This window comes from Salvelinus namaycush, chromosome 7 (assembly GCF_016432855.1).
Source record: "Salvelinus namaycush isolate Seneca chromosome 7, SaNama_1.0, whole genome shotgun sequence".
Taxonomy (NCBI): domain Eukaryota; kingdom Metazoa; phylum Chordata; class Actinopteri; order Salmoniformes; family Salmonidae; genus Salvelinus; species Salvelinus namaycush.
The window spans coordinates 45,242,005-45,373,415 of record NC_052313.1 but is presented as its reverse complement, the minus strand read 5'-3'; the positions used below and the strand labels follow the sequence as shown (position 1 = coordinate 45,373,415).

The window sequence follows — 131,411 nt, the reverse complement described above, 5'->3', positions numbered from 1 at the left end:
ATGTTGATATCTCTAAGGACATTAGGTGCCCACAATGATTATCATCTCTAAATTGTATTGGCCAATAATGGGGAGAGTGTTGATGAAGAATGAACCATTAGCCCTGCATCTGTTATCACCCTGTTAGTTTTCTGGAATCTGTTGGGAGACTCGAGGCTATATCATCGCATGGACCAGCTGTTTCCTCAAAGGCCTTTCCTGGAATTGGAGATTCTAAGTGTGTGTGTGTGTGTGTTCGGTTTTACTATCCTTGTGGGGACTAGAAGTCTTCACAAGAATAGTAAAACAAGGAAAAGTTGGAACATTTCGCCAGTCCCCACAAGGACAAATGCTATTCTAGGCTTAGGGGTTAGGTGCAGGATTTAGGGTTATGGGTTTGGAGTTAAGGTTAGGGTTAGGTTTAGGGAAAAAAATATTTGGAATGGGAATCAATTGTTGGATAGTAAAACAAATGTGTGTGTGTGTGTGTTGTGTGTATATTGGTTCCTAGAGAGGACAGGGAAGAAGGCGATACCTACAGGCGATACTTATAAAACCAGACAAAAGCGCTAAACCAGGGATGCAAACTGAAACATGCAAAAAAAAATCCTGCTAGGGGGAAATGCAGGTTTTAACTAATTAAACCACAAATAACATTATCTACATGAACAGTCTCTGTGTGTAAAATAAAAAGTGGTTAATGTGAACCTAACTCACAGCTAAAAAAAAATTAAGAAAGCAATCCAATGTTATTTGTTGCCTAGACTTTACTGCAAATGACACTCAAGTCTTGAGAAAAAACAATACACTAATATTGTCACACCCTGATCTGTTTCACCTGTCTTTGTGCTTGTCTCCACCCCTTCCATGTGTCGCCCATCTTCCCAATTATCCCCTGTGTATTTATACCTGTGTTCTCTGTTTGTCTGTTGCCAGTTTGTTTTGTCCGTGAGACCTACCAGCGTTTGTTCCCCTGCTCCTGTCTGTTTCTTGCTCCTGTTTCCTAGTCCTTTCCGGTTTTGACCCTTCTGCCTGCCCTGACCCTGAGCCTTCCTGACGTTCTATACCTTGCCCCAGCTCACTGGATTACTGACCCCTGCCTGCCTTTGACCTGTCGTTTGCCTGCCCCTGTATTAGAAATAAACTTTTGTTTCTTCAACACTGTCTGCATCTGGGTCATACCCTGAAATGTGATAAATATTGCAGTTAGCCATGACAGCCTTTGTAATAGAATGCTTGTGACCACACACATCTAAATATTGCACTTGGGGGAAAAAACATCTTAAAGTAGAAATAGAATGAAACAAACAGGCATTCTATTTTTGCTCTATTTTAGTGGATCGATCAAGTGCACAAGGCTACATGTGTGCAAAAATAATGTTTACTGAGTAAAAAATGTAATAATCCCCGCTCACTCACACACAAGTGTTACTGTCAAGTTGAACACAACAAAAGCAATATCTTTGGGCTACACTGCACATTATAACATTGTACACTTTCTGCCTGTGGACATCTGTTCTACAATGTGCCAGCAGAGAATGATACTCTTTGTTGGCATAATTTATCTCTTTCAGGCAGAGAGTACACCTGGCATACCTCTTTTTATCCACTGTATTGAAAAAGTGAGAAAGAGGGAAAGTGTGTGGTGTTCCTTTCACCTCTATAGTGGCATCCAGCTTAAGCCAGGCCCAGCCCATCTGATGTTGTAATGTTAGCTAGCTAACGTTAGCAGTCTGACTTCATTAGCCAGCTAATTTTCACACCATAAACTCAATTAGTTGATCAGTTAAGATAGCTAATGTTGCTCAACATTTATCTGGCTAGCTAATGAAGAATTCAATCCAGCTAGCAAGATACTTAACAATGCTAACAATACTTGTTCCACCACACTTTCTCCCTTACCTCAAACTTTCCAAATGCCAGTTGTTTTTCGGTTAAAGCTCATGAATTACGCTTCATCACCTTCTCACCCACGTCTCCATGGTCAAGCTTCTCACCTACCTCTTCGTTATTGTTCAGGGGACGTAACTGTAACTGCTGTAACTGGCAAACTGCCTTTCCACTCTCTGCTGTCTTTCCAGAGCGCACGCTGATGCTGTAAGTAGCAAATTGGTTGTCTCTTCTCTCTTCAGCCGTGTGCTGCATTCTGTTGTTATGTGAACAATTGGCTGAACTTGATACAGGCAGGATTGCTCGAAACACGCATCACTTTTTGCTTACAGCCAGTAGTGATCCAAAGCCACACCCCCCAAAAAAAAATTATCATCGGAAATACACAAATCACCTGGTTTGGATTCAAAACAGCGAATTTTGCCAAAAGATGACTAGTTTGCATCCCTGTAAACACACACAGCTTATGTATCATAGCTAAACACACACAGCTTATGTATCACAGCTAAACACACACAGCTTATGTATCATAGCTAAACACACACAGCTTATGTATCATAGCTAAACACACACAGCTTATGTATCACAGCTAAACACACACAGCTTATGTATCACAGCTAAACACACACAGCTTATGTATCATAGCTAAACACACACAGCGTATGTATCATAGCTAAACACACACAGCTTATGTATCACAGCTAAACACACACAGCTTATGTATCATAGCTAAACACACACAGCGTATGTATCATAGCTTAACACACATAGATTATGTATCACAGCTAAACACACACAGCTTATGTATCATAGCTAAACACACACAGCGTATGTATCATAGCTTAACACACATAGATTATGTATCACAGCTAAACACACACAGCTTATGTATCATAGCTAAACACACACAGCTTATGTATCATAGCTAAACACACACAGCGTATGTATCATAGCTTAACACACACAGCGTATGTATCATAGCTTAACACACATAGATTATGTATCATACTTTATGTGTGTCACATCATATCACGTGTCTTTGAACCACAGGTTTATAATATGGTCACGTCTCTCAGTTTGCAAATGAGATATCTAAAATGCATTACCCCAGAACACAGTCATACTCAAAATAAAATGAATGCCTTCATGGATTGTTGCTTCTCATGGATTATCTCACTTAGAAGTGAGATCACTTCGGGCCTCCCGAGTGGCACAGAGGTCTAGGGCACTCCATTGCATTACTAGAGGCGTAACTACAGACCTGAGTTTGATCCTGGGTCTGTGTGGCTGGCTTCGGGATTAAGCGGGCGGGCGTTAAGAGAGCTCGGTTAGGCGGGTCATGTTTCGGAGGATGCATGACTCGACCTTTGCCTCCCGAGCCCGTTGGGGAGTCGTAGCGATGAGACAAGATCGAAAATACTCTACTGTATTCTTACTCAAAAGACTGTTACAGCATATTTGGTAGGTAGAATAAGACATTTCTGTGTGACTTTGAATGCATACTGCTTTTACTCTGCTTTTCTCTGTGCTTCAAAGGCGCTTCATGAGGCAGAGACCCCCGTCAAGACTATTTATAACTCAATCAGCCATGTATTTGTTCCTTGTACTCTTTTTCTAGTGGCACTGCTGATGCTACCAAAGCTGTGAAACCACAAGAGATCTGCCTCTGACGCCTGCATGAAAACAACAGCCGCAGGTGGCGGGGCTCAAAGGAGAATCAGCAGCGAAAATAGATATTTAGCTATACACATAAAGGACCAACTCGTTTGCTTGTCACTGCCCTGTAAAATTCTTTGTCTCGTGGCAATCATCAACGTTTTTCAAATCAAGCTGCCTTGAGTGTCACCTGTGTAAAATCTCATTCGACACATATCAAAAGACAAGCTTGGCTGGCTCTACGGTATGTTGAATGGATCGGATTGATTTTCAGCTGCAAGCAATTTATATCAGTGATGTAGTAAAGTCACTAAACCTCGAGGCTGAGTCGAGTCCCAGGTCCCCAGTGTTCGAGTCCAAGTCCGAGTCACGAGTCGAGCCACGAGTCGAATCCCAAGTCCCCAGTTTTCACTACAACACTGATTTATACTGTAGTTTACAGCGCCACTATTATGTAAAAAAAAAAGATACACAGGAGATGTTCACTGCATAAATTAGAGTGCAGTTATTTTTACAAAATATCTGTTCCATAGCCTGGTCCCAGATCTGTGTGTGCTGTATTGCCAACTCCTTCTCATTGTCATGCCAAACATTTGTTAAGCAATTGCCATAGGAGTACAATACAAACAAATCTGGGACCGGGCTATTTGTTCCCCACTTTATGGTACAAATGCCGACTTTGCACCTTCCGCAATATCCCTCCAGTGTAGAAATGTGACATGCCCTTTAGATATACCTGTGTAAACGTTCGGTTGGTGAGATTCCAGAGCGACACTATAATAGGACTAAAATACGATGGGAACCCGTACCAGTCGCCGACAGCAAGGCAAGATGGTGAAGTTGCAATCGACACAAAGGGTCGATTGCTACGGATCCCAGGCCTAAAGTGGGATGGATTTCAGATGCCTTAAACCTCAGTCTTTAGCCCGAGGGTATTGATGGCATGTTGACCAACCCATGCACAGACAGAAGTAATTTGTTGTTTTGCCGCCTATGCAATAAAGTGAGTTTCTGTTGAGTTTCCTGCTACCTGGTATTGTGATTTGCGGTGGCAATTTTCCGATAGCATGGCCTTGGGTTACAGTGGCATATTGATTGGTTTGAGAGAAGATAAATGCATACAGCCCCGCATCTGTTTGCAGTAGAGCTCCTTTACGGTGTCCATTTTAGGATACCCTCTGCCTCACTCGGCTTGAGGCTGAGGGTGTCTTAAAATGGACACCGTACTAAATATCTCAGGAAAAGAGTCACACGGAAAAGCAACAGCAAAATTGCAATTTATTGCATTTTACTGAGCGATGCTCTATATTACTGATGGTGATTACAATTTATGCACTGACTGACAGCTGCATCTTCATCTGTGATTGGGACTGGATTGGAACGAGTAAATCGAGAGATTAAGAGAAAAACTCTTGCAGAATTGGCAGTTCTGAAAATATGTGTGGAATTAACTTGGTAGATTGGATAGGAGAACAGTTCCTAGACAGTGTTTTGTATTGTAGCTTGAAGGACCATCTGAAGGTCCAGCCTTGGAGGGCTGTCTAGGGAGATCATGAGTGATGGATCGATTTATAAAGAAAAGTCACAGAATGCTCTTATGGTCACTATACTTTTGACACCCTCAATTCTCAAAGACATCCCCATATACAGTATAATACTCTCTACTTCACTCCTACAGATAAAACTCTTGAATTATATTGCTGAGTGATATCTGGAATGAAAATATGACCTCCTGTTCATAAACTCCATAATAATTCAAGACTGTGTGGTGGAGGCAGCGGTGAGAAAGTCGTAAAGCAGAGACTCTGGGACGTTTCAGTTACAGACAAACAGCATAAATCAGCGGATGGGAAATTACATTGAAATGAAAGGATGACACGGGGGGAAATTGCTCCAAATGTTTACACTCTCCCTGTAAATGCATACAGCATTCAATCAACATTGACCAAGAACAGGACACTCAAAAATATGAGTTTTTCTCACCAACGGCCTATTTACACTATGAGTCCATAAGGTAAAGAATCGAAGTGGGCACATAGGCAGATGGGAAGATAGGAGATAGAAACAATAGATGATAAAGCTTGCTTAGTGGAGAGATACCAGATTTTTGTAATTTGCAAAGTCAATAATATGCATTTTCATTTATTTCTGTTTATCTCCAACTCCTTAAAATGGTTTTTATGACAAGAATATTGCATAAGGAAAATGATCCCTGACATATCCCCAAGACCTTGAGAGATTTAATTTGGAACACTGAGATATGCAGTTATAACCTATGACACCAGTTGGTAGCAGACTCCAGGCATTAAAGGGGAAGGATATATGATGAGCTTCCTGTTCCTGTACGGCTGACAATAATGAATATTAATGACAAATGAAAAATGCATTAGTCTGGGAGATGTTGGGTCTGCTATGTAATGTTTTTCCATGGGAGCTGAGAGGAGCCAAAGATGCCCTGTGGTGGTGGTGGGGCAGAGAATAGAACATAAACCAAGGGGTGTCTTGTCTCCACCACTGTGTGGCTAGTCTGCTAGCAGGACAGGGTTTTAGATAATAATGTAGAAACAGTCACAATGACCTAACACAACACTATCAGAATATTTCAGGATTGTTCCCCCCCCCCCCCCCCCTTTTTTCCCTTCCCTATAATTTTACCAGTTTGTCCCACTGAGATAAAAATGGGGATTTTTTTAAGGACAAAAAGTGAATGTTTGAGACTAAACTGCTTTGAAACTGTAATGATGTGCGCTGAGAGTCGGGAAGCAAGTTCAGGGAGTGAGTGTTTTAATAAATAAATGAAACATAATACAAAACAAGAAACACGAGCAACGCACAGACAGGAAACACAAACAATGACGCCTGGGGAAGGAACCAAAGGGAGTGACAAACTCAGCAAAAAAAAGAAACGTCCCTTTTTCAGAACGCTGTCTTGCAACGATAATTCGTAAAAATCCAAATAACTTCATAGATCTTCATTGTAAAGGGTTTAAATACTGTTTCCCATGCTTGTTCAATGAACCATAAACAATTAATGAACATGAACCTGTGGAACGGTCGTTAAGACACTAACAGCTTACAGACGGTAGGCAATTAAGGTCACAGTTGTGAAAACTTAGGACACTAAAGAGGCCTTTCTACTGACTCTGAAAAACACCAAAAGAAAGATGCCCAGGGTCCCTGCTCATCTGCGTGAACGTGCCGTAGGCATGCTGCAAGGAGGCATGAGGACTGCAGATGTGGCCAGGGCAATAAATTGCAATGTCCGTACTGTGAGACGCCTAAGACAGCACTACAGGGAGACAGGATGGACAGCTGACCGTCCTCACAGTGGCAGACCCCGTGTAACAACACCTGCACAGGATCGGTACATCCAAACATCACACCTGCGGGACAGGTACAGGATGGCAACAACAACTGCCCGAGTTACACCCGGAACGCACAATCCCTCCATCAGTGCTCAGACTGTTCCCAATAGGCTGAGAGAGGCTGGACTGAGGGCTTGTAGGCCTGTTGTAAGGCAGGTCCTCACCAAACATCATCGGCAACAACGTCGCCTATGGGCACAAACCCACCGTCGCTGGACCAGACAGGACTGGCAAAAAGTGCTCGTCACTGACGAGTCACGGTTTTGTCTCACCAGGGATGATGGTCGGATTCGCGTTTATCGTCGAAAGAATGAGCGTTACACCAAGGCCTGTATTCTGGAGCGGGATCGATTTGGAGGTGGAGGGTCCGCTATGTTCTGGGGCGGTGTGTCACAGCATCATCGGACTGAGCTTGTTGTCATTGCAGGCAATCTCAACGCTGTGCATTACAGGAAAGGCATCCTCCTCCCTCATGTGGTAACCTTCCTGCAGGCTCATCCTGACATGACCCTCCAGCATGACAATGCCACCAGCCATACTGCTCATTCTGTGCGTGATTTCCTGCAAGACAGGAATGTCAGTGTTCTACCATGGCCAGCGAAGAGTCCGGATCTCAATTCTATTGAGCACGTCTGGGACCTGTTGGATCAGAGGGTGAGGGCTAGGGCCATTCCCCCGGGAAATGTCCGGGAACTTGGAGGAGCCTTGGTGGAATAGTGGGGTAACATCTCACAGCAAGAACTGGCAAATCTGGTGCAGTCCATTAGGAGGAGATAAATGCAGTACTTAATACAGCTGGTGGCCACACCAGATACTGACTGTCACTTTTGATGTTGACCCCCCCCTTTGTTCAGGGACACATTATTCAATTTCTGTTAGTCACATGTCTGTGGAACTTGTTCAGTTTATGCCTCAGTTTTTGAATCTTGTTATGTTCATACAACTATATACACATGTTAAGTTTGCTGAAAATAAACGCAGTTGACAGTGAGAGGACGTTCCTTTTTTGCTGAGTTTATATAGGGCAGGTAATCAAGGAAGTGATGGAGTCCAGGTGAGTGATGACGCGCAGGCTCGTGTAACGATGGTAACAAGTGTGCGCCATAACGAGCAGCGTGGTGACCAAGAGGCCGGAGAGGGAGCACACGTGACAGAAACGATCAGCAGTGTGGTGCTGCAGATTTGAATCACCAGTTAACCATCCACATAGCTTACATAGAGGTATTGTTCACCTATAGTAGTAATTCATGCATGCTTGTGTGAAGTGATTATTTAGCAGAGTGCATAGATCCTTAGTGGTCTTTGAAAACTGAAAAACCCAGGGACTTAAAAGTGCCAATTAGCGGAATCAGATTATTAAATTGATACACCACTGACTAAGTGACTTATTTGTCATATAAACAAAGCCACAACCAATGCAATGTACTTTCTTCAAACCAAGTGTTTGATCTAAAATGCCACCAGCTATGCTTCGGAAGGTGAAGATTGAATCATCCAACACCCGTGGCGAGTGGAGCGAAGACTAGCCAATCACCAAGCGGCACTGACAATTACAGACACCACCTGCGGATTTGGAGAGATGGGGGGGCGGCACGGAGAACAGAAGGCTACAGAGAATGGTAGAACTCCCCTTAGAAACAAACAGGGAAAATAAAGCCCACTAAACTCAATTGACTTTGAATGAACTCGTATGATAGACTCTGAGCCCCTACAGTGAAGTGTTTGATTGAAAACTGGGTGTGTTCTTTTTCATGAATACCAAATCAAGGACAAAAATACTCCCTCCTTAGTTTATAATTGGTTTGAATATGTGCATCATACTTGATGTGGGAAAATTGAATCCAAACTGATTGAATCAAATGCAACTCTGTTGGGTACTGTATGTTTTGTGATTAGCATTCAGAGTGGTTTGCCACAGGTACTGTAGGCTACCTGAAGAGTTTCTATTGTCAGATATACACTGTGTACAAAACATTAGCAACACCTTCCTAATATTGAGTTGCACCCCCTTTTGCCTTTAGAACAGCCTCATTTCGTAGAGGCATCGAAAGTTCTTGACACTCAAACCGGTGAGCTTGGCATCTACTACCGTACCCCGTTCAAAGGCACTTAAATATTTTGTCTTGCCCATTCTCCCTCTGAATGGCACACATACTCAATCCATGTCTCAATTCTTGAAAATCATTTAACCTGTCTCCTCCACTTCATCTACACAAGCATTTCGTTACACCCGCTAAATATGTGTATTTATTTTATATTTGCCTAGGCAAGTCAGTTAAGAACAAATTCTTACTTTCAATGAAGGCCTAGTAACAGCTGCCTTGTTCAGGGGCAGAACAACAGATTTGTACCTTGTCAGCTCGGGGATTCGATCTTGCAACCTTTTGGTTACTAGGTCAACACTCTAACCACTAGGGTACACTGATTTAAGTGGATTTCACAAGTGACATCAATAAGGGATCATAGCTTTCACCTGGATTCAACTAGTCAGTCTATGTCATGGAAAGAGCAAGTGTTCCTAATGTTTTGTACACTCAGTGTAGAACACACAGACTACCCCATTCAGGGTTGGGGCCAATTCCATTTCAGTTTGGTCAATTCAGGAAGTAAACTGAAATTCTAATCTCAAAATGGAAACTTCCCTAATTGAAAATCACTTCCTCGTTTATAAAGGATTGACCCCCATCCCTCAACGCCAAATGACCGTCGTCAGGGAGTTCACGATTAAGATTTGAAGCAAAATAGAAGGTTAAAACGTGTAGAGAGAGAGAGACATTTCGGATGAGGTACTACTGTATTGCATACACAATGGCACGAAAAAATTATTCACTGTGCCAAACTTCACAGTAGTCCCTCGTGAACTACACGCTCGGCGGTCTGAATAAGTGATGATCCTTTTGAAAGGTTTGGTGCTCCAAGGGCAGGCTGTTCCTTCTGCCTTAGTAGTAACTTTCCTGCAGTTCTGTCCCAACAAGGAAACTTAATGTGCAGGACTCTCACTCCAAGACCCCATAGTTCTTTTTCACTGGAGGCACATGCAGGGAAATCTCCCGTAAAGACACAAGCAGCATACAAGCCTGTTACTGTAACCTCCTTTTCACCCACTCTAATCCAGAGCTATCTCTGTGTGTGTGCAGACTGCAGAATTGTATCAGATTACTACTGTTGTAGTTAACACACACTAAACCAGTTCCTAATGTCTGTCTGTGTGTCTCTGTGTCTCTGTGTGTGTATGTGTATGTGTGTGTGTGTGTGTGTGTGTGTGTGTGTGTGTGTGTGTGTGTGTGTGTGTGTGTGTGTGTGTGTGTGTGTGTGTGTGTGTGTGTGTGTGTGTGTGTGTGTGTGTGTGTGTGTGTGTGTGTGTGTGTGTGGGGGGGGGGGGGGAAATGCATTGTGCTGAGCTTTAATGGGAGGCAGGAATAGCTGAGAGGGCTTCCTATGTTTTCCTACTAACATTTCACACAAGGTTAATATGTTCCATTAGGGTTCATATGTTCCATTAGGTATAAAAAAAAAACAATTAAATGAGAGAAAATATTGAAATAATAAATGGTGAAAAATAAATCATAAGGAATAAGGTTTTGAAGTGTATGTCCTATATCTAGACAGATATCTCTAGCTTAAATTGACCGATTTTGATAGGGATTTTTATGTTACTTCGATTGACGCAAGGGTGTGTCAAGAGACTCTAGGGGGTCAAAAAAATATTTATTTTATTTATTTAACTAGGCAAATCAGTTAAGGACAAATTCTTATTTATAATGACGGCCTACCCCAGCCGAAGGCGGACGACACTGGGCCAATTATGCGCCGCCCTATGGCACTCCCAAACACGGCCGGATGTGATACAGCCTGGAATCGAACCAGGGACTGTAATGACGCCTCTTGCACTGTGATGCAGTGCCTTAGACAGCTGCGACACAATACATGGATTTTCAACAAATTTGATGTGTACATTTCTATCAGGAAATGTTCACTACTTCCACTATCAGGAGCAGTAGAACAAATACAGTTAAGTATGAGCTCTAATCAGAAGTCACCACTTTTTCTTCTCCTTTGACTGGATGGATGATATGCAATCACAAATCAGTCACAAAGGTTTGAAATTCTGTAACAAAATCACCTTGGGCCACATATGTATCCTGGTAGTTGGGGTAAGTGGAAAGTGGTTTCATGAGTTACACAAAATACATACACAAAAGTAGAGACACTGATGCAAAGGGATCATGTTTACATATGATACATACCTATAAGGAAAGCACCGATAATACTGTTCCCGCTATTATCCTAATGATGACTCTTTACAGCTAAATATCTCGAAGTAGAGGCTGGAAATGTGCCATTGTGATAACAAGTGGGTGTGTGGTGCACAACTCTACATTTCTATCTTTGGGAAATGGAAGAAAGCATAGAAATAATTAAGGGGTGAGAAGCTTGTGTTAATTGCCTGCTTTGTGGGTGACACAGCTGTGTTGCCGAAAAGCTTGGTGTGTTTGGCAGCCAACCAGGTCTGTGTCGTGTTCATTAGTGCACACCGTAGCAAAATGTTTTGCAATGGAAAACAAAAATACGTTTTTCTTATTGGACGAGTTCAGGTAGTCCCAACCCTGTTTCTTTTATTTTTCTTCTTCTCGTTTGGTGCCTTATGAATACGACCCTGGTTTTCCGTCCCCAGGAAACCTTATCGCTCATTCCTGTACGGCAGATAAATGAGCTAATCCTCTTTCACTGACACAAGGACACTGGGATATACACACGGTTCGGTATAATGGAGGCATTTCAATTCTTCTGTTGTGAAGGAATGCGCCCGGTGAGAATTGCAGGCTTTGCCACCACAGTGCTGTTAAAATGTGAATAAGTAATACACAGACGTAGGTGAAGACTGAAAAGAGGACAGTATGCGGGTGTGGAAACGTATTAAAGGGCATGGGTGGCTATTCTTCCTTCTAGGGAGCAGTACACTCCTGTTGGAGCTAGTTCCACCCTTACTATAACACACCTGATTCTACTGATCGGCTGCTCCTCAGCACATTGATTAGCTGAATCAGGTATATTATAGTAAAGATGGGGCAAAAACCTGCACAACCAGCTCTCCAAGAGAAGACGTGGTCGTATTATAGGGTGACCTCTTTGGGTGGAATAAATACAGTAAGTATTTGAGGGGAGAGGGATTGAAGTTCTTGAGTGAATACATTACTGCTATTATCCCTGCAACTAGGATGTATACGGGCTTTTCACTCACTAATGATCCATTTGCTGCTAAGGGTTAAGTGAGAGAGAGGAGCTTAACACAAGGCTCATTATACGGTGTTTCTTCTCACGCATGGTTTATATTTAACCAATAAGGCCCGAGGGGGTGTGGTAAATGGCCAATCTACCACGGCTAAGGGCTGTTCTTAAGCACGACGCAACGCGGAGTGCCTGGATACAGCCCTTAGCCGTGCTATATTGGCCATATACCACAAACACCAGTGGTGCCGTATTACTATTATGAACAGGTTACTAACGTAATTAGAGCAGTAACAATAAATGTTTTGTCAAACCCGTGGTATACGGTCTGATATACCACGACTGTCAGCCAATCAGCATTCAGAGTTTGAACCACCCAGTTTATAAAAAACAATATAATCTTACCCATACGGTAAGATATATACATAATCAATGATCACTTAATGATCCCTTCATCTCTCCAGTTTCGTCAAACAGTCTAAACAACCTGGTTATCCATCCCGTGACTGCTTTTAGCCCTTAACTCAGCGTTTCCGAAACTCGGCCCTGGGGGGCCCCCCCCGCTGGGTGCACGTTTTGATTTTAGCCCTAGCGCTTCACAGCTGATTTAAATAATTAACTCATCATCAAGCTTTGATTATTTTAATCAGCTGTGTAGTGCTAGGGAAAAACCGAAATGTGCACCACTTGGAGTCCCCAGGATCGAGTTTGGGAAACACGGCCTTAACTGTAGCTGTGTCCTTTATGTTTTCCATGAAATGTGTTGCACCCCCACCGATGTGTTGTAAATATGTATTTTTCTATTTCCGTTTATGAGTTGATTTTTTAAATGTTTTTTTTATTGTCTGCTTTGTCTGTAACGTTGTCACTTGTCTGCTTGCAGCACAGTTCATTCCTCCATCTTGGCAAGGTCGTTATTGTAAAAGATAATGTATTCTCAATGACTGACTGTTTGTTGTAATTGTACGGAAGGTTCATCCCGTGCTGCATATAGCTAGTGGTTCAGTAACATAAATACCCAATGAGAGTGCCTGTACTGTATGTTGATGTGGTAGGCTAAATACAAGTCACAATGTTGAATGTTGTCACGGTTGCTCAGTTTCGGCTGTGATTGCATCACAACCACACAGGCTTGTGTTTGATCCATCCGCCAAAATCTCCATGCCCCTGTGGCGGCTAACCGCCACCCCCATCCACTGTACCTTCACCACACCCTTCCTAAAACTGAGGCAACACATTGCTCCTCTGACAAACTAGCGTAGCACAAACAATTTAACAAAAACTGAATATCTGTCTCTACCAAAAAGGAGGAATAGAAATGAGGAATACACTTACGAGAATATGTTACCTCTCCCTGAAACAGACACGACTAAAACACAACAACTCTCCCTGCTCAATTCCCTAAATATAGGGCGTTTATTTTGAAAGGTTTGCCTGGCATACGTCTGAGAGGGGATGCAGGTTGTCAGACCACCACAATGGCTTCTCCTCCACCACAACAACAAACAACACTCCCTCCCCATATACCTGACAGCTAACCCTGAGCAAATATCAATATGACCCGGCTATGTCCTCCTGTCAACGTGAGGATAAATCACAGTTTACCACATAGTGCATAAAGGCAATGGCAGGAACCATTAATGTTGAGTTTTTTTAGGCTCAGGTCACAGAGATGCGTCGGAAAAATCTATAATTCCTCTGATCGGTAGTTTTCCTAAATTTAGTCCACTCAACTGTAGTAGAAGTGAGCCATAGAGATGGATAGAGGGCACACTTGCCACAAAAGACTGTGATGGTGTCATGGCATAGGCAACACCATGGAGGGCTTTCACCATTTTCAAAGAGTTAACTGGGTGGGATTTGCTATGGTTTCTGAGTGATCGGGCAATGATCAACGCATAGTATTCTTCCTCAAATGGGTTTGTCTATACTTTGTAAGAATTTAATCCAGGTCTGTAGGAGGGATCAGCCAATTAAGTATTCTCCTGTTAAAACATTCCAGCGTGACTTGATGTCAGTATATTGCCAACGATGGCTTTATGCTTGTTTGAAACACAAAATAAGACAATTGACTACTTTGATATGGAGATAGCCATCCATGGTGCTGCCCAGGCTGTCACAGAGCGATCAATGGCAAAGATAGGAGGGGTACCATCAATCAATCAACCAATCAAATGTATTTATAAAGCCCTTTTTACATCAGCAGATGCCACAAAGTGCTAAACAAAAATCTAGCCTAAAACCCCAAACAGCAAGCAATGTAGATGTAGAAGCACCATCTATCCATCTCTATGATGTGAGCAGTTAAAAAAAAAAAAAACGTATATAGGCAGAGGCCTGGTTTAAATCAGCAAGGGCTACCTGCAGGTCTACAGGTCAAGGTTTGTTGGCCAATCTTACAGTAGCAAGGATTTATAGAACACATCGCTATTGAAGTCCCCTGTCAGTCATACCATCTATCAAATGATAATATGAAGATCGGTGTCTGCATTATGGAACAATGTTACTCTAAGCCCTTACTGTACTACTGTCTTTACCCCATTAGCAAGACATGTATCAATAATGTGCGGAATATATCAAATGTAATATCTGCTGTAGCAGGTAATTCTGTTTATTGCATGTGGCAGCAGTGGCTGTGTCCACTATGGTCAACCAAGTGGGGATGGGTTGAGGGAATCACTTCTGGACACACCCACATATGCACAAACACATGCATAGCTACACACACAGGGCCATATATTTCTAGTGCATATATGGCTCTGCGCACACACACACACACACACATGTGCGTACACACACACTTTTACTCTTTTCCTACTCCCGGTCGGTTCCGCTCTATCGCTCCAGTCCGACGATGATCCTGAGAGGATTCTCCAACAGCTGTGCTGTTGTCACTGATATTTGGGCAGATTATGTCAAGGGGGCGTGTACACACACTAGCGTTAACGGTGGGAGTGCACGTCAGCACTCCTGATTAATAACCAACCAAGATGGTGGGTAAAACCCTTGTCTTGATAAGATTGTTTGGGAAAAACGTGACTCGATTCATGTTGTCCACGGCACTCGAGCCGTGCAACACAGGGCTGCCACGATGGGCATAGGGTAAGGACTTGATGAGCTAGGAAATCAGAAATCACTACACGCCACACGTGAACTGCGCAGTAGCCAACCATTGTTAGATAAGCAGTAGCTTCATGCAATGGAACTAGCAGGTCATCGTTTAAACCAATTCCCTCAACCCATCAAATCTCTAAGTAGTGAGTTAATGGAACGCAGGCTACGTACAGTACAGTATTACTAACACAGTATAATTTCCTGATTTAAATCTTATGAACATCCATCCATTCATCCATGCACACTTCGCCATATGCATGTATTGTAAGTACATTCCAGTAAATTATATGTAACACTAAGCACAAATGTCCCATTTGAGCATTATCATCTCTGTCATCCATGTGGGTGGGTTTGTGGGTAGCCTAGGCAAGCAGGGCAGGCCTTAGGAGAACACTGTAATCTGTAACCAAGATTAAGCAGGTCCTATGTGCTTAATCCCTGAGCAGAGCACACTCTGATGAAACCCCAGCAGGCTAAATCAGGGCCAAATAATCCCACATCCCAATGAATGCATGTTTTAATTGAAATTATGCTTTAGCTCCTGCTACTACTAAACTACAGTATCAGCGGCTTGAGGCTGATAGATATAGGGAGAATATGAGCAAAACATTAGAAAAGGCTATAGAGTACCACAGTATGAGCCATAATACCCATATAACCTAGAGGTCAAACAGGGAAATGATTCCAATCATTTTTACATCATTCATTTTTCCCATTGGGGATTTTAGAAACACTTAAAATAAGGGCTGTGTTTTGTGTAGGCTTACCCTGGCTTGACGTTTTTATAACCGTGTAAATCTCTCTAGGACAAGGTGACTTTTATCAATATATTTGACTGTATTTACTCCCCCCCAAAAGAAATGCTAATTAGCTGTGTGTGTATCATAAAGAACTACAAATCCCATGATGATCTGGATGAGACTTCCCAATCAATGCTAAAGTAAGAATCTCTGGATTAATTATCTAATGTTAGCTAAATGTAGTAATGAATAAATAGGCTACATTTCTTTAAATAGACAATTATGTGAACTGTCTTGTGCAAGTTTTAAATTGACACAATACCTGTTAGCAAAGGTTGCATGATGTATACTTTGATGCCAAATAGCATTTTTTTTACCCATCTGAGAGTAAATAGAGCCAAATATATTGATAAAAGTCACCTTGTCCGAGAGAGATTTACATGATTTTCAAAACGTCACGCGAGAGTAAGCATACACGAAACACAGTGTTTCTAAAATCCCCTATGTGAAAAATGAATGATGGAAAAAATGATTAGAAACATTTCCCTGTTTGACCGCTAGGTTTTATGGGTATTATGACACCTCCACTGTGGGACTCTATGAACAAACGCTTTAAAATGATTAGTTTGGTGCTGCAATGCAACAGCGGGAACCAGCAATAATATAAATGCTACAGCTTTAAGAATGGAGTAATCTAAGAAAGGGAAAATTGTATGTAATCCCAAATATCATCTGGATAGGTATAGGTTGTTTTTATTACAGAACGTTCTGTCTTCAGTTCCCTTGTGAAAAGCAATGATTGGGCACATCTGTGATTCTTATTGTTTGAATTTAACCCTAATGAATGAAAGTGTCATCCAACTAATACATCAACAGCTGTCCTATTCTGATCTTTCTCCAAAATAATGAAGTGTTCCGCCAGCTAGCAGACAAAGCACCTGACCACTGTGCACTGTGTGGGGTACAAGGCCTGGCTGTCTCATATAAGGCACCATCAGTTTAGTAGGTGATTCTCAATTGAGGGCTTTGGCGCCACTAGGTGGCAAGATACCGTAGTCCTTGTACATCTCTGAAGTTGCATGTCAGGGTTGTGTTCAATTGGGCACACCATAGTTAAACATTTTGCAACTGAACAAAAAAAAAAAGTGTGTTCTTATTGGATAAGTTCAGCTAGTAGCTCCACACTGAACACGCCACAGCTGTGAATGTCGGTTCCCCTTTTAAAATCTTATATATTCTGCCTGTGCAGATGGATGGAGTGATTTGAGCGAGACAGAAGCATGCAGTGCCCCCATCTGCCAATCCAAGTTCAGCGTCTGGCTTGGGTCACTCTGTGCCACACCACCAGAGGAATCATCTGTTCTCTGTTCTCATTTGATGTGATTAAAAAGAAAGATCGGAAATGACCTCAACCCCAGCCAGGCTCCCATGCCTCCCTTTCAAATCTGTGTAAACAAAGTCCTAAAATAAAGAGCTATTTTTGTGTACTTCCTCTTAGGATAGGGGTAGCATAGACACTAGTTTGAGGCTGTCAACACAACAACCATCAGTACAAAATCTACACAAAACCTGTGTGACTGCCAGATTGATTAATTATATTTCATCACCACTGTTCCACTCTTAATGCCAGTGCATTTTAAATAGAGTCACATCATATTTACGTAGTACAGTCAAACGGTTGAAGGATTTAACAGAAAATACAATTGTGTTGATGTACGCACTACTCCTCTTTAAACTGAGGTACTCAAAAGGAAAAGTACAACTCGTTGATATTCATGATCTGTGATGCATAAGGGTATGAGCTGTGTAGAATATGTGGTTTAGAGATCATAGACAACAGCACCCTACGGTCCCCAGGAGAGTGAAGGATTGTTGTGTTTTATTGTTAATGCTTTTAGGCACAGGTCCAAATACGCTGTCACTAAAAAAATGAGATATCAAATGATAAAGGGTTTAAAACGTGAAGTTGAGGGATTAAATCAAACTAATCTCCTGACATTTTTGGGGGGGGAGTGAATATCCTGAATAGTTCAACTACCCAACTGACGTCAATTCAATTTGGTACATTTTATAATACACGTTTTTTTTTTTTTTTTTTTTTACAAAAAAGAGAGTTGATCATGTTGCACATCTGGTCTATTGTATAAAAGACAAAGGGGAATAATTTAGAACAACCATAACATTGAGATATAACAGTGCATTCGGAAAATATTCAGACCCCTTCCCTTTTCCACATTTTGTTACATTACAGCCTTATTCTAAAATTGATTCAATTGTTTTTTCCCCTCATCAATCTACACACAATACCCCATAATGACAAAGCAAAAACTTTTTTATATTTTTATATTTGCTAATTTATTTAAAAAAAAATGTTTTACATAAGTATTCAGACCCTTTCCTCAGTACTTTGTTGAAGCACCTTTGGCAGTGATTACAGCATCGAATCTTCTTGGGTATGATGCTACAAGCTCGGCACACCTGCATTTGGGGAGTTTCTCCCATTCTTCTCTGCAGATCATCTCAAGCTCTGTCAGGTTGGATGGGGAGCGTTGCTGCACAGCTATTTTCAGGTCTCTCCAGAGATGTTCGATCAGGTTCAAGTCCGGGCTCTGGCTGGGCCACTCAAGGACATTCAGAGACTTGTCTAGAAGCCTCTCCTGCGTTGTTTTGGCTGTATGCTTAGGGTCATTGTCCTGTTGGGAAGGTGAACCGTCGCCCCAGTCTGGGGTTCTGAGCACTCTAGAGCAGGTTTTCATCAAGGATCTCTCTGTACTTTGCTCCGTTCATCATTATCTCGATCCTGACTAGTCTCCCAGTCCCTGAAGCTGAAAAACATCTCCAAAGCATGATGCTGCCACCACCATGCTTCACCGTAGGGATACTGCTAGGTTTCCTCCAGATGTGACTCTTGGCATTCAGGCCAAAGAGTTCAACATTAGTTTCATCAGACCAGAGAATCTTGTTTCTCATGGTCTGAGTCTTTACAGTAGGTGCCTTTTGGCAAACTCCAAGCAGGCTGTAATGTGCCTTTTCACTGAGGAGTGGCTTCCCGTCTTGCCACTCTACCATAAAGGCCTGATTGGTAGAATGCTGCAGAGATTGTTGTCCTTCTGGAAGGTTCTCCCATCTCCACAGAGGAACTCTAGAGCTCTGTCAGAGTGACCAAGAAACCTCCCTGACCAAGGCCCTTCTCCCCCGATTGCTCAGTTTGGCCGGGTGGCCAGCTCTAGGAAGAGTCTTGGTGGTTCCAAACTTCTTCCATTTAAGAATGATGGAGGACACTGTGTTCTTGGGGACCTTCAATGCTGCAAAAATGTGGTACCCTTCCCCAGATCTGTGCCTCAACACAATCCTGTGGGACCTTATATAGACAGGTGTGTGCCTTTCCAAATCATGTCCAATCAATTGAATTTACCATAGGTGGACTCCAATCAAGTTGTAGAAACATCTCAAGGATGATCACTGGAAACAGGATGCACCTGAGCTCAACTTCAAGTCTCATAGCAAAGGGTCTGAATACTTATGTAAATAAGGTATTTCTGTTTTTATTTTGAATACATTTGCAAAACTATCTAAAAACCTATTTTCGCATTGTCATTATGGGGTATTGTGTGTAGATTGTAGAGGATTTTTGTTTTTTCTTATCCATTTTAGAATAAGGCTGTAACATAACATAACATAACAAAATGTGTAAAAAGTCAAGGGGTCTGAATACTTTCCGAAGGCAATGTAGAAACTGACTGTAGAGACAGTCTGTAATTATTTTCTGGCACAAGTAACAGAGAAATTAGAGTTATTTGCCTCTCCAACAGAGATAAAAAGCATAAGAAAGAATTATGAGACTCAAGGGAAAGAAAATGTCTTAATTGTGTCCATTCCTGGAATGAAATCACTTTTCAAACAGAAAATTGATTAGATTGAGATTAAGGTGACGGTAAATTCATCCTCTCCAATGCAGTAGAGTACACAATTGATATGTTGACATGTTGTAAATGCTGTAATGGACAAAGAAATTGTGATGTAAGTGAGTAGATCATCATCATTATCCTCATAATCATCATCATTATTTACATTTAAGTCATTTAGCAGACGCTCTTATCCAGAGCGACTTACAAATTGGTGCATTCACCTTATGATATCCAGTGGAACAACCACTTTACAATAGTGCATCTAACTCTTTAAGGGGGGGGGTTAGAAGGATTACTTTATCCTATCCTAGGTATTCCTTGAAGAGGTGGGGTTTCAGGTGTCTCCGGAAGGTGGTGATTGACTCCGCTGACCTGGCGTCGTGAGGGAGTTTGTTCCACCATTGGGGTGCCAGAGCAGCGAACAGTTTTGACTGGGCTGAGCGGGAACTGTACTTCCTCAGAGGTAGGGAGGCGAGCAGGCCAGAGGTGGATGAACGCAGTGCCCTTGTTTGGGTGTAGGGCCTGATCAGAGCCTGAAGGTACGGAGGTGCCGTTCCCCTCACAGCTCCGTAGGCAAGCACCATGGTCTTGTAGCGGATGCGAGCTTCAACTGGAAGCCAGTGGAGAGAGCGGAGGAGCGGGGTGACGTGAGAGAACTTGGGAAGGTTGAACACCAGACGGGCTGCGGCGTTCTGGATGAGTTGTAGGGGTTTAATGGCACAGGCAGGGAGCCCAGCCAACAGCGAGTTGCAGTAATCCAGACGGGAGATGACAAGTGCCTGGATTAGGACCTGCGCCGCTTCCTGTGTGAGGCAGGGTCGTACTCTGCGAATGTTGTAGAGCATGAACCTACAGGAACGGGTCACCGCCTTGATGTTGGTTGAGAACGACAGGGTGTTGTCCAGGATCACGCCAAGGTTCTTAGCACTCTGGGAGGAGGACACAATGGAGTTGTCAACCGTGATGGCGAGATCATGGAACGGGCAGTCCTTCCCCGGGAGGAAGAGCAGCTCCGTCTTGCCGAGGTTCAGCTTGAGGTGGTGATCCGTCATCCACACTGATATGTCTGCCAGACATGCAGAGATGCGATTCGCCACCTGGTTATCAGAGGGGGGAAAGGAGAAGATTAATTGTGTGTCGTCTGCATAGCAATGATAGGAGAGACCATGTGAGGATATGACAGAGCCAAGTGACTTGGTGTATAGCGAGAATAGGAGAGGGCCTAGAACAGAGCCCTGGGGGACACCAGTGGTGAGAGCACGTGGTGCGGAGACAGATTCTCGCCACGCCACCTGGTAGGAGCGACCTGTCAGGTAGGACGCAATCCAAGCGTGAGCCGCGCCGGAGATGCCCAGCTCGGAGAGGGTGGAGAGGAGGATCTGATGGTTCACAGTATCGCATTATCACATTATCATCCTCATCACGGTGCTCCTGTTTGGCTCAGTTAGTAGAGCATGGCTCTTGCCACGTAAGAATTGTGGGTTCAATACCTGCTGCCATACAAAAATGTATGCATGTACTGCTATGAATTGCTTAGGATGAAAGTGTCTGTGGAAGGGCATATATTATTAATATATATATGATATATCATGTTGTTGATTTTAGTGGGAGGTGAGACATCATGGAAAATACAGTCTAGTTCATTGTCCAGAGATGGATCATTAAAAATGCTAAGTGATATTGGCCCTCCTCCAGAGTTAAATTATATGATATTGGCCCTCCTCCAGAGTTAAATTATGATATTGTCCCTCCCCCAGAGTTAAATTATATGATATTGGCCCTCCCCCAGAGTTAAATTATATGATATTGGCCCTCCTCCAGAATTAAATTATATGATATTGGCCCTCCTCCAGAGTTAAATTATGATATTGGCCCTCCCCCAGAGTTAAATTATATGATATTGGCCCTCCCCCAGAGTTAAATTCTATGATATTGGCCCTCCTCCAGAGTTAAATTATGATATTGGCCCTCCCCCAGAGTTAAATTATATGATATTGGCCCTCCTCCAGAGTTAAATTATGATATTGGCCCTCCTCCAGAGTTAAATTATGATATTGGCCCTCCTCCAGAGTTAAATTATGATATTGGCCCTCCCCCAGAGTTAAATTATATGATATTGGCCCTCCTCCAGAGTTAAATTATATGATATTGGCCCTCCTCCAGAGTTAAATGATATGACATTGGCCCTCCTCCAGAGTTAAATGATATGACATTGGCCCTCCTCCAGAGTTAAATGATATGATATTGGCACTCCTCCAGAGTTAAATTATATGATATTGGCCCTCCCCCAGAGTTAAATTATATTATATTGGCCCTCCTCCAGAGTTAAATGATATGATATTGGCCCTCCTCCAGAGTTAAATGATATGATATTGGCCCTCCCCCAGAGTTAAATTATATGATATTGGCCCTCCCCCAGAGTTAAATTATATGATATTGGCCCTCCTCCAGAGTTAAATGATATGATATTGGCCCTCCCCCAGAGTTAAATTATATGATATTGGCCCTCCTCCAGAGTTAAATGAAATGACATTGGCCTTCCTCCAGAGTTAAATTATATGATATTGGCCCTCCTCCAGAGTTAAATGATATGACATTGGCCTTCCTCCAGAGTTAAATTATATGATATTGGCCCTCCTCCAGAATTAAATTATATGATATTGGCCCTCCTCCAGAGTTAAATTATATGATATTGGCCCTCCTCCAGAGTTAAATGATATGATATTGGCCCTCCTCCAGAGTTAAATGATATGATATTGGCCCTCCCCCAGAGTTAAATTATATGATATTGGCCCTCCTCCAGAGTTAAATGAAATGACATTGGCCCTCCTCCAGAGTTAAATTATATGATATTGGCCCTCCCCCAGAGTTAAATGATATGATATTGGCCTTCCTCCAGAGTTAAATTATATTATATTGGCCTTCCTCCAGAGTTAAATGAGTGAGGGACTTTGAGACTCATAAAAGCCAAACCTTTTTAACTGCACTGCAACAAGAAGTGAAAATAGACGAGTGGTGCTGACAACAGCACTGCTAGTCATAACATGCCGTATATCGGAATTTAGCCATTCCTGACAATTGAATGACTGATTCTATCATCAACATTAACGAGATTAGAGGACTTTACTATTTGGAGGAAAGCGGGAGTGCAACAAAACGTGTGAACATGACTGTGACAATAGTAAGCCTGCATTCTAATAAAAGTTTGTTTGGGTTGCATAATGTGTAGGCCTACAACATAGTAGACCTAATGTCACATTAACAGTGTTAATAGTCATATTTGGCAGGGTAGCTACAGTACAGTATATGGCTTTTTCTTGCCAGTAAGAAAATTAGATTTTTCAGATGTATGCACTGCATGTTAGGTGAAGGTAAAGTATGCCTGGGCCTGTATTCATAACGCCTCTCAGAGTGCTGATCTAGGATTAGTTTTGCCTTTTAGATCATAATGGATAATATCACATGGACAGGGGAGGAACTTATCCTAGATCTGTTCTACAGTCAGGAACCAAGGTCGTCTCTCAGAGCTGAGGATTGTCCTCCTGGTGACCTGCTACTCTGGGAAGAGTTCAACAGGAAACACCATCCTAGGCTGAGAGGTGTTCGCCGTCGGAGCCCGAACCGAGGAGTGTGTGAGGCGAGAAGTGGAAGTATTTGGGAGAAGGGTCACTGTGATGGACATCCCCGCCTGGACGGGGAGCTATTTCCCCCTGGACTCCCTGGAGAGCGCTAAGCATAGGTTGGCGTACAACGTGTCCATGTGTTCTCCAGGGGACCACACATTTTCCTGCTAGTCATGGACACGTTCAGGGGGAAGGAGTGGATGGTGGAAGAGCAGCAGGAGTTTCCCATCGAAAGTATCTGGCGATACACCATCGTGCTGTTCACTGGCGGTGACGCTCTGAGGGAGGAGGACTCGAGGATAGAGCAGCTCTTGGAGAGAGAAGTCAGCTGTAAGCAGCTGGTGGAGAAACGCAATAACAGGTACCATGTGTCTCTCTGTCTCACTCATAGAAGCAACCCACAGACTGACAGAGCTAAGGATTTTGCTCCTAGGGGGAAAATATGATGGGAAAAGCTCTGCGGTAGCGTGGTTGACACTCTGGGCGGGGGCTGGCGCTCCGTGCAGGATAAGTCTGAGCGGGTGAAGCGAGAGGTGGTACGCAGCGTTCATCTGTGTCCTCCGGAGACTCACGCCCTCCTCCTCGTGGTCTCGGGTGACGTGACCTTCACAGAGAGCAACAGGCAAGCTTTGGAGCAACATCTGGAGCTACTGGTCCTAGGGGTGTGAACCCTCACCCTGGTACTGTTCACCATGGGGGACTGCTTCAGAAAGGTCACCCCTGAGGAGCACATCGAGAGCTGGGGTGCCCTCCGGTAGCTGGTGGAGAAAAGTGGGAACAGGTACCACGTCATGGAGAATGAAAACCCAGTGAATAGCCAACAGGTGTCTGAGCAGCTGGAGAAGATTGAGATGGTTGTAGGGTACAAAAGTGAGCTCCTTCTCACAATGTACCAGCAGGCGGAGGAAAGCAACCTGGAGCGAAAACTGTTATGTGAGGACAACCTAAAGACAATGGCGAGTATGAGGAAGTCTATTAAAGAGAGGGAGGAGAAAATAAAAAGAGATGGAGGACATCTACAAGGACGAGATAGAACGGTTGAAACGTGTCTAGAGAAAGACAAAGTCGTCAAGGAGACGGAAACTAGTTTTAAAGCGGACAACAGTGGTGTATCCGTCACTGCATAGACAAATGCACAATAGCTGAAAAATGATGTAAGCCAATAACTATTGTTTTGGCAATGCAGGTAAATATATAGATCCTTAACTAAAAACAGCCTGCAATGGGGTGGGGGGGGATTGTTATAAGATGGTCACACCATGGATCATTTAGCTATTTGGCCTTTACTAGTATAGCCCATAGAAACACATTGAATAACACAATCATAAATGGCAAAAAAGACAGTCAGAAAAAACATCATAAGGAATAAGGTTTTGAAGTGTTTGTCCTACAAATGGAGCTGGCTGAGGCTTAAACTGGTGATCGTAGATGGGTATAGGGATATGGTTATCCACGTCGGTTCCAGCGATGTTAGGATGAAACAGTCAGAGGTCACCAAGTGCAACATAACTTCAGCGTGTAACTTAGCTAGAAAGATGTGTTGGCGTTGAGTAATTGTCTCTGGCCCACTCCCAGTTAGGGGGAGTGATGAGCTCTACAGCAGACTCGTACATCTCAATCGCTGGTTGAAAACTGTTTTCTGCCCTCCCAAAAGATAGAATTTGAAGATAACTGGCCCTCTTTCTGGGACTCACCCACAAACAGGGCCAAGCCTGGCCTGCTGAGGAGTGACAGACTCCATCCAAGCTGGAGGGGTGCTCTCATCTTATCTATCAACATAGACAGGGCTCTAACTCCTCTAGCTCCACAATGAGATAGGGTGCAGGCCAGGCAGCAGCCTGTTAGCCAGCCTGCCAGTTTAGTGGAGTCTGCCTCTAGCACAGTCAGTGTAGTCAGCTCTGCTTTCCCGAATGAGACCGTGTCTGTGACTCGATCTTGGTTGGGAAAAACAAAACATGGCGGTGTTCGCTTTAGCAGTCTCACTGGAATAAAGACCTCCTCCATTCCTGTCATTATAGAAAGAGATTGTGATAATATCTCACATCTCAAAACAGGACTACTTCATGTTAGATCCCTCACTTCCAAGGCAGTCATATTCAATGAACTAATCACTGATCATAATTCATAACCGTAATGTGATTGGCCTGACTGAAACATGGCTCAAGCCTGATGAATTTACTGTGTTAAATGAGGCCTCTCCTCCAGGTTACACTAGTGACCATATCCCCCATGCATCCCACAAAGGCGGAGGTGTTGCTAACATTTACGAAATGTTTTACGAATAGTCATGAAATCTATGCAGCCTACTCAATCACTTTTTAAAGCTACTGTTTACAGGCCTCCTGGGCTGTATACAGCGTTCCTCACTGAGTTCCCTGAATTCTTATCGGACCTCGTAGTCATGGCAGATAATATTCAGATAATATCGATCACTACATTATTTTGGAGAGATTGGAAACCCTAATTGGTCTACACAGAAAAGTTCTTGCCTGGTTTGATCTTATCTGTCGAAAAGATATCAGTTTGTCTCTGTGGATGGTTTTTCCTCTGACAAATTAATGGTAAGTTTCGGTGTTCCTCAAGGTTCCGTTTTAGGACCACTAAATGTTCCTAAAATATGCATGTGTGCGTGTGTATGTAGTATGTGAATGCTTGTGTGTGTGTGTGTGTGTTTGTGTGTGTTGGAGTGTTGGAGTGTCGGTGTAGTATGTGTGAGTGTGTGGGTAGAGTACATTGAATGTGCATAGAGCCTGAGCAAGAATGTCAGTGCAAAAACAAGGGGGGCAATGCAAATACTCCGGATAACCATTTGATTAACTGTTCAGCAGTTATAGCTTGGGGTAGAAGCTGTTCAGGAGCCTTTTGGTCCCAGACTTAGTGCTCTGGTACCACTTGCTGTGCGGTAGGAGAGAGAACAGTCTATAACTTAGGTGGCTGGAGTCTGACAATTTTTCGAGCCTTCCTCTGACATCACCTGGTATAGAGGTCCTGGATGGCAGGGAGCTCGGCCCCAGTGATGTAACCTCCTAAGCGCCTTACAAGTCAGATGCCAAGCAGTTGCCATACTAAGCGGGGATGCAGCCAGTCAAGATACTCTCAATGGTGCAGCTGTAGAACTTTTTGCCAAATCTTTTCAGCCTCCTGAGGGGGAAGAGGAGTTGTCGTGCCCTCTTCACGACTGTGTTGGTGTGTTTGGACCATGATGTGTGATGTGTGGACACCGAGGAACTTGAATCGCTCGACCCGCTCCACCACAGCCCCGTCGATGTGAATAGGGGCGTGCTCTGCCCTCCGTTTCCTGTAGTCCATGCTCAGCTCCTTTGTCTTGCTGACGTTGAGGGAGAGGTTGTTGTCCTGGCACCACACTGCCAGGTATCTGACCTCCCTGTAAGCTGTCTCATCATCGTCAGTGATCAGGCCTACCACGGTCCGACGTGTCATCGGCTAACTTAATGATGGTGTTTGAGTCGTACGTGGCCATGCAGTCATGGGTGAACAGGGAGTACAGGAGACTAAGCAGGCACCCCTGTGTTGGGTTCGGCATGGCGGATGTGTTGTCAGAATGTCCAGGGTCCAGTTGCAGAGGGAGGTGTTTAATCCCAGGGTCCTTATCTTGGTGATGAGCTTGGAGTGCACTATGGTGTTGAACACTGAGCTGTAGTCAATGAACAGCATTCTCACGTAGGTGTTCCTTTTGTCCAGGTGGGAAAGAGCAGTGTGGAGTGCAATAGAGATTGCTTTAACTGTGGATCTGTGACATACATGTATTCATTTGGAATCATTCCTTTATCCATTTTTTTTATTTGCCAGAAAGGCCTGTCATTATTTAAATAAAACAAGAAGCCAAACTTTAAAGTACATAAAGACTGTTTTAAATGAAAATGTCCTTGGCTGAATTGGCCAGTGTAAATGCAAGACAATGGGCACTGTACAATGGCAACTGTACAATAGCACATAGCAGCTACAGTATGATATATTTTACAGTAAAATATATTATAGGAAATATATCAGTCAATGTATGTTGGTACTGTAATCTGATATTTCCTGCATCAACCTTAGTGCCTCATACCAAATATAGCACTATTTATTCTCTGGTGTAGAGGGTGAATTAGCCTTGCCCACAATATTCAGGTGGTTGAGTCGCGCCATCACCTTGGCACCAAGTCTATTGGTCTGAGACTTCAGAAACATCTCCAGCTGCTGCTCTCTTGATTCCCTGTAGAAGTTATGAGTAAAAGTTATACACATATCAATAATCATACCTATTGTTCTTGGTTTTGAAATCTTCCATTCCAAAAAAAGAGATATGTCTTAGATTAGAAAGAGAAAGAATCCTAAAGTGTGTGTGTGTGATAGTAGTTGATGCTAACACCAGATGCTGAGTGGGAGGGAAAGGAACAGTGTTGTGTTCACCTGGAGGTGTTTACTGTGCTGACAGGCATCATCTGGGAAGTTTTACAGGGACTCAGGGAACTAGTGGAGGAGAAGCACAATGAGCTGTTGTTATCTCCACCTTTATCTTACCATTATCTAACATCCTCTTTTACAATCCCAACCTGGCCACAAGGTGGCAGTAGTACAGCAACATCATTATAATTCTGTATCTCTTGACTCATTTTGCATCATGCTGATGTAACGTCATTATTTTAGCCAAATTAGAAGAGATAATTTGATTATAATATGATTTTTGACAAATCCAATTACAAACAATTAGCATGCCACACCATCAATAGAAGTACAGAGATAATGACAAACCAAACATGAAGGAATAAAAAGAAAATGGTGTGCGTGACATAAATGCTAATTCAAGTTATTGATTGATGACAATTGGCAAGGACTCAAGGGAAGACACACTGATTGAGTTGTAGGCTAAATTAAATGCCAGTATTCCTCATAGGGATTAGAGGTTAATTTTGTGGAAACACAGATGCATGATGCTCCTAGTCCTGCAGTGTGTGTGTGTGTGTGTGTGTGTGTGTGTGTGTGTGTGTGTGTGTGTGTGTGTGTGTGTGTGTGTGTGTGTGTGTGTGTGTGTGTGTGTGTGTGCGTGCGTGCGAACAGTATACCTGCTGTCATCTTTAGAGCTGTCGTCTTTCAGCTGTCTGGGAGTGGAAGGTACATTCTCTGGTAGGGGAAACTCAGCTCGGATCATCTCAGACGTGAGAGATACTCCCGTGCTTTCAGACCTGGTAAAACACATCAGTCACACAACCCTCTGAAATGGAGTCCTGTTACTTTCAGTCCGTCTGTCTGTCAGCGTGTGTTAGTGCTTACCGTCCATCCAGTAGCTCCTCTGTCATATCTTCTGGAAGGCCATTCAGAGCTGTGGGCGCCATGGTGGGCAGGATGTCACTGTTGAAGGGGTCAGACCTGGTGGAACACACGGTCAGGTGGTAGAGACTCGGAGATCATTAAAGGACTGGTACATTGACTGACTTAATGACTCAACTCTATTATCTCAACTGTATTTATAAAAGGTAACACAAGTTCAGCCCATGTTGTACAGCTGAGTATAAACATACAGGCTAACATTCTGTTGATGTTTGCAATATCTTCACGTCAGATGACTAGGCAGCCCTATGGTTTGTTGTAGAGGCCTACCTTAACTGATAAGCAACATTTCACTTGGACTTGTTTGGACACTACTTCAACAAAGCAGAGGATATAGCGCTGGCTCTTAGTAACCCTGGTGTTGGAATGGATTCCAGAAAGGAGTCTGCACCATGGCCATAGATCTTAGACAAGGGAACAGAGTGCCGGTCCCCCCTCACCCTGTAAATATGAAGTAAATCACTGTGTTTCCATTCATAAGTCTGTCTGTGAGACTTGCACTGGTCTGGGCCTGTAGCTAATGTGCTACAGCTTAGCCTTAGCCATTCAAATGATCTGGAGGGAGAGAAGAAGCAAGCAAGAACATCCTTGGAAGAAGTGGACACGCACAAACACACTGAGCCAGCTGGAAGTGTGTGGATGACCGATAACCTACAGTGTACTTCCTAAGGAGCAAAAGGGTTTTCCACGTTCGTCAAGTCAAAATGTTCTGAGGAAGGGTAGGAGGTTTTTTAAGTGCAACTTACTGGTTGCGTGCGGTGCCTTCATTGAAGCTCTATGCAATCAATGGAAAATCTGCATATAATAGCAAAACAATCCTAACTAACTATCTCCCACAGGAGCCTGCTGAGGGGAGAACGGCTCATTATAATGGCTGGAATGGAGCAAATGGAATGGCATCAAATGCCTGGAAACCAGGTGTTTGATGTATTTGATACCATTCCACTCATTCTATTCCTGTAATTCCCACGAGCCCGTCCTCCCCAATTAAGGTGTCACCAACCTCCTGTGCTATCTACCTACCCATAGCATCCCAGTACCATGAAACCTCGGCTGTGAGCTGGTCAAACAAGATGACCAAACAAGATAAGCTCATTAATAAAAAGTGTTCAGTTGTGTGTGAAGAACAACAGTCTATACTTTGCACTGTTTGCTCAAGAACACATAGTATAGATGAGTTAGTACATCATGTACCGTTAAGACACTGTCACGCAGCTGTATGTGTGATGTGAGCCCTGTAAAGCTGTGCTACTGGATCCTTACATGCGCGGGGCCCAGCTACTGGTGAGTGTGGGACTGTTGGACAGAGAGGCCAAGGCAGCCGATGGGAACTTCTTCCAGGTCATCACGCCACGGATCACATCCTGCAATTTGATCAGGATAAAGAATTGTGTAATTGTTGTAAAAACAGCTTTGGCTTTAGTCTCAATTACCACAAATGTCCACATTGTGTGAAAAATCAAGGTATTCTATTCTATTATTTTTAATTATGTTTTAATTATATAGAAATGCAATGCTAGTACACAAAAATGTAAGTTTTTGCTTAATAACTCCTCTTGATATGAGAGACTTACTGTTCGGTCTAAAAATATCTTCTGAGTGCTGGGGGAGTGCATTCCAAACACAGAGGGCTTTGGGATGGTGTACCGGGGCAGTGGACACAGGTGGAACTCCAGGTCACACTCTAGGTAGAGGGGGTCAGCTTTGAAAGCATGGAGACCGGGGGCTGGGTTCTACAGAGCAGAACAAAGTCCAACATGGAACATGAGCAGTATAAATTATCAATGCAAAATGATTCACAATTATCGATATTCTCAGGCCCAGTGAAGGATTCCACTATTGAGAAGAGGAACAGCTGTTGTGGGAATCATTATGACAGAGATTCCAACAAAACATTTCCAACACTATGCATGATAGTAAGACCAATCATTACGACTACATCTACTGTATACAGCCTTATAATGGACAACCTGGAGATATTTACTGGAGATATGACATAGACGTGGTCCATACTGTAGATATGCATGATGAACACATTAATTTATACAGCAGTGGAGGCTGGTGGGTGGAGCTATAGGAGGACGGGGTTGTTGTAATGGCTGGAATGAAATAGAATAATTGGAACGGAGTCAAACGTGGTTTCCATGTTTTATGTGTTTCATACCGTTACATTTATTCAATTCCAGCCATTACAATGAGCCCGTCCTCCTATAGCGCCTCCCACCAGCCTCCAGTGATATACTGTAAATAAATAAATACATGTGTTCTATCATATTCTGTGATATTGCCTTACAAAGATTCTGAGGGGGTGTGCGTAGGGAGGCTTTAGCAGGGCGGTGGGGGCCGTGAAGCTCAGACTGGGACACTCGTCCTCCTGCTCCACATCCTGCTCGCCCTCTGGCTCGGCCACCACACCCCGAGGGAGAACGGATCACCCTGGGCCACAGTTCATCCTGAAAGACAGGGACACAACCACGTAAGTAACCAGTGCATTAGGAGACTGAAACAGGAGAGACGACCTGAACTTGTTCAATACCAAACACACATTTTTGTTTTCCGTTACAAAATGTTTTCCTACAGTGTTCCCTAATGAATATGACCCAGCAGAGAAAAAAAGAAAAAAAGATTTATCAGTCTCGTATAACAGCCATGCTGGCAAGAGTAGAGATACACTATAAAAATCATATTAATGAGATGGGGCCAATCTATTAGAAACTCTAGTTCTGCAATTGCAAAAATCCTACTTGACGTTGTCCTAAAGTAAGATCAGATCTGACAGTTGTAGGATGTTTCTGTAATAAGTAATGTTGTGGTAAATAGTTTGCTATGGAGAGCTGACCGCAAATGAGTAAGTGTTTGTATGATGGGAGCTAAGTGGGGACCATGAGCTCTGGAGAAGGGTGATTAATGATTGTCTTGTCACAGTCTTGTCAACCATGGGAAACTATAGGATTTTTTTTTTTTTTTTAATAATGGTTTGATTACATAAACAATGAGGTTATTGCTGTATCAGTATGAGCAAATACACACACGCTATTGGATGTCAGAGGAGCAGAGCAGATCCTAGTCTCGGACAGTGACCCCATTAAGTAATCAATCAAACCATTCAGAGTTCTCAGGGTTATTGCTGTTTCACATCATTGTTTATGTTATATCACTTGTACATCATCTCATAAAAGGCTTAAAAGATTGACTTTGATTTATTTGCTTTTGTATAAATGGATCCGTGTATTACACACCACCTACGTAAGCGTCCCACAGAGTCTCTTGGCTCACCTGTGCCCCAGTGCATAGCGGGCTGGGTTGGGGGAATGTAGCTAGCTGCAGCCTCAAAGGCCGAAACAGGCTGGTACCCCATTAACTTGTAGTGCTGGGGAACCTTGAAAAACAACACATGTAATGGGACAGAAGTGAGCATGTTACTGTACAATTTATAAGCAAAATCCCTGTCATCATCAGCAGTGACTGAAAGGCAAACATAGCTAGTTGTTAGTGCTACAATGTACAAGCAACATCAACGATTCTTTATTCAGGCAAAGACCTGTCATGTAAATGTACCTTCAGATTGAAGAATGGAGTGTGTCGTCTGACCAGGACCTCAATAGGCCTAACAGGGACGGCACCCCATGCATTGGGAGCCTGGGCATAGAAGGCCAACACTACGTTATGGTCATTTTCACTAAATCATTTCAATGAATACAAGCTACTGGGCAAATCAAATCAGTGTTCCTTCTTTGCAAGTAGTCCATGCATGAACAAGGTGGCTTTTTTATCAAAGTGCACTGCACTTACCAGTTCATCAGACTGGTTAGGAAGAGAGAAGATGGGGGAATGTGAAAGGAATCACGTTGTCTGGTGAGATCTTCGGGGGATGAAAGGGCTCCTCCTCAACTGAAAACAGAAAAATGATGCATCTTGCTTGCTTCCAACATCAAAATGACTTGGGGGGTTCAAATAATTTTAAGATAGATTTTTCTATTTTGGCACAACAAATGTGTGTGCTGCATCGTTCAGGTATGTATTTTGATCATATGCCTGTGTCAAATAGAGAACACGTTTGCCCTGTGGGGTCTCAACAGTGCAATACCTCTTACTCCTGTGGACAGGCACTTCAAGCTTTGAGTCAGCTGCCTCAACGAGACCAGTCTGTTGTTCACACGACATTGAATCACCACCTGAAACACATGGTGCACTCACTTAGAAGTCGTGTTGTTTCAAAAGGTTATGCATGTTTATAAGTAAACCCTCTTCGTGCTGTATGACATCTGTTACGGTACATCTTTCTTGCTCAAATAGAGAATGATATAAATACAAAACCCAAAAATATTTTCAAGTATGCATTGGGAGAAATATGATATTAAAGAGAACCAGGACTTGGACATTGTCAGCTTTCCAACTGCCTATGAGGTATTGTATAACATACTGGTTTTACAGTTTGGCATTTGGTTGAATGTAGGCTACATCATTAAATATAGCTGACCTTAGGAATTCCCATCCCAGACATACTACAGGGACTACTACACCATCTTATGACATGGCTTAAGATCGTTATCAGAGAGAGTATACACACCGTCTCACAGGGTTTTGGCTTGTGGTTTGTGAGTGAAACCATTGTGTTGAGTGGGCTGGGATGAGGCACTCGATGCCTATAGGGCCTAATCTAAGGCCAATGGAGTGAAAGAGAGAGGGCTAAGTACTGTACCTTGCGGGCTGCCTGCTGGAAGAGCCTCAGAGCTCTTTGCCTGATCTCCAGATGACTGCTGGAGTACATGCGAAAGGAAGGCGTGCCCACCGGTGGCTGGAAGGTACAAAAAGAACAGATGTTTTGATTGTGAAAAAGAAAATCGATGAAAGCAGCTTTCATACTCGGGGGGAAAAAGCAATATGCATTCCATTTGATGCCATTTTAGAGGCAAACAGGTCCGTTTTGACATGCTTACCTGGCCTGTGTTACGCAGGACCTGTCTGGTAGAGAGCTTAGGTTGGCCTCTAGCAAAGTCGCTCTCCTTCCTCACCTCTCCTTTTCTAACCTGGAATTAAGCTGGGCGTTCGTCATGTTCAGAATACGAGCAAGTGTGACTAACAGGGATCAATCCCGGGAGAACGCATTAGCCCACTAAGCCAAAGCCTAGGCATTTGCTAGGGGAGCCATTGCAACTCTTCAAGTCTCAGGTAAGGTTACTGATCATCACACTAGCATGGTCACTAAATTACCTCTGTTACACAAACATATGAAACACAGATGAGGGACAAGGCATAGGGAAGAGGTGTAAAGGCTATTTTGGTTCCTGGCCTGAGCTCCAGACTCCAGAGAAGACACATGAAAGGAGTTTATCCAATCACCAAGTGGAGTGATTGGCCTCTCTAAAAACAATGGTGGCCTGTAAAGAACCGAGTAAATACAGCCAATAAACAGAAAGAAAGGAGAGGAAGTGCTGTTAAGTGTCCTGGGAGAGATCTGTCATCTGTTCCCCTTTAGAAGAAACAGCAATAGCAGTAGCTCTCCCTGACATTACAGCGTCATGTTGTATATCTAATTTAAAGTCACTACGGTTGGCTTTATACATTTACTGGCCGTTCTCAATAAAACTCAAATACAGTTGCACAGCCTGACTTCAAACCAAATCAAATCAAATTGTATTTGTCACACGCGCCGAATACAACAGTGAAATGCTTACTTACAAGCCCTTAACCAGCAATGCAGTTCTAAGAAAAATAACTTAATACACTACATATACAAAAGTATGTGGACACCCCTTCAAATTAGTGGATTCGTCTATTTCAGCCCCACCCGTTGCTGACAGTTGTACAAAATTGAGCACACAGACATGCAATCTCCATAGACAAACATTGGCAGTAGAATGGCCTTCCTGAAGACCTCAGTGACTTTCAACGTGGCACCATCATAGGAGGCCACCTTTCCAACAAGTCAGTTCGTCAAATGTCTGCCCTGCTAGAGCTGCCCCGGTCAACTGTAAGTTCTGTTTTTGTGAAGTGGAAACGTCAAGGAACAACAACGACTCAGCCATGAAGTGGTAGACCACACAGAACGGGACCGCCGGGTGCTGAAGCGCGTAGCGTGGTAAACACTCACTACCGAGTTCCAAACTGCCTCTGTAAGCAACGTCATCGCAATAACTGTTCTTTGGGAGCTTAATGAAATGGGTTTCCATGGCCGAGCAGCCGCACGCAAGCCTAAGATCGCAATGCCAAGCGTTGGCTGGAGTGGTGTAAAGCCCACCACAAATGGACTCTGGAGCAGTGGAAACACATTCTCTGGAGTGATGAATCACACTTAACCAGATGTTCATTTTTTTATTTTTATTGTACCTTTATTTAACTAGGCAAGTCAGTTAAGAACAAATTCTTATTTTCAATGACAGCCTAGGAACAGTGGGTTAACTGCCTTGTACAGGGGCAGAACGACAGATGTTTACCTTGTCAGCTCGGGGATTTGATCTTGCAACTTTTTGGTTACTAGTCCATCACTCTAACCACTAGGCTACCTGCTACCCCCAGTTAAGCGTGATTCTGGGTTTGACGGACGAATCTGGGTTTGGCAGATGCCAAGTTTGGTGGAGAAGGAATAATTGTCTGGGGCTGTTTTTCATGGTTTGGGCTAGGCCCCTTAGTTCCAGTGAAGGGAAATGTTGATGCTACAGCATACAATGACATTCTAGATGATTCTGTGCTTCCAACTTTGTGGCAACAGTTTGGAGAAGGCCCTTTCCTGATTCAGCATGACAATGCCCCCGCACACAAAGCGAGGTCCATACAGAAATGGTTTGTCGAGATCAGTGTGGAAGAACTTGACTGGTCTGCACAGAGCCCTGACCTCAACCCCATTCAACACCTTTGACTTGAATTGGAATGCCGACTGCAAGCCTGGCCTAATCGCCCAACATCAGTGCTCGACCTCACTAATGATCTTGTGGCTGAATGGAAGCAGGTCCCTGCAGCAATATTCCAACATCTAGTGGAACGCCTTCCAAAAAGAGTGGAGGCTGTTGTAGCAGCAAAGGGGGGACCAACTCCACATTAATGCCATGATTTTGGAATGAGATGTTCGACGAGCAGTGTCCACATACTTTTGGTCATGTTGTGTATATAAATCATAGTTACAATACGGTATGCAAACCGGAGAAAAACTGGTTGCCCAGATTGCTGCACAAGTGATGAGAAAACAAAGCCAGAGCAGAGGAAAACATGAACATGTTGGATATAGAACATACAGCAACAGTGTTTTATGATTATTATGACTATCATGATAAATTACAAATCTTACCATATATTCATAATCTGCAAAATCTCTCTCCTCCAAAACCTGTATTTTGGTCTGTGTCGAGACAGGGTCCTTCCCAAGGTGAACTTGCCTTTATCAAAAAAAATCCTTATCTACAGTACAGTTTGAGTGACCTATGACATTTAGTACATAATCATAGATATGGTCATCTACAGTGCCTTCGGAAAGTATTCAGACCCCTTTACTTTTTCCACATTGTTACGTTACAGACTTATTCTAAAATGTACTTTTCCTCATCAATCTACACACCATACCACATAATGGCAAAGCAAAAACAGGTAATTAGAAATGTTTGCAAATTAACTTAAAAAAAAAAAAATGAAATACCTTATTCAGTCCCTTTGCTATGATACTCGAAATTGAGCTCAGGTGCATCCTGTTTCCATTGATCATCCTTGAGATGTTTCTACAACTTGATTGGAGTCCACCTGTGGTCAATTCAATTGATTGGACATGATTTGGAAAGGCACACACCTGTCTATATAAGGTCCCACAGTTGACAGTGCATGTCAGAGCAAAAACCAAGCCATGAGGTCGAAGGAATTGTCGGTAAAGCTCCGAGACAGGATCGTTGCGAGCCACAGATCTGGGGAAGAGTACCACAAAATGTCTGCACCATTGAAGGTCCCCAAGAAAACAGTTGCCTCCATCATTCTTAAATGGAAGAAGTTTGGAACCACCAAGACTCTTCCTAGAGCTGGCCGCCAGGCAAAACTAAACAATCATTGAAGAGGGGCCTTGGTCAGGGAGGTGTTTGAGGGAATGGAGGAAAGTACAGAGAGACCCTTGATGAAAACCTCAGACATTGGCGAAGGTTCACCTTCCAAGAGGACAACGACCCTAAGCACACAGTCAAGAAAACGCAGGAGTGGCTTCGGGACAAGTCTCTGAATGTCGTTGAGTGGCCCAGCCAGAGCCAGGACTTGAACCTGACTGACCATCTCTGGAGAGACCTGAAAATAGCTGTGCAGCAACGCTCCCCATCCAACCTGACAGAGCTTGAGAGGATCGGCAGAGAATAATGGGAGAAACTCCCCAAATACAGGTGTGACACGCTTGTAGCGTCATACCCAAGAAAAATCGAGGCTGTAATTGCTGCCAAAGATGCTTCAACAAAGTACTGAGTAAAGGGTCTGAATTCTTATGTAAATGTGATAGGTTTTTATTTTTTTTATACAATTGCAAAAAAATATCAACCTGTTTCTGCTTTGTCATTATGGGGTATTGTGTGTAGATTGAAGAAAATAAAAAAATTATGCATTTTAGAATAAGGCTGTAATGTAACAAAATGTGGAAAAAGTCAAGGGGTCTGAATACCTTCCGAATGCACTGTTCATGATTATTAATGTGAGTAAATTATGGTTCTTCACCATCTGAGATGATTGGCTCTCTCCTCCTGGATGTCCTGTCGAACCCTGGTCTCAAAGAATGCCTCCTTCATCTGTCTTGTCTGGAGGCACAGCTTAGGTTGGGCCATCATGACTGAATTGTAAAAAAATATATATACATACACAGTTGACGTTTACATACACCGTAGCCAAATACATTTAAACTCAGTTTTTCACAATTCCTGACATTTAATAACAGTAAATATTCCCTGTCTTAGGTCAGTTAGGATCACCACTTTATTTTAAGAATGTGAAATGTCGGAATAATAGTAGAGAGAATGATTTATTTAAGCTTTTATTTATTTCATCACATTCCCAGTGGGTCAGAAGTTTACATACACTAAATTAGTATTTGGTAGCATTGCCTTTAAATTGTTTAACTTGGGTCAAACGTTTTGGGTATCCTTTCACAAGCTTCCCACAATAAGTTGGGTGAATTTTGGCCCATTCCTCCTGACAGAGCTGGTGTAACTGAGTCAGGTTTGTAGGCCTCCTTGCTCGCACATGCTTTTTCAGTTCTGCCCACAAATTTTCTATAGGATTGAGGTCGGGGATTTGTGATGGCCACTCCAATACTTTGACTTTGTTGTACTTAAGCCATTTTGCCACAACTTTGGAAATATGCTGGGGGTCATTGTCCATTTGGAAGACCCATTTGCGACCAAGCATTAACTTCCTGACTGATGTCTTGAGATGTTTCTTCAATATATCCACATTTTCCTCCCTCATGATGCCATCTATTTTGTGAAGTGCACCAGACCCTCCTGCAGCAAAGCACCCCCACAACATGATGCTGTCACCCCCGTGCTTCACGGTTGGGATGGTGTTCTTCGGCTTTCAAGCCTCTCCCATTTCCCTCCAAACATAATTATCATTATCATTATGACAGTTCTATTTTTGTTTCATCAGACCAGAGGACATTTCTCCAAAACGTACAATCTTTGTCCCGGTTTGCAGTGGCAAACCGTAGTCTGTTTTTTTTATGGCGGTTTTGGAGTAGTGGCTTTTACCTTTTCAGGTTGTCGATATAGGACTCGTTTTACTGTGGATATAGATACTTTTGTACCTGTTTCCTCCAGCATTTTCACAAGGTCCTTTGCTGTTGTTCTGGGATTGATTTGCACTTTTCGCACCAAAGTACGTTCATCTCTAGGAGACAGAACACGTCTCCTTCCTGAGCGGTATAACGGCTGAGTGGTCCCGTGGTGTTTATACTTGCGTACTATTGTTTGTACAGATGAACGTGGTACCTTCAGGCATTTGGAAATTGCTCCCAAGGATGGACCAGACTTGTGGCGGTCTACCATTTTTTTTCTGAGGTCTTGGCTGATATCTTTTGATTTTCCCATGATGTCAAGCAAAGAGGCACTGAGTTTGAAGGTAGGCCTTGAAATACATCCACAGGTACACCTCTAATTGACTCAAATTATGTCAATTAGCCTATCAGAAGCTTCTAAAGTCATGACATCCTTTTCTGAAATTTTCCAAGCTGTTTAAAGGCACAGTCAGCTTAGTGTTTGTAAACTTCTGATCCACTGAAATTGTGATACAGTGATTTATAAGTGAAATAATCTGTCTGTAAACAATTGTTGGAAAAATTACTTGTGTCATGCACAAAGTAAATATCCTAACCGACTTGCCAAAACTAGTTTGTTAACAAGAAATTTGTGGTATGGTTGAAAAACGGGTTTTAATGACTCCAACCTAAGTGTATGTAAACTTCCGACTTCAACTGTATATCTGTAACTTAGTAACAGCAAATACAGTCTGCAGCAGACCCAAATGGCAATGAATTAAGCATTCCAGACTTTGAATCATCTGAGTTAGCTTTCAGTCATACTAGCAAACAAGTCATCCGACAAACCCGGTTTCTCCCCTCTTTACATTAAGTGAATAGTGAATGACACTCCTTCATCTCTTAGAGAAAATCTAATGTATGTTGATTACTGGTGTGAAAGTTGATTAAGGGTGTAAAACTTGTCCAAGTACCTTCCCTCAGGTCTTTAGAGCTCAGTTTATCAGTCTGTTGTATCAGTATCTTGACCACTCCAGCAGAGGCGGACACATCAACTGCTGTCTTCAGGCTCAGCTTCACATCACTCTCTCTTCTCTCCCTTACAGTCTATTGAAATCATACAATACCAATCACACACCAGATATGTTCATATTCATATGATTACCTCATTATCTACATCATTGTATAGTCTGCTCAATGAACTGGAGTGAGGTTCTCGAAAGCCCCGTAGCTAACATTGTCCTTTATTTCTAGTATGACTCTTATCTCTGTGCAGCTGGGTTTTCAAGATAAATACGGTGTGATGTCAGCTAGAAGGCTTTCTGGAAACGCACCCTTGGTACAGCAGGAGTTAAATGGTTGCAGTATCTTTGACTTTTCAGGTGTCCGCATTGACCTCTGCTTGGTTTTGGCAAGAGGCTGTATCAAGGAGACAGGTGGAGGCCCACGACTGTCAACAAACAAAACGTATTTTGCATGTCCCATGTCTTTCTCCTGTTGACTGGATCAGAAACAACACCAATAAATGTATGTAGCACATTTCCTGCAGTCAAATGACCAAATTACCCTCTAGTGGCTTCACCTGTGGAATGTTACTCATATATTTTTTGGTAATTTCATAATTAATCTACTTTTTTTTTTAAATGCTGAAAATCCGATGTTTCTATGTCAAACGGTTTTGTGATATTTCAGTAATATTGGGACGCAAACTGAAAATGTAATACATTTTAACGCTATATCTGACATGGTACAGGCGTCTTCTTTTTTTAAACCCATAACCATGTGTGTGAGGTGTAAACTTTTGTTTCACAGAAAATTTGTTTAAGAATACCAAGAAACACTCTGTGTGACCCTGATTTAGCTCACTGCAGAAAAATGTCAATAATAGTTTGTTTTCATCACTCTAGGCCTAGGGCCAAAACCTAATGCTAATGGAGTAAAAGAGAGAGCGCTAAGTACTGTATCTTGGGGACTGCCTGCTGGAAGACCTCCAGAGCTCAACATAGCTATAGTTGACTAATAACTTACCAGGCTTTATCTGCCATTAATAACTTAATTGTGTACTTAGCTAATAATTTGACTTTGATACTGTCATTGGGGCTGTTGGCATTGTAAGAGTAGATATATCCTATCAATATTTACTAAACAAAATAAACAATAATCTTCCCATGGTATCAGTGTAGATGAAGGGGAGGAGACAGGTTAAAGAAGGATTTTGAAGCCTTGAGACAATTTAGACATGAATTGTACATGTGTGCCATTCGGAGGATGAATGGGCAAGACAAAAGATGTAAGTGCCTTTGTATGGTAGTAGGTGCCAGGCGCACGGGTTTGAGGGTGTCAAGAACTAAAATGTTACTGGATTTTTCAAGCTCAACAGTTTCCCGTGTGTATCAAGAATAGTCCACCACCCAAAGGACATCCAGCCAACTTCAAATCAAATTGACACAACTGTGGGAAGTATTACACTCAACGTGGGCCAGCATCCCTGTGGAACGCTTTTGACACCTTGTAGTTCATGTCCTGATGAATTGAGGCTGTTCTGAGGGCAAAAGAGGGTGCAACTCAATCCGCCAATTCTTCAATTAACTCATTCATATCTTATCTTCATATCTTTTATTGCAGGTCCAGGGAGAAGTAAACATGGGAATATTTGATCCGAAGCGCACACATTGAATGGATTGGATACCGATGCATTTTGATATAACTGCAGTTCCCTTGCTTAATAAATCATTAACTCCTCTTAGTCATAACACAGGGGAGTAAAACTCGTCCACTGTCAGTGATGGAGTACACCCATTTTCTCATGGGAACTGAATCAAAATTATATTTTATATACAGACTAGAAACAAGAAGAACCTGTTTATCATTATAAGTGACTGTGCGTGGTTTTGAGTCTGTAGCCCAGGACTAAACAAAGAAGTTAGCCATGAACAGAAATCAATTAAACAAAAGGATATCATCATAACTAGAATCGTGCAGAAGAACCATATATGTGCATTTTCAAGAAAATGTAGATAAATATGATACATCATTATACTTTTTTGGGGGGGGGGGGGGATTATTCAAGTATCTATCAACTGTACAATTCCTAATGTGTTATATACACACTTAGAAAGAGAGAAACATTTGATTATATGAAAATGGAACAGTATGCACTTGTATGGTTCTTCGCTGCAAGAGTTCATTTTCATCTCTCTAAATGTTTGTACAATTGCTATTTTCAAAGTTTGCAGACAGAGTTTCAATACAGTACATGTGCTGCACTTGGTCTCTCTCACAATAGCACCCGCTCTATGAAATGTGCGTAAGCATTGTTTACAGAAGGATATTGTAACCACTTAACAATCACATATTTTCCATTCTTAGCAGTAAAGAAATATATTTGGCTTAGTGCATCAATTGATGGAACTCGCAATTACACAAAATAACAACTAATAACGTGACACAAACCAAGAAAACAGGAACTTTGCTGACCATATATCAAATATGTATATAATTGTAACTATGACCTGGTAAAAATGGCATAATTCAATATAGTGTTTGATGAACTAACCTTTAACATTTCAAAATGGTTCTGGGATACGTGAGTGCCAGGTGGGGCTAGGACGACCCGCTGAGTGTGCAGACGTAGGGTTTGGAGTTGAACTGGGAGATGACCACCTGTAGAGTGACCTGGGACGTGTCATACTGGAATGGCCTGAATGTGACGGTCACCTCCACCTTCCCATTGGCTGGAATCACTCCTAGAATCAAACACCAACAAAGGATTATACCGGTCTTGACAAACTCAGAATTTTGACCAATAATGCATTTTTTGAAAAGAAAACAATACGTAGGCCTACCTAAACTCAACACTTCGAACCCCTCAAAACACGGAAAACATAGAGATAGTCTTTCAGATCTCTCTACCCAGTCTGAGTACTAGGCTATTTGCGTAACCCCGGAAATCCAGCATCACTCATTGTCTGGAAAGCATCACCATCAATGCCAGAGACAAAACAGCAAGCAAAAAGAGTCCCTGACTGCTTTATGTCAATGTGGCTGTTGCAGATCATGAGCATCTTTCCACAGTAATTCAGACACAAGCCATGATGGTGGTGTTGAGGAATCACAGGTCAGGGCTAGGTAATGAGCTAATAATATTACGTGAGTTCATAGAGGTTAGTCTGGGTGTCAGCAACAAACAAAAAAATGATTATGTGGTTCAAAGTTTAAACTAATCACCTCAAGGAACTAACACAAAAACATAGCCGGAACCTTATTGTGAACCAGAAGTGATCCTACCGTCAAATACTTAAAAATAAATTGATACACATCTGGCAATGAGATTCGTGGGCTTAATACATTAATCACAGAATATATACCAACTGTAGATAGAATAATACAGGTGTTATCCTCACTGTCTGTCTGACTGAGCTGTTAAGATGTTGTTGCTATCTTGTTCTATCATCTGTCATCAGGACTCTAACATAATGGTATTATTACCACTTTATTCAGTGGCCTAATGTAAAAGTGCTACCAGGTCTGTTGATTGGAGTTACCTGACAGGGGCTGGACAGAGAAGGCCTTGTGTGGCTGGATGATGTACACCTGGAACTCAAAGTCAATGGGACAGCTGCAGCTCAGAGGGATCACATGGCTGACACTGGAAGGTCAAAGATGAGTCAAAGGTCAAAGATAACAAGCATAGATATAGCACAGCCCCAGAGAGAAAGGGCAACTGTAACGATCGTCGTAAGAGGCGAGAAGGATCAGACCAATATGCGGAGTGATTAGTGTCCATGATTATTTATTATATCGAAACTGAACACGAAACAAAAGAACACCATGAAAACAATCGACAAACAGTCCCGTGTGGCACGAATGCAGACACGCGATACAACCACCCACAAAACACACGTGAAACCCCGGCTGCCTTAGTATGATTCTCAATCAGGGACAAACGATCTACAGCTGCCTCTGACTGAGAATCATACCAGGCCGAACACAAAAAACCCCAACATAGAAAAACACACATAGACCAACCCACCCAACTCACGCCCTGACCAACTAAATAAATACAAGAAAAAAGGAAAACAGGTCAGGAACGTGACATAACCCCCCCCTTAAGGTGCGAACTCCGGGCGCACCCGCATAAACTCTAGGGGAGGGTCTGGGTGGGCGTCTGTCCACGGTGGCGGCTCTGGCGCTGGTCGTGGTCCCCAACCCACCATAGTCAAACCCCGCCTCCGTGGTCTCCTCCCAATGGCCACCCTCCATGTCAAACCCACTCTACCAAAAGGCAGCACCGGACTGAGGGGCAGCACCGGACTGAGGGGCAGCACCGGACTGAGGGGCAGCACCGGACTGAGGGGCAGCACCGGACTGAGGGGCAGCACCGGACTGAGGGACAGCACCGGACTGAGGGACAGCACCGGACTGAGGGGCGGATCCTGGCTGGCTGGCTCTGGCGGATCCTGGCTGGCTGGCTCTGGCGGATCCTGGCTGGCTGGCTCTGGCGGATCCTGGCTGGACGGCTCTGGCGGATCCTGGCTGGACGGCTCTGGCTGGTCCTGGCTGGACGGCTCTGGCTGGTCCTGGCTGGACGGCTCTGGCTGGTCCTGGCTGGACGGCTCTGGCTGGTCCTGGCTGGACGGCTCTGGCTGGTCCTGGCTGGACGGCTCATAACAGACGGACAGCGCTGGGAAGGCAGGCAGCTCAAACAGCGCTGAGCAGGCAGGCAGTTCAGGCGCCGCTGGGCAGACGGCAGACTCTGGCCGGCTGAGACGCACTGTAGACCTGGTGCGTGGTATAGGCACTGGCTGCGCTGGAGAGGAGGAAAGCCGAGAAGGATCAGACCAATATGCGGAGTGATTAGTGTCCATGATTATTTATTATATCGAAACTGAACACGAAACAAAAGAACACCATGAAAACAATCGACAAACAGTCCCGTGTGGCACGAATGCAGACACGCGATACAACCACCCACAAAACACACGTGAAACCCCGGCTGCCTTAGTATGATTCTCAATCAGGGACAAACGATCTACAGCTGCCTCTGAGAATCATACCAGGCCGAACACAAAAAACCCCAACATAGAAAAACACACATAGACCAACCCACCCAACTCACGCCCTGACCAACTAAATAAATACAAGAAAAAAGGAAAACAGGTCAGGAACGTGACAGCAACAGCCTACATGTTCATTGAGACCTACAATGTAAAGCTAAATCAAATTCAGTCAGCCACTCAGTTCAAAAGACAATCATTTTCATCAAGAAATAAAAATACCCTACGAAAAAACAAACATGGAAAGTGGATTGCGTCACAATCTGTCAAATGTAAACAATTATTATATCTCTAGGGCTCTACAAATGTTTATATTCTGATATTTGTGAAGTATTCTCTTTCCAAGCGTATTGTTTTAACTGAAGATTGTTGAATATGCAAGACAAATACTACTGACCCTAGCATATATCCCGGCATAAGGCTTAGTTAGAGAACTACGATTAGCTATCTACCTGTGCAAATGGACTCTAATAAATTGACTTTTCACTGCATCATTAGTGTCAACAGAGATTATTAAAAACAAACGTTTATGATCCGTTACGTGACCATAATAACACACTGAGTTTATTCCACAAACAAGCCTTTGTTGCCACTCATCATGTTTATCTGGCAGGCTAATTCAGAAACTGGTGCACTTAGCAAACACTTAGCAGACTAGGCTGTAGCTGTTGCCTATCCCTTATGGAAAAAACACATGAATTTCACATGAAGTGTTCCAAAAACACATGTTTTCATGTGATCATATGTGATCTTATGTGAAGTTAATGTGATAAAATGTGACAACATTTAAAGCAACATGTGAGAACATGAAACTACACATGTGGAAACGTGATCATATGTGAAGTGTTCTAAAAACACATGATTTCCCAAATGATGTGTTTTTTCTGTAAGGGATATGAGTGGCCATGCAACTCATGTACAATCCTCTTGTAAAGTTTAATCGATGGGTTTAAAGACTATTCAAAAGACAAAGATGCACAGAGACACAAATGTCCACTTCACCTCACCTTTGGCCCAGTGGGACAGCTGGTATGGTGATGTGTGTTGGGATGTGCAAGTCATCGATGATGGGGTAGGCATGGACTGGAACCTGTAAATTCTCTTCCCCCTGGAGAGAGATTGAGAGAAAATAACAACGCTCCCTGATGCATTCATTTCGTGGAGTTCTAAGCAAGACGAAACCTTCTAGCAGTACCCTGGTCCCAGATCAGTTTGCAATGGAGTGACAATGACCTTAGTTGGCAAGACAGCACAAACAGATCTGGGACCAGGCTTACCTTGCAGCAACTATGGAGAAACGTTGACAACAAACAACATGTGATGCATAAACACAGCAAATCCCTATTTTGATTGACAGTTGAATAGATTAGAAGTAGAAGTTGAAGTGATCACTGCCAGGCATGACAGCAAGCGAACTTGATTAGAAACCAACATAGCACTGGATTCCAACCTTGCAATGAACCCGAATACAGTCGTAGAAGTAGCGCCATTCGTCAGGACAGAAGTGTACTTTCACTGTGTAGGACAGTCCGGGGACAAGCCGATGCTGCACAGAATATCAAAATGGAGGAATTAGGCATCAACGCGAACACTCATACGAATCAAAGATTATAGATGGAATGCATAACATGACATCAAATAGTAATAAACAAATACCTTTTTTCAATATTTTGTTTTGAAATGCTTTGTTTGGGTGGGGATAATGTGAATGTTGATCACTTCAGATGATATGTTGATAATCTTCTGAAGAAGATTAAAACAAAGATGAATTAGATGATGCCTTGTATAAGAATGTACTGGTAGATGAAGTGCATATAACTGCACAATTTTATCTAAAAAGTCAGTGCTTTGTCTTTTGTTCTGTTGGAACAGTCAACACATTGCTGAAGCTCATTGCTGAAGCTCACCAAGCTCCTGTGACAATCCTTCCCCAGTTTAAACCCACTGAAGCTCATTGCTGAAGCTCACCAAGCTCCTCTGATAATCCTTCCCCAGTTTAAACCCACTGAAGCTCATTGCTGAAGCTCACCAAGCTCCTCTGATAATCCTTCCCCAGTTTAAACCCACTGAAGCTCATTGCTTAAGCTCACCAAGCTCCTCTGATAATCCTTCCCCAGTTTAAACCCACTGAAGTGAAGTGCTGAGGGTTCTGTTTGGATTGCACTGTTGCTCTTGAGTTTGGTATACGTTTCTGGAAGGTATAAGTATAATATAAATGAGATATATGTATTCACCATCTGCTTAGTCCCATGTGGCTCAATTGGTAGAGCATGGCGCTTGCAATGCCAGGGTTGTGGGTTTGATTCCCATGGGGGACCAGTACAAAAAGAAAGTATGAATATGTATGCACTCACTACTGTAAGTCGCTCCGGATAAGAACATCTGCTAAGGGACTATAATGGAAATATAAGAAACCAAAATGCCTGAGGAGCCACATACTGTATAATGTAGGCTACGGTAACTCAGATAGCATCATGAGCATGCTAGCCCAAGCACTCTACTACAATAAACATATTCTTCTTGACTGAATATAGCCTGTTAAATATATGACTGAGATGTATCAAATTGTTAAAGTGTAAGGGTCCTACGGGTCTCTAGTAGGTGATGAGGGACATTAGAGGGACTTCTTTTTCTGTCCTCCACCAGTTGGCACAGGGGTAGAGGGGTCTTCTTCCTTTGACTGTCTGTGAATGTCTCTGATGCAGTGTGCCACTTCCATCACTTCTCCATTAAAAACAGGGGTGAAGAAGATAGCAAACAATATCACAATTCATATCACATCAGATATGTAAAAGCTTGCATTTCAAAGATGCAATGTTGTCCATATGATAATGAGAAGAACCAAATGACACAAAGCTAGCAAGCCAACTTTGTGCATGTGCAGCTACAGTGGTTGACACTGGAAAGTAAGCAAACTAGCTAGGGACGGGTTAGCAAGAGAGAGTGGAAGCTAGCACAACAAAGAGGAGCAGCTAGCAAAGAGGAACAGCTCGCTACTATAGATTGTTATCAAACTACATGACAACCGTGCGACTTTCTGGATATATTAGTCTGTAAACAGTTTTTTTTTAGGTTCGATTTAGTAGCTCATAAACAACACACGTTTTTATTCGTTGCATGATGTCGGTGCTTTTCAAGGTTGAAAACGGCACGTACCTGTTGTTTCACCTACAGAACATCCACCAAACACTCTCGTCGCCATAGTAATGCTTCGGTGGGACGTGGTTAGTAGTAGCAAAGAGTTTCTAAACTCAGAGGCGCAACATCGCCACACTTCTGGGAACGCTTGCAAAACAGACCCAGCATACAAAACCGGGTTTGGGGGTTTGATAAGTGAATGAGAGAAGCGAATAATTATTATTTAGTCGTTAATTTATCTAAAGGCACAACCTAGATTCGAGCCAATGTATTAAGCAGTTGAACATGGTATTACTACAACCTCGTGAAAGTGAAAACAACGTTATATCGAAGGAGTGTCTTTGAATGACGGCATGCACATGCGCAGTACAGCGTGAGACGACCGTTAAGACCCGATTACGTTTTTCTGCGCATGAGTTTAGCGAGCCAACTTCACCATGACCTCGCCTACAAGCGTTTTCGGGGATTTCTATTGGAGAAGCATCTTCTGCCTATCTTCATACTGTATTGTCTTTGGTACTAGTATATTATAAAAAGGTCAGGTGTAATAACCGCACAAACAAAACACATGCAGTTGGTTTGGACAAAGCCAGTGGATGCTGATTGATGACTTGCTGCTTTGAACAGGACGACTATTTCAGACTTTTCGTACCGAAAGTCAGTTTACAGTTTATTCAAGTCTATAATTAGGTTACATTTTTTTGGTAAATGATGCTTGTGACTGACAAAATGCACATTGGAATTATTGGAATCCTACTGGGCATGTACTTGAAGGTAAGAATGCACACGCGTGTTTGAAAAAGCTGGGCATGTTTGGCAAAGGTACATACATATACACTGAGTGTATGAAACATTAGGAACACCTTCATAATACTGAGTTGCAGCCCCTTTTGCCCTCAGAACAGCCTCAGTTTGTCGGGACATGGACTATAAGGTGTCAAAAGCGTTCCAAAGGGATGCTGGCCCATGTTGAATCCAATGCTTCCCACAATTGTGTCAAGTTAGCTGGATGTCTGTTGGACCATTCTTAATACACACGGGGAACTGTTGACCGTGGAAAAACCCAGCAGTGTTGCAGTTCTTGACACACTCAAACTACTACCATAGCCTGTTCAAAGGCACTTAAATATTCTGTCTTGCCCATTCACATTTGAATTGACACATATCACAATCCATGTCTCAAGGCTTCACAATCATTCTTTAACCTGTCTCCTCACCTTTATCTATACTTAGGTGAAGTGGATTTAACAGGTGACATCAATAATAGATCATAGTTTATACCTGGGCAGTCTACTATGTCATGGAAAGAGAATCTAGGTTGAAGGGTATGCCTTTAGATTTCGAGAAAATTAGAAACTAAGGAATACTTATTTTTATGTTTTGTGCACTCAGTGCCTTCAGAAAGTATTCACACATAACCTTTCCAAATTGTGTTGTTACAAAGTGGCATAATTTTATTTTTTTATTGTCAACGATCAACACAATACTTTAATATAAAAGCGGGGGAAAAAATCTAAAATGTTGTAAAAATATTTATATATATATATATATATATATATTAGGAAGATGTTCCTAATGTTTGGTATACTCAGTATATTATTTTCACATTTAGTGGAGACTACAGCAGTGAGTCTTATCTGGGTATGTCTCTCTAAGAGTTTTCCACAGCAAGAGGGTGAAACATATGCACATTATTCTTTTTAGAATTCTTCAAACTCTGTCAAATAGGTTGTTGATCATTGCTAGACAACCATTTTCAGATATTGCCATAGGTTTTAAAGCAGATTTAAATCAAAACTGTAACTCGGCAACTCAGGAACACTCCAGTGTAGATGTGACCTTATGTTTTCTGTCATTGTCCTGCTGAAAGGTGAATTAATTTCCCAGTGTCTGGTGGAAATCAGACATAACCAGGTTTTCTTCTAGGATTTTGCCTGTGCCCATTCCAACGATTGCAAGCATACCAATAACATGATGCAGCCACCACTATGCTTGAAAATATGGAGTGGTACTCTCCATGTGTTGTGTTGAATTTACCCCAAACATAACACTTTGTATTCAGGACAAAAAGTACATTGTTTGCAAAATTCTTTGCAGTATTACTTTAGTGCCTTGTTGCAAACAGGATGCATGTTTTGGAATATTTTTGTTCTGTACAGGCTTCCCCTTTTTCACTCTGTCAATTAAGTTAGTATTGTGGAGTAACTACAATGTTGATCCATCCTCAGTTTTCTCCTATCACAGCCATTAAACTCTAACTGTTTTAAAGTCATCATTGGCCTCATGGCGAAATCCCTGAGTGGTTTCCTTCCTCTCCAGCAACTGAGTTAGGAAGGACGCCTGTATATTTGTAGTCACTGGGTGTATTGATACGCCATCCAAAGTGTAATTAATAACTTCGCCATGCTCAAAAGGATATTCAATATCTGTTTTTAACATTTTTACCCATCTACCAATAGGTGCCCTTCTTTGCGAGGCATTGGAAAACCTCCATGGTCTTTGTGGTTGAATCTGTGTTTGAAATTGACTGCTCGACTGGGGGACCTTACAGATAATTGTATGTGTGGGGTACAGAGATGAGGTAGTCATAAAAATAAAAAAACTTATTATGTGACTTGTTAAGAAAATGTTTACTCCTGAACTCATTTAGGCTTGCCATAACAAAGGGGTTGAATACTTATTGACTCAAGACATTTCAGCTTTTTATTAATTTGTAAACGTAAAAAAAAAACATAATTCCTCTTAATTCCAGTGACCATAAAGCTGAATTTAATCCATTCTAAATACAGTCTAACAACAAAATGTGAAAAAAGTCAAGGGGTGTGAATACCTTCTGAAGGCACTGTAGGCTATGGGGAGATGACACATGCACACCTTCTTTTTCTTTTTAACTATGAAAGGTTCAAGCAGACTGTGAGCCGTACATCATACTTATTAGAGAGGAGGAGCGGTGCCTTCATGAGTTGCAACTGCATAATGTGTCCAAAACTCCCCAACCAGGTGAGATGAGACCGTTTGTATTTTTCCCCCTTAGGAATTCATACCCAGCATGGTGTGTCACGTTTTCCTAAGCTAAACAAATATAGGTTAACATGTTCCTTTTCTATTCCATAATAGTCAATGTTCTTAGAATTTGTTTATTTAATGGCATTATATGATATGCATACAACATAAGAGTAAAATCATTTCCAGTCCCACAGGTATCAAAATCTGAAACAGCACCACACATCAGCGCATCACTGGGAACCAAGCCAGTTTGACAGTGGACTAGGTTTCCCTCTAGTGGCAGTATAGAGTAGGTTACATCTCAACATACAGCATTATCGTTGTAGTTAGTTACTCACTTTGAGTTCAACATTACTGTCATGTTGGTGAGAACAGTTCATCAGATTATCAGAGCTGTTTGTCTTGCTCCTCTTGTTATTACTGGACTATGGGCGGCAGGTAGCCTAAGAGCATTGGGCCAGTAACCGAAAAGTTTCCTGGTTCGAATCCCCGAGCCGACTAGGTGAAAAATCTGTTGATGTGCCCTTGAGCAAGGCACTTAACCTCAATTGCTCTTGTAAGTCACTCTGGATAAGAGAGTATAAATGACTAAAATGTAAATTATTCACAACGACCAAACAAGGACTGCCGTTGTACTGTTTGCCTTATAATGCATGACAACAAACCACCAAACACATGTATAGATAGCCCCCCCCATTTAAAAAAATTATCTACACACTTTGATTATAATTTGAGAGATAAAAGAAAACAGTACCTGATTTGTTTTTCTTATTCAGACTGCAAGGGTATGTGGGACCACTTGAATTGCTGGTCTCCTGCTTTTGTAGGGGAAACTGCATCACAGAACTGTCCCAATTTCTTCAAATCAGAAGGTGAGGAACCCCCACCCCATTCCTGGCTGTTACGATGTGTGTGTTAGACTCCCACCCCACCCCTGGCTGTTATGATGTGTGTGTTAGACCCCCACCCCTGGCTGTTACGATGAGTTAGACCCCACCCAACCCATGGCTGTTATTTGTTAGACCCCCACCCAACCCCTGGCTGTTAGGATGTGTTCGACCCCCACCCCACCCCTGGCTGTTATGATGTGTTAGACCCCCACCCCACGCCTGGCTGTTATGATGTGTTAGACCCCCACCCCACCCCTGGCTGTTATGAGTGTGTTAGTTAGTTAATGATCCACCACCAAGATCATTTGTTTCCATTCAATACAAAAATGTTTGTCTTTCTACCATAAACTGTCGATTGATGCTCATACAGGCGATCGACTAAAAGAACAGAGGAGTGGTATAGAGTTCATAAAAGGTCTGCTTGTGGAAACAGCTTCATCATGTAGTGATTTATGACAACCTTACATAACACAAATGAATCCTGCAATAACGACTGCCTGCACTAAAATACCTGAGAGATTGAAACTGCGTACTATGTAGTCTTAGAAAATCTTAGGTCTGTTCTATGGTCAAGGTTTTTTACTCTGATGCCGACTATTTTGCTGGCCATAATTAGTTTATTTGAACAGTACAGCAAGTAAGTATTGACGAGGCTGTATGATTTTCCAGGTAAAGTGTACCGGAACTGCACAGACACGGGCTGGACGGACCCATTCCCTCCTTACGAGCATGCATGTTTCAACGAAACCTTACACTTACTTGGAGAGGTGGGTACATGTGTACTTTTAGTATGTGCTACATTACTGGTTTTGTCTTTGATTCAGGACAATTACTTAAAAATAAGGGAAAGCCATATAAGTATTGAGCATTGATTTAAAAATACATGGACAATTTATGTAAAACAATTCTTACCTCAGGCCTCTTCTTCCTCCCAGTCACATGACTCCCACATGTACTTCCTCTACGTGAAGACAATGTACACTGCAGGCTACGCTCTCTCTCTAATCTCTCTCACCATCGCCATCACCATCCTCTGTCTCTTTAGGTGAGAAACAGAGAATCAAGTCTAAGAACTGTTATGATAAAGAAATATGATAATCCATTTTGGTACCCAATAAACTACACTGTAATCAACATGCGTATCTTAATATTGGGTCTCAGTGGGGGATTAAACATATTACAAAAGCATGTTGGTCAAGGACATTTCAAACTGCTTTTACACTTTTCCTGTTGTCTAGGAAACTGCACTGCACCAGAAACTACATCCACATCCAACTCTTCATTTCCTTCATCCTGCGTGCTACCTTCATCTTCATCAAAGACTCTGTGCTCTTCACCGATGAAGACTTCTACCACTGTGACGACTACCCAGTACGTATCTACTGTACTTTGTAGTGACTCTCAATGCATGTGTGAATGGATGAACACATTGATAGAGACATTAGTAATTTAGTGTGTGAAAGTGGAATACCTCACTTTTGTAACTATTGAAAAAAGTTGTTATGATATGGACATACTAAAATACCCCTCCTATATACACACAAGAGTATCAAATGAGTGGATTCGGCTATTTCAGCCACACCGTTGCCGACGGGTGTATAAAATCGAGCAATCGAGAATAGCCTTACTGAAGAGGTCTGTGACTTTCAACAAAGCACTGTCATAGGATGCCAACTTTCCAACAAGTCAGTTCGTCAAATTTCTGCCCTGCTAGGGCTGCCCCGGTCAACTTAAAAAATTGTCTGTCCTTGGTTGCAACAATCACTACTGAGTTCCAAACTGCCTCTGGAAGCAGCGTCAGCACAACAACTGTTCGTCGGGAGCTTCATGAAATGGGTTTCAATGGCAGAGCAGGCGACTGCTCGGCCATTGACATGCGCAATGCCAAGCGTCGACTGGAGTGGTGTAAAGACCCCCGCCATTAGACTCTGGAGCAGTGGAAACGTGTTCTCTGGAGTGATGAATCACGCTTCACCATCTGGCAGTCTGACGGATGAATCTGGGTTTCACGGATGCCAGGAGAATGCTACCAGCCCCAATGCATAGTGCCAACTGTAAAGTTTGAAAGAGGAGGAATAATGGTCTGGGGCAGTTTTTCATGGTTCGGGCTAGGCCCCTTAGTTCCAGTGAAGGGAATCTTAACGCTACAGCATACAATGACATTATAGACGATTCTGTACTTCCAATTTTGTGGCAACAGTTTAAGGAAGGCCCTTTCCTGTTTCAGCATGACAATTCCCCCATGCACAAGCGAGGACCATACAGAAATGGTTTGTCGAGATCAGTGTGGAAGAACTTGACTGCCCTGCACAGATCCACTGGTATCCACATATTGTTGTTGCTCAAAAAAATAAAGGGAACACTAAAATAACACATCCTAGATCTGAATGAATGAAATATTCTTATTAAATACTTTTTTCTTTACATAGTTGAATGTGCTGACAACAAAATCACACAAAAATTATCAATGGAAATCAAATTTATCAACCCATGGAGGTCTGGATTTGGAGTCACACTCAAAGTTAAAGTGGAAAACCACACTACAGGCTGATCCAACTTTGATGTAATGTCCTTAAAACAAGTCAAAATGAGGCTCAGTAGTGTGTGTGGCCTCCACGTGCCTGTATGACCTCCCTACAACGCCTGGGCATGCTCCTGATGAGGTGGCGGATGGTCTCCTGAGGGATCTCCTCCCAGACCTAGACTAAAGCATCTGCCAACTCCTGGACAGTCTGTGGTGCAACGTGGCATTGGTGGGTGGAGCGAGACATGATGTCCCAGATGTGCTCAATTGGATTCAGGTCTGGGGAACGGGCGGGCCAGTCCATAGCATCAATGCCTTCCTCTTGCAGGAACTGCTGACACACTCCAGCCACATGAGGTCTAGCATTGTCTTGCATTAGGAGGAACCCAGGGCCAACCGCACCAGCATATGGTCTCACAAGGGGTCTGAGGATCTCATCTCGGTACCTAATGGCAGTCAGGCTACCTCTGGCGAGCACATGGAGGGCTGTGTGGCCCCCCAAAGAAATGCCACCCCACACCATGACAGACCCACCGCCAAACCGGTCATGCTGGAGGAGGTTGCAGGCAGCAGAACGTTCTCCACGGCGTCTCCAGACTCTGTCACGTCTGTCACATGTGCTCAGTGTGAACCTGCTTTCATCTGTGAAGAGCACAGGGCGCCAGTGGCGAATTTGCCAATCTTGGTGTTCTCTGGCAAAGGCCAAACGTCATGCACGGTGTTGGGCTGTAAGCACAACCCCCACCTGTGGACGTCGGGCCCTCATACCACCCTCATGGATTCTGTTTCTGACCGTTTGAGCAGACACATGCACATTTGTGGCCTGCTGGAGGTCATTTTGCAGGGCTCTGGCAGTGCTCCTCCTGCTCCTCCTTGGACAAAGGCGGAGGTAGCGGTCTTGCTGCTGGGTTGTTGCCCTCCTACGGCCCCCTCCACGTCTCCTGATGTACTGGCCTGTCTCCTGGTAGCGCCTCCATGCTCTGGACACTACGCTGACAGACACAGCAAACCTTCTTGCCACAGCTCTTATTGATGTGCCATCCTGGATGAGCTGCACTACCTGAGCCACTTGTGTGGGTTGTAGACTCCGTATCATGCTACCACTAGAGTGAAAGCACCGCCAGCATTCAAAAGTGACCAAAACATCAGCTAGGAAGCATAGGAACTGAGAAGTGGTCTGTGGTCACCACCTGCAGAACCAATCCTTTATTGGGGGTGTCTTGCTAATTGCCTATAATTTCCACCTTTTGTCTATTCCATTTGCACAACAGCATGTGAAATTTATTGTCAATCAGTGTTGCTTCCTAAGTGGACAGTTTGATTTCACAGAAGTGTGATTGACTTGGAGTTACATTGTGTTGTTTAAGTGTTCCCTTTATTTTTTTGAGCAGTGTATTTTCTGATCATATCCTGTAGGTGGTGTGTAAGTTAGTGGTGATGTTCTCCAACTACTGCATCATGGCTAACTACAGCTGGCTGCTGGTGGAGGGACACTACCTCCACACCCTGGTCAGCCTCTCCTTCTTCTCCAAGAAGAAACACCTTTGGTGGTACATCATCCTGGGCTGGGGTACGGACACCTGTCCACTCTACATTACAACAACACTACTGATACCATGTCAATGTCATCTAGCAATGTCATGTCATTTTGATATGTTAAGAGACAGACTTGATAGTGAACTATTAACTGAAATGAGGATTGGATTTAACTAAACCATTTTTGTTTTGTTTTTCTACATAGGTTTGCCAATGATTGTCATTGTATCCTGGGGCTTGGCAAAATACTTCTATGAGGATGAAGGGTAAAATACAGATTAATGGGATGTCATAGACTATTTTAAACAGATGACAATTGCATCATCATAGTTCACATACATGAATATGTTTCCCTTTCTCCTCAAGCTGCTGGGAGACAAGGGTACATGACTGGGTTTGGTGGATTCTCAGATTACCAGTCCTACTCTTCATAATCGTAAGTGCATCAATCGCTGTTGATAACTAATGATTAGGCCAATGCATTGTTCAAGATTGTTCAAGATGGAATACCAGGTGGCATTCTCACAGCTTGCGCAGACCAGTGTCTTCACAGACATTTTCATCCTCTCCTTGTCCCAGATTATAATCCTAACATGTTTCAAACTGACCACCATTATACCTGTTCCCAGGAACTCCAAGGTAAACTGCCTAAATGACTATCACCTTGTAGCACATCACATCTGTAATTATGAAGTGCGTTGGAAGGCTGGTCATGTCACATCAACACCATCATCCCAAACAACCTGGAACCACTCCAATTAGCATACTGCCCCAACAGATCCACAGATTATGCTCTCAATTGCATTTCACACTGCCCTTTCCCACCTGGACAAGAGAGGAAATAACTATGTGAGATTCCTGTTCATAAACTACAGCTCGGCGTTCAACAACATATTCCGCTCCAAGCTCGGGACCCTTGGACTGAACCTCTGCAACTGGATCCTGGACTTCCTGACAGGCCGGCCCCAGATGGTGAGGGTAGGCAACAACACCTCCGCCATGCTGACCCTCAACACGGGGGCCCTACAGGGGTGTGTGCTTAGTCCCCTTCTGTACTCCCTGTTCACCCACAACTCCAACATCATCAAGTTTGCTGACGACAACGGTGGTAGGCCTGATCACCAATGGTGATGAGACAGCCTACAAGGAGGAGGTAAGAGACTTGGCAGTGTGGTGCCAGGACAACAGCCTCCCCCTCAACGTCAGTAAGACCAAGGAGCTGAGCGTGGACTGCAGGAGAGAGGGGAGAGCATATCCCAATCCACAATGACGGAGCTGTAGTGGAGCAGGTTGAGTGTTTCAAGTTCCTTGGCGTCCACATCATTAAGAATTTAACATGGTGTAAACACACATCCACACAGCCGTGAAGAGGGCACAACAATGTCTCTTACCCCTTGGCCCGAAAATATTTGTTATGGGCCGGGCCCTCGGATAGTCAAAAAGTTCTACAGCTGCACCAGAGAGCATTTTGACTGGGTGCATGACCGCTTGATATGGAAAATGCAACGCCCCCGACCGCAAAGCGCTACAGCCGGTGGTGCGGAAGGCTTAGTATTATACTGGGCCCGAGCTCCCTGCCATCCATGGGCCGGATTCACAAAACCTTAAGAAGAAATGTCTTCTTAACCGCCATTTTTTCCTTAACTATAGACTTGTGAAGATAGTTAAGCAAAGTTGCTATTCCTCAAAGTTATTGGAAATGTAAATGTTTACCCTACGTTTCTTCCTAATAAAAAAGTTAAGAAATGGGATTCTTGAAAATAATGTTTTAGGATTTCTTCTTGGAAATGTTCTTAGCTTTAGGACAGTGTTGATAATTCGTTTTACTTGAGACAGGAGACCAAGTGGAGACATAGGACGAGGTGGATAATTTTATAATAAGGCCGTTTTATTCAAGTGTAAAGATATCAGGCAAAAGCGTGCACGGCTCCTTTCTGTCTGATTCTTATGAAATCGTCGGAGAAGAGAGAGTTTCAAGACTCGTACAGTATTATATAGACAATAAGCAAAGTAGGTAGTGTAAGGAATTGTATTAGATATTGGTAACTTGTTTTAACAACTTCTCAACATTAGCTATGGTTGACACAATATACACACTCCCTTTTATATTGGACATAAGCTGGACTCATTGGACACATGCACGACACCCACAACTCCCCTCCCCCATGACAATCACTCAGACACACACAACTCAGGGTTGGAGCTCCAGACAAAGAACTACCTCAGGAACCAATGGAACGTGGACACCAGGCCTGTACAGGACTACCCAAGACCCAGATCGTCCAATCGGAAGGCCAGACTCGCAGATCAACCTACTTTGCTTGTTGTCTATATATAAAACTGTACTACTGTGGAAACTCTCTCTTTTCCTGACGACCCCATACGGATCAGATAGAAAGAGCCGTGCTGCACGCTTTGCATAATATTTTTACACTTGAATAAACCTGCCTTATTATAAAATTATCCACCTCGTCCTATGTCTCCACTTGGTCTCCTGTCTCAAGTAAAACGAATTATCAACAGTAGATCTGCGAGCCTGGCCTTCCGATTGGTCGATCTGGGTCTTGGGTAGTCCCGAACAGGCCTGGTGTCCACGTTCCATTGGTTCCTGAGACAGTTCTTTGTCCTGAGCTCCAAGCATGTGTTGTGAGTGTTCTGTGGTTATTATGGGGGAGGGGAATTATGTGTGTCTGTAGTCGGTGTCTTAATAAGTCCAGCATATATCCAAGAGAAATGAGGAGTATGTGTATTTATGTATAAAATATGGCTTATGTTGAAATGTAGTTATTACTAGTTTTCAGTCTCTATTACAATTCCTTACAACAGCTAAACCCTTGTCTTCTGACGAATGGATACTTTTGTAACCATGAACGTTTTCTTGCGCCACTGCCACCGACACAGTTGGCTACCGGACATTTAAATACAGCAAGAAAACTAATTCAATGCGCATTATCTAGTTAGCTAGTAATGAATAATATATTACAATATTCTAGAAGTGTTACATAGCGAGCGTTAGCTTGTCAATTTGCAAAGAAGAACTTGGCTAACGTTAACGTTGTTAGCTATGTTGGCTATAATGTCGTTACGCGTTAGCTAGCTAACGTAGCTACCTAAATAACCGTCTCTCCTATCATGGACAACACCTTCTCTCCTCCAGCTGGCCTCTCAGCTCCCCTCTTCTTAGCAACCGACTTGATGTCGGACCACTATTTTTTTTACGGCGGCCTCAATGGCACTTGCCATACCACCGACGTCAAAGACACTCTGCCACTCTCGCCCATCCTCTCTTTTTGGTCTCTGCAGTGACGCCGCAATTGGGTGTCCCCAACAGCAACCTTTTCCTGGCTGCTATTTCGTCCATCACTTCAAACTCTTGTTTGCTGAAGTTTTTATTGAACCATCCAACCATATTGAGGTTATCCATTTTTGGTTTTGATATAGCTAGTCTGATGGCTATAATGTGTGAAAAAAAGGACGTTTGTTTTTGTGCATAACGCGTTCGCGAGCCAACAACAACAACAACTAAACATAACGCAAATAAATAAATGTATTAAAATGTGAATATCAACACTATTATAGTGGGCCAAATCTTATCCCTGTCACATGGGCTTATTTACTGGTTTCAAGCATGTCACTAATGTCAATGCCACGTAAGATATTTACGAAGTTCTTATGAAAGATATTCACGAAGTTCCTAAGAAAACAATGAATTCCAAATAACATTTTGAGGAATTGCACATACTATGTTATGAACTTCTTTTAAGAAACCTCTTACGTTTTTTCGTAAGTCATGTTTTGTGAATCCGGCGTTGTGCCGAAAATCTCCCCCCTTCCAGAATTATCCCCACCTTCGTGTTCTTCATTGCTGCGAGTTGCTTGCTAGTTGAGATTTCTGCTCTGCACTCCGTTGTCAGTTTAGACTACATTTCACTGATCTTAGTAGCAGAAAGCATTTTTGTCTGCAGTTTTCGGTTAGGCTATTTGTTTCAAGTGTATGTGGCAGTTGTAGCTTGTATGGCGCCCAGGGCGAACCCCCCCTTCAGCGCCCGCACGCGGGGGCGCCCTATGCCGCCCAGAGCGGCCCATGTCGTCCGTACCTAAATCCGCTACTGATTTGTATTAGTCTATAAATAAATCTCTTTGCCAAAATTCGTCATCTCTCCCATGTCTTATTCGACTAGTGTTTTTGAAAGTGTAAGGATAATAATTCAGCCATAGTTGTTCTGAAATGTTTATTGCTTGCCAACATTTAATTCCCTCTATGTTTAATATAACACACATACATTCATTATTCATTTCGGTTCCTCTATGTTTAATATAACACACATACATTCATTATTCATTTCGGTTGCCTATCCTGACGTGAAGTTTGTTCTATAGAAAGTATTTGACTCTTATGTGTGCCACAGAATTTTTTTGCCTCTAGCCACAAAATTAAGGAAATTAGAAAGGGGGGGTGTTCTGTCAGGGGGGAGATTTTCGGCACAACACGGCCCCAGGACCTCCATATCAGGCAGTGTCAGAGGAAGGCCCGAAAAATTGCTAAAGACACCCACCAAAGTTGACTGTTCACTCTACTACAGTCCAGCAAGTGGTACCGGAGCATCATCTCCCCGACAGACAGCTTCTACCCCAAGCCATAAGACTGCTAAATAGCCATAAATAGTCCGGGTAACCATTTAATTAACTATGTGCAATGACCCTATCTTCCACTGACTCATTCAGTTTTTCTTTATTTTTACTATTTTCTGTGTTGACTCATTCAGTTTGTATTTTTTACTATTTTCTGTATTGTAGAATAATAGTGAAGACATAAAAACTATGAAAACACACATGTAGTAACAAAAAAAATGTTAAACAAATCTAAATATATTTTAGATTCTTCAAAGTAGCCACCCTTTGCCTTCATGACAGCTTTGCACACTCTTGGCATTCTCTCAACCAGCTTCACATGGAATGCTTTTCCAACAGTCTAGAAGGAGTTCCCACATATGCTGAGCACTTGTTGGCTGCTTTTTCTTTACTCTGTCGTCCAACTCATCCCAAACCATCTCAATTGGGTTGAGGTTGGGTGATTGTGGAGGCCAGGTCATCTGATGCAGCACTCCATCACTCCTTGGTCAAATAGCCCTTACACAGCTTGGAGGTGTGTTGGGTTATTGTCCTGTTGAAAAACAAATGACAGTGCCACTAAGCACAAACCAGATGAGAGGCATATCGCTGCAGAATGCTGTGGTAGCCATGCTGGTTAAGTGTGACTTGAATTCTAAATAAATCACTGACAGTGTCACCAGCAAAGCACCATCACACCACCTCCTCCATGCTTCACGGTGGGAACCACACATGCAGAGATAATCTGTTCACCTACTCTGCGTCTCACAAAGACACGGCAGTTGGAAACAAAAACCTCAAATTTGGACTCATCAGACCAAAGGACAGATTTCCACCGGTCTGATGTCCATTACTCGTGTTTCTTGACCGAAGCAAGTCTCTTCTTATTGGTGTCCTTTAGTAATGGTTTATTTGCAGCAATTCAACCATGAAGGCCTGACTCATGCAGTCTCCTCTGAACAGTTGATGTTGAGATGTATCTGTTACTTGAACTCTGTGAAGCATTTATTTGGGCTGCAATCTGAGGTGAAGCTAACTAATGAACTTACCCTCTGCAGCAGAGGTAACTCTGGGTCTTCCTTTCCAGTGGTGGTCCTCATGAGAGCCAGTTTCATCATAGAGCTTGATGGTTTTCGTGACTGCACTTGAAGAAACGTTCAAAGTTTTAGAAATTTTCTGATTGACTGACCTTAAAGATGTCATTTATTTTTGCTTATTTGAGCTGTTCTTGCCATAATATGGACTTTGTCTTTTACCAAATAGGGCTATCTTCTGTATACCACCCCTAACTTGTCACAACACAACTGATTGGCTCAAACGCATTAAGAAGTAAAGAAATTCCACAAATTAACTTTTAACAAGGCACACCTGTTAATTGAAATGCATTCAAGGTGACTACCTCATGAAGCTGGTTGAGAGAATGCCAAGAGTGTGCAAAGCTGTCATCAAGACAAAGGGTGGCTACTTCGAAGAATGTAAAATCTAAAATAGATTTTGATTTGTTTAACACCATTTTGGTTTCTACATGATTCCATATGTGTTATTTCATAGTTTTGATGTCTTCACTATTATTCTACAATGTAGAAAATAGTAAAATAAAGAAAAACCCTTGAAAGAGTAGGTGTCCAAACTTTTGACTGGTACTGTATATACACATACACACACCAAGTGTACAAAACATTAGGAACACTTTCCTAATATTGGTACTGTATATACACATACACACACCAAGTGTACAAAACATTAGGAACACTTTCCTAATATTGAGTTGAACCCCCCCCCCCCCCCCCCTTTTTTTTGCCCTCAGAACAGCCTCAATTCATCGGGGCATGGACTACAAGGTGTCGAAAGCATTCCACAGGGATGCTGGCCCACGTTGACTCCAATGCTTCCCACAGTTGTGTCAAGTTGGCTGGATGTCCTTTGAGTGGTGGAGCGTTCTTGATACACAAAGGAAACTGTTGAGCATGAAAAACCCCGCAGCTTGCATTTCTTGACGCATTCAAACCGGTGCACCTGGCACCTACTACCACTCCCCATTCAAAGGCACCTAAATCTTTTGTCTTGCCCATTCACCCTCTGAATGGCACACATACTCAATCCATTGTCTCCTCCCCTTCATCTACACTGATTGGAGTGGATTTAACAAGTGACATGAATAAGGGATCATAGCTTTCACCTCGACGGTCTGTCATGGAAAGAGCAGAAGTTCTTAATGTTTTGTACACAAGAAAAACCATACACCCTCATATGCTGCTACTCTGTGCTTTATTTGACTTTTATTATTATGTATCCTGATGCCTAATCACTTTACCCTGCCTTCGTGTACATATCTACCTCAAATACTGTGCCTCATACCCCTGCACATTGATCTGGTACTCCCTGCTACAGTGCATTTGGAAATTATTCAGACACCTTGACTTTTTCCACATTACAGCCTTATTCTAAAATAGATAAAATACATTTTTCTCATTAATCTGCACACAATGAGGTCGAAGGAATTGTCCGTAGAGCTCAGAGACAGGGTTGTGTCGAGGCACAGATCTGGGGAAGGGTACAAACAAGTTTCTGCGGCATTGAAGGTCCCCAAGAACACAGTGGCCTCCTTCATTCTGAAATGGAAGAAGTTTGGAACCACCAAGACTTCCTAGAGCTGGCCACCCGGCCAAACTGAGCAATTGGGGGAGAAGGGACTTGGTCAGGTAGGTGACCAAAAACCCGATGGTCACTCTGACAGAGCTCCAGAGGTCCTCTGTGGAGATGGGAGAACCTTCCAGAAGGACAACCATCTCTGCAGCACTCCACCAATCAGGCCTTTATGGTAGAGTGGCCAGACGGAAGCCACTCCTAAGTAAAAAGCGCATGACAGCCCGCTTGGAGTTTGCCAAAAGACTCTCAGACCATGGGAAACAAGATTGAACTCTTTGGCCTGAATGCCAAGTGTCACGCCTGGAGGAAACCTGGTGCCATTCCTACGGTGAAGCATGGTGGTGGCAGCATCATGCTGTGGGGATGTTTTCAGCGTCAGCGACTGGGAGACTAGTCAGGATCGAGGGAAAGATGAATGAAGCAAAGTACAGAGACATCCTTGATGAAAACCTGCTCCAGAGCGCTCAGGACTTCAGACATTGGCGAAGGTTCACCTTCCAACAAGACAACAACCTTAAGCACACAGCCAAGACAGTGCAGGAGTATCTGCAGAGAAGAATGGGAGAAACTCCCCAAATATAGGTGAGCCAAGCTTGTAGCGTCATACCCTAGAAGACTCGAGGCTGTAATCACTGCCAAAGGTGCTTCAACAAAGTACTGAGTAAAGGGTCTGAATACCTATGTAAATGTAATCAGTGAATATTTTTATACATTTCTAAAACCTGTTTTTGGTTTGTCATTATAGGGTGTAGATTGATGAGGGGGGAAAAATCTATTTAATCAATTTTAGTAAGGCTGTAACGTAAAAAAAAGTCGAGGGTTCTGAATACTTTCCAAATGCACTGTAGCTTCATTCTTGTATTATTATTTTTTTTACTGCATTGTTGGAAAGGCTCGTAAGCAAGCATTTTCACTGTAAGTCTCCACCCATTTTATCCGGTGTATGTGACATACAATTCGTTTTTTATGTAACTGATAATGTAAATATTAGTTTCACTCCATACGGTAATCATTTGTTGCCATTTCATTGCAGATTAATTTGGTATTTTTTCTGAGTATCATAAGAATTCTGGTGGGGAAACTGCGGATGCCAGACATGCATGGAAATGAATTCAGCCAATACAAGTGAGTTGTCAACATGGCCATACTGTACTAATACCAAAGGATTTCAAGGATGTTTATTCTGTAGGCTAAAATAATAAATAACTTAATTGCTTACGAGTGTTAGAGTACCTGTGCTAACTTTCTGTAAGCGTTGCCCAGTCAAACCTGAAAGACCAGCACAACGGCAAACTAATGAAATCTCTCAAAACATGTGTACAGTATTGATTTGTGTCTTTTGTGTATTGTAAAATGGCATATTTTCCTTGGATATTTTCAGGAGACTTACCAAATCGACTTTTCTTTTGGTGACCCTCTTTGGTTTGTACTACATCCTCTTTGCCTTCTTACCCATCAAAGTCAGTGGTTTAACTTACAAAATATGGACCTTTGTTGAGCTGGCTCTTGCATCAACACAGGTAATTTTTACTTTTTTTTTTTTTTTTTTTTACTTTGCGGGAATACTATTTGATGTCTAAATCCCCCTTTCTTCCTTTCCAGGGCTTTGGAGTTGCTGTTCTTTACTGTTTTCTAAATGGGGAGGTAAGTTTTTGTCCCATTTCTCAAAACTATTATGTAAGTTGAAATAAGTGGTATAAATGTGCTATTGCTAATATTATGCAGCAGTCCTGATTAACTAGTGTCGATCATACACCATATCCATCCCCTCCAACTCCATCCCCATCCCCTCCAAACACAGGTACAGTACGAGGTACAGAGGAGATGGCGCAGGTGGAGGCTGAAGCAGCATCTACACGGGGAGCCCAGACAGCATGGTTCCATGAGCCAAAGCGTCTCTCCCCTTACCCAGGTCTCCTTGCTTCCCTGTTCCGGACCGGCCAGCCTGGCATGACCTTTGACCCCCCTCTCAACCCACAAAATCACTGGTGATCTCCTAGACATACCGGTTAAAAACGCTTACACAGATGACCCTCTCAAGACATCAAATTAACGTAAGTTCTGGAACTTTCTTGAACTTGAGGAATGGTCCACAGAATCACTTGGCCACTCTTGAAGACTTGGACATGGCATGGGAAACAGCACTGTACTGTGATTTTGTGCCATTCCCTCAAGCTCAAGCAACATTTCTAGGACTATGGACAGTGGACTGGGCCTGAAGATCTAAGACATTTGGGTTCAGTGGAAATCCTAAGAAACGGGAACATATTCAAAAAGCGGAAGTAGGACTCAGATCTTCATCATCAACATGTGAAAGAGAAATCCTGGAAAGAGGTCTGGTTATGACCAGCCTTTTGTCCAGAGAATTTATCAACATGATTGAAAATTCTTACTTTTTATTATACTTTGAAGACAGATCTTTTAAGAAACATAATTTACTGTTCTTTTGCATCAATGTACTGTATTTTCAAAAAATTTGACATTTTCTGAAAAATACCAAGATCAAGGGCTGCACTTTTTCCAACAGGATAACAACAAATTGCTGGTGAGTGGTCTAAAACTGTGATCTTGGTTGTCTCAACACTTTACCCATGTAAATGTCAGATTTGGTCCCTCGTCTTCTTGTTCATTGTAACTTTATTATAAACTGGGTGGTTTGAGTCCTGAATGCTGATTGGCTGACAGACATGGGTATATCAGACCTTATACCACGGGTATGTCAAAACATTTCTTTTTACTGTTCTAATTACATTGGTAACCAGTTTATAATAGCAATAAGGGACCTCTGGGATTTGTGGTATATGGCCAATATACCACGGCTAAGGGCTGTTCTTAGGCACGACGCAAAGTGGAGGCCATATACCACACCCCCTCGGGCCTTATTCCTTAATTATAAAATGGTTCTTCGAAGAAAAACGTGCACTAATATCCTTAAGATAACCTCTACATTGGGTACTTTGCTTTCATTTCTTCCACAAAGGCAATATATTCTTTTATGGCATCTTCTTTGGACTTTCCTATAGGATTGAAAATAGAAACAGGACACATTGAAGATTTGTGTTACATTCAAAACAGAGAGAGTGGAAAAGCAGAATAATAGATTGTCCAAAATACTTACCTTCCTGTGCTTTCCAACCATCCCATTTAGATTTTCCTTGGAAGTCAAATATTCCCGGACGCTCTGTGGACACAACGCATACATCTTAAAGTTACTCTTACAACAAAAAATATTGCTTTAACTGGCAGGTATTGGCAGTCTGAAAGACACTTGCCCATCGGACAAGTCGGGAGTCTTTTTTGGTTACCTGAAGAATATGATCACTTGATTGTTAATGTAAAAAATAAGCGGCACTAAATAAAAATGTAAAAAGCAACAATTTCTAAGAATTTACTGACTTACAGTTCATGTAAGAAAATCATTGAAATTGAAAATAAATTCATTAGGTCCTAATCTATGGATTTCACATGACTGGGAATACAGATATGCATCTGTTGGTTACAGATACCTTTAAAAAAAAGTAGTGGCGTGGATCAGAAAACCAGTCAGTATCTGGTGTGACCACCATTTGCCTCATGCAGCCCGACACATCTTCCCAGAGTTGATCACGCAGTTGACTGTGGAATGTTGTCCGACTTGCCTTCAATGGCTGTGCGAAGTTGCTATATTATGGCGGGAACTGGAACACGCTGTCGTACACGTCCATCCAGAGCGTCCCAAACATGCTCAATGGGTGACGTGTCTGGTGAGTATGCAGGCCATGAACTGGGACATTTTCAGCTTCCAGGAATTGTGTACAGATCCTTGCGACATGGGGCCGCGCATTACTATGATGAAACGTGATGACAGCGGACAAATGGCACGACAATGGGGCTCAGGATATCGTCACGGTATATCTGCATTCAAATTGCCATCGATAAAATACAATTGTGTTCGTTCTCCGTAGCTTATGCCTGCCCATAGGACGACTGGCACACAGATGAGCTTCCCTGAGATGGTTTCTAACAGTTTGTGCAGAATTCTTTGGTTGTGCAAACCCAGTTTCATCAGCTGTCCGGGTGGCTTGTCTCAGACCATCCTGCTTGTGAAGAAGCAAGATGTGGAGGTCCTGGGTTGGCGTGGTTACACGTGGTATGCGGTTGTCAGACCAGTTGGACGTACGGACAAATTCTCTAAAACGACGTTGGAGACGGCTTATGATAGAGAAATGAAGAATCAATTCTCTGGCAACAACTCTGGTGTACATTCCCGCAGTCATCATGCCAATTGCACATTCAGTAAAAACTTGAGGGACAAAACTGCACATTTTAGAGTGGTCTTTTGTCCCCAGCACAAGGTGCACCTATGTAATGATCATGCTGTTTAATCAGCTTCTTGATCTGCCACACCTGTCAGGTGGATGGATTATCTTGGCAAAGGAGAAATGCTCACTAACAGGGACGTAAACAAATTTGTGCCCAACATTTGGGAGAAATAAGCTTTTTGCATATGGAACATTTCCGGGATCTTTTATTTCAGCTCATGAAACATGGGACCAACACTTTACATGTTGCATACATTTTTTTTGTTCAGTATATTTACATGCAGAAGTGCCATATATTGCTTGCCTTCCACATACACAGGGGAGGAATCTGAAAAATAAGGTTGTTATCAGTAAATACATTCTCAGAGCAGGCTCAACTTGCCCGACTGCCATACAATGTCTGTGTTTCACAAAGATCAGTTTCAGGCTTGCTGGAATTCTTTGCAATTTGGTTGTTTTCACTTCTTAAATCACCTGCCCAATGGGGCAACCTCACCATCCTCAACTGGTGCAACTGTTCATGTCACTTGCCGCAGGAAATAGGGCAACTCTTCATGTCAATCCCTGAATGGTTTTAAACGGTTTACTCACAGACAAAAAAGGCAGCTAAACAATTGATAAGTCAATACATTTCGTAACTCTTGAGAAAAGCACATCCGAGACAAATTTATAAGCCTTGTAATAAGACACTATAAAAGCACTGCTGCAGCTAGGAAATATTCTGTAATTGACACAAGCTGTCTCCAACTATCCATATGTGTGTTTGGCAGGGGCATTGCCTAAGTCAGGGGATGCGTAGCTCTGCTAATCTTAAATCGCACAAAATATATTATTTGGCAGGGAATACTGTTTGTAGATCAGTGATTCTAAACCTCACTTTGCTCAAACTGATCCTCCCCAACGGACTACAAAGTTGTCAGTTAGGGGCAGTTTAAAGGAGAGTTAATGAAACCAACCATGGAAGTACTATATGTTGTAGCAAACTTCGGGGGTAGCCCCAAACGAGACTTGAACCTGTGAATGTCAAGCCAACACATGAACCGTTACGCCAAGAGCGTACAGTTAAGGCGTTGGCTTGACAGTCGCTGGATCCGGGTTCGAGTCCTGGTCGGGGCTACTCCCCGAATTCACTTCAATATATTTTCATGGTTGGTTTCAATGACTCTCCCCTTTAACTGCCCTTAATTTACTTTTTTTTGCTACAACTTCCCAGTCCGTTGGAGAGGATCAGTTTGAGAAAAGTGGGGAGTACAAATAGTATTCCCTGCCAAATAATAGACTTTGTGCGATTAAGATTCACAGTGCTACGCCTCCCCTGGCTTAAGCGATCCCCACGCCAACCAGACATAGATTTATTAAGTGGAGACAGCTTGTGTCAATTGCAGAACATTTCCTACCTGCAGCAGCACTAGTGGACAATGCTGGATATATCAGTAAAAGAATAGTGCCTCAAAGCGCCCCAAAACTCTTGGCCATACTTATAAGAAGTTCTAAGTACAGTATATTCGGAAAGTATTCAGACCCCTTGACATTTTGTTACATTACAGACGTATTCTTAAATGGATTCTATTGTTGCTTTTCCTCAACAATCTACACACAGTACCCCATAATGACAAAGCAAAATCAAGTTTAGAAATTCTTTCAAATTTATATAAAAAAACAAAAACAGAAATATGACATTTACATAAGTACTCAGACCCTTTACTCAGTTCTTTGTTGAAGCACCTTTGGCAGTGATTACAGCTTCAAATCTTCTTGGGTATGACGCTACAAGATGGCACACCTGTATTTGTGGAGTTTCTGCCATTCTTCTCTGCAGATCCTCTCAAGCTCTGTCAGGTTGAATGGGGAGCGTTGCTGCACAGCTATTTTCAGGTCTCTCCAGAGATGTTAGGTTCAAGTCCGGGCTTGGATGGGCCACTCAAGACATTCAGAGACTTTCCCGAAGCCACTCCTGCGTTGTCTTGGCTGGGTGCTTAGAGTCTTTGTCCTGTTGGAAGGTGAACCTTCGCCCCAGTCTGAGGTCCTGAGCAATCTGGAGAAAGGATCTCTGTACTTTGCTCCGTTTATCTTTCCCTCGATCGTGACTAGTCTCCCAGTCCTTAACGCTGAAAAACATCCGCACAGTATAATGCTGCCACCCCCATACTTCACCGTAGAAATGCTGCCAGGTTTCCTCCAGATGTGACGCTTGGCATTCAGGCCAAGGAGTTCAATCTTGGTTTCATCATAACAGAGAATCTTGTTTCTCATGGTCTGAGTCCTTTAGGTGCCTCTTGGCAAACTCCAAATGGGCTGTCATTTGCCTTTTACTGAGAAGTGGCTTCCGTCTGGCCACTCTACCATAAAGACCTGATTGGTGGAGTGCTGCAGAGATGGTTGTCCTTCTGGAAGGTTCTCCAATCTCCATAGAGGAACTCTGGAGCTCATTCAGAGTGACCATCAAATTCTTGGTCACCTCCCTGACCAAGGCCCTTCTCCCCCGATTTCTCAGTTTGGCCAACTTTTGGAAGAGTCTTGGTGGTTCCAAACTTCTTCCATTTAAGATTGATATAGGCAACTGTGTTCTGGACCTTCAGTGCTGCATAGTTTTTTTGGTACCCTTCTCCAGACCTGTCCTTATTCACCATCCTGTCTCGGCACGCTACGGACAATTCCTTCAACGTCATGCCTTGGTTTTTGCTCTGACATGCACGGTCAGCTGTGGGACATTATATAGACAGGTGTGTGCCTTTCCAAATCATGTCCAATCAATTGAATTGACCACAGGTGGACCCCAATCCGGTTGTAGAAAAATCTCAAGGATGATCAATGGAAACAGGATACACCTGAGCTCAATTTCAAGTCTCATAGCAATCAAATGTATTTATAAAGCCCTTTTTTCATCAGCAGATGTCACAAAGTGCTATACAGAAACCCAGCCCAAACTCTATAAAAAGAAGGAACCTAGGAAGAACCTAGGCTCTGAGGGGGGGCCAGTCCTCTTCTGGCTGTGCCGGGTGGAGATTATAAGAGTACACGGCCATTTAAGGCCAGATTGTTCTTCAAGATGTTCATAGATGACCAGCAGGGTAAAATAATAATCACATTGGTTGTAGGTCAGTACCTCAGGAGTAAATGTCAGTTGGCTTTTCATTGTCGAGCATTCAGAGGTCGAGACAGCAGGTGCGCTAGAGAGAGTGAGTCGAAAACAGCAGTTCCGGGACAAGGTAGCACATCCGGTGAACAGGTCAGCTTTCCATAGCCGCAGGCAGAACAGTTGAAACTTGAGCAGCAGCACGACCAGGTGGACTGGGGACAGCCAGGAGTCATCAGGCCAGGTAGTCCTGAGGTATGATCCTAGGGCTCAGGTCCTCCGGGAGGGGAGAGATGGTGAGAGAGAGATTTAGAGGGAGCATTTTTTTATTCACACAGGACACCAGATAAGACAGGAGAATTACACCAGATATAACAGACTGACCCTAGCCCCACGGCACATAGACTATTGTAGCGTTGATAATGGAGACTGAGACAGGGGTGGGTCAGGGGACATTGGACCCCCGCCCGGCGATACCCCCGGACAGGGTCAACCAGGCAGGATATAACCCCACTCACTTTGCTAAAGCACAGCCCCCACACCACTAGAGGGATATCAACAGACCACCAACTTACTACCCTGAGACAAGGCTGAGTACAGCCCACGAAGATCTCCTCCACCGCACGAGCCCAAGGGGGCGCAAAACCGGACTGGAAGATAACGACTGTGACTCAACCCACTCAAGTGACGCACCCCTCCTAGGAACGGCATGGAATAGCAATAGGGTCAGAGGCAGAGAATCCCAGTGGAGAAGGGGGAGCCGGCCAGGCAGAGACAGCAAGGGCAGTTCGTTGGTCCAGTGCCTTGCCGTTCACCTTCGCACCTCTGGCCAGACTACACTCAATCATAGGACCTACTGAAGAGATGAGTCTTCAGTAAGGACTTAAAGGTCGAGACCGAGAATGCATCTCTCACATGGGTAAGCAGATCATTCCATAAAAATGGAGCTCTATAGGAGAAAGCCCTGCCTCCAGCTGTTTGCTTAGAAATTCTAGGGACAATAAGGAGACCCGTGTCTTGTGACCGTAGCGTACGCATGTATGGCAAGACCAAATCGGAGAGATAGGTAGGAGCAAGCCCATGTAATGCTTTGTAGGTTAGCATTAAAACCTTGAAATCAGCCCTAGCCTTAACAGAAAGCCAATGTAGAGAGGCTAACACTGGAGTAATATGATCACAATTTTTGTTTCTAATCAGGATTCTAGCAGCCGTATTTAGCACCAACTGAAGTTTATTTAGTGCTTTATCCAGGTAGCCGGAGAGTAGAGTATTGCAGTAAAATAATATAGAAGTGACAAAAGCATGGATTAGCTTTTCTGCATCAGTTTTGGACAAAAAGTTAGACTTTTGCAATGTTACGAAGATAGAAAAAAGCTGTCCTTGAAATATTATTGATATGTTCGTCAAAAGAGAGCTCCAGAGTAATGCCGAGGTCCTTCAGTTTTATTTGTGACGACTGTACAACCTTCAAGAATAATTGTCAGATCCAACAGCAGATCTGTTTCTTGGGACCTAGAACTAGCATCTGTTTTGTCTGAATTTAAAAGTAAAAAATATCCCGCCCTCCACTTCCTTATGTCTGAAACAGGCTTCCAGGGTAGGCAATTTTGGGGATTCACCATGTTTCATCAAAATGGACAGCTGTGTGTCGTCCGCATAGCAGTGAAAGTTGACATTGTGTTTCTGAAAGACATAACCAAGAGGTAGAATATATAGTGAAAACAATAGTGATCCTAAAATTTTACCTTGAGGAACCCTGAAACTTACAATTGATTTGTCAGAGGACAAACCATCCACAGAGACGAACTGATATCTGTCCGATAGATAAGATCCAAACCAGGCAAGAACTTGTCTGTGTAGACCAATTAAGGTTTCTAATCTCTCCAAAAGAATCTGGTGATCAATAGTGTCAAAAGCAGCACTAAAGTCTAGGAGCATGAGGACATGCAGAGCTTTGGTCTGATGCCATTAAAAAAGGTAATTTACCACCTTCACGAGTGCAGTCTCAGTGCTATGATGGGGTCTAAAACCAGACTGAAGCAATTCGTATACATAATTTTTCTTCGGGAAGGCAGTGAGTTGCTGTGCAACATCTTTTTCACAAACATTTTTTAGAGGAATGGGAGATTCGATATAGGCAGATCGTTATTTACATTTTCTGGGTCAAGGTTTGGCTTTTTCAAGAAAAGCTTTATTTCCGTCACTTTTAGTGAGTTTGGTACACATCCAGTGGATAGGGAGCCATTTATTATGTTCAACATCGGAGGGCCAAGCACAGGAAGTAGCTCTTTCAGTAGTTTAGTTGGAATAGGGTCCAGTCGGCAGCTGGAAGGTTTAGAGGCCCTTGATCCTAGGTCCTGGCAGATCTGTGCAAACTCAGGACAACTGAGCTTTGGAGCAATACGCAGATTCAAAGTGGAGTCTGTAATTTGCTTTCTAATGATCATGATCTTTTCATCGAAGAAGTTCATGAATTTATCACTGCTGAAGTGAAAGCTATCCTCTCTTGTTGAATGTTGCTTTTTAGTTAGCTTTGCAACAGTATCACATTTGGGGGGATTGTTCTTATTCTCCTCAATTAGGTTGGAAAAATAGGATGATAGGATGATCGAGCAGCAGTGAGGGCTCTTTGATATTGCACGGTACGGTCTTTCTAAGCTAGTTGGAAGACTTCCAGTTTGGTGGAGCGCCATTTCCATTCCAATTGTACAAAGCTAGATCCAGAGTACGACTGTGGCAATGAGTAGGTCCGGAGACATGTTGGACAAAACCCACTGAGTCGATGATGGCTCCAAAAGCCTTTTGGACTGGGTCTGTGGACTTTTCCACGTGAATATTAAAGTCACCAAAAATGTGAATATTATCTGCCATGACTACAATGTCCGATAGGAATTCAGGGACCTCATTGAGGAATGCTGTATACGGCCCAGGAGGCCTGTACACAGTAGCTATAAAAAGTGATTGAGTAGGCTGCATAGATTTCATGACTAGAAGCTCAAAAGATGAAAACGGTGTCATTTTTGTTGTTGCAAATTGAAATTTGCTCTCATAAATGTTAGCAACACCTCCACCTTTGCGGGATGCACGGGGGATATGGTCACTTGTGTAACCAGGAGGAGAGGCCTCATTTAACACAGTAAATTCATCAGGCTTGAGCCATGTTTCAGTCAGGCCAATGGCATCAAGATTATGATCCGTGATTAGTTCATTGACTGACTGCCTTGGAAGTGAGGGATCTAACATTAAGTTGCCCTATTTTGAGATGTGAGATCTCACAATCTCTTTTGATAATGACAGGAATGGAGGAGGTCTTTATTCCAGTGAGATTGCTAAAGTGAACACCGCCATGTTTTGTTTTGCTCAACCTAGGTCGAGGCACAGGCACGGTCTTAATGGGGATAGCTGAGCTGACTACACTGACTGTGCTAGAGGCAGACTCCACTAAGCTGGCTGCCTGCACCCAACTCATTGTGGAGCTAGAGGAGTTAGAACCCTCTCTAAGTTGAGGGATAAGATGAGAGCACCCCTCCAGCTAGGATGGAGTCTGTCACTCCTCAGCAGGCCAGGCTTGGTCCGGTTTATGCGTGAGTCCCAGAAAGAGGGCCAGTTATCTACAAATTCTATCTTTTGGGAGGGGCAGAAAAAAGTTTTCAAACAGCGATTGAGTTGTGAGAGACTGCTGTAGAGCTCATCACTCCCGCTAAATGGGAGGGGGCCAGAGACAATTACTCGATGCCGACACATCTTTCTCGCTGATTTACAAGCTATGTTGCTCTTGGTGACCTCTGACTGTTTCATCCTAACATTGTGGGTGCCGACGTGGATAACAAAATCCCTATAATCTCTACACTCGCCAGTTTTAGCCTTAGCCAACACCATCTTCATATTAGCCTTTACGTCGGTAGCCGTGCCCCCTGGTAAACAGTGTATGATTGCTGGATGATTCTTTTTAAGTCTAATATTGCAGGTAATGTGTTGTCGCCAATGACTAGCGTTTTCAATTAGTCAGCTAATGGTGTGAGGCATCGGCGGCTCAGACCCCGTAACGGGTGGAGGAGAAACCTGAGAAGGCTCGGCCTCAGACTAGTTGCCTAATGGGGACAAGCGGTTGAAAGTTTGAGCGACACCGGTTTGAGCGACATTTCTTTCCAGAAGCTTTGAGAAAATTGTCTTGATGCGGGGACTGTGCGGGGGATTTATACTACTATCTGTACTAAACTGGAGGCACAGATGCTGTTCATCCTTTCCTACACTTAAATTGCACTTGCCTAACGACTGCATCTGAAGCTGTGCTTGCAACACGGCTATCCTCACCATAAGGCGATAGTTCTCCTGTATATTATGAGTACAGAGACCGCAATTAGATGGCAATGTTAAGTTAACTACTTTGCTTTTTCGGCTGGTGGAGGTCCTGTAGAACCATGTCCAGATAAAGCTTCCGGGGTGAAAAAGTTGAACGAGGAAAAAAACGAAGAAATTGGTAAATGTATTAAAAGTCAAAACCGAACATTTTGGCAGATAGCAAAGTAGCAACAAACAGCACGGAGAGAAGTCCGGAAGATAAGGGCGGAACGATTGATTCGGGTTTGTCCCCACAGAGGATGAAAGGGTCTGAATACTTATGTAAATAACATATTATTTAATTTTTTGTACATTTGCAACAATTTCAAAAAACCTGTTTTCGCTTTGTCATTATGGGGTAGTGTGTGTAGATTGATAAACAAATATATATTTCAGCTATATTTAACCAGGTAGGCTAGTTGAGAACAAGTTCTCATTTGCAACTGCGACCTGGCGAAGATACAGCAAAGCAGTTCGACACATACAACAGAGTTACACATGGAATAAACAAACATACAATCAATAATACAGTAGAAAAATCTATATACAGCATGTGCAAATGAGGTAGGATAAGAGGTAAGGCAATAAATAGGCCATGGTGGCAAAGTAATTACAATATAGCAATTAAACACTGGAATGGTAGGATGTGCAGAAGATGAATGTGCAAGTTGAGATACTGGGGTGCAAAGGAGCAAGATAAATAAATACAGTATGGGGATGAGGTAGTTGGATGGGCTATTTACAGATGAGCTATGTACAGGTGCAGTGATCTGTGAGCTGCTCTGACAGCTGGTGCTTAAAGCTAGTGAGGAAGGTAAGAGTCTCCAGCTTTAGAGATTTTTGCAGTTCGTTCCAGTCATTGGCAGCAGAGAACTGGAAGGAGAGGCGGCCAAAGGAAGAATTGGCTTTGGGGGTGACCAGTGAGATATACCTGCTGGAGCACGTGCTACGGGTGGGTGCTGCTATGGTTACCAGTGAGCTGAGATAAGGTGGGGCTTTACCTAGCAGAGACTTGTAGATGACCTGGAGCCAGTGGGTTTGGCAACGAGTATGAAGCGAGGACCAGCCCACGAGAGCATACAGGTCGCAGTGGTGGGTATTATATGGGGCTTTGGTGACAAAACGGATGGCAATGTGATAGACTGCATCCATTTTGTTGAGTAGAGTGTTGGAGGCTATTTTGTAAATGACATCGCCGAAGTCGAGGATCGGTAGGATGGTCAGTTTTACGAGGGTATGTTTGGCAGCATGAGTGAAGGATGCTTTGTTGCGAAATAGGAAGCCGATTCTAGATTTAATTTTGGATTGGAGATGTTTAATGTGAGTCTGGAAGGAGAGTTTACAGTCTAACCAGACACCTAGGTATTTGTAGTTGTCCACATATTCTAAGTCAGAACCGTCCAGAGTAGTGATGATGGACGGGCGGGCAGGTGCGGGCAGCGATCGGTTGAAGAGCATGCATTTAGTTTTACTTGCATTTAAGAGCAGTTGGAGGCCACGGACGGAGAGTTGTATGGCATTGAAGCTCATCTGGAGGTTAGTTAACACAGTGTCCAACGAAGGGCCAGAGGTATACAGAATGGTGTCGTCTGCGTAGAGGTGGATCAAAGAATCACCAGCAGCGAGAGCAACATCATTGATGTATACAGAGAAGAGTCGGCCCGAGAATTGAACTCTGTTGCACCCCCATAGAGACTGCCAGAGGTCCGGACAACAGGCCCTCCGATTTCACAAAGTAGTTGGTGAACCAAGTGAGGCAATCATTTGAGTAGCCAAGGCTGTTGAGTCTGCCAATAAGAATGTTGTGATTGACAGAGCCGAAAGCCTTAGCAAGGTCGATGAATACGGAAAATGTTTTATTTAATCCATTTTAGAATAAGGCTAAAGTAACAAAATGTCAAGGGGTCTGAATACTTTCCGAATGCACTATATGTAATTATATATTGATGCTTAGTGGTACAAGAAAGATTAGGCAACAATCAGGGATTTGGCTTTGAGGTGCAGCCTGTAGAACAGGTTGAACAGAATGACTCACTCGTATTGACGTTGCCAAGTGTCGCCTGCTTGTACAAACCATATACTACTGCTAGTTCAGCGTAGCTAGGTTGTACCGTCAGCCTCCTCACCTCATCGGCAGCCTTTTCAAATTCAGCCTTGAGAAGAAAGAAAAAAACATTTTTTTTTTGTATTGGTATCTTTGTGGGGACCAAAGAATTGATTCCCATCCAAAATCCTATTTTCCCTAAACCTAACCATAACCCTAAGCCCAACCCCTATACCTAACATAGCATTTTTGTTTAATGTGGGAACCGACAAAATATCCCCACTTGTTCAAATTTTCCTTGTTTTACAATCGTTGTGAGGACTTCTGGTACCCAGAAGGATAGTTAAAAAATATATACAAAAATCCATATACAGACAATATGTATATAATAACTTAGCTTATGCCAAAGAAAATACTTGCACATCACATTGTGCCATGTGTTAAAAATATTTATATCCGACTGAAAATAGGATGAATACCTTAACACAAAAGAAACATCTCACTATGACAAAGTCAATCCTGTGCCACAGTGAAAATGGATTTCTACACTAAGCTACATGCAGTAGCTTCATAACAGATAAACTGCAACAAAAAAACTTTTGAAAAGAAATGCACAGTAGATCCAGGTATTAACACCTGGAAGGTATCAGTAACACGTTGACAGATGACTTCGGGTTAAATACTGCACAAATAAAATTAAAAATAACTACGTTTCTGCTTACCATAGACATGTTGTTCCCCAGAAAAAGACCCAGCTACTCCTTGCATGTGGAAATGCTCACTTCCGCGATTATGTCTTACCTTTCACCTTTGAGTAGGTGGTGACATCTCAAATTCCATTGGAAATGCGGGAAAAAAATGGGAAGCTGACAAATGCAATAGCCTATAGCTACCACAAGAGGACAGCATGTGTCCACAGTCGATCTCCAGGTCAGTAAGGATAGTGAGTGGCAATTAAATACATTCATGAACTTCTGCATAACAAAGAATGGGTAAGTTGCGGAAAATAGTGTGTTTATTCTGCCAATAAGCACTATCAGAATATACATGTCTTTGATTTCATTTTGTGGATAAACCTATGGAATTTATTGCATTTAACAGAAGAAATGTAACAGTCAGAATATAAAATATCTCTTACAATTTCACATGTACCATAGTCACCATGACAGCAGGTTAGTTTGATTGTTCAATAAAATTAGTAAATTTTATACAATGTCATCATATTTAAATTATACCTATAACAGTGTAACTTCAACACAAAAACAAAACATGAGCCATCCTCGATTGGGTTTGGTGCCAGCAACATATTTTCACAATCTTTGGTACACATTTGATCTTTGAAAGACTCCGACCAGGTAAAGTATAAACATTATAGTGCATTCATTGACGCATCAAAACAACGCAACAATAGCCTAAGGCAAAAAATATAAAGGTCTATTTTTTTAACACATCGCCGATGCAGTAAGAAGTGATTACACAGCAGAAGCAGGCATGACACCACCGAACAACCGATGACATTGCTGTGAGGTGCAACATTTTAGCTCAGACTGACCATAGCATCAGGGCAGGCAAATCAGACAGCTGAGCCAGATTCAGCCACGAGCAGGGCAGAGCTGAGGCATCTAACAGCACTACAACTACAGTGTTGGATGCCCAGGCTTCCCTCACGTTGAAGTGAAAGCCTGAGACAGTACAAGTTTTTTTTTTTTTTTTTACCTGATAGCATTGGATGCCCAGTATCTGACTGGCTAAGAAACCAGTAGAAAGACAATGAATGTCTGGTTTCCAGTTTAGTTAAAGGGAGTAGTGGCAGCAAATTAAAAGCAGCACTACAATAGTCATCTCCAAAATGCATCACTGTACATGTGCCGGAGGCTTAGTGAGCAATAGAACCATAGTTAATTTCTCTTGATAAATATACCAAGTTAAATGGTAGTGCTATAGATGACATGTCTACCAAACAAGAAGCATGTTCACTAGTATAACAAAGGCCAATGAAATCCCTAAATTGCTTTTGATGCATAAGGCTACTGTTGGTGACATTACATCCCTTAATATTACACAGTCAGTACTTCTCTCCCATCTCCACTTGCCTGCGTGTGTGTGTGTGTGTGTCTTCCATGCTTCCTTCATTTAATCCTGCATGTAAGACTAAACCAAGCATCTCTCTCAAACATTACTGATGTCCTCCTGAGATGGCCCGTTACACTCGTCCTCAGGCAGTGTGAACCGGATGGCTCGGCTTTTCTCCCAACCCCTCCTGATACGACTCAGCCGGAGAGCCACGCATGGCAGGGACAGAACCAGCCTCCCTAGCAGCACAGCCAGCGGCAGGGCCAGCACCAGCAAGAAGGTGGGAGGGAGGTAGAAGCGATACTGCTCCGGGTCCAAGCCCCGGTCCCAGCCGTAGGTCAGCGTGTGGAGGGTGGCCATCAACAGGGCCATGTAGCCCAGTCTGGACTGGAGGGGAGAAAGAGAGAGGACCATGATAATTAATAACTTTCTTGAGTTGAACTGAATCTGGGTGATAGCCGGCTTCAGATGTACTCACTACAAGTTAATTTGGTTTGAAATCCATATTTTTTATTCAATACAATGTCAGGTCGTGAGATCTGATGGTGATGGACAATTTCAAATCAAATCAAACTTTGTCACATGCGCCGAATACAACAACTGCAGACCTTACCGTGAAATGCTTACTTACAAACCCTAAACCAAAAGTGCAGTTCAAGAAATAGAGTTAAGAAAATATTTACCAAATAAACTAAAGTAGAAAATAATAAAAAGTAACACAATAACGAGGCTATATACAGGGGTACAGATTATCAAGTCACCTGTACCCCCGCACACTTTGTACATGTAGGTAGGGGTGAAGTGACTATGCATAGATAATAAACAGTGAGTAGCAGCAGTGTACAAAACAAATGGAGGTGGGGGGGTCAATGTAATAGTCTGGTGGCCATTTGATTAATTGTTCAGCAGTCTTATGGCTTAGGGGTAGAAGCTGTTAAGGAGCCTTTTGGTCCTAGACCTGGCGCTCCGGTATCGCATGCCGTGCGGTAGCAGAGAAAACAGTCTATAACTTGGGTGACTGGAGTCTGATGATTTTATGGGCTTTCCTCTGATACCGCCTATTATATAGGTCTTGGATTGCAGGAAGCTTGGCCCCAGTGATGTACTGGGCCATACGCACTACCCAATGTAGCACCTTACAGTCAAATCCCCAGCAGTTGCCATACCAGGCAGTAATGCAACCTGTCAGGATGCTCTCGATGGTGCAGCTGTAGAACCTTTTGAGTATCTGGGGACCCATGCCAAATCTTTTCAGTCTCCTGAGGGGGAGAAGGTTTTGTTGTGTCCTCTTCACGAATGTCTTCGTATGTTTGGTCCATGATAGATCGTTGGTGATGTGGACACCAAGGAACTTGAAACTCTCAACCCGCTCCATACAGCCCCGTTGATGTTAATGGGGCCTGTTTGGCCCGCCTTTTCCTGTAGTCCACGATCAGCTCCTTTGTCTTGCTCACATTGAGGGAGAGGTTGTTGTCCTGGCACCACACTGACAGTTCTTTGACCTCCCTATAGGCTGTCTCATCGTTGTCAGTGATCAGGCCTACCACCGTTTTGTCAGCAAACTTAATGATGGTGTTGGAGTCGTGTTTGGCCACGCAGTCGTGGGTGAATAGGGAGTACAGGAGGGGACTAAGTACACACCCCTGAGGGGCCCCAGTGTTGAGGATCAGCGTGGTAGAGATGTTGTTGCCTACCCTTACCACCTGGGGGCGGCCGGTCAGGAAGTTCAGGATCCAGTTGCAGAGGGAGGTGTTTCATCCCAGGGTCCTTAGCTTAGTGATAAGCTCATGGCCACTATGCTGTTGAACGCTGAGCTGTAGTCAATGAACAGCATTCTCACATAGGTGTTCCTTTTGTCCAGTTGGGAAAGGGCAGTGTGGAGTGCGATTGAGATTCCGTCATCTGTGGATCTGTTGGGGCGGTATGTGAATTGGAGTGGGTCTAGGGAATCCGGGAGGATGCTGTTGATGTGAGCCATGACCAGCCTTTCAAAGCACTTCATGGCTACCGACGTGAGTGCTACGGGGCGGTAATCAATTAGGCAGGTTACCTTTGCTTCCCTGGGCACAGGGACTATGTTGGTCTGGTTGAAACATGTAGTTATTACAGACTCAGTCAGGGAGAGGTTGAAAATGTCAGTGAAGACACTTGCCAGTTGGTCTGCGGATGCTTTGAGTACATGTCCTGGTAATCCATCTGGCCCCGCGGCTTTGTGAATGTTGACCTGTTTAAAGGTCTTGCCCACATCGGCTACCGAGAGCGTTATCACACAGTCATCCAGAACAGCTGGTGCTCTCGTGCATGCTTCAGTGTTGCTTGCCTTGAAGCGAGCATAAAAGGCATTTAGCTCGTCTGGAAGGCTCGCGTCACTGGGCAGCTCGCTTCTGGGTTTCCCTTTGTAGTCCGTAATAGTTTTCAAGCCCTGCCACATCCGACGAGCGTCAGAGCCGGTGTAGTAGGATTCAATCTTAATCTTGTATTGATGCTTTGCTTGTTTGATGGTTCGTCTGAGGGCATAGTGAGATTTCTTATAGGCGTCCGGATTAGTGTCACACTCCTTGAAAGCGGCAGCTCTAACCTTTAGCTCGATGCGGAATTTGCCTGTAATCCATGGCTTCTGGTTGGGATATGTATGTACGGTCACTGTGGGGATGATGTCGTCGATGCACTTATTGATGAAGCCGATGACTGAGGCGGTATACTCCTGAATGCCATTGGATGAATCCCAGAACATATTCCATTCTGTGCTAGCAAAACAGTCCTGTAGCGTAGCATCCGCGTAATCTGCACACTTCCGTATTGAGCAAGTCACTGGTACTTCCTGCTTTAGTTTTTGCTTGTAAGCAGGAATCAGGAGGATAGAATTATGGTCGGATTTGCGAAATGGAGGGCGGGGGAGAGCTTTGTATGCATCTCTGTGTGTGGAGTAAAGGTGGTCTAGAGTTATTTTCTTCTGGTTAAGTTTGCCTGCATTAAAGTCCCCGGCCACTAGGAGCGCCACTTCCGGGTGAATATTATATTAAACGTTAAAATACACTTACAAACTCTTGAAATTATTATAAACCCCCCCCCCAATACATAGCCAATCAAACCCCTTTAATGAAAGACTAAATGCAAATGAAGTTGGCCTACCCAGATGTACAGAACACCTGGGAGATGATTGTTGACCTTTGAACCTTCTACATAACCTTTTAATAACTCAACATCTTAGTGAGGTGAAAGGAAGTGGTGATTTGAGTGGTATATTATATGTGCAGTATATTAGCTCATCATGGAAGCACGAGTGTAGTAAAGAGGCCCAAGGGAACAGTATGACCTACAAGCTCAACATTTGTCCTTAATGAGCCCCTGTAGTCAGCATGTGTGTGTGTGTGTCTGTGTCCGTGTGTGTGTGTTCCCTCTAATTATTAGCACAGTACAGGGCACTACAGAGAGCAGCTGAATTATAATTACCCTTGACAGGTGGGAAGGTTCAGTCGTGACTCACCCATTTCATCCTCATCCCTAAATATACACGGAACAAAAATATAAACGCAACATGTAAAGTGTTGGTCCTGAGCTGAAATAAATATTCCCAGAAAATATCCATACACCAAAAAAGTGTATTTCTCTCAAATGTTGTGCACAAATTTGTTTACATTCCTGTTAGTGAGCATTTCTCCTTTGCAAAGATAATCCATCCACTTGACAGGTGTGGCATATCAAGAAGCTGATTAAACAGCATGATCATTGCACAGGTTCACCTTGTGCTGGGGACAATAAAAGGCCACTTTAAAATGAGCAGTTTTGTCACACAACACATTGCCACAGATGTCTCAAGTTGAGGGAGCATGCAATTGGCATGCTGACTGCAGGAATGTCCACCAGAGCTGTTGCCAGATAATTTAATCTTAATTTCTATACCATAAGCTGCCTCCAATGTCGTTTTAAAGAATTTGGCAATACGTCCAACCGGCCTCACAACCGCAGACCACGTGTAACCACGCCAGCACAGAACCTCCACATCTGGCTTCACCTGCGGGATCGTCTGAGGGGGGTGCATCTGCCTGTAATAAAGCCCTTTTGTGGAGAAAAACTCATTCTGATTGGCTGGGCCTGGCTCCCCAGTGGGTGGGCCTGGCTGCTAAGTGGGTGGGCCTACGCCCTCTAAGGCCCACCCATGGTTGCACTGCTGCCCAGTCATGTGAAATCCATAGATTAGGGCCTAATTTATTTATTTCAATTGACTGATTTCCTTATGAAAACTAACTCAGTAAAACCTTTGAAATTGTTGCATGTTGCGTTTATATTTTTGTACAGTATACATGTGTATTACTTAAAATACTTAATGTATCTAATTTTACCAATAATTATACAAGGCTCTGTTAAGAGTCAGTTCGAGTTAATAGTTCCTAATACCAGCCTAACTCACTTAAAGCGATGGTCGTCTGTCGTCCGCGCTACGAATCAGCCGGACTGAACTCACTACACTGTCTGGCTGGCTGCAAGCTTAAGGGACTGCAGGACTGTAATCTTGATGGAGAATAATGCTCAAATGTTTTACTGCGGCTTCGGGCTGTAGGCAGACAGGCCATTCTGACAGGCCAAGCAGAACCCAGGCCTTTTATCACACGGACTAGCAGCATGTGACTAATCTGGCACCGACTGGATCAGCTTAGCATACATATGAAGGGAAAGTTCTAAACGCTCCAAAGGAGGACAAATCCCTGGAAAATGGAACCATAATAGTAAAGTTCTCCCTTTATGAATTCCGCGGCATGCGAGAAGAGTTGACACACACAGCTCAGAGGTTGTCTTTCTACAGTAGGCTACAATGTTAATTTGTTTTGCCAGTCTTTGACTGCTTCATTGAACTACTGCTCATGTACACAGAAAAGGTGTCCGTGCAAATGTGCTGACCTGTACAAAGCTGAACTCCCTCCAGTTGAGCGAGTTGCCCACGGTGGGCAGTGAGGAGATAGCCAGCAGAGAGAGCAGGCCCAGGGCCAGGATGCCTATAGACAGATACAGCTCCATCCTCCACACCTCCTCCTCTACCCACGAGTCTTCCTGGCCTACCTTCACCTGCACAGTAAATACACATTGTTGCTTACTGTGATGTCAGGTGGTTACACTATGAATAAGCCATTACAAATGTTTTACTATATTGAAAACATTCTAAATGCTGATGAGTTGTAATGTTTTTAATGCTTTAGAACTATACATTTATAATTCAATACTAATTCATTAATAGTATGTAGGCTAAACTATTTATAAATAGTTTACTGATGCTTATCTCACCTGTTTGAAGGCAGCGTTGAGCAGATTGTAGCGAGCAGACCTGCGCATGGGCAAACACAGGCTGTAGACGGCGTGCAGCGCTGCGCAGAGGAAGGCACAGAGGCCCAACTGCTTCCGCTGCTGCAGCCAGCGATCCAACCAGTTGGGGAAACGCCTGTACTTGGTGCCCCACGACAGCTGCAGGAAGGCAGCCACAAGGCCGGGCAGGTAGACCAGAGCCAGGGTCACCAAGGCCACCGAGGGGAGTGTCACATTTACCATCTCCACCGGAATTTTGTAGAATGTGCTCTTCTCTGCCGTGGCGTACGGGTGGACGACGTCACGAAGGAAGTTGTAGGCGTAGAAGAAGAAGAAGAGGCCGAGGGTGGAGAGACATGGGACGCGCCACGAGGGAAAGAGGTACAGGGGGGTGTTCTCTATCTCCTGGGCAGAGGAGAGGCGGCCCATGTCAACAGGGATGAAGCCAAGACTGCGGCAGATCTGGAGTACAGCGCTCTTGGCCCTACTACTGTCACTGCAAATCAGCACCTGGATAGTAAAGAGGCGAGTGTCACAGAAGAGTGTCAGGGAAGGGAATCTTCACCAAGGAGAACCCAACTGAAGAGACACGATACTTTACCAATAGCCTACATCACATAGTTTAGCTACAATAACACCATATGACCAACACCTGTGATCATATGGTTGCAACATGAGAATGTGTGAAACATGTAACATTACATAAACTGTGGACATTGTCCGGTTTAGAGCAAAAAACTATAAAACAGTACATCCAAATGTAATTCAGAGTAGTAATGTATGTCTGTCTTCTCTGGCACTGTTGTGTGTGCAGAGGACTTAGGCTTTACCTGTCTGCTGCCGTCCCTTGGCCCCGTCTGCAGGCTCCAGGCCGAGATCACATTGAAGGCCTTCACCACACTGCTCTCTGGGAAGATATTGGCCAGCTGCTCCGCATAGGACTGCTTATCCCTGTTGATCTTAGTACCATTACTAACATCCACCAGAGTCTTCCCCACTAGCGGCTCCCTCAGCCCAGCCAGGGTGGAGTAGTGCTCGGGGAAGAGGGCCACGAACACCAGGTCGGCCTGGGTGGCAGCCTGGTGCTGGGTGGTCACCTCAGCCTCCTCGGGAAAGAGGGAGGCACAGCGCTTGGGGTTGCGGCTGCCCACCACCACCCGGTACCCAGAGGCTACCAGCCTGGTGGCTAAGGAGCGGGAGAAGTCACCTGTGCCCAGGATGCCAACCAAGGGGGTACCTGGATCGGAAATTGAGGTTTTGAGGTGTCTGGGGCTGGCACCACCAAGTATAAGAGGCTTCTTCATCTCCTCCTGGGGCATCCTGTCCTGAGCTGAAAAAAACGAAAGGTCGCTAACATTGTAAAATGTCTATCAACAGACAATTGTGTCTGTGCAGCACTCAATGTAAAGATGATTTTGTTATTGACAAACTAACACTGATGTACTACTTGGTTCAACTGGCAAACTAGCTAGCTAATGCAACCTGCTTTATAACTGCTATATTAACTGGCTAGCGAACTTACTACTACTACGCTAGCGAAGTTACTAGCTAGACATCCTTTATTTGTGCACACCTCAATACTTAGACATTGAGGTTTTGCAGCCATGGCTGCGCATATTTATATTATAGCTAGCTAACGTTACTCCTGCTCAAAGGAGAGCGAACGCTAAGTTACTTAGCTAACAGTTAGCTAGCTGTTAGCTAACAGTTAGCTAGCTGAGCAGGCTACCTACCTGTTCTTGCTTGGTTGAACGCAAGCTACGTTAGCTAGCTAACTTTTTGCCCAAAAATACACAACACGGAACTACCAACTCTTTTCGACAAACTTGGTCAACTTCTAAAAATGTCCAATGTATACTTTAACTAACTAGCTACAGCAAAACAGTAGCCACAAATTATTGTTGAATTCATGTTGTTTGGCTCACCTCGTTTCTTGACGTCTGTGTATTTTTGTCTTGCGCTCATAACTTTGTGACTCTGAAATCCGTCCCCGCCCCAACCGCCCCCTCTGTGTGAAGAAGATAAGTTCTTCCCCAAACTGACATGAGAGTTGGCCTACAGTAGGCTAGGACTGGCCATTCAGTTAACAGTAGCAACAGTATACGTTATTCCTATCTTAAGACAGTAGTCAACCCATAATTAACATGGTTCGAAAATCTCTGACTTATGTAAATTGATTGCAGTGTCTGTGGGTATTTAGGATTTTTCTTTCAATATGTTCTCTGTGGTGCATTCATTTTACATTGGATGTTTGGCTTGCTGTATCACAAGTTTATTTTCCATGAGGATCTTAAATGCTGTTGTTAAAAGTCAGCCCTGGGATTTACTGTAAATTAAAAACATAGGCCCACTAAAAGTAAAAGGGAGATTTGACTGCAGGTCAGAGGCTGTCAACACTTGTTCATCAGTCTGCCTTTGCCAGCTGTAGAAGGTTAAATGTATCCTTCAGGCTTACATGGTTTCACCTGTCTCTCTCTACTCACATAACCTACATTTGTCAATTTTCTATCCATTTGTAAATTATGGTTATTGATGATAATTGATTAACATATTTGACCTATGACTATGACCTATGATGGAGATATTGTAATCTAATTTTGGAAAGTCATGTGACAGTGATTGCGCAGTATGTTTTGACATGAGTAGGCTACATCTAAATGTTATGTGACTCCATTGCCATGCCTTTCTTATGTCAGACCGCCATATATTGCTGCAGCATTTAAGGCCACTTTAAACTCTGACTTTACACTCCGAGATCCGTTATGGCATCAGTGTTTGTGGTTAACTTTCATCTCAGCCGATAGCTCTATCTGGGCTCATGTTGGATGCCAGGCATGTCCGAACCATTTCCCCGCCTGCCTTGCTCCCAAGCCCTGGCTGCTCCGCCACATTACTGTAACCTTCCTGGCTCCATCGGTCAAGATGAGCTCGTAAAGCTGGGATTTCTGTGGAAAGCCTCAGCCTTGATCACAAAATCACACAAATATATGACCATCGGCAGCCTTTAACTCGTCCGTGACTGATTTGGAGTGTAATATCACACTAATCCATCTTGTAATCTATAAATCACAGAGCATTTCATGTGATTTATTGGAAATAAATGACTGTCTTTGATACAGGACCAATGTTTTTTCATGAAGATTGTATACATATTTCACATACATTAACCTATGTTTCAGTCTATTTTAACATGTAAGATTTCCCTTCATGCCAACAACTGTAAGACTGCATTTGCCTACCAGCAGCAGAGAACCATTGCCTCATTCAGTTTACTTACAGTGAGGGGCTAAGTTATTTCTCTTCTACAACATGTTTTAAGTGTATAATGTAAAGACTTGATTTGTAACAGAACAAGGGACTACCGGTCACTCTGTGACCTTTAGGGTCAAAGGTCAACAGAGATCCGCCCAAGTCTAAAAACCTTTGTCCACGTCATCCACTGGCACCACGTCATCCACTGCCCAAATCTGTCTCCCAAACTGAGGACGTGTTGTCTTTATGAGCTGGGCAGTGGGCGCTAATGCAGCCCAGGGGACCATGACTCTGTGAGTCAGTCTCACTGCATCAGATAACGCAGACTGGGCTGGAGAACTGGGTCAGGCTAGAGTTGGAGCCTGGGAGCAGACATGTATAGCCAGCAGTACCAACTCATGGTCAACGTATTGACAATGGAACACTTTGGTGCTTCAAAATTGGACACATACACAGACAGCGGCGCAGATCAACGTAAAATTCAGTGTTTACCTGGGATTTTGCTGATGATATTTCAATGGGCATTGCTCATTTAAATCACATGATTTCAAAAAATCTATTGCATTGTACCCTATGTCAATCTGCATGTTCCTAACTAAGGTTGGATATACTGTACTGGGCTATGTGACATTTGATTGAGTCCTCTACCTCCATTGGCCTCTGAAAACATAGCATCCTCCTAACAAGATGGGTGATTAGGGAAATTGTACCCTATGAATCTACGACAGGGCAGTGGTCGGTTCATTGCAATGACCTCCATAGCATGGATAGTGGTGCGCCCTGCCTCCCTCTTTCCATGGGTGTATTGTTCAAATCCCTGGTAAAGGTCACATCAGCAGCCATGTGAGTAATGAGGCAGTAAGCATTTATCCTTTGTTGATGGAAACAAGTGTGTTTATACTGAACTGGGCGGAGCACAGAGAGAGTTCGGTTTCACTTGTGCTATATGAAACAGGTCCAACTTAATATAAAATTGATCCTCACATTCGTTTTTCTTCAAGATCTACACAATCAGATAAAAGCTCATAGATTTAACTTGTATACTTTTGTGAGTGGTGTATTTCTTTGATTGGTTGAAATGTAATGGATGCTATATATAGAAAACAGAGGGGAGTTTTGAGATCCATTATACACATTGTGGATCGTATAAGAACCAGTGTACCGGAGTTTCCTTTTCCTTTTCGAACACAACAGCCTGCCTTTTCTTTGGCCACTCAGAAACTTAGTTATGCAGTTATACAGATGTGTGTAAACCATGTCCTGTTGTCCTTCTCTTTGAGGAACTGTTTCATCTTGACTTGAAATGACTAATACAAACCTACATACTTCGATGACCACTAATCTCTTTACGTGTATGTTTTCAGTGACCTGTTACTATATCATTTTGGATTATCGAGATTATAGAGATATTCAGACAGCTAAAGTGATAACATGAGATTTAATCTGTCTTGGAGATACCCAGGCCTGTTGATGATGAAATTATAGCTCAAATCCACCCACATCCCACATCAGAAAAACTGTTTTCTGCCCCTCCCAAAAGATAGAATTTGTAGATAATTGGCCCTCTTTCTGGGACTCACCCACAAACAGGACCAAGCCTGGCCTGTTGAGGAGTGTCGGACTCCATCCAAGCTGGAGGGGTGCTCTCATCTTATCTACGAACATAGACAGGGCTCTAACTCCACTAGCTCCACAATGAAATAGGGTGCAGGCCAGGCAGCAGGCTATTAGCCAGCCTGCCAGCTTAGTGGAGTCTGCCTTTAGCACAGTCAGTGTAGTCAGCTCAGCTATCCCCATTGAGACCGTGTCTGTGCCTCGACTTAGGTTGGGCAAAACTAAACATGGCGGTGTTCGCCTTAGCAATCTCACTGGAATAAAGACCTTCTCCATTTCTGCCATTATTGAAAGAGATTGTGATACCTCACATCTCAAAATAGGGCTACTTAATGTTAGGTCCCTCACTTCCAAGGCAGTTACGGTCAATTAACTTATCACTGATCATAATCTTGATGTGATTGGCCTGACTGAAACATGGCTTAAGCCTGACGAATTTACTGTGTTAAATGAGGCCTCACCTCCTGGTTACACAAGTGACCATATCCCCCGCACATCCCGCAAAGGCGGAGGTGTTGCTAACATTTACGATAGCAAATTTCAATTTACCCCCCCCCAAAAAACAACGTTTTCGTCTTTTGAGCTTCTAGTCATGAAATCTATGCAGCCTACTCAATCACTTTTTATAGCTACTGTTTACAGGCCTCCTGAGCCATATACAGCGTTCCTCACGGAGTTCCCTGAATTCCTATTTGAACTTGTAGACATGGCAGATAATATTCACATTTTTGGTGACTTTAATATTCACATGGAAAAGTCCACAGACCCACTCCAAAAGGCTTTCGGAGCCATCATCGACTCAGTGGATTTTGTCCAACATGTCTCCGGACCTACTCACTGCCACCATCATACTCTGGACCTAGTTTCGTCCCGTGGAATAAATGTTGTGGATCTAAATGTTTTTCCTCATAATCCTGGACTATCGGACCACCATTTTATTACGTTTGCAATCGCAAATAATCGCAAACAAATAATCTGCTCAGACCCAAACCAAGGATCATCAAAAGTCGTGCTATAAATTCTCGGACAACCCAAAAATTCCTAGATGCCCTTCCAGACTCCCTCCGCCTACCCAAGGACGTCAAAGTACAAAAAGTTAACCACCTAACTGAGGAACTCAATTTAACCTTGCGCAATACCCTAGATGCAGTCGCACCCCTATAAACAAAAACATTTGTCAGAAGAAACTAGCTCCCTGGTATACAGAAAATACCCGAGCTCTGGAGCAAGCTTCCAGAAAATTGGAACAGAAATGGCGCAACACCAAACTGGAAGTCTTCCGGCTAGCTTGGAAAGACAGTACCGTGCAGTATCGAAGAGCCCTCACTGCTGCTCGATCATCCTATTTTTCCAACTTAATTGAGGAAAATAAGAACAATCCTAAATTTATTTTTGATACTGTCGCAAAGCTAACTTAAAAGCAGCATTCCCCAAGAGAGGATGGCTTTCACTTCAGCAGTGATAAATTCATGAACTTCTTTGAAGAAAAGATCATGATCATTAGAAAGCAAATTACGGACTCCTTAAATCTGCGTATTCCTCCAAAGCTCAGTTGTCCTGAGTCTGCACAACTCTGCCAGGACCTAAGATCAAGGGAGACACTCAAGTGTTTTAGTACTATATCTCTTGACACAATGATGACAATAATCATGGCCTCTAAACCGTCAAGCTGCATACTGGACCCTATTCCAACTAAACTACTGAAAGAGCTGCTTCCTGTGCTTGGCCCTCCTATGTTGAACATAATACGGCTCTCTATCCACCGGATGTGTACCAAACTCACTAAAAGTGGCAGTAATAAAGCCTCTCTTGAAAAAGCCAAACCTTGACCCAGAAAATATAAAGAACTATCAGCCTAAATCGAATCTCCCATTCCTCTCAAACAATTTGAAAAAGCTGTTGCGCAGCAACTCACTGTCTTCCTGAAAACAAACAATGTGTACGAAATGCTTCATTCTGGTTTTAGACCCCATCATAGCACTGACACTGCACTTGTGAAGGTGGTAAATGACCTTTTAATGGCGTCAGACCCAGGCTCTGCATCTGTTCTCGTGCTCCTAGACCTTAGTGCTGCTTTTGATACCATCGATCACCAGATTCTTTTGGAGAGATTGGTAACCCAAATTGGTCTACACGGACAAGTTCTGGCCTGGTTTAGATTACATTTAAGTCATTTAGCAGACGCTCTTATCCAGAGCGACTTACAAATTGGAAAGTTCATACATATTCATCCTGGTCCCCCCGTGGGAATTGAACCCTGGTCCCCCCGTGGGAATTGAACCCACAACCCTGGCGTTGCAAGCGCCATGCTCTACCAACTGAGCCACACGGGACCATAGAGATCTTATCTGTCGGAAAGATATCAGTTTGTCTCTGTGGAGGGTTTGTCCTCTGACAAATCAACTGTAAATTTTGGTGTTCCTCAAGGTTCCGTTTTAGGACCACTATTGTTTTCAATATATATTTTACCTCTTGGTGATGTCATTCGGAAACATAATGTTAACTTTCACTGCTATGCGGATGACACACAGCTGTACATTTCGATGAAACATGGTGAAGCCCCAAAATTGCCCTCGCTGGAAGCCTGTGTTTCAGACATAAGGAAGTGGATGGCTGCAAATGTTCTACTTTTAGACTCGGACAAAACAGAGAAGCTTGTTCTAGGTCCCAAGAAACAAAGAGATCTTCTGTTGAATCTGACAATTAATCTTGATGGTTGTACAGTCGTCTCAAATAAAACTGTGAAGGACCTCGGTGTTACTCTGGACCCTGATCTCTCTTTTGACGAACATATCAAGACTGTTTCAAGGACAGCTTTTTCCATCTACGTAACATTGCAAAAATCAGAAACTTTCTGTCCAAAAATTATGCAGAAAAATTAATCCATGCTTTTGTCACTTCTAGGTTAGACTACTGCAATGCTCTAGTTTCCGGCTACCTGGATAAAGCACAAAATAAACTTAAGTTAGTGCTAAACACGGCTGCTAGAATCTTGACTAGAACCAAAAAATGTTATCATATTACTCCAGTGCTAGCCTCTCTACACTGGCTTCCTGTTAAGGCAAGGGCTGATTTCAAAGTTTTACTGCTAACCTACCAAGTATTACATGGGCTTGCTCCTACCTATCTTTCTGATTTGGTCCTGCCGTACATACCTACAAGTACGCTACGGTCACAAGACGCAGGCCTCCTTACTGTCCCTAGATTGTCTAAACAAACAGCTGGAGGTAGGGCTTTCTCCTATAGAGCTCCATTTTTATGGAATGGTCTGCCTACCCATATGAGAGACGCAGACTTGGTCTCAACCTTTAAGTCTTTATTGAAGACTCATCTCTTCAGTAGGTCCTATGATTGAGTGTAGTCTGGCCCAGGAGTGTGAAGATGAACGGAAAGGCTCTGGAGCAACGAATCGCCCTTGCTGTCTCTGCCTGGCCGGTTCCCCTTTCTCCACTGGGATTCTCTGCCTCTAACCCTATTACAGGGGCTGAGTCACTGGCTTACTGGTGCTCTTCCATGCCGTCCCTGGGAGGTGTGCGTCACTTGAGTGGGTTGAGTCATTGACGTGATCTTCCTGTCTGGGTTGGCGCCCCCCCTTGGGTTGTGCCGTGGCGGAGATCTTTGTGGGCTATACTCGGCGTTGTCTCAGGATGGTAAGTTAGTGGTTGAAGATATCCGTCTAGTGGTGTGGGGGCTGTGCTTCGGCAAAGTGGGTGGGGTTATATTCTGCCTGTTTGGCCCTGTCCGAGAGTATCGTCGGATGGGGCCACAGTGTCTCCCGACCACTCCTGTCTCAGCCTCCAGTATTTATGCTGCAGTAGTTTATGTGTCGGGGAGCTAGGGCCAGTCTGTTATATCTGGAGTATTTCTCCTGTCTTATCCGGTGTCCTGTGTGAATTTAAGTATGCTCTCTCTAACTCTTTCTCTCTTTCTTTCTCGCTCTCAGAGGACCTGAGCCCTAGGACCATGCCGCAGGACTCCTGGCATGATGACTACTTGCTGTCCCCAGTCCAGCTGGCCGTGCTGCTGCTCCAGTTTCAACTGTTCTGCCTGCGGCTATGGAATCCTGACCTGTTCACCGGACGTGCAACCTGTCCCAGACCTGCTGTTTTCAACTCTCTAGAGACAGCAGGAGATGTAGAGATACTCTGAAGGATTGGCTACTGAAAAGCAAACTGACATTTATTCCTGAGGTGCTGACCTGTTGCACCCTCGACATCCATTTTGACCCTGCTGGTCACCTATGAACATTTGAACATCTTGGCCATGTTCTGTTATAATCTCCACCCGGCACAGCCAGAAGAGGACTGGCCACCCCTCATAGCCTGGTTCCTCTAGGTTTCTTACTAGATTCTGGCTTTTCTAGGGAGTTTTTTCTAGCCACCGTGCTTCTACATCTGCATTGCTTGCTGTTTCGGGTTTTAGGCTGGGTTTCTGTACAGCACTTTGAGATATCAGCTGATGTAAGAAGGGCTTTATAAATAAATTTGATTTGAAATTTGATATGTCTGGATCTGACAGTGTGCCAGCAGCCAGCATCAGCTCATGTCCTCCACGTGTTAGTTTATCAACAGTGGGCCTCTGATAGTGTTGGGTTGAATCACCCTTTTCGTGTATGAGATAGAGATCATTTTTTCACTTGCAATGGTGGAAAAACCAGCACATCAAAAGCAAGACATTAACTATGTTCATCACCTTATTTGTGTGGGTTTATTCCTCTTAGAAAAACCTACCAATATCACAGCAATACAAACATCTAAACTGGCTACTGTTTCACACATCATTTTGGTATCTTTAGTATCCAACGGACTGATAGTGTGGGATTGCTAGGTTAAAATCTACTGTAGTTCAAATGAATAAATAACAGGCATAAGCATATTTGGTCTCATTGGATTTTATTATGTAATATAAAATCAATCGGGGTATGCTTGAGTTTATTTAAAAACAAATATGCTTTGCTCCACTGCGTCCTTTTTTTCAGGCTGTCACGTTCCTGACCTTATTTCCTTTGTTTTGTCTTTGTTTAGTATGGTCAGGGCGTGAGTTGGGGTGGGCATTCTATGTTATGTGTTTCTATGTTGGGTTCATTTTCAATTAGCCTGATATGGTTCTCAATCAGGGGCAGGTGTTTTACGTTTCCTCTGATTGAGAACCATATTAAGGTAGGCTGTTCTCATTGTTTGTTTGTGGGTGATTGTTGCTGTGTCTGTGTTTGTTCGCCACACGGTACTGTTTCGTTTCGTTTGTTCCTTCCTGTTCGTGCGTTCATTTTTATGTTCTCAAGTTCAGGTCTGTTCACGTCGTTTATTGTTTTGTAGTTTGTTTAAGTGTTTTTCCGTCTTCGTTTATAATAATAAATAAGTATGTATTCAAACCACGCTGCATATTGGTCCGATCCTTGCTCCTCCTCAGACGAGGAGGAAGACGAGCGTTACAGAATCACCCACCAACCAAGGACCAAGCAGCGGGGTAACAGGCAGCGGCAGCAGGAGCAGAGTCTGGATTACACTACGTGGGAGGAGATCGACAGGTGGGCGATCGACCCAAGGAGAATGCCGGAGCCCGCCTGGGATTCTCTGGAGCAGTGTGAGGAGGGATACCGGCAAATGGAGGCAGCACAATGATGCGGTAGGAAGCCTGTGAGTCAGCCCCAAAAATGTATTGGGGGGGGGCTACAAGGGAGTGTGGCGAAGTCAGGTAGGAGACCTGCGCCAACTCCCCGAGCTTACCGTGGAGAGCGAAAGTACGGGCAGACACCGTGTTACCAGGCCTACTGTGCGTCTCAGCCGGCCAGAGTCTGCCGTCTGCCCAGTGCCGCCTGCAATGCCCGTCTGCCCAGTGCCGCCTGCACTGCCCGTCTGCCCAGTGCCGCCTGCACTGCCCGTCTGCCCAGAGCCGCCTGCACTGCCCGTCTGCCCAGTGCCGTCTGCGCTATCCGTCTGCCCAGTCCCGTCTGAACTGCCCGTCTGTCCTGAGCCTTCAAAGCCACCCGTCTGTCCTGAGCCTTCAAAGCCGCCCGTCTGTCCTGAGCCTTCAAAGCCGCCCGTCTGTCCTGAGCCTTCACAGCCGTCCGTCAGTCAGGAGCCGCTAGAGCCGTCCATCAGTCAGGAGCCGCTAGAGCCGTCCGTCAGTCAGGAGCCGCTAGAGCCGTCCGCCAGTCAGGAGCCGCTAGAGCCGTCCGCCAGTCAGGAGCCGCTAGAGCCGCCCGCCAGACAGGAGCGGCCAGAGCCGCCCGCCAGACAGGAGCGGCCAGAGCCGCCCGCCAGACAGGAGCGGCCAGAGCCGCCCGCCAGACAGGAGCGGCCAGAGCCGCCCGCCAGACAGGAGCGGCCAGAGCCGCCCGCTAGACAGGAGCGGCCAGAGCCGCCCGCCAGCTATGACCTGCCAGAGACGTCAGCCAGCCATGACCTGCCAGTGCCGTCAGCCAGCCATGACCTGCCAGTGCCGTCAGCCAGCCATGACCTGCCAGTGCCGTCAGCCAGCCATGACCTGCCAGAGCCATCAGCCAGCCATGACCTGCCAGAGCCGTCAGCCAGCCATGACCTGCCAGAGCCGTCAGCCAGCCATGACCTGCCAGAGCCGTCACTCAGTCCGGAGCTGCCCCTCAGTCCGGAGCTGCCCCTCAGTCCGGAGCTGCCCCTCAGTCCGGAGCTGCCCCTCAGTCCGGTGCTGCCCCTCAGTCCGGTGCTGCCCCTCAGTCCGGTGTTGCCCCTTAATCCAGTGGGGTTAATATGGTGGGTAGCCATTAGGAGGCCACGGAAGCGGGGATTAACTATGGTGGGGTGGGGACCACGTCCAGAGCCAGAGCCGCCACCGTGGACAGATGCCCACCCAAACCCTCCCCTATAGGTTCAGGTTTTGCGGCCGGAGTCCGCACCTTGGCCTTATTTCCTTTGTTTTGTCTTTGTTTAGTATGGTCAGGGCGTGAGTTGGGGTGGGCATTCTATGTTATGTGTTTCTATGTTGGGTTCATTTTCAATTAGCCTGATATGGTTCTCAATCAGGGGCAGGTGTTTTACGTTTCCTCTGATTGAGAACCATATTAAGGTAGGCTGTTCTCATTGTTTGTTTGTGGGTGATTGTTGCTGTGTCTGTGTTTGTTCGCCACACGGTACTGTTTCGTTTCGTTTGTTCCTTCCTGTTCGTGCGTTCATTTTTATGTTCTCAAGTTCAGGTCTGTTCACGTCGTTTATTGTTTTGTAGTTTGTTTAAGTGTTTTTCCGTCTTCGTTTATAATAATAAATAAGTATGTATTCAAACCACGCTGCATATTGGTCCGATCCTTGCTCCTCCTCAGACGAGGAGTAAGACGAGCGTTACAGAACCACCCACCAACCAAGGACCAAGCAGCGGGGTAACAGGCAGCGGCAGCAGGAGCAGAGTCTGGATTACACTACGTGGGAGGAGATCGACAGGTGGGCGATCGACCCAAGGAGAATGCCGGAGCCCGCCTGGGATTCTCTGGAGCAGTGTGAGGAGGGATACCGGCGAATGGAGGCAGCACAATGACGCGGTAGGAAGCCTGTGAGTCAGCCCCAAAAATTTCTTGGGGGGGGAATACAAGGGAGTGTGGCGAAGTCAGGTAGGAGACCTGCGCCAACTCCCCGAGCTTACCGTGGAGAGCGAAAGTACGGGCAGACACCGTGTTATGCGATAAAGCGCACGGTGTCTCCTGTACGTGTGCTTAGCCCGGTGCGGGTTATTCCACCTCCCCGCACTGGCCGGGCTAGATTGAGCATTGAGCCAGGTGCCATGAAGCCGGCTCAACGCGTCTGGTCTCCAGTGCGTCTCCTCGGGCCGGCATACATGGCAACAGCCTTACGCATGGTGTCCTCGGTTCGCCAACACAGCCCAGTGCGGGTTATTCCACCTCCCCGCACTGGTCGGGCTACGGGGAGCATTCAACCAGGTAAGGTTGGGCAGGCTCGGTGCTCAAGGGAGCCAGTACGCCTGCACGGTCCGGGATATACGGCACCACCTCCCCGCCCCAGCCCAGTACCACCAGTGCCAACACCACGCACCAGGCTTCCTGTGCGTCTCCAGAGCCCTGTTCCTCCTCCACGCACTCTCCCTGTGGTGCGTGTCTCCAGCCCAGTACCTCCAGTTCCGGCACCATGCAACAAGCTTCCTGTGCGTCTCCAGAGCCCTGTGCGCCCTGTTGCTGCTCCCCGCACTAGCCTTAAGGTGCATGTCCTTAGCCCGGTACCACCAGTTCGGCACCACGCACCAGGCCTACTGTGCGCCTCAGCCGGCCAGAGTCTGCCGTCTGCCCAGTGCCGCCTGCAAAGCCCGTCTGCCCAGTGCCGCCTGCACTGCCCGTCTGCCCAGTGCCGCCTGCACTGCCCGTCTGCCCAGAGCCGCCTGCACTGCCCGTCTGCCCAGTGCCATCTGCGCTATCCATCTGCCCAGTGCCGTCTGAACTGCCCGTCTGTCCTGAGCCTTCAAAGCCGCCCGTCTGTCCTGAGCCTTCAAAGCCGCCCGTCTGTCCTGAGCCTTCAAAGCCGCCCGTCTGTCCTGAGCCTTCAGAGCCGTCCGTCAGTCAGGAGCCGCTAGAGCCGTCCGTCAGTCAGGAGCCGCTAGAGCCGTCCGTCAGTCAGGAGCCGCTAGAGCCGTCTGCCAGTCAGGAGCCGCTAGAGCCGTCCGCCAGTCAGGAGCCGCTAGAGCCGCCCTCCAGACAGGAGCGGCCAGAGCCGCCCGCCAGACAGGAGCGGCCAGAGCCGCCCGCCAGACAGGAGCGGCCAGAGCCGCCCGCCAGACAGGAGCGGCCAGAGCCGCCCGCCAGACAGGAGCGGCCAGAGCCGCCCGCCAGACAGGAGCGGCCAGAGCCGTCAGCCAGCCATGACCTGCCAGTGCCGTCAGCCAGCCATGACCTGCCAGTGCCGTCAGCCAGCCATGACCTGCCAGTGCCGTCAGCCAGCCATGACCTGCCAGAGCCGTCAGCCAGCCATGACCTGCCAGAGCCGTCAGCCAGCCATGACCTGCCAGAGCCGTCAGCCAGCCATGACCTGCCAGAGCCGTCAGCCAGCCATGACCTGCCAGAGCCGTCAGCCAGCCATGACCTGCCAGAGCCGTCAGCCAGCCATGACCTGCCAGAGCCGTCACTCAGTCCGGAGCTGCCCCTCAGTCCGGAGCTGCCCCTCAGTCCGGAGCTGCCCCTCAGTCCGGAGCTGCCCCTCAGTCCGGTGCTGCCCCTCAGTCCGGTGTTGCCCCTTAGTCCGGTGCTGCCCCTTAATCCAGTGGGGTTAATATGGTGGGTAGCCATTAGGAGGCCACGGAAGCGGGGATTAACTATGGTGGGGTGGGGACCACGTCCAGAGCCAGAGCCGCCACCGTGGACAGATGCCCACCCAAACCCTCCCCTATAGGTTCAGGTTTTGCGGCCGGAGTCCGCACCTTGGGGGGGGGGGGGGTACTGTCACGTTCCTGACCTTATTTCCTTTGTTTTGTCTTTGTTTAGTATGGTCAGGGCGTGAGTTGGGGTGGGCATTCTATGTTATGTGTTTCTATGTTGGGTTCATTTTCAATTAGCCTGATATGGTTCTCAATCAGGGGCAGGTGTTTTACGTTTCCTCTGATTGAGAACCATATTAAGGTAGGCTGTTCTCACTGTTTGTTTGTGGGTGATTGTTGCTGTGTCTGTGTTTGTTCGCCACACGGTACTGTTTCGTTTCGTTTCGTTTGTTCCTTCCTGTTCGTGCGTTCATTTTTATATGTTCTCAAGTTCAGGTCTGTTCACGTCGTTTATTGTTTTGTAGTTTGTTTAAGTGTTTTTCCATCTTCGTTTATAATAATAAATAAGTATGTATTCAAACCAGGCTGCATATTGGTCCGATCCGTGCTCCTCCTCAGACGAGGAGGAAGACGAGCGTTACACAGAAAAAATAGCTTATGGGAGAAAGAGAAAGTTTGTGACATCTCTTACCACAAACATACTTTAATGTTGAAAACGTACACTTACAGTATATCAACCTCTGGAATTACATTTACTGAAATAGATTAATTTGGATTGTTGTGTCAAAAAGATGAGCTGGATTAAGTCATGTAGTACCTTAAAGGGCTTTAAAGGTCCAGTCCTGGGACTCCCTTCCCATGTAGAAGGGAGTCCCAGGCGTGGACATGTGATCCCCAGCAGAGTTCCATCCACCATCATCTGAACACAATTCTGGAGAGCCTTAATCAATTGTTAAACTAAATGTAACCATGTGCTACCAATTGTTTTTTGATTGAAGCCTGAACCCAGTTAGGATTTAGAATTGTCAATGGTGGACAATATTTTGTTCACCAGCCAAATCAGGCTTGTTACGAGAGTAGAGAGGATATTTACTGTTCAAAAGGGCACTTACCTTGGCACGCACATCGGTGAGAGAGGTCTGAGCATGTGAACCAGGGCAGCGTCTGATATTCCAGACCCAGCTTTGGTAGTTGTACATGGATAACCTGGGTATTTGCCCATTGGAGCACCTGTTACTAATAGAAATCAGTGTTATATAAGGTAAATGACTAGTTGAAATCTCTCTCTCTCTGTGAAAGGTGAGCTAGCTAAAGCACAATCACCTGCTCTCATTGAATATGGGTTAACTCCATTTTGGGCCGTTTGGCAACCCTGTGGTGGAGGTGAATTGAGGAAATTCTGTGCCCATTGACATCCCTGTGGTGGAGGGAAGGGAAAGGACATAAACAAATAATATACACATGAGAATTGCTGATTGCAGTTAAAATAGGACTTTGATTTACATATTAAAAAGGGACAGTTTGGAGTGAGTAGCCTACCTCAAATCTCTGAAGAGACTCAGCTTCCACTGGACAGATGGGCAGCTCAAACATGGAGTGCTTCACTGGTGGAGAAATGGGCAGTTCAACCACGATGGGTTCCACTGGAGGTGGAGGGAAGAAATCCGATAGGGCGGGACGAGGCTGAGTTGTTCTGGCCTGTGGAACTGAAGTTTCCATGTCTTTCTGTCTTTTTCTATGTCGCTGTGTCAGACCCTTCAGTGGCTTATTTTTCCATGGTGGTGGAGCAAAGTGGGAAAGGACATCAACAAATTAAATTGTATTCGTTACATATGCTGAATACAACAAGTGTAGACCTTACCGTGAAATGCTTACTCACAAGCCCTTAACCAACAATGAAGTTAAGAAATTAATAGTTAAGAAAAGATTGACTAAATATGTCAAATAAAAAGGCCTACGTAAATGTGTGAATTTCTGATTGCAGTTAAACTAGGACCATGATTTACATATTAAAAGAGATAGTTTGGAGTGAGTAGCCTACATCAAATCTCTGAAGCGACTCAGCTTCCACTGGAGCGATAGGCAGCTCAAACATGACGTGCTTCACTGGTGGAGAGTTGGGCAGCTCAACCAAGATGGGCTTCAATGGTTGAGAGATGGGCAGCTCAACCACAATGGACTCCACTGGTGGAGAGATAGGATGCTCCACCACGATGGGTTTCACTGGTGGAACGATGGGCAGCTCAAACATGATGTGCTTCACTGGTGGAGAGATGGGCCGATCAACAACGATGGGCTTCACTGAAGGAAAGATGGGCTATATATAGTGATATAAAAACAGAAATGTTAGTACAGAAACAACACGGATCAATTACAATGTAATGAAAGCATGGCCTAAAACATACCTGTTTGCTTTCTTATGAAAATGCAAACCATAATAATCATCCTCTCCCTCATCATCCATCCTAACTCATGCTGTCTCATCCAATGAAGAAACGTACCTGTGCCCTACTCTGTGTGCACAACAGGGTAACACAATACCACATGAAGAACTTAGATTGGTACTCCTGACACTTCTGCCATGCAATCTCAATCATCTCCTTAAGAGTCCCAACGCTACAGGAGAGGAAACACACCAGGTTGTTTAGAATGGGTGGAAGGAGGCTTCACACCGTGGATACAAAACGGTCTTTAGATTTTAGACCTGAACTCAATCTAGGTACTCTGGGTAATCCAGGTAATCTGAAACTCCATTACATTGGTCCAAAATCTCAATCAATTTAAATGTAAAGGCAGTGTAATCATAGCACTCCAAATCCCAACATGAATGTACTGGAAGACTGTTCATTAACAAAGCAATGACATCTGCACAGCTGAACAAAGTACTTACTTTGCAAGAAGCTCAGGGGATTCTGTGAGGACTCCAGGCTGTTCCTGTGGACTCTGCTGAGGGACATCAGAGGAAGTAGGGAGGGGGAGATAGGCAGGAGCATCGACAATCTGAGAAGAACCAGCCTCTATTCCCCAGTTGGCCCATTGATCAGGTTGATCCTGGTGGTTCACAGGTGGAAAGATGGGCAGCTCAACCGTGATGTGCTTCACTGGTGGTGAGATGGGCCGATAAACAACGATGGGCTTCACTGGTGGAGAAATGGGCAGATCAACCACAATGGGCTTCGCTGGTGGAGAGATGGCTAGCCCAACCACGATGGGCTTCATTGGTGGAGAGACGGGCAGCTCAACCACGATGGGCTCCACTGGTGGAGAGATGGGCAGATCAACCACGATGGGCTTCACTGGTGGAGAGTTGGGCAGCTCAGCTACAATAGGCTCCACTGGAGGTGGAGGGAAGAAATCCTGGGCCCATTGGCATCTCTTTGGTGTAGTAGTAGGGAAATAATCCGATAGGGCGGGAGGAGGCTGAGTAGTTATGGCCTGTGGAACTGAAGTTTCCATGTCTTTCTGTCTTTTTCTATGTCGCTGTGTCAGACCCTTCAGTGGCTTATTTTTCCGCGGTGGTGGAGCAAACTGGGAAAGGACATTAACAAATCAAATTGCATTTGTCACATGCGCCGAATTCAACAATTTAGACCTTACCGTGAAATGCTTACTCACAATGAAGCTTTAAGAAAATAAGAGTTAAGAAAATATTTACTAAATAAGCTAAAGTAAAAACAAAAAGCCCATATTCAGAGGGGTTGGGTTAAATAAGGAAGACATATTTCAGTTGAATGCATTCAGATGTACAACTGACTAGGTATACCCCAATTCCCTTTCCCTATAAACGTGAGAATTGCTGATTGCAGTTAAAATAGGACCATGATTTACAAATTGAAAGGGGTAGTTTGGAGTGAGTAGCCTACCTCAAATCTCTGAAGCGACTCAGCTTCCACTGGAGCGATAGGCAGCTCAACCACAATGGGCTTCACTGGTGGAGAGATGGGAAGCTCAACCACAATGGGCTTCACTGGTGGAGAGATAGGCAGCTCAACCACGATGGGCTTCACTGGTGGAGAGATCGGCAGCTCCAATACGGTGAGCTTCACTGGTGGAGAGATGGGCAGCTCAACCACAATGGGCTTCACTGGTGGAGAGATGGGCAGCTCAACCACGATGGGCTTCACTGGTGGAGAGATGGGCAGCTCAACCACGATGGGCTTCACTGGTGGAGAGATCGGCAGCTCCAATACGGTGAGCTTCACTGGTGGAGAAATGGGCAGCTCAACCATGATGGGTTTCAATGGTGAAGAGATGGGCAGCTCAACCACAATGGGCTCCACTGGTGGAGAGATGGGACGCTCGACGACGATGGGCTTCACTGAAGGAAAGATGGGCTATATATAGTGGTATAGAAACAGAAAGTTAGTCCAGAAACAACACAAATAAATGACCATGTAATTGACACATGGCCTAAAACATACCTGTTTGCTTACTTATGAAAATGCAATCCATAACAATCATCCTCTCCCTCATCATCCATCCTAACTCATGCTGTCTCATTCGATGAAGAAACGTACCTGTGCCCTACTCTGTGTGCACAACAGGGTAACACAATACCACATGAAGAACTTAGATTGGTACTCCTGACACTTCTGCCATGCAATCTCAATCATCTCCTTAAGAGTCCCAACGCTACAGGAGAGGAAACACACCAGGTTGTTTAGAATGGGTGGAAGGAGGCTTCACACCGTGGATACAAAACGGTCTTTAGATTTTAGACCTGAACTCAATCTAGGTACTCTGGGTAATCCAGGTAATCTGAAACTCCATTACATTGGTCCAAAATCTCAATCAACTTAACTGTAAAGGCAGTGTAATCATAGCACTCCAAATCCCAAAATGAATGTACTGGAAGACTGTTCATTAACAAAGCAATGACATCTGCACAGCTGAACAAAGTACTTACTTTGCAAGAAGCTCAGGGGATTCTGTGAGGACTCCAGGCTGTTCCTGTGGACTCTGCTGAGGGACATCAGAGGAAGTAGGGAGGGGGAGATAGGCAGGAGCATCGACAATCTGAGAAGAACCAGCCTCTATTCCCCAGTTGGCCCATTGATCAGGTTGATCCTGGTGGTTCACAGGTGGAAAGATGGGCAGCTCAACCGTGATGTGCTTCACTGGTGGTGAGATGGGCCGATAAACAACGATGGGCTTCACTGGTGGAGAAATGGGCAGATCAACCACAATGGGCTTCGCTGGTGGAGAGATGGCTAGCCCAACCACGATGGGCTTCACTGGTGGAGAGACGGGCAGCTCAACCACGATGGGCTTGACTGGTGGAGAGATGGCTAGCCCAACCACGATGGGCTTCACTGGTGGAGAGACGGGCAGCTCAACCACGATGGGCTCCACTGGTGGAGAGATGGGCAGATCAACCACGATGGGCTTCACTGGTGGAGAGTTGGGCAGCTCAGCTACAATAGGCTCCACTGGAGGTGGAGGGAAGAAATCCTGGGCCCATTGGCATCTCTTTGGTGTAGTAGTAGGGAAATAATCCGATAGGGCGGGAGGAGGCTGAGTAGTTATGGCCTGTGGAACTGAAGTTTCCATGTCTTTCTGTCTTTTTCTATGTCGCTGTGTCAGACCCTTCAGTGGCTTATTTTTCCGCGGTGGTGGAGCAAACTGGGAAAGGACATTAACAAATCAAATTGCATTTGTCACATGCGCCGAATTCAACAATTTAGACCTTACCGTGAAATGCTTACTCACAATGAAGCTTTAAGAAAATAAGAGTTAAGAAAATATTTACTAAATAAGCTAAAGTAAAAACAAAAAGCCCATATTCAGAGGGGTTGGGTTAAATAAGGAAGACATATTTCAGTTGAATGCATTCAGATGTACAACTGACTAGGTATACCCCAATTCCCTTTCCCTATAAACGTGAGAATTGCTGATTGCAGTTAAAATAGGACCATGATTTACAAATTGAAAGGGGTAGTTTGGAGTGAGTAGCCTACCTCAAATCTCTGAAGCGACTCAGCTTCCACTGGAGCGATAGGCAGCTCAACCACAATGGGCTTCACTGGTGGAGAGATGGGAAGCTCAACCACAATGGGCTTCACTGGTGGAGAGATAGGCAGCTCAACCACAATGGGCTTCACTGGTGGAGAGATGGGAAGCTCAACCTCGATGGGCTTCACTGGTGGAGAGATGGGCAGCTCAACCAAAATGGGCTCCACTGGTGGAGAGATGGGCAGCTCAACCAAAATGGGCTCCACTGGTGGAGAGATGGGCAGCTCAACCATGATGGGCTTCACTGGTGGAGAGATGGGCAGCTCAACCTCGATGGGCTTCACTGGTGGAGAGATGGGATGCTCGACCACGTTGGGCTTCACTGGTGGAGAGATTGGTGGCTCAACCACAATGGGCTTCACTGGTGGAAAGATTGGTGGCTCAACCACGATTGGCTTCACTGGTGGAGAAATGGGCAGCTCAACCATGATGGGATTCACTGGTGGAGAGATGTGCAGCTCAACCATTATAGGTTTCACTGGTGGAGAGATGGGCAGCTCAACCACGATGGGCGCCACTGGTGGAGAGATGGGCAGCTCAACCACGATAGGCTCCACTGGTGGAGAGATGGGCAGCTCAACCACGATGGGCTTCACTGGTGGAAAGATGGGCAGCTCAACCACAATGGGCTTCACTGGTGGAGAGATCGGCAGCTCCAACACGGTGAGCTTCACTGGAGGAATGATGAGCAACTCAACAATGTTGGGCGCCACTGGTGGAGAGATGGGCAGCTCAACCACGATGGGCTCCACTGGTGGAGAGATGGGCAGCTCAACCACAATGGGCTTCACTGGTGGAGAGATCGGTGGCTCAACCACAATGGACTTCACTGGTGGAGAGGTGGGCAGCTCAACCACGATGGGCTTCACTGGTGGAGAAATGGGCAGCTCGACCACGTTGGGCTTCACTGGTGGAGAAATGGGCATCTCAACCACGATGGACTTCACTGGTGTAGAGATCGGCAGCTCCAACATGTGAGCTTCACTGGAGGAATGATGCCCAGCTCAACAATGTTGGGCTTCACTGGTGGAGAGATGGGCAGCTCAACCATGATGGGCTTCACTGGTGTAGAGATCGGCAGCTCCAACATGGTGAGCTTCACTGGTGGAGAAATGGGCAGCTCAACCATGATGGGTTTCAATGGTGGAGAGATGGGCAGCTCAACCACAATGGGCTTCACTGGTGGAGAGGTGGGCAGCTCAACCACGATGGGCTTCACTGGTGGAGAGTTGGGCAGCTCAGCTACAATGGGCTCCACTGGAGGTGGAGGGAAGAAATCCTGGGCCCATTGGCATCTCTTTGGTGTAGTAGTAGGGAAATAATCCGATAGGGAGGGAGGAGGCTGAGTAGTTATGGCCTGTGGAACTGAAGTTTCCATGTCTTTCTCTCTTTTTCTATGTCGCTGTGTCAGACCCTTCAGTGGCTTATTTTTCCGCGGTGGTGGAGCAAACTGGGAAAGGACATTAACAAATCAAATTGCATTTGTCACATGCGCCGAATTCAACAATTTAGACCTTACCGTGAAATGCTTACTCACAATGAAGCTTTAAGAAAATAAGAGTTAAGAAAATATTTACTAAATAAGCTAAAGTAAAAACAAAAAGCCCATATTCAGAGGGGTTGGGTTAAATGAGGAAGACATATTTCAGTTGAATGCATTCAGATGTACAACTGACTAGGTATCCCCCTATTCCCTTTCCATATAAACATGAGAATTGCTGATTGCAGTTAAAATAGGACCATGATTTACAAATTGAAAGGGGTAGTTTGGAGTGAGTAGCCTACCTCAAATCTCTGAAGCGACTCAGCTTCCACTGGAGCGATAGGCAGCTCAACCACAATGGGCTTCACTGGTGGAAAGATGGGAAGCTCAACCTCGATGGGCTTCACTGGTGGAGAGATGGGCAGCTCAACCAAAATGGGCTTCACTGGTGTAGAGATCGGCAGCTCCAACATGGTGAGCTTCACTGGAGGAATGATGCGCAGCTCAACAATGTTGGGCTTCACTGGTGGAGAGATTGGCAGCTCAACAATTATGGGCTCCACTGGTGGAGAGATGGGCAGCTCAACCATGATGGGCTTCACTGGTGTAGAGATCGGCAGCTCCAACATGGTGAGCTTCACTGGTGGAGAAATGGGCAGCTCAACCATGATGGGTTTCAATGGTGGAGAGATGGGCAGCTCAACCACAATGGGCTTCACTGGTGGAGAGGTGGGCAGCTCAACCATGATGGGCTTCACTGGTGGAGAAATGGGCATCTCAACCACGATGGACTTCACTGGTGTAGAGATCGGCAGCTCCAACATGGTGAGCTTCACTGGAGGAATGATGCGCAGCTCAACAATGTTGGGCTTCACTGGTGGAGAGATTGGCAGCTCAACAATTATGGGCTTCACTGGTGGAGAGATGGGCAGCTCAACCATGATGGGCTTCACTGGTGTAGAGATCGGCAGCTCCAACAAGGTGAGCTTCACTGGTGGAGAAATGGGCAGCTCAACCATGATGGGTTTCAATGGTGGAGAGATGGGCAGCTCAACCACAATGGGCTTCACTGGTGGAGAGGTTTGCAGCTCAACCACGATGGGCTTCACTGGTGGAGAGGTGGGCAGCTCAACCACGATGGGCTTCACTGGTGGAGAGGTGGGCAGCTCAACCATGATGGGCTTCACTGGTGTAGAGATGGGCAGCTCAACCATTATGGGCTTCACTGGTGGAGAGATGGACAGGTCCACCATTATAGGTTTCACTGGTGGAGAGATGGACAGGTCCACCATTATAGGTTTCACTGGTGGAGAGATGGGCAGCTCAACCACAATGGGCTCCACTGGTGGAGAGATGGGCAGCTCAACCACAATGGGCTTCACTGGTGGAGAGATTGGTGGCTCAACCACGTTGGGCTTCACAGGTGGAGAGATGGGCCGTTCAACCACGACGGGCTTCACGGATGGAGAGACGGGCAGCTCAACCACGATGTGCTTCACTGGTGGAGAGATGGGCAGCTCAACCACGATGGGCTTCACTGGTGGAGAGATGGGCAGCTCAACCATGATGGGCTTCACTGGTGGAGAGATGGGCAGCTCAACCATGATGGGCCTCACTGGTGGAGAGTTGGGCAGCTCAGCTACAATAGGCTCCACTGGAGGTGGAGGGAAGAAATCCGATAGGGCGGGAGGAGGCTGCGTAGTTCTGGCCTGTGGAACTGAAGTTTCCATGTCTTTCTCTCTTTTTCTATGTCGCTGTGTCAGACCCTTCAGTGGCTTATTTTTCCACGGTGGTGGAGCAAAGTGGGAAAGGACATTAACAAATCAAATTGCATTTGTCACATGCACCGAATACAACAAGTTAGACCTTACCGTGAAATGCTTACTCACAATGAAGCTTTAAGAAAATAAGAGTTAAGAAAATGTTTACTAAATAAGCTAAAGTAAAAACAAAAAGCCCATATTCAGAGGGGTTGGGTTAAATGAGGAAGACACATTTCAGTTGAATGCATTCAGATGTACAACTGACTAGGTATACCCCTATTCCCTTTCCATATAAACGTGAGAATTGCTGATTGCGGTTAAAATAGGACCATGATTTACAAATTGATAGTTTGGAGTGAGTAGCCTACCTCAAATCTCTGAAGCGACTCAGCTTCCACTGGAGCGATAGGCAGCTCAACCACAATGGGCTTCACTGGTGGAGAGATGGGAAGCTCAACCACAATGGGCTTCACTGGTGGAGAGATAGGCAGCTCAACCACGATGGGCTTCACTGGTGGAGAGATCGGCAGCTCCAATACGGTGAGCTTCACTGGTGGAGAGATGGGCAGCTCAACCACAATGGGCTTCACTGGTGGAGAGATGGGCAGCTCAACCACGATGGGCTTCACTGGTGGAGAGATGGGCAGCTCAACCACGATGGGCTTCACTGGTGGAGAGATCGGCAGCTCCAATACGGTGAGCTTCACTGGTGGAGAAATGGGCAGCTCAACCATGATGGGTTTCAATGGTGAAGAGATGGGCAGCTCAACCACAATGGGCTCCACTGGTGGAGAGATGGGACGCTCGACGACGATGGGCTTCACTGAAGGAAAGATGGGCTATATATAGTGGTATAGAAACAGAAAGTTAGTCCAGAAACAACACAAATAAATGACCATGTAATTGACACATGGCCTAAAACATACCTGTTTGCTTACTTATGAAAATGCAATCCATAACAATCATCCTCTCCCTCATCATCCATCCTAACTCATGCTGTCTCATTCGATGAAGAAACGTACCTGTGCCCTACTCTGTGTGCACAACAGGGTAACACAATACCACATGAAGAACTTAGATTGGTACTCCTGACACTTCTGCCATGCAATCTCAATCATCTCCTTAAGAGTCCCAACGCTACAGGAGAGGAAACACACCAGGTTGTTTAGAATGGGTGGAAGGAGGCTTCACACCGTGGATACAAAACGGTCTTTAGATTTTAGACCTGAACTCAATCTAGGTACTCTGGGTAATCCAGGTAATCTGAAACTCCATTACATTGGTCCAAAATCTCAATCAACTTAACTGTAAAGGCAGTGTAATCATAGCACTCCAAATCCCAAAATGAATGTACTGGAAGACTGTTCATTAACAAAGCAATGACATCTGCACAGCTGAACAAAGTACTTACTTTGCAAGAAGCTCAGGGGATTCTGTGAGGACTCCAGGCTGTTCCTGTGGACTCTGCTGAGGGACATCAGAGGAAGTAGGGAGGGGGAGATAGGCAGGAGCATCGACAATCTGAGAAGAACCAGCCTCTATTCCCCAGTTGGCCCATTGATCAGGTTGATCCTGGTGGTTCACAGGTGGAAAGATGGGCAGCTCAACCGTGATGTGCTTCACTGGTGGTGAGATGGGCCGATAAACAACGATGGGCTTCACTGGTGGAGAAATGGGCAGATCAACCACAATGGGCTTCGCTGGTGGAGAGATGGCTAGCCCAACCACGATGGGCTTCACTGGTGGAGAGACGGGCAGCTCAACCACGATGGGCTTGACTGGTGGAGAGATGGCTAGCCCAACCACGATGGGCTTCACTGGTGGAGAGACGGGCAGCTCAACCACGATGGGCTCCACTGGTGGAGAGATGGGCAGATCAACCACGATGGGCTTCACTGGTGGAGAGTTGGGCAGCTCAGCTACAATAGGCTCCACTGGAGGTGGAGGGAAGAAATCCTGGGCCCATTGGCATCTCTTTGGTGTAGTAGTAGGGAAATAATCCGATAGGGCGGGAGGAGGCTGAGTAGTTATGGCCTGTGGAACTGAAGTTTCCATGTCTTTCTGTCTTTTTCTATGTCGCTGTGTCAGACCCTTCAGTGGCTTATTTTTCCGCGGTGGTGGAGCAAACTGGGAAAGGACATTAACAAATCAAATTGCATTTGTCACATGCGCCGAATTCAACAATTTAGACCTTACCGTGAAATGCTTACTCACAATGAAGCTTTAAGAAAATAAGAGTTAAGAAAATATTTACTAAATAAGCTAAAGTAAAAACAAAAAGCCCATATTCAGAGGGGTTGGGTTAAATAAGGAAGACATATTTCAGTTGAATGCATTCAGATGTACAACTGACTAGGTATACCCCAATTCCCTTTCCCTATAAACGTGAGAATTGCTGATTGCAGTTAAAATAGGACCATGATTTACAAATTGAAAGGGGTAGTTTGGAGTGAGTAGCCTACCTCAAATCTCTGAAGCGACTCAGCTTCCACTGGAGCGATAGGCAGCTCAACCACAATGGGCTTCACTGGTGGAGAGATGGGAAGCTCAACCACAATGGGCTTCACTGGTGGAGAGATAGGCAGCTCAACCACAATGGGCTTCACTGGTGGAGAGATGGGAAGCTCAACCTCGATGGCCTTCACTGGTGGAGAGATGGGCAGCTCAACCAAAATGGGCTCCACTGGTGGAGAGATGGGCAGCTCAACCAAAATGGGCTCCACTGGTGGAGAGATGGGCAGCTCAACCATGATGGGCTTCACTGGTGGAGAGATGGGCAGCTCAACCTCGATGGGCTTCACTGGTGGAGAGATGGGATGCTCGACCACGTTGGGCTTCACTGGTGGAGAGATTGGTGGCTCAACCACAATGGGCTTCACTGGTGGAAAGATTGGTGGCTCAACCACGATTGGCTTCACTGGTGGAGAAATGGGCAGCTCAACCATGATGGGATTCACTGGTGGAGATGTGCAGCTCAACCATTATAGGTTTCACTGGTGGAGAGATGGGCAGCTCAACCACGATGGGCGCCACTGGTGGAGAGATGGGCAGCTCAACCACGATAGGCTCCACTGGTGGAGAGATGGGCAGCTCAACCACGATGGGCTTCACTGGTGGAAAGATGGGCAGCTCAACCACAATGGGCTTCACTGGTGGAGAGATCGGCAGCTCCAACACGGTGAGCTTCACTGGAGGAATGATGAGCAACTCAACAATGTTGGGCGCCACTGGTGGAGAGATGGGCAGCTCAACCACGATGGGCTCCACTGGTGGAGAGATGGGCAGCTCAACCACAATGGGCTTCACTGGTGGAGAGATCGGTGGCTCAACCACAATGGACTTCACTGGTGGAGAGGTGGGCAGCTCAACCACGATGGGCTTCACTGGTGGAGAAATGGGCAGCTCGACCACGTTGGGCTTCACTGGTGGAGAAATGGGCATCTCAACCACGATGGACTTCACTGGTGTAGAGATCGGCAGCTCCAACATGGTGAGCTTCACTGGAGGAATGATGCGCAGCTCAACAATGTTGGGCTTCACTGGTGGAGAGATTGGCAGCTCAACAATTATGGGCTTCACTGGTGGAGAGATGGGCAGCTCAACCATGATGGGCTTCACTGGTGTAGAGATCGGCAGCTCCAACAAGGTGAGCTTCACTGGTGGAGAAATGGGCAGCTCAACCATGATGGGTTTCAATGGTGGAGAGATGGGCAGCTCAACCACAATGGGCTTCACTGGTGGAGAGGTTTGCAGCTCAACCACGATGGGCTTCACTGGTGGAGAGGTGGGCAGCTCAACCACGATGGGCTTCACTGGTGGAGAGGTGGGCAGCTCAACCATGATGGGCTTCACTGGTGTAGAGATGGGCAGCTCAACCATTATGGGCTTCACTGGTGGAGAGATGGACAGGTCCACCATTATAGGTTTCACTGGTGGAGAGATGGACAGGTCCACCATTATAGGTTTCACTGGTGGAGAGATGGGCAGCTCAACCACAATGGGCTCCACTGGTGGAGAGATGGGCAGCTCAACCACAATGGGCTTCACTGGTGGAGAGATTGGTGGCTCAACCACGTTGGGCTTCACAGGTGGAGAGATGGGCCGTTCAACCACGACGGGCTTCACGGATGGAGAGACGGGCAGCTCAACCACGATGTGCTTCACTGGTGGAGAGATGGGCAGCTCAACCACGATGGGCTTCACTGGTGGAGAGATGGGCAGCTCAACCATGATGGGCTTCACTGGTGGAGAGATGGGCAGCTCAACCATGATGGGCCTCACTGGTGGAGAGTTGGGCAGCTCAGCTACAATAGGCTCCACTGGAGGTGGAGGGAAGAAATCCGATAGGGCGGGAGGAGGCTGCGTAGTTCTGGCCTGTGGAACTGAAGTTTCCATGTCTTTCTCTCTTTTTCTATGTCGCTGTGTCAGACCCTTCAGTGGCTTATTTTTCCACGGTGGTGGAGCAAAGTGGGAAAGGACATTAACAAATCAAATTGCATTTGTCACATGCACCGAATACAACAAGTTAGACCTTACCGTGAAATGCTTACTCACAATGAAGCTTTAAGAAAATAAGAGTTAAGAAAATGTTTACTAAATAAGCTAAAGTAAAAACAAAAAGCCCATATTCAGAGGGGTTGGGTTAAATGAGGAAGACACATTTCAGTTGAATGCATTCAGATGTACAACTGACTAGGTATACCCCTATTCCCTTTCCATATAAACGTGAGAATTGCTGATTGCGGTTAAAATAGGACCATGATTTACAAATTGATAGTTTGGAGTGAGTAGCCTACCTCAAATCTCTGAAGCGACTCAGCTTCCACTGGAGCGATAGGCAGCTCAACCACAATGGGCTTCACTGGTGGAGAGATGGGAAGCTCAACCACAATGGGCTTCACTGGTGGAGAGATAGGCAGCTCAACCACGATGGGCTTCACTGGTGGAGAGATCGGCAGCTCCAATACGGTGAGCTTCACTGGTGGAGAGATGGGCAGCTCAACCACAATGGGCTTCACTGGTGGAGAGATGGGCAGCTCAACCACGATGGGCTTCACTGGTGGAGAGATGGGCAGCTCAACCACGATGGGCTTCACTGGTGGAGAGATCGGCAGCTCCAATACGGTGAGCTTCACTGGTGGAGAAATGGGCAGCTCAACCATGATGGGTTTCAATGGTGAAGAGATGGGCAGCTCAACCACAATGGGCTCCACTGGTGGAGAGATGGGACGCTCGACGACGATGGGCTTCACTGAAGGAAAGATGGGCTATATATAGTGGTATAGAAACAGAAAGTTAGTCCAGAAACAACACAAATAAATGACCATGTAATTGACACATGGCCTAAAACATACCTGTTTGCTTACTTATGAAAATGCAATCCATAACAATCATCCTCTCCCTCATCATCCATCCTAACTCATGCTGTCTCATTCGATGAAGAAACGTACCTGTGCCCTACTCTGTGTGCACAACAGGGTAACACAATACCACATGAAGAACTTAGATTGGTACTCCTGACACTTCTGCCATGCAATCTCAATCATCTCCTTAAGAGTCCCAACGCTACAGGAGAGGAAACACACCAGGTTGTTTAGAATGGGTGGAAGGAGGCTTCACACCGTGGATACAAAACGGTCTTTAGATTTTAGACCTGAACTCAATCTAGGTACTCTGGGTAATCCAGGTAATCTGAAACTCCATTACATTGGTCCAAAATCTCAATCAACTTAACTGTAAAGGCAGTGTAATCATAGCACTCCAAATCCCAAAATGAATGTACTGGAAGACTGTTCATTAACAAAGCAATGACATCTGCACAGCTGAACAAAGTACTTACTTTGCAAGAAGCTCAGGGGATTCTGTGAGGACTCCAGGCTGTTCCTGTGGACTCTGCTGAGGGACATCAGAGGAAGTAGGGAGGGGGAGATAGGCAGGAGCATCGACAATCTGAGAAGAACCAGCCTCTATTCCCCAGTTGGCCCATTGATCAGGTTGATCCTGGTGGTTCACAGGTGGAAAGATGGGCAGCTCAACCGTGATGTGCTTCACTGGTGGTGAGATGGGCCGATAAACAACGATGGGCTTCACTGGTGGAGAAATGGGCAGATCAACCACAATGGGCTTCGCTGGTGGAGAGATGGCTAGCCCAACCACGATGGGCTTCACTGGTGGAGAGACGGGCAGCTCAACCACGATGGGCTTGACTGGTGGAGAGATGGCTAGCCCAACCACGATGGGCTTCACTGGTGGAGAGACGGGCAGCTCAACCACGATGGGCTCCACTGGTGGAGAGATGGGCAGATCAACCACGATGGGCTTCACTGGTGGAGAGTTGGGCAGCTCAGCTACAATAGGCTCCACTGGAGGTGGAGGGAAGAAATCCTGGGCCCATTGGCATCTCTTTGGTGTAGTAGTAGGGAAATAATCCGATAGGGCGGGAGGAGGCTGAGTAGTTATGGCCTGTGGAACTGAAGTTTCCATGTCTTTCTGTCTTTTTCTATGTCGCTGTGTCAGACCCTTCAGTGGCTTATTTTTCCGCGGTGGTGGAGCAAACTGGGAAAGGACATTAACAAATCAAATTGCATTTGTCACATGCGCCGAATTCAACAATTTAGACCTTACCGTGAAATGCTTACTCACAATGAAGCTTTAAGAAAATAAGAGTTAAGAAAATATTTACTAAATAAGCTAAAGTAAAAACAAAAAGCCCATATTCAGAGGGGTTGGGTTAAATAAGGAAGACATATTTCAGTTGAATGCATTCAGATGTACAACTGACTAGGTATACCCCAATTCCCTTTCCCTATAAACGTGAGAATTGCTGATTGCAGTTAAAATAGGACCATGATTTACAAATTGAAAGGGGTAGTTTGGAGTGAGTAGCCTACCTCAAATCTCTGAAGCGACTCAGCTTCCACTGGAGCGATAGGCAGCTCAACCACAATGGGCTTCACTGGTGGAGAGATGGGAAGCTCAACCACAATGGGCTTCACTGGTGGAGAGATGGGAAGCTCAACCTCGATGGCCTTCACTGGTGGAGAGATGGGCAGCTCAACCAAAATGGGCTCCACTGGTGGAGAGATGGGCAGCTCAACCAAAATGGGCTCCACTGGTGGAGAGATGGGCAGCTCAACCATGATGGGCTTCACTGGTGGAGAGATGGGCAGCTCAACCTCGATGGGCTTCACTGGTGGAGAGATGGGATGCTCGACCACGTTGGGCTTCACTGGTGGAGAGATTGGTGGCTCAACCACAATGGGCTTCACTGGTGGAAAGATTGGTGGCTCAACCACGATTGGCTTCACTGGTGGAGAAATGGGCAGCTCAACCATGATGGGATTCACTGGTGGAGATGTGCAGCTCAACCATTATAGGTTTCACTGGTGGAGAGATGGGCAGCTCAACCACGATGGGCGCCACTGGTGGAGAGATGGGCAGCTCAACCACGATAGGCTCCACTGGTGGAGAGATGGGCAGCTCAACCACGATGGGCTTCACTGGTGGAAAGATGGGCAGCTCAACCACAATGGGCTTCACTGGTGGAGAGATCGGCAGCTCCAACACGGTGAGCTTCACTGGAGGAATGATGAGCAACTCAACAATGTTGGGCGCCACTGGTGGAGAGATGGGCAGCTCAACCACGATGGGCTCCACTGGTGGAGAGATGGGCAGCTCAACCACAATGGGCTTCACTGGTGGAGAGATCGGTGGCTCAACCACAATGGACTTCACTGGTGGAGAGGTGGGCAGCTCAACCACGATGGGCTTCACTGGTGGAGAAATGGGCAGCTCGACCACGTTGGGCTTCACTGGTGGAGAAATGGGCATCTCAACCACGATGGACTTCACTGGTGTAGAGATTGGCAGCTCCAACATGTGAGCTTCACTGGAGGAATGATGCCCAGCTCAACAATGTTGGGCTTCACTGGTGGAGAGATGGGCAGCTCAACCATGATGGGCTTCACTGGTGTAGAGATCGGCAGCTCCAACATGGTGAGCTTCACTGGTGGAGAAATGGGCAGCTCAACCATGATGGGTTTCAATGGTGGAGAGATGGGCAGCTCAACCACAATGGGCTTCACTGGTGGAGAGGTGGGCAGCTCAACCACGATGGGCTTCACTGGTGGAGAGTTGGGCAGCTCAGCTACAATGGGCTCCACTGGAGGTGGAGGGAAGAAATCCTGGGCCCATTGGCATCTCTTTGGTGTAGTAGTAGGGAAATAATCCGATAGGGAGGGAGGAGGCTGAGTAGTTATGGCCTGTGGAACTGAAGTTTCCATGTCTTTCTCTCTTTTTCTATGTCGCTGTGTCAGACCCTTCAGTGGCTTATTTTTCCGCGGTGGTGGAGCAAACTGGGAAAGGACATTAACAAATCAAATTGCATTTGTCACATGCGCCGAATTCAACAATTTAGACCTTACCGTGAAATGCTTACTCACAATGAAGCTTTAAGAAAATAAGAGTTAAGAAAATATTTACTAAATAAGCTAAAGTAAAAACAAAAAGCCCATATTCAGAGGGGTTGGGTTAAATGAGGAAGACATATTTCAGTTGAATGCATTCAGATGTACAACTGACTAGGTATCCCCCTATTCCCTTTCCATATAAACATGAGAATTGCTGATTGCAGTTAAAATAGGACCATGATTTACAAATTGAAAGGGGTAGTTTGGAGTGAGTAGCCTACCTCAAATCTCTGAAGCGACTCAGCTTCCACTGGAGCGATAGGCAGCTCAACCACAATGGGCTTCACTGGTGGAAAGATGGGAAGCTCAACCTCGATGGGCTTCACTGGTGGAGAGATGGGCAGCTCAACCAAAATGGGCTTCACTGGTGTAGAGATCGGCAGCTCCAACATGGTGAGCTTCACTGGAGGAATGATGCGCAGCTCAACAATGTTGGGCTTCACTGGTGGAGAGATTGGCAGCTCAACAATTATGGGCTCCACTGGTGGAGAGATGGGCAGCTCAACCATGATGGGCTTCACTGGTGTAGAGATCGGCAGCTCCAACATGGTGAGCTTCACTGGTGGAGAAATGGGCAGCTCAACCATGATGGGTTTCAATGGTGGAGAGATGGGCAGCTCAACCACAATGGGCTTCACTGGTGGAGAGGTGGGCAGCTCAACCATGATGGGCTTCACTGGTGGAGAAATGGGCATCTCAACCACGATGGACTTCACTGGTGTAGAGATCGGCAGCTCCAACATGGTGAGCTTCACTGGAGGAATGATGCGCAGCTCAACAATGTTGGGCTTCACTGGTGGAGAGATTGGCAGCTCAACAATTATGGGCTTCACTGGTGGAGAGATGGGCAGCTCAACCATGATGGGCTTCACTGGTGTAGAGATCGGCAGCTCCAACAAGGTGAGCTTCACTGGTGGAGAAATGGGCAGCTCAACCATGATGGGTTTCAATGGTGGAGAGATGGGCAGCTCAACCACAATGGGCTTCACTGGTGGAGAGGTTTGCAGCTCAACCACGATGGGCTTCACTGGTGGAGAGGTGGGCAGCTCAACCACGATGGGCTTCACTGGTGGAGAGGTGGGCAGCTCAACCATGATGGGCTTCACTGGTGTAGAGATGGGCAGCTCAACCATTATGGGCTTCACTGGTGGAGAGATGGACAGGTCCACCATTATAGGTTTCACTGGTGGAGAGATGGACAGGTCCACCATTATAGGTTTCACTGGTGGAGAGATGGGCAGCTCAACCACAATGGGCTCCACTGGTGGAGAGATGGGCAGCTCAACCACAATGGGCTTCACTGGTGGAGAGATTGGTGGCTCAACCACGTTGGGCTTCACAGGTGGAGAGATGGGCCGTTCAACCACGACGGGCTTCACGGATGGAGAGACGGGCAGCTCAACCACGATGTGCTTCACTGGTGGAGAGATGGGCAGCTCAACCACGATGGGCTTCACTGGTGGAGAGATGGGCAGCTCAACCATGATGGGCTTCACTGGTGGAGAGATGGGCAGCTCAACCATGATGGGCCTCACTGGTGGAGAGTTGGGCAGCTCAGCTACAATAGGCTCCACTGGAGGTGGAGGGAAGAAATCCGATAGGGCGGGAGGAGGCTGCGTAGTTCTGGCCTGTGGAACTGAAGTTTCCATGTCTTTCTCTCTTTTTCTATGTCGCTGTGTCAGACCCTTCAGTGGCTTATTTTTCCACGGTGGTGGAGCAAAGTGGGAAAGGACATTAACAAATCAAATTGCATTTGTCACATGCACCGAATACAACAAGTTAGACCTTACCGTGAAATGCTTACTCACAATGAAGCTTTAAGAAAATAAGAGTTAAGAAAATGTTTACTAAATAAGCTAAAGTAAAAACAAAAAGCCCATATTCAGAGGGGTTGGGTTAAATGAGGAAGACACATTTCAGTTGAATGCATTCAGATGTACAACTGACTAGGTATACCCCTATTCCCTTTCCATATAAACGTGAGAATTGCTGATTGCGGTTAAAATAGGACCATGATTTACAAATTGATAGTTTGGAGTGAGTAGCCTACCTCAAATCTCTGAAGCGACTCAGCTTCCACTGGAGCGATAGGCAGCTCAACCACAATGGGCTTCACTGGTGGAGAGATGGGAAGCTCAACCACAATGGGCTTCACTGGTGGAGAGATAGGCAGCTCAACCACAATGGGCTTCACTGGTGGAGAGATGGGAAGCTCAACCTCGATGGCCTTCACTGGTGGAGAGATGGGCAGCTCAACCAAAATGGGCTCCACTGGTGGAGAGATGGGCAGCTCAACCAAAATGGGCTCCACTGGTGGAGAGATGGGCAGCTCAACCATGATGGGCTTCACTGGTGGAGAGATGGGCAGCTCAACCTCGATGGGCTTCACTGGTGGAGAGATGGGATGCTCGACCACGTTGGGCTTCACTGGTGGAGAGATTGGTGGCTCAACCACAATGGGCTTCACTGGTGGAAAGATTGGTGGCTCAACCACGATTGGCTTCACTGGTGGAGAAATGGGCAGCTCAACCATGATGGGATTCACTGGTGGAGAGATGTGCAGCTCAACCATTATAGGTTTCACTGGTGGAGAGATGGGCAGCTCAACCACGATGGGCGCCACTGGTGGAGAGATGGGCAGCTCAACCACGATAGGCTCCACTGGTGGAGAGATGGGCAGCTCAACCACGATGGGCTTCACTGGTGGAAAGATGGGCAGCTCAACCACAATGGGCTTCACTGGTGGAGAGATCGGCAGCTCCAACACGGTGAGCTTCACTGGAGGAATGATGAGCAACTCAACAATGTTGGGCGCCACTGGTGGAGAGATGGGCAGCTCAACCACGATGGGCTCCACTGGTGGAGAGATGGGCAGCTCAACCACAATGGGCTTCACTGGTGGAGAGATCGGTGGCTCAACCACAATGGACTTCACTGGTGGAGAGGTGGGCAGCTCAACCACGATGGGCTTCACTGGTGGAGAAATGGGCAGCTCGACCACGTTGGGCTTCACTGGTGGAGAAATGGGCATCTCAACCACGATGGACTTCACTGGTGTAGAGATCGGCAGCTCCAACATGTGAGCTTCACTGGAGGAATGATGCCCAGCTCAACAATGTTGGGCTTCACTGGTGGAGAGATGGGCAGCTCAACCATGATGGGCTTCACTGGTGTAGAGATCGGCAGCTCCAACATGGTGAGCTTCACTGGTGGAGAAATGGGCAGCTCAACCATGATGGGTTTCAATGGTGGAGAGATGGGCAGCTCAACCACAATGGGCTTCACTGGTGGAGAGGTGGGCAGCTCAACCACGATGGGCTTCACTGGTGGAGAGTTGGGCAGCTCAGCTACAATGGGCTCCACTGGAGGTGGAGGGAAGAAATCCTGGGCCCATTGGCATCTCTTTGGTGTAGTAGTAGGGAAATAATCCGATAGGGAGGGAGGAGGCTGAGTAGTTATGGCCTGTGGAACTGAAGTTTCCATGTCTTTCTCTCTTTTTCTATGTCGCTGTGTCAGACCCTTCAGTGGCTTATTTTTCCGCGGTGGTGGAGCAAACTGGGAAAGGACATTAACAAATCAAATTGCATTTGTCACATGCGCCGAATTCAACAATTTAGACCTTACCGTGAAATGCTTACTCACAATGAAGCTTTAAGAAAATAAGAGTTAAGAAAATATTTACTAAATAAGCTAAAGTAAAAACAAAAAGCCCATATTCAGAGGGGTTGGGTTAAATGAGGAAGACATATTTCAGTTGAATGCATTCAGATGTACAACTGACTAGGTATCCCCCTATTCCCTTTCCATATAAACATGAGAATTGCTGATTGCAGTTAAAATAGGACCATGATTTACAAATTGAAAGGGGTAGTTTGGAGTGAGTAGCCTACCTCAAATCTCTGAAGCGACTCAGCTTCCACTGGAGCGATAGGCAGCTCAACCACAATGGGCTTCACTGGTGGAAAGATGGGAAGCTCAACCTCGATGGGCTTCACTGGTGGAGAGATGGGCAGCTCAACCAAAATGGGCTTCACTGGTGTAGAGATCGGCAGCTCCAACATGGTGAGCTTCACTGGAGGAATGATGCGCAGCTCAACAATGTTGGGCTTCACTGGTGGAGAGATTGGCAGCTCAACAATTATGGGCTCCACTGGTGGAGAGATGGGCAGCTCAACCATGATGGGCTTCACTGGTGTAGAGATCGGCAGCTCCAACATGGTGAGCTTCACTGGTGGAGAAATGGGCAGCTCAACCATGATGGGTTTCAATGGTGGAGAGATGGGCAGCTCAACCACAATGGGCTTCACTGGTGGAGAGGTGGGCAGCTCAACCATGATGGGCTTCACTGGTGGAGAAATGGGCATCTCAACCACGATGGACTTCACTGGTGTAGAGATCGGCAGCTCCAACATGGTGAGCTTCACTGGAGGAATGATGCGCAGCTCAACAATGTTGGGCTTCACTGGTGGAGAGATTGGCAGCTCAACAATTATGGGCTTCACTGGTGGAGAGATGGGCAGCTCAACCATGATGGGCTTCACTGGTGTAGAGATCGGCAGCTCCAACAAGGTGAGCTTCACTGGTGGAGAAATGGGCAGCTCAACCATGATGGGTTTCAATGGTGGAGAGATGGGCAGCTCAACCACAATGGGCTTCACTGGTGGAGAGGTTTGCAGCTCAACCACGATGGGCTTCACTGGTGGAGAGGTGGGCAGCTCAACCACGATGGGCTTCACTGGTGGAGAGGTGGGCAGCTCAACCATGATGGGCTTCACTGGTGTAGAGATGGGCAGCTCAACCATTATGGGCTTCACTGGTGGAGAGATGGACAGGTCCACCATTATAGGTTTCACTGGTGGAGAGATGGAATGGTCCACCATTATAGGTTTCACTGGTGGAGAGATGGGCAGCTCAACCACAATGGGCTCCACTGGTGGAGAGATGGGCAGCTCAACCACAATGGGCTTCACTGGTGGAGAGATTGGTGGCTCAACCACGTTGGGCTTCACAGGTGGAGAGATGGGCCGTTCAACCACGACGGGCTTCACGGATGGAGAGACGGGCAGCTCAACCACGATGTGCTTCACTGGTGGAGAGATGGGCAGCTCAACCACGATGGGCTTCACTGGTGGAGAGATGGGCAGCTCAACCATGATGGGCTTCACTGGTGGAGAGATGGGCAGCTCAACCATGATGGGCCTCACTGGTGGAGAGTTGGGCAGCTCAGCTACAATAGGCTCCACTGGAGGTGGAGGGAAGAAATCCGATAGGGCGGGAGGAGGCTGCGTAGTTCTGGCCTGTGGAACTGAAGTTTCCATGTCTTTCTCTCTTTTTCTATGTCGCTGTGTCAGACCCTTCAGTGGCTTATTTTTCCACGGTGGTGGAGCAAAGTGGGAAAGGACATTAACAAATCAAATTGCATTTGTCACATGCACCGAATACAACAAGTTAGACCTTACCGTGAAATGCTTACTCACAATGAAGCTTTAAGAAAATAAGAGTTAAGAAAATGTTTACTAAATAAGCTAAAGTAAAAACAAAAAGCCCATATTCAGAGGGGTTGGGTTAAATGAGGAAGACACATTTCAGTTGAATGCATTCAGATGTACAACTGACTAGGTATACCCCTATTCCCTTTCCATATAAACGTGAGAATTGCTGATTGCGGTTAAAATAGGACCATGATTTACAAATTGATAGTTTGGAGTGAGTAGCCTACCTCAAATCTCTGAAGCGACTCAGCTTCCACTGGAGCGATAGGCAGCTCAACCACAATGGGCTTCACTGGTGGAGAGATGGGAAGCTCAACCACAATGGGCTTCACTGGTGGAGAGATAGGCAGCTCAACCACAATGGGCTTCACTGGTGGAGAGATGGGAAGCTCAACCTCGATGGCCTTCACTGGTGGAGAGATGGGCAGCTCAACCAAAATGGGCTCCACTGGTGGAGAGATGGGCAGCTCAACCAAAATGGGCTCCACTGGTGGAGAGATGGGCAGCTCAACCATGATGGGCTTCACTGGTGGAGAGATGGGCAGCTCAACCTCGATGGGCTTCACTGGTGGAGAGATGGGATGCTCGACCACGTTGGGCTTCACTGGTGGAGAGATTGGTGGCTCAACCACAATGGGCTTCACTGGTGGAAAGATTGGTGGCTCAACCACGATTGGCTTCACTGGTGGAGAAATGGGCAGCTCAACCATGATGGGATTCACTGGTGGAGAGATGTGCAGCTCAACCATTATAGGTTTCACTGGTGGAGAGATGGGCAGCTCAACCACGATGGGCGCCACTGGTGGAGAGATGGGCAGCTCAACCACGATAGGCTCCACTGGTGGAGAGATGGGCAGCTCAACCACGATGGGCTTCACTGGTGGAAAGATGGGCAGCTCAACCACAATGGGCTTCACTGGTGGAGAGATCGGCAGCTCCAACACGGTGAGCTTCACTGGAGGAATGATGAGCAACTCAACAATGTTGGGCGCCACTGGTGGAGAGATGGGCAGCTCAACCACGATGGGCTCCACTGGTGGAGAGATGGGCAGCTCAACCACAATGGGCTTCACTGGTGGAGAGATCGGTGGCTCAACCACAATGGACTTCACTGGTGGAGAGGTGGGCAGCTCAACCACGATGGGCTTCACTGGTGGAGAAATGGGCAGCTCGACCACGTTGGGCTTCACTGGTGGAGAAATGGGCATCTCAACCACGATGGACTTCACTGGTGTAGAGATCGGCAGCTCCAACATGTGAGCTTCACTGGAGGAATGATGCCCAGCTCAACAATGTTGGGCTTCACTGGTGGAGAGATGGGCAGCTCAACCATGATGGGCTTCACTGGTGTAGAGATCGGCAGCTCCAACATGGTGAGCTTCACTGGTGGAGAAATGGGCAGCTCAACCATGATGGGTTTCAATGGTGGAGAGATGGGCAGCTCAACCACAATGGGCTTCACTGGTGGAGAGGTGGGCAGCTCAACCACGATGGGCTTCACTGGTGGAGAGTTGGGCAGCTCAGCTACAATGGGCTCCACTGGAGGTGGAGGGAAGAAATCCTGGGCCCATTGGCATCTCTTTGGTGTAGTAGTAGGGAAATAATCCGATAGGGAGGGAGGAGGCTGAGTAGTTATGGCCTGTGGAACTGAAGTTTCCATGTCTTTCTCTCTTTTTCTATGTCGCTGTGTCAGACCCTTCAGTGGCTTATTTTTCCGCGGTGGTGGAGCAAACTGGGAAAGGACATTAACAAATCAAATTGCATTTGTCACATGCGCCGAATTCAACAATTTAGACCTTACCGTGAAATGCTTACTCACAATGAAGCTTTAAGAAAATAAGAGTTAAGAAAATATTTACTAAATAAGCTAAAGTAAAAACAAAAAGCCCATATTCAGAGGGGTTGGGTTAAATGAGGAAGACATATTTCAGTTGAATGCATTCAGATGTACAACTGACTAGGTATCCCCCTATTCCCTTTCCATATAAACATGAGAATTGCTGATTGCAGTTAAAATAGGACCATGATTTACAAATTGAAAGGGGTAGTTTGGAGTGAGTAGCCTACCTCAAATCTCTGAAGCGACTCAGCTTCCACTGGAGCGATAGGCAGCTCAACCACAATGGGCTTCACTGGTGGAAAGATGGGAAGCTCAACCTCGATGGGCTTCACTGGTGGAGAGATGGGCAGCTCAACCAAAATGGGCTTCACTGGTGTAGAGATCGGCAGCTCCAACATGGTGAGCTTCACTGGAGGAATGATGCGCAGCTCAACAATGTTGGGCTTCACTGGTGGAGAGATTGGCAGCTCAACAATTATGGGCTCCACTGGTGGAGAGATGGGCAGCTCAACCATGATGGGCTTCACTGGTGTAGAGATCGGCAGCTCCAACATGGTGAGCTTCACTGGTGGAGAAATGGGCAGCTCAACCATGATGGGTTTCAATGGTGGAGAGATGGGCAGCTCAACCACAATGGGCTTCACTGGTGGAGAGGTGGGCAGCTCAACCATGATGGGCTTCACTGGTGGAGAAATGGGCATCTCAACCACGATGGACTTCACTGGTGTAGAGATCGGCAGCTCCAACATGGTGAGCTTCACTGGAGGAATGATGCGCAGCTCAACAATGTTGGGCTTCACTGGTGGAGAGATTGGCAGCTCAACAATTATGGGCTTCACTGGTGGAGAGATGGGCAGCTCAACCATGATGGGCTTCACTGGTGTAGAGATCGGCAGCTCCAACAAGGTGAGCTTCACTGGTGGAGAAATGGGCAGCTCAACCATGATGGGTTTCAATGGTGGAGAGATGGGCAGCTCAACCACAATGGGCTTCACTGGTGGAGAGGTTTGCAGCTCAACCACGATGGGCTTCACTGGTGGAGAGGTGGGCAGCTCAACCACGATGGGCTTCACTGGTGGAGAGGTGGGCAGCTCAACCATGATGGGCTTCACTGGTGTAGAGATGGGCAGCTCAACCATTATGGGCTTCACTGGTGGAGAGATGGACAGGTCCACCATTATAGGTTTCACTGGTGGAGAGATGGACAGGTCCACCATTATAGGTTTCACTGGTGGAGAGATGGGCAGCTCAACCACAATGGGCTCCACTGGTGGAGAGATGGGCAGCTCAACCACAATGGGCTTCACTGGTGGAGAGATTGGTGGCTCAACCACGTTGGGCTTCACAGGTGGAGAGATGGGCCGTTCAACCACGACGGGCTTCACGGATGGAGAGACGGGCAGCTCAACCACGATGTGCTTCACTGGTGGAGAGATGGGCAGCTCAACCACGATGGGCTTCACTGGTGGAGAGATGGGCAGCTCAACCATGATGGGCTTCACTGGTGGAGAGATGGGCAGCTCAACCATGATGGGCCTCACTGGTGGAGAGTTGGGCAGCTCAGCTACAATAGGCTCCACTGGAGGTGGAGGGAAGAAATCCGATAGGGCGGGAGGAGGCTGCGTAGTTCTGGCCTGTGGAACTGAAGTTTCCATGTCTTTCTCTCTTTTTCTATGTCGCTGTGTCAGACCCTTCAGTGGCTTATTTTTCCACGGTGGTGGAGCAAAGTGGGAAAGGACATTAACAAATCAAATTGCATTTGTCACATGCACCGAATACAACAAGTTAGACCTTACCGTGAAATGCTTACTCACAATGAAGCTTTAAGAAAATAAGAGTTAAGAAAATGTTTACTAAATAAGCTAAAGTAAAAACAAAAAGCCCATATTCAGAGGGGTTGGGTTAAATGAGGAAGACACATTTCAGTTGAATGCATTCAGATGTACAACTGACTAGGTATACCCCTATTCCCTTTCCATATAAACGTGAGAATTGCTGATTGCGGTTAAAATAGGACCATGATTTACAAATTGATAGTTTGGAGTGAGTAGCCTACCTCAAATCTCTGAAGCGACTCAGCTTCCACTGGAGCGATAGGCAGCTCAACCACAATGGGCTTCACTGGTGGAGAGATGGGAAGCTCAACCACAATGGGCTTCACTGGTGGAGAGATAGGCAGCTCAACCACGATGGGCTTCACTGGTGGAGAGATCGGCAGCTCCAATACGGTGAGCTTCACTGGTGGAGAGATGGGCAGCTCAACCACAATGGGCTTCACTGGTGGAGAGATGGGCAGCTCAACCACGATGGGCTTCACTGGTGGAGAGATGGGCAGCTCAACCACGATGGGCTTCACTGGTGGAGAGATCGGCAGCTCCAAGACGGTGAGCTTCACTGGTGGAGAAATGGGCAGCTCAACCATGATGGGTTTCAATGGTGAAGAGATGGGCAGCTCAACCACAATGGGCTCCACTGGTGGAGAGATGGGACGCTCGACGACGATGGGCTTCACTGAAGGAAAGATGGGCTATATATAGTGGTATAGAAACAGAAAGTTAGTCCAGAAACAACACAAATAAATGACCATGTAATTGACACATGGCCTAAAACATACCTGTTTGCTTACTTATGAAAATGCAATCCATAATAATCATCCTCTCCCTCATCATCCATCCTAACTCATGCTGTCTCATTCGATGAAGAAACGTACCTGTGCCCTACTCTGTGTGCACAACAGGGTAACACAATACCACATGAAGAACTTAGATTGGTACTCCTGACATTTCTGCCATGCAATCTCAATCATCTCCTTAAGAGTCCCAACGCTACAGGAGAGGAAACACACCAGGTTGTTTAGAATGGGTGGAAGGAGGCTTCACACAGTGGATATGAAACGGTCTTTCAATTTCAGACCTGAATTCAATCTAGGTACTCTGGGTAATCCAGGTAATCTGAAACTCCATTTCATCGATCCAATATCTCAATCAACTTAATTGTAAAGGCAGTGTAATCATAGTATACCAAATCCCAACATGAATGTATCTGGTGGACAGCGTAGCTGTGCAGATGTCATTGCTGTGTTAATGAACAAAGTACTTACTTTGCAAGAGGCCCATGGGATGCTGCGAGGACTCCAGGCTGCTCCTGTGGGCTCTGCCGAGGGAGATCAGAGGATGTAGGGAGGGGGAGATGGGCAGGAGCAACGACAATCTGAGAAGAACCATCCTCTATTTCCCAGTTGGCCCCTTGACCAGGTTGATGCTGGGGGTTGTAATAGTCCTTCCCGTTCTCATGCTTGTACTCTTTGTTGTTTAGGGTCCACCTCTCTGTAAAAAGAATGAGAGCAGAAGCTTGATCCTCTCATTTCCATAAAGGAATGTTAATAAAATGATACAACCAAGTCCCAACTGAGGTGTGAAATACTTACCCCATTGGCCATGTTTTTCATTCCAGTGGAAATATCCATAATCGTCGCCCTTGTAAAACCCATCCGCATCAGCCTTAACAATATAATCAACATCTAGACAGTCAAATGAGAACAACTTTAAAGAGTAAAACCTGTAATCGAAGCAAAATAGCTGGAAGGTACAGATTCAATTGGATCCCTTTTAATGTTCTCAGAATGTATTGGGGGAAACATTATACCGAGAGACCTTTTAAAAATTAGAGTCCTTAATTTAAACAATAACAAACTGGAGATGCCGCCTCTGTTTTGGGAAAAAACAGAGGGATGGGCCTGGAGAAATGTAAGCACTCTCAAATGAAGATGAAGCTGGCCATCCATGATATCAAAATGAGTTTTAACCATGTTGGTTATACAGTGTCGTACAGTGTTGTTTTCATTACATTTACATTGTTTACACACATTGGATTAAAACAAGCTTATATTTGGGGTTCTGATGGGGTACGTATGACAATTGAATTAAGATCATGAGGCATGTATAAGTTATATTCTATAAGAATCAAATGGGTGTATATCATTAATTAATAAATAACTAAGGGTTCTAACTTTAAGGAACCAACCAGCTAATGTTGGGAATATCTTGAAAAACTCCTGATCCCAATGTTCGGTTACTCACAACCAAACAGGGACCAAACTGGAACATTTCCAGGCCTAGGCCTATGTCCCTGGAATGTTCTGACCGTAACTGTCACGACTTCGACCGAGGCAGGCTCTCCTTCCCGTTCGGCGGTCGTCGTCACCGGCCTATTAGCTGCCACTGATCCTTTTCTCCCCCTCCCTATGTGTTTATTGGGTGCACCTGTTTTGTATGAGGGTGTAATTAGTTGGGCTTATTTAGTCAGCCGGCCCGCACGTTTCTTTGTGCGGGATTGTTTGTATGTAAGTGTGGTGTTGGGCTTCACGTTTATCTGGACTGTGTTCATTCCCCCCGTGTCTGGGGTAGTTTATAGTGTACTCCCAGTGTGTTAGTAGGGTGGCCTAGTTTGTTCCGTGTTCATTAAAGAACATTTGTATTTGCACCTGCTGCTCCTGCGCTTTTCCTTCACACTCCGACACCCAGGCCTTACAGTAACATCATTCTACTGATATTCCATGGACCTAAAGGAAACGTTTTGAATGTTGCCTGAACTTTAGAGCCCTGAATGCTGATTGGCTGACAGCCGTGGTATATCAGACCAAATACGCACGTATGACAAAACATGTATTTTTACTGCTCTAATTACATTGGTAACCAGTTTATAATATCAATAAGGCACCTCAGGGGTTTGTGGTATATGGCCAATATACCACGGCTAAGGGCTGTATCCAGGCACTCCATGTTGCATCATGTTAAGAGCAGCCTTTAGCCATGGTATATTGGCAATATACCACACCCCCCCAGGGCTTATTGCTTAAGTAACCCACTGGGCACAGACATCATTTCAACATCTAGTTTTGATTTAATTTAGGTTAAGTTGTCAACTAAGGTGAACTCAACAACAGCAAAAATCACTGGGTACTTGCTAACTCTGGTCTATGGTGATAGTGTGGAGGAACGCACACTACCGCCCTGGACCAGAGCTAATAGGCTACTTGCTACCGCCCTGCTCCAGAGTGAAGTGTTTGATTACTCACATTATATGGATCCATAGTTGCTGGATCCATGTTTAGTCAATCTTCAACACAGACGCACCGCACCATCCAACATCTCCGGTACAATTTCCGGTAAGGTCTCCAACATTCGGAACAACAGACCGTAATGTTTTCAGAAGGTGATCCAAGTAGTAGTCTCTAGAAACAAGTCGTTGCTACTAATAAACTAGCATTGATTGCTCGGGGTTATTTATAGGCTAGATAACGTCACAATACTAATCGTCAGATTGGAACTCATAGAGATTCTGTAACTCATTATGTAAATGTGGTAACACAACTTTGAGTCATAATGCAAGTAATCACACTGCACGCGACCACTATTGACATGGGACGGGTTGGTCATTTGAGTCAAATATTTGGCCTACTTCCTTGTGTTTGTTTAAAATTGAAAATCTAGTTGCCTAGGCCTTGCCAACAAGACAAAAAAAGGTTCAAGGGAACACACGCAGCAACATATTAAATTACCAGTCTGTTCTATTTAAGTATATGGGAACACTCATAGGGAACGTACATAGGAAATATTTAGTCTGTTTGCATTCGCAGTGTCTAGTGGTAGCCGATAATGACAGACTCAATAACATGGAATGACCGGGAATAAATTTGAGCTTTGCTGTTAGCTGATTGCTTAGCTGCTGAGACAGGGTGTGAGATGTTAAACCCCAGCTCTGAAACAGAAGGATTAACAGATTTGTTTCAGACATGAAACCGTCACTTTCTTAGAGATTGAAGACAGAATACAAGAATGAGTGAATGTAAATGCAGGTTGACATGGATGGTGTCGGGTATGCCATTTGTTACAAAGGGGAGGCTACGAACTAATACTTCATAAAACAAATATTAGATAGGTCTACAGTAAAATGACTAAATTGTTAAGTTCCTTTAAAAGCGCATTGATACATAGGCTAAATGTTTTGATTCATGTTGGTTTTCAGCGTCCTAATGATTGGGAGTGGTGCTGAAAGGACAGCTCCTGCCCCATACATGGAGCTTTTCGTTTCGGCAAAAAATAATGGCTATTCTGTTCTATTTAATTATATGGGGACATGTTCTGTACAACCACATGGTTTGCATGTTTCAAAATATAAATGGCGGGATCAAAGTGTTTAATGCTTTCTAATTCCATATCTTCCTTACTGTAATATTAGGATTTGTAATTCATACATAAAGATTGCCCGATTATTGTTTCGATCTTAATCCAAATTGCAAAAGGCTTTACTCCGCATGTGTTACGTCAGTGACCCCCGTAGGACTGGAATAGAATAGGAGCGCTCCAAATCCGTGCTGAGAACCAGCGAGCGCCCATCCATGCCAATATTCGTACCCTTCGTCTGTCTGCTCTGGCACGAATGCCCAAGGCTTATGGACAAAACAAAATAGAATAGTTGCCTTGAGGAAGAAAATATATTTGGTGTCAGTTTTTTTCCTTCTAATTACCCACGCAAACCTTCCACTATTACTCCTCCAAGCTCAACTGACTTTCTATCGCTTGCTTCTCGGATAGTCCAGAGGAAGCGACTTGTGGCCGCTGTGGTTGGCATCGTCATGGTGTTGGCCCTTATCATAGTAATACCGCTGCTTGTGCAAAGTACCAAGACTTCGGCTCACTATGAGATGATGGGCACCTGTCGAATGATCTGTGATCCATACAGTTCGAAACCCGCCAGCGCCACGGCCATGGAGCTCATGCAGGACCTGAATGCCATCCCGCCGCCAATGGCGCAAGGCTCCAAAGGTGAATTAGGGCGACCTGGGAAAGCGGGACCAAGGGGTCCACCGGGAGAACCAGGACCCCCCGGCCCAAGAGGACCACCTGGAGACAGGGGTGATTCCGGGAAAGCTGGTTACCTCGCGGTAACGTCACGGACTGCAAAGACCGAAACGGACACGGACGAGGTTAACACCGCACTCGGTGAAACAAAGGTTGCGTTCTATGTCGGGTTGAAGAACCCACACGAAGGATATGAGGTGCTAAAATTCGACGATGTTGTCACAAACTTGGGAAATCAATACGACCCAACCAATGGCAAGTTCACTTGCCAAGTGTCCGGAATGTATTTTTTCACATACCATGTGTTAATGCGAGGAGGCGACGGGACAAGCATGTGGGCAGACTTGTGCAAAAACGGACAGGTAAACATTATTTCATTCAATTAGCATATACGAAAATATTGTATTCTCATTCACGAATTTATTTGAAAACAATTCATGTCTATAAAATATTATAAATGCATGCAAAAATCAAAAGGGTATGGAGAAAAACGTATACTTTACGCACTAATTTTACGCACTCACTTTATATAATTTAGCTAGTGAACTTTTAGGCTTTATAGTAGAACATTTAGGTCCCTTCTCATTTGCTTAGCAATGGTAAACTCAGTTAAATCGGGTAGGCTATACATTAGATTACCAGAGTAAAGCACGTTTATCTGATTAAGCCTTTGTTCCCCCTTCTGTGATGTCCAAAGTGACATAATATAATCTATTCTACAAAGTGGTAGTGGAGGAATTTGTCTGACCATAAGAGACGAAATCAAATAACCAGCAAATATCAAGTTAATGAGGATTATACTTATTTTGTGTATCCCGTCCATTACACAGGTTCGGGCAAGTGCTATTGCACAGGACGCAGACCAAAACTACGATTACGCAGGTAACAGCGTGGTTCTACACCTGGACTCCGGAGATGAGATTTATGTCAAACTGGACGGTGGCAAAGCACACGGAGGCAACAACAACAAGTACAGCACCTTCTCTGGATTCATTTTGTATCCAGATTAAATAGCCTGACATGTTTTAGGCTACCCATGACTCTACCTCCGAATGAGGTCCAAACAGAACTTCATCTTTAATTTCACTCTCTCATTTCCTTTGAAGAGCAGGGTGCTTGTAATGGTCTTCTAACTACCAATAATATTTAAGATAAATAGGCTAAATAGCAGTTGAGGTCGTTTGATTGAATGTGGTAAAATGACTTTATGCAGTAGTTTGTTTTACTCAATAGGAACACCTTATGTGGAGAAATAGCTTATATGTAGCTAAGGTCAAATGCACAGAGATAGAATCATATAACCCATGTGTTC

General features: G+C 45.1%; 4 protein-coding genes and 1 long non-coding RNA gene across 6 annotated transcripts; 2 read left to right on the top strand and 3 right to left on the bottom strand.

The window, feature by feature from the left end:
- Positions 1–45,610: 45,610 nt before the first annotated feature.
- Positions 45,611–46,342, bottom strand: LOC120050637. The gene is made up of 3 exons (XR_005477210.1): positions 46,254–46,342; positions 46,048–46,143; positions 45,611–45,705 (listed from the first exon to the last, which is right to left on the bottom strand). It is a non-coding gene; the product is annotated as an uncharacterized LOC120050637 (long non-coding RNA).
- A 4,369-nt stretch (positions 46,343–50,711) lies between these two features.
- LOC120050743 (secretin receptor-like) lies at positions 50,712–65,659 on the top strand. The gene is made up of 12 exons (XM_038997304.1): positions 50,712–50,735; positions 51,790–51,907; positions 52,301–52,376; positions 52,560–52,676; positions 52,870–53,002; positions 55,572–55,725; positions 55,897–55,957; positions 56,058–56,127; positions 63,985–64,076; positions 64,333–64,471; positions 64,554–64,595; positions 64,753–65,659. Exons 1-12 carry the CDS (start codon positions 50,712–50,714, stop codon positions 64,903–64,905), a joined length of 1,179 nt encoding a protein of 392 aa, XP_038853232.1. The 3' UTR covers positions 64,906–65,659.
- Positions 65,660–65,734: 75 nt separating this feature from the next.
- LOC120050481 (acyl-CoA-binding protein-like) lies at positions 65,735–77,521 on the bottom strand. The gene is made up of 4 exons (XM_038997067.1): positions 77,436–77,521; positions 76,705–76,822; positions 66,070–66,132; positions 65,735–65,968 (listed from the first exon to the last, which is right to left on the bottom strand). The coding sequence occupies exons 1-4, from the start codon at positions 77,442–77,444 to the stop codon at positions 65,895–65,897; spliced, it is 264 nt and encodes an 87-aa protein (XP_038852995.1). The 5' UTR covers positions 77,445–77,521; the 3' UTR covers positions 65,735–65,894.
- A 185-nt stretch (positions 77,522–77,706) lies between these two features.
- LOC120051303 (metalloreductase STEAP3-like) lies at positions 77,707–86,075 on the bottom strand. Of its 2 annotated transcripts, none has more exons than XM_038998110.1 (5): positions 86,010–86,075; positions 84,915–85,414; positions 84,067–84,594; positions 83,686–83,850; positions 77,707–79,173 (listed from the first exon to the last, which is right to left on the bottom strand). In XM_038998110.1, exons 1-5 carry the CDS (start codon positions 86,047–86,049, stop codon positions 78,883–78,885), a joined length of 1,524 nt encoding a protein of 507 aa, XP_038854038.1. In that variant the 5' UTR covers positions 86,050–86,075; the 3' UTR covers positions 77,707–78,882. The 2 variants fall into 2 exon arrangements, with proteins under 2 accessions (XP_038854038.1, XP_038854040.1); XM_038998112.1 differs by lacking the exon at positions 86,010–86,075 and adding an exon at positions 85,818–85,939.
- Positions 86,076–129,870: 43,795 nt separating this feature from the next.
- LOC120050480 (complement C1q-like protein 2) lies at positions 129,871–131,109 on the top strand. Its single transcript, XM_038997066.1, has 2 exons — positions 129,871–130,461; positions 130,930–131,109. The coding sequence occupies exons 1-2, from the start codon at positions 129,874–129,876 to the stop codon at positions 131,107–131,109; spliced, it is 768 nt and encodes a 255-aa protein (XP_038852994.1). The 5' UTR covers positions 129,871–129,873.
- The last annotated feature ends 302 nt before the right edge of the window (positions 131,110–131,411 follow it).

Coding starts and splice junctions, on each gene's coding strand:
- LOC120050481 (XM_038997067.1), bottom strand. Junction 66,133..76,704: donor ACTTGGCAACGTCAATACGA/GTGAGTCATTCT, acceptor TTGTGTCCACAG/AGCGTCCGGGAATATTTGAC. Junction 65,969..66,069: donor TGGTTGGAAAGCACAGGAAG/GTAAGTATTTTG, acceptor TCAATCCTATAG/GAAAGTCCAAAGAAGATGCC.
- LOC120050480 (XM_038997066.1), top strand. CDS start 129,874: ATGGTGTTGGCCCTTATCATAGTAATACCGCTGCTTGTGCAAAGTACC. Junction 130,462..130,929: donor ACTTGTGCAAAAACGGACAG/GTAAACATTATT, acceptor TCCATTACACAG/GTTCGGGCAAGTGCTATTGC.
- LOC120051303 (XM_038998110.1), bottom strand. CDS start 86,049: ATGAGCGCAAGACAAAAATACACAGACGTCAAGAAACGAG. Junction 84,595..84,914: donor CAAGGGACGGCAGCAGACAG/GTAAAGCCTAAG, acceptor TTTACTATCCAG/GTGCTGATTTGCAGTGACAG. Junction 79,174..83,685: donor GGGAGTTCAGCTTTGTACAG/GTCAGCACATTT, acceptor TCTCCCCTCCAG/TCCAGACTGGGCTACATGGC.
- LOC120050743 (XM_038997304.1), top strand. CDS start 50,712: ATGTGTCCAAAACTCCCCAACCAG. Junction 55,726..55,896: donor GTACATCATCCTGGGCTGGG/GTACGGACACCT, acceptor TTTTCTACATAG/GTTTGCCAATGATTGTCATT. Junction 64,596..64,752: donor ACTGTTTTCTAAATGGGGAG/GTAAGTTTTTGT, acceptor CTCCAAACACAG/GTACAGTACGAGGTACAGAG.